At 42.3% G+C, this 121,896-nt stretch overlaps 5 protein-coding genes and 3 long non-coding RNA genes across 13 annotated transcripts in view; 3 read left to right on the forward strand and 5 right to left on the reverse strand.

Moving 5' to 3' along the window:
• Positions 1-476, reverse strand: part of LOC120746587 (vacuolar protein sorting-associated protein 27-like) — a 2,979-nt gene extending 2,503 nt beyond the window's left edge. For all 3 annotated transcript variants that reach the window (XM_040052021.1, XM_040052020.1, XM_040052019.1), the window contains exons 1-3: positions 357-476; positions 240-283; positions 1-160 (exon numbers count right to left, since the gene is read on the reverse strand). The exon at positions 1-160 is cut by the window's left edge. In XM_040052021.1, the coding sequence (XP_039907955.1) occupies positions 1-160; positions 240-283; positions 357-379 (227 nt within the window). In that variant the 5' untranslated portion in view covers positions 380-476. The remainder of the gene's footprint in view (positions 161-239; positions 284-356) is intronic.
• A 1,468-nt stretch (positions 477-1,944) lies between these two features.
• LOC120746582 (secretagogin-like) lies at positions 1,945-7,606 on the reverse strand. 2 transcript variants are annotated; one of them, XM_040052010.1, is made up of 11 exons: positions 7,454-7,606; positions 6,680-6,750; positions 6,289-6,381; positions 6,080-6,169; positions 4,960-5,016; positions 4,680-4,757; positions 4,544-4,599; positions 3,991-4,036; positions 3,788-3,847; positions 3,514-3,582; positions 1,945-3,263 (listed from the first exon to the last, which is right to left on the reverse strand). In XM_040052010.1, the coding sequence occupies exons 1-11, from the start codon at positions 7,521-7,523 to the stop codon at positions 3,138-3,140; spliced, it is 816 nt and encodes a 271-aa protein (XP_039907944.1). In that variant the 5' UTR covers positions 7,524-7,606; the 3' UTR covers positions 1,945-3,137. The 2 variants fall into 2 exon arrangements, with proteins under 2 accessions (XP_039907944.1, XP_039907943.1); XM_040052009.1 differs by having other exon boundaries at positions 6,289-6,384.
• Positions 7,607-7,734: 128 nt separating this feature from the next.
• On the reverse strand, positions 7,735-38,755 carry LOC120746581 (F-actin-uncapping protein LRRC16A-like). 2 transcript variants are annotated; one of them, XM_040052007.1, is made up of 38 exons: positions 38,355-38,755; positions 32,767-32,864; positions 29,329-29,379; positions 24,234-24,293; positions 23,747-23,868; positions 22,608-22,705; positions 22,447-22,517; positions 22,076-22,149; positions 21,714-21,789; positions 21,455-21,543; positions 21,174-21,268; positions 20,536-20,622; positions 20,347-20,450; positions 20,175-20,252; positions 20,010-20,086; positions 19,738-19,842; positions 19,379-19,448; positions 19,178-19,259; positions 18,985-19,084; positions 18,845-18,899; positions 18,573-18,745; positions 18,298-18,366; positions 18,111-18,204; positions 17,940-18,038; positions 17,386-17,514; positions 17,152-17,274; positions 16,879-17,054; positions 16,635-16,722; positions 16,384-16,536; positions 15,691-15,757; positions 14,965-15,209; positions 14,735-14,850; positions 13,349-13,868; positions 13,052-13,094; positions 12,720-12,905; positions 12,476-12,613; positions 10,450-10,605; positions 7,735-10,138 (listed from the first exon to the last, which is right to left on the reverse strand). In XM_040052007.1, exons 1-38 carry the CDS (start codon positions 38,593-38,595, stop codon positions 10,026-10,028), a joined length of 4,521 nt encoding a protein of 1,506 aa, XP_039907941.1. In that variant the 5' UTR covers positions 38,596-38,755; the 3' UTR covers positions 7,735-10,025. The 2 variants fall into 2 exon arrangements, with proteins under 2 accessions (XP_039907941.1, XP_039907940.1); XM_040052006.1 differs by having other exon boundaries at positions 10,450-10,608.
• Positions 38,756-59,817: 21,062 nt separating this feature from the next.
• Positions 59,818-62,636, reverse strand: LOC120746609 (tumor necrosis factor receptor superfamily member 6B-like). 2 transcript variants are annotated; one of them, XM_040052032.1, is made up of 5 exons: positions 62,522-62,636; positions 61,800-62,193; positions 60,848-61,024; positions 60,032-60,412; positions 59,818-59,998 (listed from the first exon to the last, which is right to left on the reverse strand). In XM_040052032.1, exons 1-4 carry the CDS (start codon positions 62,561-62,563, stop codon positions 60,075-60,077), a joined length of 951 nt encoding a protein of 316 aa, XP_039907966.1. In that variant the 5' UTR covers positions 62,564-62,636; the 3' UTR covers positions 59,818-59,998; positions 60,032-60,074. The 2 variants fall into 2 exon arrangements, with proteins under 2 accessions (XP_039907966.1, XP_039907965.1); XM_040052031.1 differs by having other exon boundaries at positions 59,818-60,412.
• LOC120746610 lies at positions 62,558-65,892 on the forward strand. Its single transcript, XR_005698886.1, has 3 exons — positions 62,558-62,675; positions 62,761-65,150; positions 65,852-65,892. It is a non-coding gene; the product is annotated as an uncharacterized LOC120746610 (long non-coding RNA).
• Positions 65,893-66,017: 125 nt separating this feature from the next.
• Positions 66,018-69,337, forward strand: LOC120746556. The gene is made up of 2 exons (XR_005698880.1): positions 66,018-67,034; positions 67,591-69,337. It is a non-coding gene; the product is annotated as an uncharacterized LOC120746556 (long non-coding RNA).
• Positions 69,338-75,962: 6,625 nt separating this feature from the next.
• LOC120746558 (venom phosphodiesterase 1) lies at positions 75,963-121,299 on the reverse strand. The gene is made up of 26 exons (XM_040051979.1): positions 121,076-121,299; positions 120,862-120,928; positions 119,882-119,969; positions 116,493-116,627; positions 115,968-116,093; positions 115,374-115,434; positions 114,821-114,915; positions 114,327-114,406; positions 111,938-112,057; positions 111,232-111,341; positions 107,572-107,637; positions 107,385-107,457; positions 105,840-105,948; positions 105,207-105,329; positions 104,416-104,447; positions 101,884-102,011; positions 100,927-100,996; positions 100,755-100,842; positions 98,533-98,705; positions 96,646-96,691; positions 96,050-96,204; positions 93,557-93,692; positions 87,908-87,985; positions 85,425-85,557; positions 77,647-77,803; positions 75,963-76,164 (listed from the first exon to the last, which is right to left on the reverse strand). The coding sequence occupies exons 1-26, from the start codon at positions 121,078-121,080 to the stop codon at positions 75,991-75,993; spliced, it is 2,628 nt and encodes an 875-aa protein (XP_039907913.1). The 5' UTR covers positions 121,081-121,299; the 3' UTR covers positions 75,963-75,990.
• On the forward strand, positions 76,158-82,172 carry LOC120746559. Its single transcript, XR_005698881.1, has 2 exons — positions 76,158-76,937; positions 81,585-82,172. It is a non-coding gene; the product is annotated as an uncharacterized LOC120746559 (long non-coding RNA).
• Positions 121,300-121,896: the final 597 nt, after the last annotated feature.

Below are 121,896 nucleotides of genomic sequence, written 5' to 3' on the forward strand. Positions count from 1 at the left end.
CTCTCAGGTGACCCATTTTCAGGCCCATAAACACCCAGAGAGCTTCGGGGTTGTGCATAGCTCTTATGTCTGGAGACAAGATACTGATTGTGTGGAAAATCCTCAGCCATCCCAAAATAAGGCTTAATGACACTGGAGTAGCTACTCCTGTAAGTAAGAGCTACAAAGAGAAAATTAAATCGACAGTGCTCTAACAGGTTAGTGATTGCATAATGTAGTTTGCACACATCAATACTCACCCTCAGCATGCTTGCTGAAGGCCAACAGTGAGAGCAACAACACCCTGGAAATACAATGTGTGTTAAACAAAGTCAGTATATCAACAGATTTGCTAAAATGGAACAAAACAAGTTTACCTCACACAAGGTCCAGAGGCCATCTTTCACAGAACACAACCCAGCAGCCTGCAGAGCACGCACTGTTGCTTGCAAACAAACAACAGGTTGAGAACCAATCATATAGCACTAATTTGAATCAGGCGGGAGAGATTAGCAGAGGCCCTTCCATCCACCTCAGCAGCTGTTTGGAATTAAACTAATTAGCCAGCGTAGTTTGTAGACTACTTACAGGATCAGCTGACCAAAGTGATGACAGAACTTTAGCCCCTGTCTCTAACTGTTGAGGCACCCAACCACGAGTTTTTGGATGCCACCTAAATCCAGTAGAGTTTACATTCAAATTTGTGGTGCATAATGACTTTAAACTGACATGTCTTCACACCAAGGTACCCCATTCCTTATTGGTCTATTATCTTAAAATGGGTGTTAAATTATGAAATATACTAAAATAAACCTAGTGATGAAAATTCAAGACTTTGGTTTCTAGAGGCTTTATGATATTTTATCATAACAAAAACACATGCTGTCCCTTTTTCCCACTACATGGTTGTAGAAATGTTTTTAGCATTATATTTTTGTTTAGTCTTACCAATAAAATGTAGATAGGAAGGAGTTTTCTGCAGGTTCACATTTGAAAGGAGACTCCACTCAGGCAAGTCTGCTGGACCAGAGTCCCCACGTCCTCAAGGCCTCTGCCCCCCAGCTTTGTGGAGTCTTCCATCAAGTCTTCATGCTGAGTCTGAGTCTGAGGGTCCCGGTGCTGTGGAAGACATCATGCCTCATCCCTGCACCAAAGACGCCACGTCCCATTGGCCCCCAGGATTACAGACCTGTCGCACTGACCTCCCACATCATGAAGACCCTGGAAAGGCTCATCCTGGACCAGCCAGCGAGCATGTGAGGGTCATGTTTTTTGACTTTTCCACTGCATCAGGCCGACCTTCCTGGGTGATAAGTTAACAGCGATGCAGGTGGATGCTTCTCTGGTGTCCTGGATTGTTGATTACCTGACAGGGAGACCACAATATGTACGTCTCCCACAGTGTGTGTCTGACAAGGTGATCAGCAACACAGGGGACTGTCCTCTCCCCCTTCCTCTTCACCCTCTACACCACAGACTTCAGCCACTGCACAGAGACCTCCATCTTCAGAAGTTTTCTGATGACTCTGCGATGGTTGGATGCATCAGCAGGGATGATGAGACAGAGTACAGGGCTGTGGTCGACTCCTTTGTCACGTGGTGTGAGCAGAATCATCTGCAGCTCAACGTGGCAAAGACCAAGGAACTGATCGTGGACTTCAGGAAGACCAGGAAACACTTGACCCCTGTTTCAATCCAGGGGGTCAGTGTTGACATTGTGGAGGACTATAAATACCTTGGAGTTCACATTGACAGTAAACTGGACTGGGCTAAAAACACCACAGCACTTTACAGAAAGGGCAAGAGGCGACGCTATTTTTTGAGGCGACTGAGGTCCTTCAACATCTGCTGGACAATGCTCAGGATTTTCTACGAGTCTGTTGTGGTCAGTGCGATCCTCTATGCTGTTGCATGCTGGGGGACTCAAAAAACTGATCCGCAAGGCCAGTAATGTTGTAGGGATGGAGCTGGACTCTCCTAAGGTGGTGTCAGAGAGGCGGATGTTGTCCAAGATAAAGACAATGTTGGATAATTCTTCCCACCCACTCCATGACATGCTGGTCAGTCACACGAGCTCGTTCAGTGAGACTGAGATCACCAAAAAGCACCACTGAACGACACAGGAAATCTTTCCTGCCTGTGGCTCCCTGTACAACGCATCCACTTAACACACTGGTTACTGCAACAGCTACAGCCTTCTTGCACATGTTCTTCTTTCTTATTCAGTTTCTGATGGGTGCAGAGGGATTTATTATAAATAAATAAACCTTAAACCTGTCTGGGGTATAGCAGACACAACACGGCATCATGGTTCACTGAGCTCATTTTATGTGAACAAGTTCTGGTAGATTTGGAGATTTGTTAGGGTAAATGAAGCCAAATTTAATAGGAGAAAAGATGTCCTGGGTATGTAGAAGTTTTTTAAATTGTTTCACAGTACAGGCCTCTAAGACTTTATACTAACTCAGCGTAAGAGGCACATCCTCTGATTAGTTTCAGGATAGAAGGCTTTAATATAAACTTAAATCTAGAGCATCAGTTTGGAGGGACAGCATATGAAAGGTATATTTTCAAAGTAATAAACAGGACTGTTTCCTGTTATGTGATATTTAATAATCTAAGGTGGTCCTTGTTGCCAGATTGATGTTTTTCAGTAAAAAGACTTCAGGAGTCCTGCCGGTCGTCTGTGATTCCTGTGGTTTATGTTCAGAAAGACACTACTGACAAAACGTAAATCATTTTTATTAAATCTCTTCTATCTTTGCTACTTTCACAGTAATGTCATGCAAACAGAGACTTAGTCACATTACGCAGAATCAGCATGCGTTGGAAAAAGCAACATTATAATAATTCAAAGCAGATAGATATGTTTTACTTATCTACAGTAGAGTAATGTCATTATGGCAAGATCCACATTTAATGCAAAATATTTTAAAATAAAGAAAGATATTTACAGTTATGGAAATATGACCCAGTTAATAGGAATACAACACCATTTATCAACATGCCTGCAAAAACTGGGATAAGACGAGAAACCACACGTGAAGAAAGAAAAGGGACGAGTTAAGACAATCAGCAGGATACAAAGAAGACGGCAAGTAAAAGAGATCAGCAGAGGAAGGAAGGATATACACTTCTTTGAATGTTTCCAGGGTCAGTTAGCTGAGCTTAAGGCCGAGGCAGAGAGCCAGCTCATTCTTTTGGATCTTTCCGTCTCCATTGATGTCACAGTGACCCATCAGGGCTTTCCTGAACTTATCCAGGTCTGTCCCACTGATGCTGGGCTGCAGAAAGAATTTATAGCTGTGAAAGTCTTAGTGGATTTAAATGCTTCAAATAAAAGTCTCTACAGGTTATTAAAACAAAGAAAGGTTTATTTAAAGAAAGTACCAACCCTTCTCTGTAAGGGTTTTTTTAATGTTACAGAATAACTGCATTTTTGTGAGTGATATCAAAAATCATACAACAACAGAAACATTTAAACAGCACTAAACAAAAACACTGCTGTCGGGATCGTAAGAGTAAGAGTTATACCTTCACCAGCTCCATCATATCTTTGACAAATCCATCCACCTCAGGGCCCTCCAGTGCACCCGTCTTACTCTACACACACACGTGGCATAATGTTATTTTATCATCAAGAATAACTGCGTGTCAGAACTTCAAAGGTTTTCTTTCTCTATTCACATGAAAAATGTGCTTTGCGTGAACCAGTCCTGCTCTCTGGTTGTACTATTAACAAAACAACAAAAGAATTCAAGCCCAGTGAGAAAGAGATGATTATTAAAGTGGGTAAAATTCCACTTACAACATCATAGTGAGCGAATATCTTCTCAAAGTCCCTCTTTCTGTCTTCCTGACTGCAAGCCTGAGAGCAGAATGTTGCACTGATTATGAATAAATGAACATCCAAACTGAGTATGAAAGGATAAATATGATTCAGTCACAGTGGCTTTGTTGTTAGGTGCAGTTTATCCACTTTACACTACAAGTCAGCATCTTCACACTTACATCCATCTTAAACTTCAGCAGGAAATTTTCTTTTAAGGCCAAAATTCTGGAGAAAAGAAACAGATTTTTGTCAAATAGAAATATGATGGAATCCAATAAATATTTTCAATCCCTCAAAGGCTTTTGTGAGTGATTCTATCGGATGCAAGGACAAAAAAAAGAAAATATTTTAAAGCAGAACAATAGAAAATGAAAACAAAATAGAAAAACATGTAAAAACATCATAAAGAGACTCAAAACGGTGACAAGCAAGGTCACAAAAACAAAAGAACACAGAGAGGCTGATCGATCAAAACAAAGAAAATGACCAATAAAGTGACAGGGGTGCCACCAAGGGGGGGCAGGGGCCATCCCCCCCAAAATGTGCTGGCCCCCTCAGTGCTGCTTATATAGTTTTTGTCATCTGTAGTGTGTCATGTAGTATGTCCCTCACGATTTCCCATCCTCACCCCCTCCCCTGTGTCACCCCCATGAAAAAGTACTGCAGGCGTTGCTGCAAAAAGGGTGTAAAAACACTCGTAGGTGCCAGAAAGTGAAACAATTCGAACAGTACCTGGCCAGGTCATTGAGATCCAGTCTGCCATCTTTGTTTTTGTCAAACATTTTCATCTAGAGGGAAAAAAACACGTCAGAGTGAAGATGAGCCAAACTTGTTGCCCCCCCAAATCCCAACCTCACTGCCCTGTTACCATGGTGTCAGTGTACTCCTCCAATTTTTTGGGGGTGATGGTCTTCCCATGTTGGAGGAACAAGTCTTGAAGAAACCCCTGAAGAAAGACACAAGAAAGACGCGTCTGCCACAGAGAAACTCCACCAAATGTGCTTTTTCATTTTAATTAAGCCCCAATAACGATCTAATCTGGGTTCCCACAATAAGCAAATCGATGATTTTTGGGGATCTGAAATCATTTCACCACCTCTGAAAGCTGTGTCTGTTTTTAAGATATTTCCTCAGATTTGAACAGTCACCTTGAGTTCAACAGCTGAGATGTAGCCACTGCTGTCTGTGTCATAGTTTCTCCAAATCTGCAAAAAGAAAAAAAGGAATAATCCTAAAAATAAACCATTAACATGAAATTACAGTTCGTCTTTGTGCCGAAGGTTGAGCCACACCGACAACAGTCTAACCTACAGGTCTCCCCTTCAAGGTCCTTTCCTTGTTCACCTTTGGGCCTCTTCCAGCACGTTGCACTTTTTAGATCATTCAGTGGATGCACAGTGGATCTCTACTAGTGTGTGAAACTTCACGTAAATGTTGTGGAAGATTGCAAAGTCACAGGAAGCCAAATGTGAACAGTAGGGCAGATGGTGAGCAAACATCATGCTGGTGGGCCCAGAACCTTCCATCGATGGTTTCCAACTCTCTTGGTGAGGAATTTTCCTCATTTTCCTATTTAAGGAAAGATGGTTAGCTGGAGGTGAAGCAGAGAACGGGAGGAGGATGGTGTCAGCGAGAAGCCTGCTGAAACTAAGTTTAAAGTAACTGAAGCAATAGTGTCCAAGGAGGAAACCAGAGAAGGTGGAGCTTCCCGACGTGTTTTTACCAAAGTGACCATGGTTAAAAATAAAGAAAGAAATCCAGGTTCTCCTCTGTTACGACTCAAAAGCTGCAACATAAATATGGAGACTAATACCAGAATTTCACAAAGCAGAGGTTTTAATTTAAATTACATAATAAGCCTCCCTCAGGTGTGCCTTTATCCACACCTCACCAGGTGTGATCAGCTGCCAACAGCTGAACACTCTCGCCCTGCAAAGAGATTAGGGGCTGCAGAGCGGTGTCATTCGTAAGGATTGATAAGACAGGGAATATTGATTGTCGATTAAATTAAAAGGTTAACGCCTTTACAGTTTTCATTTAGTATTTTGTTTTATTTGCATGCATTATCTATGTAATTATAATTCTGAGCATTTTGTGACTCATGGTGTTTCAGAAATGTGCACATAAATACCAAAAGGAAACAAAACTGTTGATATTGACTAATCTCTGATTTGTGAAATGCTCTTCCACACTGTTACTCATTAAATACCCATCCTCCTCCTCCTCCATTCCTCATCGCTCCATTATTTGTTGACCTTTGACCCTCACCCTCATAAACTCCACACTGTTGTCCAGCGGCGTCTCTCTGCGGAACAGAAGCAGGAAGTTCTCCTCCTCTGGCAGCATCAGTGTGGCCAGCTGAAAAGGTGACAGAAGAATCTGTTGTTGAGTTTAATTTCTTCTCCTTTTTTGTAATGTATGTTTTTTTTGTACAGGAGTTGGTTGCTGACAGAACACATCGAAGGCTGACCTCGTACCTCTTGGATCTGCAGACGTCCGTCAGCCCCGATGTCACACGCAGGCATGAACTTCTCTTTCAGCCTTCTGATTTTGTCCTCAGTTATCGCCTCCTTCTGAAAACAGCATGGACGTCAGTCTGCATCTAATGAGTTTTGGGCATTTCTGGGTCCTGTTTACTTATTATTTTTTAACCTCTGGGAGTTACAGTGAAGTTTTCGAGGCCTTCAAATGTGACAGCTGACCCAGAAAAATCCAAATGCTATCAAAAAGTTACCATAGTTGTTTTAATCGAGTCTGACTTTTACAGTGGAAATGTTAAAAAAAATACAAACTGTAGTTCAGAACCTCGTTTGGCCAACAGGAAACGATTCGCTCATCGTTAACCGTTCTCACACGTGGATCTCTTACCTTCATCCCGAGTTTGTGCAACGTGTGTTTAAAGAAGGCCTCCAGCTCACTGGCTTCGATGTAGCCGTCGTCTACGACAGAAACAAAATGATGTTTTTTTCTGTCACTTACTCTCGAGTAGAACTGCTTATGTGACACTGACACAGTTTCACTTCTTTCTTCCAGCTAAACTGGTTCAGTTCTTCTGCACGAGCCGTTTTCAGAGAGCGGAATCATAACAGGATCTACTGCGACGGTTACAATCTTTCCAAACGATGTAGTTTGTTTAAAATAAATTTTTATAATTCAGATAAAAACTGAGTTTCCTCTTAAAGTCACAAAGTTGAAGCTGGAACTGAAGAAAGTCTCAACAGCTTGATTAAACCCTGCACTGTTCACACGTATCATCATCATCTCACACATTCACTTCCATCAGCTACAAATCACAATCACAACAATTTATTAGTTTATTTTTGTATTTGATTGTAGTTTAGTTTTACTTTTATTTGAATTCCATCATTATTTTCTGCTTAAGGACTTTTGCATTTCTTACTGTACATTATTAAGCTATTATTTTATTTAATTATTGGTCTGTTTGTTAAGCTGCTGTAACATGATCGTCCCAACTCACTGGTTTCATATCACGTCAAGTTTTGCACTTTCTATTTAGAAGCAGTAGCAAACTCAAATCAATTTATACAGTTTGTATGCCAGATATCTTTTTAATACGTTCATATATCTATATATCTATATATATTAGTAAGTTAAGGTCCATTAAAAAGCTCGCCTTCTTACCATTTATGTCAAAATGTTGCCAGATCTGTAAGAATCCTGCAGCGTCCAGTCTGTCCAGTGCGCTGTCCATGGTGCTTTAGACCAGTCTACAGGCAGGAAACAAACGTGCCCGACGTCCTCACGGAGAGACAAAGACAGTCTGTCCCCCTGAAATAAAATCTGCTCAGGCGTCGCCTGAAATCAGCCAAATGAGCATAAAGACTTGGTGGTCTGTATATATGAAGGGAGGGGTGAGCGAGAGTGCCCAACAGACATGCGTGTAAAGAGAGCGAGAGAGAGACACAAGTAAAATAATATTTATTGGTATAAACATTCAAATACAGAAATATCTGACCGTGCGCTGTCACATTTACAGCAAATCTATAAAAACAGATAAAAAAGAAAAGAAACCCATCACCAAGGATTTTAAATCACATGACACAAACCCCTCTTAGTCTGTAATCAGTGTCGGCTCATATTTACAGGATACATCGGTGAGGGCAGCAGTACATGATGTACAGAAATCACTTTGTTTGTTTAAACACTGAACCTTTATGGACTCGTGATAGCAGAAGAGTAACAGATGGTGACATTTACCAAAGGCAGTTTGATGTTTCGGATACACGCACTGCTTATTTTCATTTAGATAGAACCAATTAAATATTACAGGACAGTTCACCTCCAAATCAAATGTGCTATTTTTTCCGAGAGATCAGCTGCAGAGATGTGAACTCACCTCGGGGTGCTCTAAGGGCCAAACAGTACCTTTGAATAGCTCAGCAGTGATGCGTCTTTCCAGACATCATGACCGGCTCGTTATAAAAAACCCTCCACGAGCCGTGGAAAGAGCAGCTTCACGTGGGAACGGTTACCATAGCTCTACCAGCCCAGAGAAGCACGCAGACAGCCAACATTACAGCTCTGCTCAAGAGGACTCGTCAGTGTTTACATCCCGTAACAGGAATCAGGTCCCAACATGGGTACGTGCTCGTTTGCCCGAGCAGACTGTTGGATGGTTGTAGTTTGGTAGAAAGAAAATAGTTCCCACATGAAACAGCTCACAGCAAAGTTTGTGGACTTCATGAGAAACAGGGGCGTGACTTCAGCAAAGAGGTTTTCAGGTGTATTTTCAGGTGCTTCAAGAACTACTGTGCACTTCATGATCAAGAAAAACAAAATAACAAAAAGCGGGGAACACACGCCAACACAATCCAGAAATACAGGGTGGGGGAAAACATGCAAACGTGAGTTTGGGGTGAACTGTTCCTTTAAATTTTGCATCTCAAATCTTAATATTACCATCCTCCTTGTTGGCTTACTTTTGCCTGACTTTGAGCAAATAAATAAAAGGAGCACGAGCTGCTCTCTGTCTCCACCCGCTGAGGTTTTTTTGCTGTGTTCACATCACGTAAAATGAGCGTAGCAGCTGTTTTTTCTGGGTTCAAGCCCACTGTTCAACTGGGCTGAAGGCCAAGCTGTGGATGAAATGAGGCGTCTGTATCATTTCCCTCCGCGGTGACTGGAAGGCTATAATTGGAGGTTTGCAGTCGGAAGTGAACGTGGACGAAAGCAGCATTTACAGTCCACTCGACATAAACGCAGCATCGTCTCACTGTTCCTCTGACGCTCTGTTTATGTCGCTAAAATTTTACATCTCGATCTTGATTAAAAAATAAAAATAAATAATAATAATGATAATCTGATGGTGCTCTAATTAAATACACCGCATCGTTTCTGGTTTAACAATCGTTCCCTACTCTGTGTTTTATCCTGGGAACATCTGGAATCATCTCAGCCTGCTGGCTGGTCGTGGACATTAACCTTATATTTAATTCTGCTTTATGACATTAGAGCTGGAGTCTAGCACTTTTACACATAAATCAACATCTGTTACATTTGGCACAAGCTAATACGTTGCTTATATAAAGCATCCCCAACCTCCAGTCACTGCTTTTAATGTTCCAGGCCGGAGTTCAGTTTGTTCCTTTTCTGCTGCAAGTCCATGGAGTGGACTCGCTCTCAAACACGCGTGTCTTTGAGGAAACATCACTGTCACAATGTGCAGATTGATTTATGATTCATCTCGCTATCAGAACGGAGCGACAGAGAATTCAGAACAGAATTTTTTGACTAGTTTGTTGCTCTTCTAATGAGTTTGAGAATTTTCCAGCTGCTTTGAATTTGCTGATTTAAAGATAATAAAGAAAGATTTTTAGACTTTGACCTTCTTACAGTCGCACAAAAACAACAAGTCAGACTCATTTTCCTCAGTGCTTTGGACTAAGTGAGCTTTTTATTGCTGAGTATGTTCATCTAAGCAGCCACAGATAAAACCCATCCTCCTGCTCTTTATGATCCTATTAGAGCTTTGGACAGAAACAGTGGTGGGGTTGTTTTGATGTGCACGTTGTTTTGACAGCTGGGACTAATCCAAGGTCGGGAAAGTCCCACTGATAACAGCATGACAAAGTGCAGCATCCACTGCACGTACAAAGAAAAATATTTACATGCGTGTCTTTGTCCGTATGAACGAGATCGGCCTCCTTAAAGGTGGCCGAGCAGGATTTAGGTGACTGCAAACACCTTACAGGTGTCAGACTGATGTCGTGTCATCACTGGACTCGTCCTCTGATTTGCTGTTAGACTTGAGATCGGCCTCTTCATCAGCTGGACTCGGAGGTGCGTCAGACAGAGATGGAGGCCTCACTGCAGAGAGTGATAGAGATAATCATACTGTTGCACTCTAACACCACCTCAAGCCTGTGGAATACAGTCTGTATACTTTACTATGAGGTTTGCTTGTTTTTCTAAAAAGAGGATGTGATTATTATTCATACAGTACTAGACCCAATCAGCAGGGAGGACGCTGCGAGCTGCTGTGGCCTGACGTTTTGCAGATTACTCGTGATGCTCTGCGCATTCAAAACATCTTTGCAGAGACAGAATACAGCAGATCATCCTCCTGACTGATCCATCGAGCACCAACATGCAGTGATTGTAAGTGTGACTGGTTGTACCGTAGGCAGGGAGGGATTTGGTGCGCTCTCGGTTGTCCTCGCTTGCAGCTGAAAGGTTGACTGCCCTCTTCAGAGATGACGACCGCTGGCTGCCCGCGCCAGACGCTGCGCCTTCGACGGATCCATCAAACACATCGCCGTCTGTGGAACTCTCACCTGCTGGAAGAGAAGGACACACTGTCCGTAAAGACCGACACGAATTTGAAGCTGAAAACTCTCAGCGGCTTCATTTGATTTCCCAGCGTGGACTTGGACAGCAGATATGAACTACCGATGACTGATTAGGAACCGGTCTGAATGCAAAGGTAAGTGTTGGAAGTCAGAAAGGTACTATCCTACAGGATGAAGACGGTATCAAAGAAACTAATGAAAATTAAGAAGGAAATAAATAAAGTGCAGTTCCTCTAATGGCCACTTGAAGGTGCGGCTCCATCCCCAAAGTTTGTTTACAGCTTGATGCAAAAAGTGTCTCAATAATCTTTCCAATATAACTTCACAGTGGATGGTTTTAAAAAAGCTTTTTTATTATTGAGCAAATTTTAAAGCAGTTTAGCATAACTGCCGCAGGCCGTTTGATTGACAGGCGTCCCGACCTCCACTGGACCTCTGCTCTGTGTTTGCTGGTGTCGGTGCCTTTTAAGACATCTTCTGAGAATAATATTGGACAAATTACACATCTTATTGTACGAACAGATCAGTCTTTCCTTAATTTTTCGTGAATATATAATTGGTATAATATTTGTGTGCTAATGTGCAGGGTTGCATGTATCTACACCATTAAACACGTGGATGCAAACTGATGATCAGACTTTTTAGCATTAGCTGCTGAGCTCTGATAGTTTAGATTCCATAAAGAGGATTGTGGTGATCCTAAAGCTAGTGGGTGTAAGTTTGCTTTAAAAATAAAATATTGAACGAGGTTAAAACAACAACTCTGCGGTTCACACTGAGATATTCTGCAACGCTTCATCAGCTGAAACACACTCACTCTGAAGAGTGCAATAAACTGTCCTCGAAACGTACAAATGACCCTTTCTTCTCGTCTCTTTGACTTTAAAATCACATCTTTTTACACAACAATTAAAAAAAAAAAGAAAAGAGAAGTCGTCTTTTTTTCTTATCGCGCAGCTGAGTCGCTGTTTTAAGGAAAAACACTGAGTCCCTGTGAGCGTTAATTACACAACTAAAGCATTAAACTACCAAATCCCCCGCACAGTGACATTTGGACGTATCAAGTACAGGCTGGGATTGAACGCATCTGCTTTAAGTGTGACAGACCATCGCTTCAGACGCAACATGTGTGGCGTGTGGAGGCGTCAAACACGGCCCTGGAAGCCTCCATTAAACATGCAGGAACCTGGTAAATTAAGTGTTGTGCTTTGCCAGAGCGGCGAGTCGTGCAGCCTTCATCGCAGGGAAGCGTCTCAGCAGCCGTGGCTGTCTGACATCGTCTGAGTGACCATCTGTGCCGAATTTAAACCACCTTATCAATAAAAAATAAGTAATAAATAAATAAATAATACCTGAACTATAATGTTTATAGACTGAGATTGATGCCTTTTAATAAAGAATTCGATTATCTTAAATTGTTTATTGAAAGGTTTTACATATATGAGTCTTGTGTGACGCCTCATTTCTTTACATTTTACCAGGATAATGAAAAATAAGTGCTGCGATTTATTGAAACATCTGATCCATGCAAAGGAAACCAAGATGTGCTGCTTCAATCATGCTCTGGGGAGGCCGATCCATGACCCATAGTGGTTTTACTGCACTGGTATCGTATGTGGGATCATTGTTCTGCTGAAAAATGTGCAGACGGTACTGAACGGTGGACCAAAGTATGACGGCACTTTTCTGTCCATCGGTCTCATCAGCTGTGACGAGATCATCCAGGACTGGAGCGAAAATGACGGTGTCCAATGAAAAACAATGAAACAAGTATAAGGAGGTCCGGTCGCTTGAAAGAAAAATATAAAGAAATCAGAGTGACTCGAGACTTTTGCACAGTGCAGTAGATACTAACCCTTCTGAGGAGAGAGAGCTTCTGCAGGGTTGCTGCTGGCACTCGCTCGCTCCTGTTCTGATGGTGCCCTCTTCAGGCGAGGAGCAGGAAGTGGTGCTTTGGGAGACAAGCTGCCCGTTGGAGCACTGCCACATTCATCTGACACACAGAGGAATCAACCAGTCAGACACTTGGTTTGGTTTTAAATGGGAACTGCATATATTTTTCAGCTTCAAAGTGGTGGCTTCACCCTCTCCCTGCTTACCAGAGACGTAGGTGCTGCTTGGTCGGCGGCTAGCTGGGCTGAGGGGCCCAGAGGTGCAGGCTACCAGGGGTGCTTTGGTAGCCTGGGGTGGTTTTGGGGTGACACCAGATGGCTTAGCCCTGGGTGATGGCTCTGGTTTAGATTCATCAGTGTCTGCTGGCACGGCGGGATGGACTTCTGACTTGGCTGCAGGAAGACGATTGACAGCACCGTCAGCACAGAGCCAGCACGCTTGAAACATCACATTTTTCATGGCATTTCAAATTTCAAGTGGAGCCCCGCCTTTCATATTCAGCCTCATCTGAAGGTAAGATGATATTAAAGACACAAACCTTTGTCACCGTCCACCTTGTCCTGTGCGTGAGCTGACTCTGTCTGAAACCAGAGAAAGACATCTTCATATTCAGTCACTGAGTGCGCTCCTACTGGCCTTTTCATTAGGAACATCTGCAGCTCGGCTTACGTCGCTGCATCATTCTGACGAGTTCTGACGATAAAGCTACTTTACTACTGTAGCTGCACTCAGCAGTAATGTGGTGCTGGTCTGTTCCTATTATTTTGTCCACCCCATGAACATTCATGTCTTATATTTTGGCTAATGATGCATCCAAACTTTAAACTCCACCTACTTTCTTCCCAGCCATTCTCTCCTGCCTGGCCTTCATCTCAGCCATCAGGTCCATTCTCATCATAGGAACTCCGATGTGACGGGGTTTGTGGGGGTTTCCCTTCTTCTCCACTTTCTCCACATGCTCCGTCTTCTCCAGGTTCTCCTTACTCTCCACGTTCTTCTTTTCTTTCTCCTCCTCTGCAGGTTCAGTGGCAGCTGGAGACGCCTCAATCTCAGAATCTGTGTGGTTCGAAGAGTGAGACCTGTGGGGTTCCTGCTCGGGCTCCGGCACAATGGGACAGATTTTCACAGGTGATGTGGGAGATGCCGGTGTCGTCTCCCAAGTCACTGGACACGGGGAAAGGGGTGCAGCTGTGGCAGAAGAGGCAGGTTGAGGTGGGGTGATGGCGGCAGATCCATGGCTCTTCTCTGAACGGGACGTTCGTTTGATGAGATTAAAGAAACCACTCTTCCTGGATTCACGTTTTTTATCCGCTCCTTCCTGAGTGCTGGTGGACGGACCTTTCCCAGAGGGAATTCTGGAGATGATCAAAATGAGAAAAGCTAAATTTATTCAGTCTCAAAAGTGAATTTGATGCCAAACATGTTCAAATTATAGGAAAACCTTAACCAACATGACCAACTGAATTTGGGAAATGATCACTTTAATGTCACTAAAAAAAGGGAAAACAATGTTTACGTCTCTTTGACTTCTCGACATGGAGCTGAACAGCTGTAGGACTGGAAAATATCCAATCCTACAGCTGTTTAGCACCAGATGAGGACGAGGTGGAGGAAATCCAACCAATACATGCATCTGCCACTATCCAAAACTCAAGAGGACAAATCCCAGCTGGTCACATGCAGGTCTCTAACATCTGCAAAACGTCCTCCAGCCTGTATTTAGCCTACAGTCAAAGGTAAATGCATGGTAGGCTTTACACCATCTGGCTAATAATAATAATGGATTGCATTTATATAGCGCTTTTTGAGGCACTCAAACTTTACAATTCCACTGTTCATTCACTCTCAAATCCACTGGTGGAGGCAGCTACAGTTGTAGCCACAGCTGCCCCAGACTGACAGAAGCGAGGCTGCTAAATCGCGCCATCGGCCCCTCTGGCCATCACCAGTAGGCGGTAGGTGAAGTGTCTTGCTCAAGGACACAACGACCAAGGCAGACAGAGCTGGGGATCGAACCAGCAACCTTCCGGTTACAAGATGAGCTTCCCAACCCCCTGAGCCTTGGTCGCCAAGCTAAATACAAAGATGTGCATATTTGTACTTTAGCAAACTGCTGTTTTCAGGTAACGTAATGAACTGTTACTATTGTAATAAGTTACTTTTTAAAGTAATATTACTTAAAGAGTGAAAATATGTAAAACAGTTTTGGCACGATGCTCACTTGAAGCCGAGTTTAATGACTTTCTTGGAGAAGAAGTCATCCAAGCCCTCGTCCAGCTTTCCCATCATGCTGTTCGGCTCTGCTTCCTGTGGCGCCGAGCCGCCCGTGGCCTCCCGCTGAAAGAGACAAACAGAGATCAATTATTTGATGATGAGTTTACACTAAAAGGACTCACAAAACAAATCCCAAACATCCATCCCAGGGTAGATTTGGGGATGTTAGAGACCTACGTGTGGCCGAGCGGGTTTCGTCCTCTTGGGTTTTGGCCGGAATTTGGTGTGATGTTCCAGAGTTTTGTGCTCCATGGGCGGCAGCTCGGCCAGCGGGGCAGATTTTGCGTCCTGTGGAGTCGGGGGAGGGGGGAGGTCTTCGTAGTACGCTGACGTTCTGTCCAGCTGTGAAGGAGAAGGAAGAGGAGGGTCCTCGACGTGGATAGGTACCTCTTCCAGAGCTTTGTCGAGGTCAAACTCCAACTCTGACAGGCAAAGACAGAAGGAAGCAAAGCCTCATGGGAATTTCAAAAAGACAAGTCAAGATCGAACAAGTCAAATACCACCGCAGCAGGTCCTCACGCCAAGATGTTGTGTTATATTTTGTCCCATGATACTGGATACACAAGCCATGAAACAACTAGAAGACAGATTGTAAACTTATGAAAATACAGTTCAAATCTGTGTCCTTCTTCACTTCTGCCAGGCTGATTCTGGTCCCCGAGCCTGATGTTTGACACCCCTGGTCTAAAGCCTTATAAGGAGCTGTATTATATTTTATTTTGAAGAGTTTCTACATGCTTAGACGTCAGTCTCATCAGTGACTAACAGTAATGAGTAGATTTGTTTATCTAGTTCACTTTTCCCCGTCTGGATGAAATGCTTGCCGACTGTCTCCATACTGTTTATTTTCCACCTCCTCCAGGTTCAAAGGGTCACCGGCGCCTGACTCAACATGTTACTTACCAAACGCCACAGACACGGGCCTCAGCATCCTGACCAGAATGCTCTTCCTCTTGGACTTGGGTATCATCTAAACAGCAAAGTATGTTTGTTAATCATTATTTTTTTATTATTGTCACACAAATACGTGAAACTCTCACGAGTACAGCCATAAAAACAAACACAGCAGATTTGGGCTTAGCTGTTAACCCATCAAGGTGATCTCCTAGCACAGCGCTAACACCGCTCCCAGGTCTCTGCTGTACTCACACACATCGGTGGAAGTCTCACTCTTCGAGGTGAATTTTCCTCCTCCATGTTGTAGATGTAAGAAGTTTAGACCCAGAGCAGAAAATGATCTCCTGCCTCTGTCTTCTTGTTTGAAATTCAATTCAGTTTTATTTATAAAGCTCCAAATCACAACAACAGTCGCTTCAAGGTGCTTTATATTGTAAGGTAGACCCTAAAATAATGGATACAGAGAAAAGACCCCCTGTGAACAGGCATTTTGGCGACAGTGGGAAGGAAAAACTCCCTTTTAACAGGAAGAAACCTCCAGCAGAACCAGGCTCAGGGAGGGGCGGGCCCAAGGAGATCACTTTGAACGGATTAACAGACCTGTTTTCTTTAAATCCTGCTTCATGCGGCAGGCTTGTGCTCTGTTACTGATGACTTTGAAACATTCGTAGCACATCATTCATACTAGTGTTTTCCTACCATGGAGTCCATATCGTCCAGGTCATTTCCCCGATCTTGGTTCTGATCCTGGTCGTAGCTCTCTGGCTGCAGAACTGTCTCATCTAAGACTTCCATCTCCAAATGGGGCTTGTGATGCACCAGAGGTTGGTCCTTTCTGATCAGATGGTCAGCCTGAAAACAGCCAGAGAAAGATAACGAGGGATAACCAGGAAGACCTCGACGAGGAGAAAAGGAAAGAAGGTGGAGGTGAAGGTGGAGAGGACACCAACCAGAGTGTGCTGTGATCTGGACAGAGACTCCAGGATCTCATCCACGATGCGATCAGAGAGAAACGAGGCAACGGCGAGTTTCACTTCACTGTCACACACGGGCGACATAAGACACGTGTTACACATGTGCCGAGGATATTAAGATCAAAAGGTATTAAAAGATTTTACAATTTTAAAACAGTGTGTGTGCTGAGGATCAGAAGCTCTTTAGATATTTTTAAGGAACTTCGTTTGCATTTCAGACCTGATCTTATTGATGATGTCGACCCCGGACTGCTCCAGCAGCGTAGTGGTTGCGAAGCTGCGAGGAACGGTCATCCTCCCCGCACCGGCCTTCAGCAGCTCCTGGCGAAGGCTGCTCTTCTTCATCACATTAGGACACAGGGCCTCTGCAGCATCCACCATGGACCTCAGCATCGTCTGAGGTGAGCGAGTTAGAGTTTAAGGCTCGACTTGCTTTGCCGTCACACAGCCGAGATTAGAGCCACGTTTCAGGGGTAAAAATGGCCGTTCTTACCTGCAGCTGGTCGTCCATCACTGCAGCTATCTCTCCAGCCATCGACTCCAGTTTATCCTGAATAGCTCCGACACACGTACCTGTGGAGCCTGCACTCTTCAGGTGGTACAGGTTGGGAAGCAGCTGCGATAAAAAGTAAAGGATATGAGTGAGGAGCATCTGGGTCGGTCTCCATGCCGCACACAGGCTGTGCTGTTAGTGTTGGTGGATCTGAGGTGAGCTGCACGTTCTTACGGTTTTGGAGTTTCTGGCATCCCTCATGAGGTTCTCGGCCACCTTCATGTCCTCCTGAACGGCGCTGGTCTCTGTGAACCTCAGAGAGTTCAGATGATCCTGCACCCTCACACACATCATGTCCATCATCTGCATCACAGAGGTCAAAGGTCAGACAACACTGCACGCGATATTTTGAATACTTTAATTATTTAAAGTCCCTTTGATCTGTAACGTACAATTAAATAAAAGTCAGTACAGAGTAGAGATGGCACGATACCGATTCTGATATCATAAATTTGGATATCTGCCGATACCGATATGAATCCGATATGGCGTATTTTGTAATCAATAAAACTGTTAAGTCAAATTGTTGAATGTGTCATCGTGTTTCTTAAATAAAAGTCTTAGTTCAAGCAGTAGGATCAAAGCCATTCCTTTGATCCTGACCACCTCTGCAGCCGCTCTGTGCTGGGGGAGGTTTTATTGTAGATACATCCTCTCTGACAGATCTGTTTCTTAAACACACAACAGTTGTTGCAAAAGACCAAGAGAGAAATCTGTGCTGCGCCTGCCTGCTGTGTGGTGGTGGTGACGATTCCCTGCTGCAGTCTGTACGCCTGCTCCTGCAGGTATTTACGCGTCTCGTGGTTCCTCAGCAGGTACTGCTCCATCTGCACGAGAAAACACACTGTGAGATCACACAGAAATGATCTTTACAAGACCAAAAAAGAGAAAACCAAAACCTTGAGCAAGGCGTCCTCCGTCTTCTCTGGATTTGCCTTCAGCGCCTGAGCAGCATCCATGATGGGAACAGGCATGAAACGGATGGTGTAGTTCCTGATGGGGAAAAACCACATTTGATTCACTCACACAACACCAAAGCCGGGGCTGGGCTTTAAAGCTGGCAGCTGCGCCTTCCTGGACACTCACTTCTCCAAAGCGGCAGCGACATCCTGCAGCCCCTGCGGGCTCAGGTTGTTCCTGTCCCACACTAACGTCCTGCAGATACAAAACAAATATAAAAACGAATCAGCCAAAAAAGGAAAATAACTCTTTTAGTATCCTCTACGAGAAACTTTTAGAAATGAAAAGATTGCCAGGATGTTTTTGAGATTCCCACGCTCATCGCTGTAGGACATTAAAATCCTCTTCAGCTTCTTGATTTTCACCACAACACGAGTTAAAGATGAAACACCTGAGCTCACCTGAGCTTAGTGTTGATCTGCAGGGCTTTGGCCAGAATCTTAGCCCCCATGTCTCCCATGGAGTTTCCACTGATGTCCAGTTTGGTCAGAGAGGTGTTGCTGCCCAGAGCGTTGAGGACGATGGAGAGGTCGGCCTTGAGTTTGGAATCAGCCAGGGACAGCGAGGTCAGCGGCTGCAAACGGGGACAAAACGGACACATTTTGAGTGTTTAAAATCAAAACAGGATGAATTTAAAGCCTTAAACACGAATTTAGTGTTTAAAGTTTCTTACGGATTCCTCTTCTTGAATCATATGAACCAGATTGTCCAGGACCTGAGCCACATTCCTGTGGGAAACGTTACCAGGTGAGTAATTGTGCCGCAGTGAAACAAAGAGTGCAAACCCATGTTTGTGGCTTGTCTGTCACCCACTTGGTCTTGATGTTGTTAAAGTTTTTGCCCAGTGAAAGGTGTCTGATGGAGCGGTTTTTGGCCAGCCACACGAGCAGGGTGGTCAGATCCATATCCAGGCCTGCGTGAGGCAGCACGGAAACATGAATGAACCAAGATCACACTCAAAGCAAGTACAGGAGCAGCTTTAATACTAAAAGTAAAATTTCCACACCATTGTCAGAAATATCCAGACTGGTAATGTTGGGAATCTCAGCAATACAACCCTCCAGGATCTGGGAGCCTCCAGAACGCAGCTGGAGCAGAAGACAGTCGCTGTAAACACTTTTCCAATACTTCCAGTTTACTTTATCTGTGTAGAACAAATCACAACAACATGTAGCCTCCACACTCACGCAGCGTGCTGCAGTCTTACCTCACAGCAGCTGAGGTCCAGAGACACGTCGCTGAGGTTCGGGTTGCAGCCGAGTCCCAACAGCAAAGATCTGCAGAGGCACAAATGAATCAGCGAGTGTGACTTACAGACATCAGTGTCACTTTTTCCAGGTTATCCTTCCTTTTATTAACATCTGTCTCTGTGTGAACAGCAACACATCTCTGAGGTTTCCAGAAATCAGCTAAACGTTATACTGAAAACACTAACAGGAGACCTGTTACGCTCAAACATGACCAAAGCGACTGAAGCACTTACTTCAGCGTCAAACCGCTTCAGAGACGAATCTGCTTTCATGTGAAACGTGTACAGAATATGTGTCGTTTAAATCACAGTCTTACTTCAGAGCCTCCAGAGGCAGCTTGGTTCCTGACAGACTGACGGACGTCAGAGCCTGAGCAGAGCTGAAGAACTGCTTAAAGGACGGAGGGATATCTTTACACTTCCTGTGAGGACACGTGCATCAACACATCGATAAATGTCAAGTGACAAAACAACTGTTGGATAAGATTTGCTGAAGGAGAAATCAAAAGAGAAATGAATGCATCATTTGTGATCAGATTGGATATCTGCAGAGACATCACACTAAGGTGCATCATTATTAACATCTGACCTGTGAGAAAAGACTGTTTTTGACATGTTGAGGACAGAAAGGTGCTTCAAAGATCCTCTGAGCAGGGACGAACACACCTAAGCACAATAACGAACGATGAAGAAAAACATAATAAACACGATGGAACCACAGAGCCCGACTTTTTAGTTTTAAAGTTGTTCCGACCTGCTCCAGACAGCAGTCGCTATTGGACAGATCGAGGGTTTCCAGGACGTTTGAGTGACTCAGGAAGCTGTGAAGGTTCTGTGAAGAAAAAAGACACAAACCGTGACTGTAGCTCGAGTGTTGCCCAGCCTGGCGTTTGATACGAGATGCGGTGGTGAGGACGACTGCATACCGGGAGGTCGTCCCCTCGGAGGGAGTTTCCCGACAGATCGAGGTGTGTGAGGGTGGAGGCCACAATCGGGTTGGCGCAGAGAGCCTGACAGAGGCTGTTTACGCCTGAAAATGATGACAACACTTAAAAAAAAAAAAGGTAAGAATTCACAAAATAGGACGTCTTCTCAGTGTCCCTGTGTTTGTTCACCTTTAGGAGACATGGAAGTCCTGGAGAGGTTCATGTGCTTTAGACCCATGGGCAGTTTAGCAAACTGAGCGCTCAGAGCTGCAACACCTGCAGGAAACAAACATCAGTAATTGAAGTCGTTAGACCAGGGATGTCCAACTCCAGGCCTCGAGGGCCGGTGTCCTGCAGGTTTTAGATCCAACCCTGGGTCAACACACCTGAATCAAATGATCAGTTCATTACCAGGCTTCTGGAGAACTTCAAGACATGTTGAAGAGGTAATTTAGTCATTTAAATCAGCTGTGTTGGATCAAGGACACATCTAAAACCTGCAGGATACCGGCCCTCGAGGCCTGGAGTTCGACACCTGTGCGTTAGACTTTAAAGTGCTAAAAAATGGCCACCAGAGGGCGCCTGACTGCAGCTGGAAGCCCCGTAGGGAGACGGATAACAGAACTCTGAACAAATGTTTAACAGATGAAAAAAAATTTAACATAATGAGAAGTGAAATTAATGCCAGTTCTCATCCGGGACAATAACAAATGAAGTAATGCTCTACGAGAACATCGCCTCTTTTGTATTCCTGGGATGTTTAAGGGCGTGCTGATACGTCATGGCCTGTAGTGTGTGTGTGTCTGTGTGTGTACACATTTTTTAACCTTTGTCCTCCAGCGAGTTGTTGCTCAGATTGAGTGTTTGAAGTGTGGAGGCGGGGTTGTGTGCCAAAGCGCCGGCCAGTTTCTGAGCAAAATCACTGCAGGAGAAGAAGAGCGAGCAGGCTTAGCAAGATTTTGTTAACAAAGTCTCAACACGAGCAACAACAATGCAGATCGGTCAGTCGGGGTCTCTTTTTATTCTTTACTGACAAATGTGGAGAATATGGAAGTACGGAAAACGAGCACAAATCACATGTGCCTGGCTCTCTTATTTGACCTCTGACCTTTTGAGCCCAGCATTGTCCAGCACCAGCTCCTCCAGCCGGCTCGATCGAGCCACCACTCTCAAAATCTGGTCGCACACATCTGTCGGCTGAAACAGACAAAACGGACTCGGGTCTTAAACTGAATCCCAGTCACATAAAAATAAATAAAGAAGTTTTATTATATAGCGAAGGATTTTTAACATTATGATAAAAACACAGGAGGCCATGTGTGGATGTTTTATGTCACAGGTAAAGCGGGATTTGTGCAGGATGTTACCAGTTTGTAGTCTTTGGTGGAAAGCTTAGTGAACCACTGGTTGTACTCCAGAACTGTAATGATTGGAATCAAATCCCTGAAAGGACAAAAATGTGCCTTCATTACCTTCACTTATTCCACACAGTGACACAGAAAAAAGGACATCAAACACTGCTGCTGACGTTGACCTGAAAGTTTACACCTCATTCACCCAGCACAATGAAAAATGTGATGCCAAGAGTCCTTTTGAAGCGTCAACAACAAAACAGCTGAATCTGTAATTAAATGCGTTGATACTGCACATAAAAAATGAAGATCAAACTGGTCCCCCCATATTCAAAGTCACTCTCGATACATAATGAGGTGTTGAGTGGTTTCAGTACTTGTTGTCCAGATGAACAAAGTCCTGCAGGTTGAGCTCTTTGGTGTCCTGAGTGAGATAGATGGTGTCCACATCCTGGTGACAACAAGAAAAGACGTGAGGCTGAGAGGAAAGAAAGCACAAACTTAAAAAAAGAGCAGAAACACGCAGCTCCAGCAGATGTGACAAGAATCTGAGTTATTGCTTCAACATGGCTGTGACGTCACAGTAAAAACATCTGGAGAGAAGCAGGCGAAGAAAAAAAGATGGAAAAGGTATCAGGGAAAAACAGAAAGCGGCAGATAAGAAAAGAAGCTGATGACTACAGACGAAAGAGAGGAAACAAAGTTCATCAGATTAAAAAGAGTAATGATTCCAGCGAGCAGCACCGACCCACTGGACTTCCTCTCTGTACGGCTGGCGGAGGTAATCACACACACACCAGTACTGATGGGAGAAGCCGCCTGCAAAGAGTCACATGACAGCAGCGAATAAGCACAGACACTTTAAACATGTGACTTGGTGTGTCTGGGAAGTGAGTGATGATGATGTACCGCACGGTCCCAGGTCAGCTGACGCCTGCTCGTCCCAGATGGCCTGCAGGGCCGCCAGCCTGTCCGCGGGCTTCAAGTTTAACTTCCTCATCATCTTCCTTCCTTACAGAGAGAGGAAGGGACAAAAGAGGAGAAAGCAGGACAACAAAACAGGATCATTTCATATTCATTTCCACACTTTTTAAAAATCATTTCAAAAGCTTCACAAAACTCCCAAAGCAACAACTGAAACTAAAGACAGGAAACAAGAAACCAAAAGACAAGCTCGACTTTATTAGCTAATAAAAAGAAACGAGGACTAAACTCACATTTTCATAACTAATGACGAGATTTTAGTTTGTTTAGCAGTCAACTAGACTGAAAACATACATTTGGTTTCATCTGGGTGCCAAAGGCCACAAATGTGTGATTTCTATGAACTGCTGAATTACTGTGAACATGAAGTGGTCACCATGGATGCGACCATCATCACAGAGACTTTCTGTAACATCCTGAAAATGAAACCACGTTGAAGGATTGCTGTAGAGGATTTGCACACACTGCAAAGATCCACTGTGGGATCTAAAACTAACAGCTGTGCTAAAAATGCTTCCGGAGGTGCATAAGAAGATGACCTTAAACTTAAGATCTGCACAATTTGGATCTGCTCAGGCTCTTGATTCTCACGCACGTTCAGATTAAACATGGTCAAAGAGACGAATAATGAGGCCGACACGTGTATCGGTCATGACAGTGATCTGAAAGCGTCAGACTGCGTCAAACGTGCACCGTGCAGCCGATTACAGGAACGACACTCTAGCAGAGTCCAGAAAAGTCTCCTGAAGATTTGTTTCATACTTATATTTTAATTCCTCTGCATCCACAAATGCGTCCCTCCAGCAAACACAATGACCTCCAACAGATGTCAAACCCTTAAAGGTGCCGTGCTGTTAAAGATGCTTCTCCTGTTAAATGAGCTTTTTCCTATTTTAAGTATCACATGGAAACTAATTGTTCATCATCATTCTAAACTTTACTGAATAAACTGAACACTGAAAACTTTATTTCACACTTAAAAGGTCTTTCCAACCCTCTGTCAGGTTGTGGTTCTGTGTTATCAGCCTAACAGTGCCAGCGGCTGCTGGCTGTGTGGTACCTACACCGGTACGCCTGCCGGGCAGATCCGGTGCAGACAGCTGCCGATGTGAGCGATCACCTTGTCCACTTCCTCTGCAGAGCCCAGCCGGAGGCTCCACGAGCCGTGCTCATGCTCCAACACCAGCTGCAGGGGGCGACACACACAAAGGAATCGGACATGAAGGAAACACGGATGTGAAGAAACGCAGACACCCCGTGATGATGATGATTGGTTTTCCCCTGAAAGCCTGAGGAGGCTGATTCAGGTGAGTGAGTTAATGCAGAGCTGGAGGCCTTTTTCACTTCTCCAGTTTAAAAGACCAACATGATGCAGAAGGACACACAGTGGACAAGAGGACAGCGTCAGAGTTCTCGACACGAGTCAAGCCTGCTTTAGCTTCATGAGGAAAAGCTGTCAATGTTTTACATGACACACATGTGCATGTAGTCCAGATGTTGTCATGTGTGCTGCGATGTAATGAATAAAAAGCTCAATAATGTTGTTTGTACCTGTGTGGGCTTGTTGCTTTGGATTCCCTGGATTTCCAGATAGCTGAAGGACTGTTCAACCTGAAAGGGTTCAGAAGAGACGCCGTCAACGTAATCTTGTATTTCCACATCTGATCAAAGAGCCACTGAAAGGGCAGCAGGCTGAGAAAAAACAGCCAGAAGTGTTTTTCTACTTTTCATCAATCCCAAAGGAGCTTTTTCTTCCCACAATGTAAACATTTACAACGGAAAACAAAGCGAAGTGATTACAGTCACTCCTCCTTCAGCATGAGAAACTCGGGCTCTTCCCAGGAAACGTTTACCCCTCACACACAGTCAAAACACAATCTGCCATTAGCTGGATGAAGGGATTTCAGGTGCTGCACACACACACACACACACACACACACACACACACACACACACACACACACACACACACACACACACACACAATACAACTTTATTTGTATAGCACGTTTAAAAGACCAGCGGTACACCAAAGTGCTTTACAATAAAAACAGGAAAATTAAGACAATAAAAAAAGACTATTAACAAAGTACCACATATGTCATCAGGTTAAGGGCACTAATTACACAGCAATAAAAGGGGATATAAGAACAAAGTTACTAAGAACAGATATAGCCAAAAGATAAAGTACATAAATAAGAAATTGAGCCAAATATAAAACAGGGATGCTAACGAGATGGAAAAGCTATGTTAAATAAATGAGTTTTTAAATGGGATTTAAAAGATAAAACGGAGTCTGACGCACGGAGAGCGATAGGAAGGTTGTTCCACAGATTCGGTGCAACCAGGGCAAAAGCACGGTCACCCCTAGATCTAGGTCTAGATCTAGGCTGGAGGAGTAATTGGGCTGAAGACCCGAGGGCTCGTCCAGAGACATATAGGCTAAGAAGATCGACAAGATAACGAGGGGCTAAATTATTTATAATTTTAAAGGTGAGCAACAATATTTTAAATTCAATGCGATATTTTATGGGTAACCAATGCAACTCAATAAGAACTGGGGTGATGGAGGCATGCTTTCTAGTGCCAGTCAGGAGGCGAGCCACAGCATCCTGGACAAGCTGGAGTCTGTGAAGGAGAGCACAGACACACACACACACACACACACACACACACACACACACGCACAGACACACACACACGCACACACACACACACACACGCACAGACACACACGCACAGACACACACACACGCACACACACACACACACACACACACACACACACACGCAACATTTGATCTACATTTTTGAGCCAACAGCTGTATGTCTGAACAACTGAACTGGGCAGATGTGAAGGTAACAGGATGCACAGAGAGAGGTTTGTTTGAGCTGCCCAGTTTTTTCCTTTGCATATTTGTTGCAGGGATCCTTGCACTCGCCTCAAAGCATCGAAACATACTGAAAAACTCAGCAGCAAAGTTTCATCCAGAAATCGTGACCTATATACTTCTATGCTTGTGTTTTGTTTTTTTTACCTCATGTCTAAATCTTATTTTGCCATGTTTATCATATTTTATTGCTGCTATTGTTCTCGTGTTATTGTAAGGTGACCTTGAGGGTCTGAAAGGCGCCTATAAATAAAACGTATTATTATTATTATTATTACCTAACAAATTCAGACAGAAAACTATTTTCTTTCTCCTGAACTGCACCAGGAAACAGGAGGCGTGCAACGACTGGTGATGAGAGGCTCACTCTCATGGATGTGGACATGACGGCAGCCACAGGTGGACATCTCTACCGCTCTAAGAACACCACTTGTGCTCAGTGTTTGAACCTGACCTTCACATTTAGGACTGAAGGCCGACTGCGAGGCAGATCTTATCAACTTCACTGTTAGCAATGCTGATGTGAGCCAAGCGAGGCAACATCTGGTGGAAAGAATGAAACCTGGCTGTTATAGCAGCTGATCATCGTTAAACTATCACACGTGGCTGAAATCTTGAGGGTCCGCATACTTTCAGTCATGGAGCAGAACAAGTGTTACCTTGACGAGTGCGTATTTGTTTTTAGATGGACTGAGAAGAACTTCTCAAGCGCCGACTTGTTTGGTGGTTGAGCAACAGAGACAGCTCGCTGTGCCGCAAGAACGTTCAAGGAGGCTTTCCCAATCATCTGGACTATATTTCATTTACACTATCAACAATTCTCCAGTGAGGAATTTCTTAAATGCTTTTCCATGATGGACAGAGCGTGCAGTGCCGATACGAGGCGGGTTATTATTGCTACTGAACAAACCCTGAAGAGAGGAGCAAGAAGAAAAATCAGCGAGACTACAGGAATGTAAAAAACACAGGCTACAAATAGTCTGCAGAACAAATGTCTGGAGCAGAGCCTCACACTCGCTTCCCTTTGAATCCAGAGAGAGAGTAAAAATAATGTGCGGTCGCTGCCAAAAAGAACAAGTGTGACTGAGGAAAAGAGGAAGAAGCACAACAACGATGGCGGGGGCGAAGGGGGGAGGCGGAAAAAGAAAGCGAAAGAGATGGAGTGACCGGAGAGCTGTCAGACGATGAAGAGGCGCGATGCAGAGCGAGAGGGGGAGGAGGGCGGAAGAGAGGACGGTTTGGACTTTGCCCGAGTAGAAGAAATCAATAAGAAACGAAGCGAAAAGCAGAGCGAGAGGGCGAGCCGTGCCCCCTCCCTGCCCTCCTCACCAGCTGTTAAATTCCTCCATTGTCTCCCCCCCCTCCCCGCTGCCTCTCTGGGCTGGGACAGTACACACCGAGGAACAAACCGCCCTCTGTTCCACTCTCTTCCTACACAGTTAGAAAAACCGCTGGCCCACTGTGGAACAACAGATCAGGGGTCAGCTGGCGGAGCTGAAACACGTTGCAGCCTCTAAGGTTCACTCGTGTTTCTGAACATCGCAACTCATCATGATAACGTGTTTTTAAAACAAGGAAGGTTTTAAATGTGTCACGAAAAGACCGACAACTTTGATCTGAGGAGCTCTGTTCAGTCGGGTAACCGGATTAACCCGGACAAACAAAAGCGCAGTCGGTCCTCCACAGGTCCAAACTTTGATTAAAGAAACTTCAAATAAGTTAAACTCTGCTTTTTACAGGCGTGATACGTAATTTCAGTCATAATTTACTCATTTTAAACACGGGGCCTCTACTGTGGCTTCCAATAAAGTCGCTCGGCTAACAAAGTGCCTGCTTTAAACTCATTGAACTACAAAGTCTTATTTCAGTCATTTGATAATCAAAGACAACATTTGCTTAGACTAAACAATTATCCCGTCATAAGGGAATCCCCAACAGCAACGATTGCACAACGTAAAACAACCTTAAATAAAACAATAGTGATGACGCAACTATTAACGTCAACTGGCAACACAGATCCAAAATCACAGAGCCAGAACACTCTGACGCCCCCTTAAAGCTGGCTCCAGAGGCGAGTCCGTCCTCGCAGACTGTCCGACTTCACAGCAGCTCATCAGCTGGGATACAGCTGAGGCTCAAAGCTCCAGCGAGGCACTAAAGTGGACCTCTCCACTGTGTTTGTACTGTGGTAGCAATGAAATCCTCTTAAACAAAAATACAGAGACAAACGTAATCAGTCTATTCAGTTATTTTGTTCTGATTTCTTATAAAAAACACATGTAAACAAAAGTGCTGATCAATGCTTCTCGTTAACGGTGCTGGTGTTTGCATTAATGAAATTATCTGACAAATAATATGGTGACATTACCGAGACGCGAGGAAAATGTGATTACTTTATTACTTTGTCAGTTTGCACTGAGTAGCAGGGATCTGTTCATCTGTGTTCGTCTTAGATCTTCCTCTATACACCGTATATGACTGAGATTTCCATGATTATGCGCCATATTTCCAACATATACATCGTTTCTGGGGTCACGATTCTGTGTTTGACATTCTGGAGCCATTTAGTTTTAGTTTGAGCAAAGTCCCAGGACTCAGTTTCACTTTGAATCAGACTTTATGTCTCTGTCTGGCCTGATTCACTCACTCATTGCTGAGAAGCCCCCAAAAAAGAAAAAAAACCCTCGAGAGTCACCAGGGAGCAATGAAAATAGATGCTACCAAAAAGGAAGCATCGTGGAAACTGTGTTTAACCACAGACCTACTTCTCTTTTTTAATTATACAGAACTGTGATGAGCCGGAAGTTCTAAAAACAGTTTATTAAACTTAAAACAAGGAAACACAAAGATTCAGGATTCAGCTGAAAATGGGTTTTGGGATAGAGTACGGGGGGTTTTCTTTAGTTTTACGTCACGTTTGCTCTTCCGTATCGTGCCCAGGCAGCCTAAAAATAAAGCAGCGTAAACATTTCACGATCCCTCGTATCTTTCCTTGTCTGAAGACTTCAAGAAAATAGTTCATCTTTACTTTTCTGCTCTTTCCAGAATGTTTTTCCTCTCCGTCCCTGCCTCTCGCCCTCTAGGTCGAACTTTTCTTCCTGTCACTGTTTTTCTTTCCCACAGGCTGATTTCTCACAGCTGCATTGTGGGTAAAACTATCAAATGTCTCCATATGGTGCTGAGACCTGCTCAACTGTGTAGAGAGGCACATGCAGGAAACAGCGAGCGAACGGGGAGAAGCGACGCGACAATTCAGACATACGGAGAAATCAAGCAAAGATGTGGGTTTGTAACGTTCGATATGACCAATAAAAACCATGAGCACATGCATGAAAGGTAATGTGTTTCATCAGGGAACCATAGTGTTTGTTTAACCTCCACCTGTGCTGGAGCTGTCTGGGATGAAAAGGAGGATAATTAGCAAACATGGAAGCTCGGCAAATCATGTGATCGAAACACCCCAAAGTATAATAGTTAAACACATCCTGTTAACACACAGCCAAGTGCCCAAAAACAAAGGTGTGTTTGGAGATAATGTGTGACTAATAACAAACATAGCTGTACTTTGTGATGAAATACAGATTATTACAGTCTGTAGTCACGCTCGGGGCGAGGCTGCCCTCCAGTCAAAACGCTCTCTGTGACAGTGGCCGATCGAACGGGCTGACATTCAGCGTGTTAAAGACTGCAACTTAGCACAAAACACAAAGACAAAGACTGAAATAAAAAGTGTGGAGATGAACGGGGTCACTAACCTTAGAGGGGACTCGTGCTGTGAGCAGAAAGGCTCGATGTGAAGCCAAAGCCTGAGGACAAAGACAGACAACGGTCAACAGATCAGGATGAAGAAACTGAGTTTGTGCTTTCTGACATGAATGAAAACATGTGGAAGACTTTTCTTTTTAAATGAATGAACGCTCAGTGCTTTGGACTACACATTTAACCACACATCCATACGGTTATTCTACACGCTCTACAGTCATCTACCACACAGCCAGCAACTGTTCAGCCTAAATCCTGGGGTCTGACTGTGGACAGCGAGGACATCTGTGTGCCCGCCTGCTTTAGTGACCACGTGGACTCATCTGCACTACAGTGTACGCATCCACCCAAAGAACAGCTTGGCCACTGAGTTTCCAGCTGTCTGTCATGGAGTACAATCAGCGCCCAACAAGAAATCACCCTTAAATAAAACAGGCAAAAAAGTGTTTTCATGCATCAATAATAATAATGATAACAACAAGAAGAAAAAATGAAAAAGAATTCAAATGGACTCCCTGCGGTTGGAAGAGCAGTTTAGAAACTGTAATTGTGGCGTTGATGATGTTACACATGAAAAACTAAATAAATAGAATAAAGGAAATTTAGTCATTTTCGGTCTAAATGTGAGCAGCAGTCCCTCTGGGCCTTTGGTCCCAACAGCTTTGTGTATTCTCCCTCACAGAGAAGCTGGCAGCAGCGCCGGCTTCTGGAGAGGGTTTTTAGCCCAGTGGGATAATAATACACATTATCTTTCACCACGTGTTGAACCTCAATCCTGGCGGGGAGCAAGTGCGCATTACGGCTGCTCGCTCGGCCTTAGCCAGACTCCTACAGACAAAATTAGTGACTTATTTTTGAGACGTTTGATGAATTATGGTGTGAAATGGTGGGGATGTAAATGGTCCTTGTAATCACACTTTCACTGCAACGATTTTATAGGAAACAAAGTGGGGCAGCGAAAGCGAGCTGTACGCCACAGGAGGCCGAGCCAGCTGTGGCGCCTACAGTTTAGTGAGGTCACATCTGCTAATGCCAGAGGCGAGCCAAGAAGATACGACTGTCTCAGACGATGGACCGAGGGGCGGGCCTGTTTCAGGTGTTCTGCAGACGAGCTGCAGTGAGCAGGTGAGTAAGTCCACGTAAGCAGACTAGGGAAGAGAAATCAGATGCAAAGCGTCTGAACCAGAGTGCATCGAAGTGCTGTCGAAGCCTGCAGCTTCATCCTGAGCTTTTATCTTTAACAGTCTTTAAGATATTCATGTTCAAACGCTGCCTTTTGTGCGAAAGGCACAAAAAATATTTTAAAAAATCTATTAATTGAGATGAAATGATCAATTTTTAGTTGTAACAAATAAAATAATCTGCACACAAACTGGTGTCGTGTGGATATGGAGGGCACATTTAGGTGGTCACCAGCACTCAGTCCTGAGACCCAAATATTACAAATAGATAAAATTATAATCTGTAGCTTTTGTGTGTCAGCTCAGACACGTTTCCTTCATAGTTTGGAGTCAGTGACGATTGAAGTGGGTGCAAAAGACATCGACAGTGTGAACGTTCAGCTGTAGTGGTTTCACAAAGGTAAACTACAGACCCACATCTTCACAAACAAACTCATTCCTGGTGTTGACATGCAGGACGCAGACACACATTCACGTTCACTGGGTTGGAGTTCAGGAGAAAAATGTGTTTTTTACTTTAATTTCCACAAATGAAAAGAAACCCAGCCGGACGCTTTATCGCGAAACACTGAGCACGCTGGCTCATTTCAAGAAGTTATAGCTATAGGGTAGAACTGCTGATATACAGCTGTGGAATGTGGTGTGTGTTTCCCAACACCCTGTGGCTGTGAGTGGGTTGCTTCAGTCAAGTCCTGACAGGAGCTGCAGAGCCGTGGTATGTGGCCAAAGGAAAACACAAGTGTGTTAAAGACTAAAAATGAAATGAGCTTGAATGCACTTCCTGAGCTGAGCGGACGAGCTTTAAGCAGAAGTGGTGATACTCATTTGTCTGTTCTTATTCCCACACTCACACAAACCTGCAGTTAGGTGAAACCAGATACCCCGGTAACACCCACCTATCCCTGCGCTGCGTCTTCCAACAGTTCATAAGAGTTTTACTTTTGCTGCATCATATTTGCAGCAACATCACCAAACAAAAAGTTCCAACAATCAGTCCTCATTTCTGCACCACTTCCTCATTTCAGGACTTCCCCAGTATGTGTGGAAATTCTTCCATGATTACACAAAAGAACACAAAGAAAAGGAAAACGGCGCTCGTACAAATGAGGCTTGCAGGTAAAAAACCCCTGAGTGGTTAAACTGTAAATATCAGCCCGTCATCTTAGCACAGCTTGTTCAATCAAAACAAAGTTCATCATAACGATATTTTGCTTTCAACTTGGTGCCAAACGTTTGAGGTATTTCCTTTCCTGTTTCTGCACGACAATGTCGCCACTCACGAAGCCGTGTCCGTAAGGAGGTGCTTTCCAGCCTGGCATGAAACAGCAGCACCACAGAGCTCTGATATCAAGCTCTACCAACACCTCTTCAACTTCGACCATGAGGCCCATTTCACAACGTCCACCCTGCAATTAAGCAACTTAAGCAACATTCCTTCTTTTGTTTGCTCCGACATCGCTAATCAAAACAAAAGTTTCAGAATGGCTGCTCATTTTGAAAACAGAGGAAAAGCTGTGCATCGCTTTTTACACTTTTTAAAGATTGTAGAGCTGCAGAGAAGCCGAACCCAAACAAGGAAGCACTCCCAACGTGACTCAGAGCAGCAGCAGCAGCTCCCGACGGACGAGCTGCTGCTGCTGCACACAAAATATTTAACAACCGCACACGAGCTGACGAGAAAACCTCACAATATCAGAACCAAGACTGCTGATAGAAGTTTCATTTTAAAGGTGCGGGTTGCTCTGTTGTGATATATAAACACTCAAACATTCAAAAAAATGGCACCGATCCTTCCTCGCTGGTCTTCATCAGTCACCGGCTGCTGCTAATCTACAGTCGCGTCGAGGCAACTAAAAAACCAAAATGACCACAAAAACACTGCCTGTGCAGCGCTCCTCGCACGACATCTGGAGTATTTGAGAGCACCCTTTTGTATTTTGTTTATTCAAATGAATACTGAGTAAGCATTGAGATGGGAAGAAGATGAATTCCTACAGACATACAAACTGCTGCGTGTGGCGATAAACCTTCAGCCTGCACTTCCTGCTTCATCACCTTCCCGCTCCAGCAACATGCCCACACACACACTCAGCTTACTGTGTTTTCCAGGGTTAAGAGCAGTGACACTTCCTGCTTCCCACCTATCACATATAACATCCCTGCTGCCAAAAAGGGCACAAAAACAAAAGTTTAACAACAACTGTGAGTACACATGGTTACAGTAAAAAGCACTAAACAGCTGTCACTTACCAGCACTCTGTTTTCCACCTTGTCACCTTTGACCTCCAGCTGGACTTTCTGCCTCAGGGTCAGCTTCACCCTGCGCCCCACCGCCTCCCGCACACTCTCTACAAACACACAAAAACTCAGGACAATTGACACCAGAACAGCTGGAGGGACCACATTACAACGTGTTACACAACAATAGGAGGATGGGAGATTTGGTGGCCTGCAGATGCTTTCAGGTCAGATTAACACGTCTTGTTTACTAATGAAGAATTGTGTTCTGAGATGGTCTTAAAACATAAAGAAATAATTAAAAGAAAAAAAACGTATAAAGTAAAAATAAATAAATAAAAACAAACCCACAAGAACAACAGAAACAACATAACAATAGAAACAAAAACAAAGCAAACCATGACAAAAGGGAAGGACAGATACACAAATCAAGTTAGAGTTTCAGGCTGTTAAGTCCACATGGATCACATCACCAATAATTTGACTCAACAGATTTATTACCTTTTCCCAAAAGATTTTCACCTGTGGACACTCCCATATACAGTGAAATATATTGTCTTGTTAAACATTTATATTGAAGTAGTCGAGATTGTCTGACTCTGGGCCAAGGAGCATGATTTATAGCACTCATCATCAGATATATCCATTTGCAAATCTTTCCTCCAAGCCTCTAAAATAGACTGTGTTGATTCTTTGGAATTTTCCATAAATAATTTGTACAATGCAGAAACTCGGCCTCTCCCATTTAGATGCTTTATAACTGTGCTCTCTAGAGAGGAGGAGGAGGGGATTTCTAAGCTGTCACCTTGTGTGGTTGAGATAAAATTTCTTAATTGAAGAAATTTAAAAAAATGTTTGACAGGAATAGAAAAAGTACTTCTAAGTTGTTCAAAAGACATAAGAGTATTATTCCTAACTATATCAGACACTTTTCTTATACGTTGATCGAACCAAAATTTAAAACCTGCATCCGCCCTACCAGGAGGAAAGCTGTTATTTCCAAATGCCGGAGTAAACCGAGACAGTTGGATCATTTCTCCCAAGTAGTTATGTGTTTCTAACCAGATCATTAGTGTTTTTAAAAAGGGGTTCTTAGTTTGCTTATTTAGTGTTTTTTTATTTTTTCTTTAGCTCACGGTGCATCATGTAAAACCGGTTAAAACCAATAAATAAATGTTTAAAAAAAAGAAAAGAAAAAAACGTCTTTATGCTGCAAACTGAGTTGTGGTTTGCAATCATTAAAACACAAATTATGTGTCAACCTGCATCTTGTTGTCTCTCTACAGGAGAGAGCAGACAAAAGTTAATGAGCTGCAGAGGGAAACATGAGTGATGGAAGGCTGCACCGCGAACACAACACCAAACATTTAACAGCCTGTAGCTATCATTTTTTTATGCACGCAGAAAAAATAATCAGTCACTCAGAACGTGTTTTTATTTACGAGGGTTTAGTGTCGACAGGCTGAGCGTAAATGCAGAGTGTCCTTTTCTTTACGAGAAACTCATCCTTCACTGAACTGGAATCACTTCCAGATTATCATGCAAATGATTTCATTTGTTTAAGAAGCTGCATGATGCTCATGATGAACATCGAGTTTCTCCACAGTACAAAGAGCGAGAATAGAAACGTTAGAAATGAAGCTCTCTGTTAAACAACTATATGTCTACATAAAGGAATCACATAGAAAGCTTTCACCTTTGCTTCCTATTATGAATACTGAACGACGAGGTCGCCACCGCAGCTGTGCTGGAGCAGGACGGTTCCCTGAGCATCAATCTCTTGCTTTGTCAGCATCGACGGAGACGGGCGGGCCATGCGCACCAAAAGAAGGACAAATCACACCAAATGATATTTTGTATGGCCGGCTCAAACCAGGTCACTAATACGTACGTAAGACCGATGAATGCCTTCTAGAATTTAGACTAGCATTACAAGATGGATTCTAGAGGTTTGTGCTGAGAAAGGATGGATTTAAGCCAGTCAGCAGTTCCTGTCTGCATACACATGAGGCCGGGCACTGTCGAGGGCCAGGAGGAACCCAGGGCCCAGTGTGCCAGTGTAGGGTCTGACATCCCAGTACCTGAAGGCAATCAGGCTGCTGTTGGCTAGCCTGAAAAGGGCTATGTGTCCCTGTGAGAAGCACAGGGCACCATTGGTGGACCTGCCAATTCTGGTCTTGTATTCTAAATGCCAACTGCGCTCTATGGTGCCAGATAGTGAGCATAGGGACCCCAATAGGCCCTCAGGCCACCCTGGTGAAGCCTGTTTCTGATTGTTTGGTGAGAAACATTCACACCAGTAGCCTGATGGAGGTCATTTTGTAGCTCTGGCAGCGCTCAGACTGTCCCTGCATGCTCACTCATAAGTCCTCCTGATGGGCTAAGGGTCTTCTACAGCCTTGTTCAGCTCTCTGGAGTAACTGCATGTCTCCTGGGATTTCCTCCAGGCTCTTGAGACTGTGCCGAGACAAACCTTCAGGATGGTGCATCAGGACTACCCTGTGCAACATTGTAGGGTCCAGGTATCGGCTCATGCTACCTGTAGTGACACTGACTCTAACCAAATGCAACACTACAGGAAAAACAGTCTGAAAAAATAAGTAGGGAAAAACGTCAGTGGCATCCAGCTGTGATAATATGAACGTGTTTGGGGAGGTCTCATCGTTGCCCCTCTAGTGCACCAGTTGTTCATGTCATTAACAACCTCCTCTGCTATTTAACTGAGCAGATCGATCTCCGAGAAGTTTGACTGACCTAATGCTGATCAAAAACGGTTCCTTTCATTTATGTGCAGTGCACTTTGGTTGGTGGCACTTCTGTGGAGAAAAATCCAGTCAAAGCTTTTCCACATCCATTATAACTTGGAGCTTCCTGTAATCAGAACATACAAGAACTCGAAGGACTTGCTTTTCACCAGAAATATTTATTTTACTCCTTAGTTATTCCCTCTCAGTGCTGTTTTACCGAGTGTGACTGCCTTACATCTTATTTGCTCACAGCATGTACCACATCTGATCTCCCTGATGGAACCAGTAGTGGTTTGTTAATGGTTTACCCGTAAAGTCTGTATGTGGTTTTAGTATTGGTGTGGAAATCCAGGGACACGAAGAAAGAACGAGGGTGAAGAAGCTGGAACGCAGAGAGTGAAGCATCGGGTAAAAGACGAGGGTGAGACGAGGGTGAGACGAGGGTGAGACGAGGAGAAACGAGCGACGCTGTGCTGTGTGCAGGAGTCTTAATAAGTAAAAAAGCGCGGGTCCGCCTTCATGCTGTCCTCCACCCAGACACACGATGAGGTCATGAGGAGGATCAAAACATTAGAGCATGAAGCAGCGTGGAGGCTGATCAGAAACACATGTCCAACCCGCTCCTATAAAAAACACGTTCCACTTCCCAGCAGACTAATTAGTGTAGAGTAACAACCTGCGACATGCCGAATCTAAACAAACGTCTGCTCTCACTCTCCAGTTACACTTCACACTGGCAGAAATTCAGTCTTTACTATTTTCTGAAAGTCCAATAAATGCTGTGCAGACGGCTTCATCCTTTATATCCTTTATACAATTAATTCTTCCAGATTCTCATTTATGATTTGAGAGGCTTGAGACTCGTTTTGTCTTTGACTTAAATCACAGTTCCTGCTTTGAACCTGAACTGTTGGTTGTGACTTCTTTACACAGCCAGAAGTTATAAGACAGCACAAGCTCACATTTAGAGACATCGAAGCTATGGACACAGGTGCCGGCTCTGCACGTCACGCCTACAGGAGGCTGGGCTGTAGAAGCTCATGCCACGAAGCTCCCGGTGCACAGTTTTTGTGCTGATGTTAATGCTGATGAGTCAGCAGAGTCCTGGTGACGTTTACGCTCTATGCACCTCAGTGACCTCGCTCTGTAACTTTACATGACCTTTGTGGCTCCTAAACCCTTCTGGTTTGCAATAATGCCAGCTGATTATGGAATATCTAGCAGTGAAGAGATTCCACAAGCTGACTTGTTGCCACTTTAACAGGACTTGTACTGTAACATGTCCTAGTACAGCTCTTTAAAATAACCTGTGGGAATGGGAGTATAACAACACCTGAATGTAAAGACAAAGCTGCCTAACCTGATACTTTTTGGTGTATTTCTGGCCACTTCTTAAATAAAAGTCTGGCAGTCTCTCTTTGTCAGCAATGCTTTTAATCTCTACCAACTTCTGAGGGATATATGTGGCTCTGAAATGCTGAGCTACTGGCATTTTGGGGTATTAGATGGACTGTGTCTACTTTCATATGGGTTCTAGTCATTTATTTTTAAAATTGACTGCTTAAAAATTAGACAAGAAATGAATGGGTGTCCGTATATTTGCTGAACTTTCTCACACAGCTTTTGGCATGTAATCACCCAGCATCTGATCCTCCTCACTTTTCATTAGTTCAGTCTCTGTGCACACAAAGGTCAGGCCTAACGAGCGCTGCCGATAAGCTTTTTTCCCTCCTAGTTTTAAATTACCGACGACGAGCAGCATCAGGTCAGCCCGTCCTGTTAAAACCAACAGCAGGGCTGCCAACAAAAAGCCCCATTCATCAGTCAGCGCAGACATACAGTGTGAGACTGGTCTGCAGACACCGTAACAGAGAGCACGGGGTAGTGAGTCAGCTTCATCACGCAGTATCTGAGTCTGCTAATGCTGAGCTAATAAATAGAAAGACCTCATGGTTTTTCAAGCTTTTCCTTAATCGGCCTCTCCACCCTCACGGCCCACCGCTGTCTCTAAAACTGTCAGTAAGTAAGACACTGGTTCTAAAATAGGTTGCAGGTGGCTTCAGTCCAACATCAGCCTGCAGAAGTCAATGTAGGTCAAACACATGGACCTGCAGCTGTCTGGCTGTATCAGCAAGGTGTTTTATTTCAGTTCAGGCTACTCTCTCCAGCTAAATGCAGTGATTTACACTTCTTTTTTGACACTCAGTCATCCAGGCAGTCTGTGTTGATAATATCCCACAATCCAAAGGAATTTCACAGACACACCCCTCTCCTCTCCCCCACTTCAGATAAGGAAGTGGCAGCAGAGTTGAGACTCTCAGGTAGCCAGCCAAAGCCCCAGGGCATGAAAATGACTTTTTTATTTTTACAGAAATGGACAAATGAAAACCAGAGATGATTTCACCTGTTAATAAAAGGCCCAACCAGTGTGATCCAGTACTAGCAGGACAGTGTAGCTGTTGTTTACTGAAGTTAGTGTGTTTTAATATGAGCTCGTTGCCTTCAGTTGAATCACGTTATTATTTCCAGAACACTGGCCCAGAATTGTAGCAAACACTCGTATATTTAGAAAACTTCAACTTCTACGTAACTTCTGAGAGTCTCAAAGTGACTCGCAGTGATTTTAAAAGCGAGTAAAAACACAACGTCACCGCTATCAGATCAGTGCGTTAAGTTTTACATGGCGCTGCTCCCTTTAAATCATTGCAGCTAAAAGACGTCTGAGCCAGCTGAGCCACGTCAAAACATTTCGACGAACTCCAAACTTTTTTATTTTATTTTGAGGGCAATAACAGCGCAGCGCACGCGTCGGTCAGCTGGCGTAAACACGAATCCCCGCTACCGTAACCTTACCGAACAGTTCGTTAGGGAAATCCGTTGTTTCCTCAGACATGATTGTGCCGGAGTAAACACCCAAGAGGAATCCGCTGGAGAGTTCAGGAGAAGCGGGCAGACCCGAGAAGAAAGGCGGCTGCTGTGCGGAACTTCCACCGATGGAAGCGGCGAGTAATGCGGTAAAGGTGTAGTCCCGTTTTCTTCCCTTATCTTTGGCTACCTGTCGCCACCCTGCTTTCCTAATTGCAACTGTCTTCATCCATTCCTACATGCCTACACACACTCTGACTTTACGTCTGCATTACTGCGGCTGAAGGAAACCCGGAGGAGTTTAAAAATGGATTAAAAGTAGTTTCAGTTTGAAAAGTACCCGAAAGTGGCGTGTGTGTGTGTGAAAACAACTCATGCGGACGCACTTCTTCACACACTCCAGTCAGCCCTTCTTTCCAGCAGGATTCCCCTTGCTGCGAAAAATGGGAGACTGGGGACACCTGGCGTCCAGTTGCTGCTGCACAGTCGCTTTCTTTAACTTCACCAGTCTAAACGAAATAATAATAATAAAAAGACAGACGATACCTGCAAGTCCCTCAGGCTGCACAGGTAGTACAGCTGCTCTAGCATGGCACATATTAGTGACATTGTTAGTTTTATTTTCATGAACAGTGGAGCTGTACACAGCCGTGTACCAGTATATGCACTGACTGGTACACCAGTTACAGTCTGAGCAGTGAAGAGGCGACACCAGTCCAAACGTAAGATGTTAAATGGACTGCTTGTTATACAACACTTGCCTCATTCACCTGTGCACACAAATAGTTTTTCAGAGCTTTTTCGACACAGGTGCTTTCTACCTTCACAGTCATTCATACGCTGATGATACCGAGCAGCTCTGCAGGGTTAGTATCAGGCTAACACCTGCTCTGCCTCCTGAGATACAGCCACCCTAAGAGAAGATTGTGTCGAAGGCCTTCAATCCTTCAAGGCAACACGCACACACACACAAAACAAATTTTCTGCAAAAAATAGCAGGGCTTCAAAATCCCAAGAGCAGCAGTCGGATCATTTTAGACGGTTTTAATTCAGACAGAGATTTTGCAGATGCCTTGAATATGTTCTTCTGATTTTAGCAAGAATATTTTGGAACAGAAACAGAAAGATACTCAGCACTTTATCATTAAACTCAGAGATATCCAAAAGGCCTTTCATGCATTTAACGTAAAGACGAGCCAGGGTCCTGATAACACTAGTGGCTGGCTGATTAAATCTTGTTCTAAAGAACTCAGTCGAATATTTCAGGTTATTTTTAATCAATCCTTTCCTCACTTTGGAAAGAACTGTCATGGTTTGTTAGGTTTATATGGTTGATTGTCATTTATGCTTAGAAATATTTACTCATATATGCTCAGTTTTATAATCAATTGCATATTGATAGAGGTTTGATCCTTAGCAGTCTGTAAAGACTGTGCGTGCCTCCCAGAGTGTTCTGGCATGCACACTCAGACTCTGGGGTCACGAGAGAGGTCGTCCCTGCTCTTATTGTTTCATGGTAGGATAAACATCTGTATCTGTTTTAGTCTAAGCGCCTTTTGTTTAGATGAACTGCTGGACTTCCAGACCAGCAGGTTTAGGGAAGACTTTATGGGGTCACATTCTGACCCCCACACACACACATACTTACACAACGCACAGGCAAGGTACTCTTTGTTTGTATGTATACATCATATGTTAATGAACCTATGCGTATTCATGTAACCTCAATAAAAGAGCAATGTTATGAGGGAGCGGACGAGAGCGACTGGGGTCAAGCGAAGGAACGGGGTTTGTCCAGTTCTGCCCCGTGCACGAGAAACATAAAGAACTTTGCCTGCTTGGTGCTTTTTGCTGTGTAGTTGAACGTTGTCTTGAACGTTCCAGCGAATAGGTTTATGCTACAAACCCATCATGCTTCCTGTTCCTAAATCTAAAAATAAAAAATCATCAGAAATGTGATTATGAAAGAGATCGAATGTAATTTGCATATCGGCCCAATAGAGGAGTGGACGCACTTTCGACTCTACTGAACCTGATTCATGTGGAGAGTAGAGGGACTTCTGCTCGTCGATTTTCCTTCTGTCTGTCAGGTGTAAATAGACGTGTGTGTTTTGTGAAGGGATGCTGAATGCTATCATTTTTGTGTAAAGCAAATTTACATGTGGCGATCGTGGCTCAAGAGTTGGGAGTTCGCCTTGTAATCGGAAGGTTGCTGGTTCGAGTCCCGGCTTGGACAGTCTCGGTCGTTGTGTCCTTGGGCAAGACACTTCACCCGTTGCCTACTGGTGGTGGTCAGAGGGCCCGGTGGCGCCAGTGTCCAGCAGCCTCGCTTCTGTCAGTGCGCCCCAGGGGTGTCCCTAAGGATGCTTTACTAGTCCTTAGGACTAGTAAAGCGCTATATGTTATTCTCTGTATAAAAAAATGGCCATTTACCTACAGGTATAAATAAACTAACCTTAACCCTAACTATTACCCTGACACTAAAACCACATTTGAGTCTCAAAAGTGCTCATGAGGACAGCCACTTTAGTCCTCACGAGTGAGCAGTATGATAACGTTCCTAATTCTTTTCCCCGCAAAGATGTCTAAACACACACACACACACACACACTCTGCTCCTCACACTGACTTTGTCCCCTGATTCCCTGATCAAAAGGCAAAGTTCTCCCGCTGATTTCTTGTTCCAGAGTCACAGACATGTGGCAATAATTATGACGTTGCAGCAACAACACACCCATCATAATGCTAGCAAAAAAAAGACGAGTATCAGTGGTTAAATGGATGCAGACATTGGAACAAGAACAAAATAAAGTACAATATAATTTAATCTAAGGTCTAAATGTCAAAATTTCTGAAGCAGGAAAAGCATCATTCTGTTTGTAACATACACTGATCCGACATAACATCAGACTGCTGGCAGTTGAAGTGGACGAGACTGATGATCTCTTCTTCACAGCTTTTGTTAGCGGGTGGGATAAATTGTATTCTGCAAACAACAACAAAAATAAGGAGAAAAACTACACTTTTGAAAAAAAGCTAAACTAACTGAAATGATTTTGTGAACTTCGTAATCGAAACTTCTTAGTTTGTTAAAACTCTTATTGCAGCTGCGTGATGAGGCACTGATGGATGCCTACGAGTGAGTGCTTTTAAAAACCATCTGTTTATTTTCTAAACTAGGTTGTAATCTTTGCATTTATTATACTTTCTGCAGCGGCGTCTCATATATCGTTGTCAAGCCGTCGTCGCTGTGTTAGGAGTATCTTTGTTACGTTGTTTCCTGTTTATTCCGGTAAGTCGTGCATCTCGTAGCTTGTGTTTAATTTGACTTGCCTTGTCTCCTTTGTGTCAGCTGTTCCTCATTACCCCAGCTGGGCCTCAGTGTGAGTATTTAAGTCCTGCTTTTCTTTGTTCAGGTGTCCGTTAAGAGAACAATGAGAGAAGAATTGTGATCCAGCTTTTGCTTTATTTCTCTGCCTAACAGAGGTTGTTTTTTGTTGTTTACTTTGTTTCCTAACTCGGGATTTGGGTCCGTCTGCCACATGTGAGATGTACTCGGGGATTAGAACCTCATGAGGTGATTGCTTTTGTCCTTATGAGCTCATTTTATCATCTGTTTGCACATAAGTATGATTTCCAGTGTTTTATGGCCTCTGGAGTCGTAGCAGACAGCCCCCACCTCCTGCGTTGGAGTGATTATATTCAACCTAAATTCAACAAAACGATTTGTTAATTTGTTGTGTGCATTTGAATCAGTCACTAGATGGCGCCAAACAGCCATTAAACTGTTTTTCTTGCTATATCATAAGTGCATTAAATCAAGTCCTGACCAAAAAGCGCCTGGTCAAGTCTGAGCTGTGTGATTCAGTCATTTTAAAAATAAGATCTGACCCAGTGTGATCCACTGTGAGTTATCACATGTCAGAGCTGTGGAGCAGTGCTGCTGTTATTAACTGTAAAACAGTTAGCACTGTGTGTTAGCGAGATTAACTAAACAAAACTGCTTCATTTTCAGTAGGTTTTGAAATATGTCAGTAAAACTATTGTTTTCTTAAACATCTAGACATTGCAGTGCAGAAAAGATGAAAAGAAGATGACAATACAGACATTTATTGAAACGGTTTAAAATCTTGAATCACCAGGAGGCCACATCATGTCCTGTGTAACTGCGTTGGTTGGTTTGTAAAAATAAATGACGTAAATCAGTGATGAGATCAAATGTTTTTAAAGTGACTAAACAAAAGATGATTTCAGGGGCGAAAACTGGACTTGATCTGTCCAAGGTCCTGAAATAAAGAACTGAAGTAAGTATGACATTTCATGACTGAGACGTGTGGGATCCACGTCATTTCCTCAAAATGTCGTTTGTTGGGGCATTAATGACACATAACACTTGTAAAAACCCCACAGATATTTACTTGACCTTGTGTGAACATTTTCTTTCTTTGATGGTCTGATTCATGTGGAAACAGAAACGTCACACAGACACAATGAAGGGAGGCCGACATATCTTTTCCAACACAAGCTACTTGTAACACAAGGTATTAGGTTAAATGAATAGTCAAAGCAGCCTTCCCTGTGACACACGAGGACTGCACACAACAGATATATTCACACAATTGTTTTCTTCTTGCAGCTGCAAGAAACCACAAACTAGGCAGGATGAGGTTTACACGACATTCAGAGGAAAGATGACACTACAAATTACTACAAAAACATTCCAGACACTCTGGGAAGTTTTTTCATTTTTCTTAAAGTTGATTTATGTTCTCTGTCAGTGTAAAAAGCACCAGTGCTCCTGCTGCTCTGTTTGCAGTCAAAACAATGCTTACGTTTTTTTTTTCTTCTTTATGTCGTTAGGTTGCAATTTTTTTCGTTCGGTTGGCTATGTCAGCCGAGATGTACTCAGGTCACAAGTATTAGAACAATGGTTTTCTGCACTCTGTGTTTGGCGCAGGTTTCGGGATCATAGGAAAACTGCAGATGCACATTTTTAGGGTAGCTATGGGAGAGTTGGTGGGAAGGATACTGAACCTCGAGTTGCCCCTGAGATGCATCCATCAGCATTTGAGTGCGTGAATGTAAAAGAAAGAAAAAGGTGTGTGTGTATGACTTAGCCTTATTTGGAGATTATGTATCGGAATTTCAGGAGCGGGACTGCGCCTCCAAACAGGCTCCTTCCAACTGTCTTCTATATAGGCTCCCCCAGTTCTGCAAGCTGTACATTTACGTGCCCCACCCTCCCCCCCTACTTGTTCTCCATTGTTCAACTTCTTCACTGCTATTTAGTACACGGGGATCTGCCAGGCCCGGGAGCCGTCGCAGTCCCCTTCGAGGCCTTCCCCAAACCGCAGCTCAGTTCATGTCAAAGCATCACCTTTACCTACTAAAACGCTGTCAAACCTAAAATGAGGACGTGGGCCCGGCTAGTGAAAGTAAGAAAGGCCCAAACTGAGTAGAAAAGCTATCCAAAGCACCAGAGTCTGTCACCATTTACATGTGCAAATGGTGAGAAAGAGACTTCCTGGGAACAGCCTGAAAATAGCAGCTGCAGATAACCAGGTGAAGCGGAAGCTAGCATTCAAATTAGGAGTTGGTTTCACAATAGGTGAGAACATTATTATTTATTACCTCGTAAAAGAACAGTGGACTTCTGTGCATTTTCAGCTCATCCCTTAAATGCATTTATTTATTGTTTATTTTTGTTTTCATTTGGTTTTTGGTCATTGTTGCTGAAAACCAGCAGAGAACTGATTCTTGAACTTCTGTAGTGGTGGCCCAGTATAAAAGACCAGTATAGCTACCATGCTGTCATCCACTGCTTTGCGTAGTCCCGTTATGTTGCCATGTTGGTATTTTTTTTTAGTTGGGTGGTCTTCAACTCTCAAGGTGACTTGAAAAGGGTCCCAAATAAGGCAGAATCATTGATAATGCATAAAACACTTGCTTCACCCATCATGGATCCTGCCTTCAGCATCTGACAAGGATGTCAGTTGGATGACTTCAAGGTCAACTTGGAGGTCAGGCTGAATTATATTATTCTAATCTAATCTAATGTTAGACTTTATTGATCCCTGTGGGGAAATTCCTCTCTGCATTTAACCCATTCACTCAGTGAAGCAGTGGGCAGTCACTGGGGGCCCAGGGAGCACTGTGTAGGGAAGGCACCTTGCTCAGGGGCACCTCAGGGTAGCCGTTTAGTGGATTCGGACCTCCAACCTTCCGATCTCTACGTACCGGGCTGTCCCCTGCCCCTATGCTCAGGATAAATCATAATTTCTTTGTATATGTCATAGTAAGTCATCACAGAGGAGTTTCTTCTTGCCTGGAAATTAATTGTAAAACACTGTAAAAGGAAGTGACAAATAAACCTGATAAACTAAACTCAGCTTTTCCATGATCATCCAAAAAGTCATTAGACATTCCAGAGAAAGGATTATGGTTACTGAAGATGAGCTCATACACATGGGAAAATGTATCCTTATTATTCAATTTCAGAGAAAAAATTGTGGTTTAACTTTAAAGATTTTCCTGATGGTCACAATGAGTCGTGCAACAGGTACACATTTTGGCTTAGATGATGAAATCACACTTGTGGTTAGAATTATGCACACACTCGTCATGGGCATGAATGTTATGGGAAGCTTAACAATTAACCTTTCAACTGAGCTTTACTTAACTGGAAAAAGACCCGTTCAAAAACATCAGTGTTCCCTCCATAATACCATGACAGTCATTCTAGTTTATGTAAATGTTTGACCACAACTATATTAGTAATCTTGTCAAAAATTCTGGTATTTCTAAAGAATTCACAGACTTTAACCAAATATTTGTATATGAGTGTTTGCTAGTCTGATTCAACCCTCTATCAGGAGCAAAGCTGCTCATTATTATGAATGAATGAAATTATCTTCTGTAGTCAATGGAGCGTCATCAGACAGCACCTGAATAAATCGAGTCATCCTGCATCATCCTGAGTTGCCTTCACATGAAAGGCATAGATGTGCTTACTGATTACGCAACGGAAGATACAAATTTTCCATTCCACACCAGCAATAAAATCTGTGCTTCAAATTGGATTGCAAACTAACTGAAGGTCTGAGTGTTTAATTCATGGGCTCTCTATGAGTCTTCCCACCATTTGTGTCAGAGAGCAACGTGGGGTTCAGTATTTCAACTAACGATATTTTGGCAAGTAGCCGGGGGTCGAATTACCAACCGTCCAATCAGTAGATGACCTGCTCTACCTCCTTTGCTACAGCTACCCTGATATGTTCCAATATACTGTCCTCTGTGTTAAGTACAACAGTAAAAGTGCAGTTCATCCATTCCTCCACCATGCATTCATTTTTTCCTGATATTCATATTTATGGAATGCTAGAGCCTATCCCAGCTGGAGGTTCTGGGACACACACAGAGACCGATAACCATCAGCAAACAACCCAGTGTACGTGTTGTGCACTGTATAAGGTAACCAGAGCTGTAGAGAGCCCACACAGTGGGAGCCTAGTTAACAGGCGGATTCAAGCGCAGGACCACCACGCTATCCTAGCGAGCCAGCCCACAAAGCTCCCCTTGCTCACATTGGTGAATGTGGCCACTAGCTGTTCAGTAAGCTTCTTCCCTGCTAATCTGAATGTCTCCAATTTGTTTGCAGTGGAGCACTTTTAATATCTCTGTCTGACACACAGCAGGACTTACTGTGCTTCAGCTTTAATGAGTGAGATTTTATACTTGTTACTTGGCATCTGTGTCTGAGAGTATCCATCCAGCTTGCTGACCAAGTTTGATAACCTTAAGTGACAAATAAGTTAATAAGTTAAAAATTCCAACAGTTGTGGGGGTAGTGCGGGCTTGGGCATCTGGAGATTCGCTAGAGACGTTTTCCCTGGAGGGCACTGCCCGGGGCTTGTGGTCATATCCTGGTTGGGCCTCTGGTGGCTCTTGGGTAGCATTTTCCTGGTGTAGGCGTGCAGCAGGGCTGGGGGAGGGTTTGTGCTGGCAGGGCGTGGGTCACTGGCATGGTAACCTAGCTGCTCCTGGGTGGTCTGGGGCAGGCTTCGGGTTCCGGGGGCACTCTTCCCTCGGGCTGGGGTTCTGGCTGGGGTTGTGGGTGGGCCCTGGGGGCTTGGGTCCTGGTTGGTGTGTCACCGGGGTTGTGGGTGGGTGCGTGCACGAGTGCCCAGCCCTGGCGCAGGGGGCCTCTGGTGCACCGGTGGTAATGGAGGCCTCTTCAACTGGCTGGGAGGTTGTCACATCCTTGCAGGAGGTCTCTGCTCTCCAGGAGTCCACCCTGCAGCTGAGGGAGAGGTACAGGACAGGTGGAGAATAAACTCAACCTGGGTGTCTTGTCTTATGTAGTCTGGTAGCTGACTGGATGATGGGGTGGGTATAGTTTCTTCTGTGGCAGAGTTAGGTGGGCTTCCCGGGGTTCTTCAGGGCTGGGGGCTCTGTGCTGCTGCTGTAGGCCCTGGTCCGGATGGGCCTGAGCCCCCTGGCCTTGGTGGATTCTGGGGAGCGGAGGTGCCTACTGGGGCCAGTGGGGGAGCTGGTCCCAGGGAGGGTCTTGCATGCTGCTCAATAACATCCAATATTTAGTATTTACTGTTACTCTTTCTCTCTTTCTGTCTTATTGTCTGTCCAATTTGTAATAACTTAAAATAAATAAACAATAATAATATAGATCAATCAAGTGGAACAATATGGCATTGCCATATTTTCTCCATTTGAAAAAAGAAATCCGTTGGGCATCTTTCCTGACCTTCAGACAACAGTTCTGATCGCTAAAGTATGGAACAGAAGGGGAAAAAGGAAATGAAAGAATTCCAACAGTTCCTCAACAGCGAAGCAAATAATAACAAGACATGATAAATCCTCGCGTCCCTGATTCCCCTGCTGTGTCTTCTCCCAGTATCCGTGGTCCCTGTTTCTGATCCCTTTGCATCTATGCACCATGTGCGCACAGATTATCACAGAGGTGGTCGTTAGTAACATGCGACAAAACTGCGGCAAACACTCTAACATATGGTATGCTGGTAATCTCGCAGCGATCCAGTCCACCTGCTAGGACTGCCAGCCCAATATACACTCAGAAAATATAAACAACTCCAGAAAAACACATGAGCCCTGGGCCCATGAGAAAAGATCCCAGTGTGTCTCCCTCCTGGAGTCATAAGACGTAAATGAATATGGCATTGGGTTAACTGGTTCAAAGGTGACTGTAGGTGTGAATGTGTGCATCTGTGGTTGTCTTTCACCCCATGACAGCTGACGATAAATGGAGAATGGAAAAATGAATGACTGATACATCCTGTATTGTAACCTCGTTCTACCAGGTTGCATTTAATGAAAGGCTGTGGCCCAGTTTCAGTATGAAACTGGGCCACAGCCTTTCACCTTTGCTCTGCATGTGAGTGTCACACAGTGAATCACTCAATTTTATTCTCACATTTGGTGTCTAGTGTATCTGGCTCTGTCATTTAGGTCAGCGTTGACTTTTACTTTTGAGTCATACTTGTTTGGACTGCTTGCCAGACCTGCTGCTCTGGTAATGTTCTCACATATCTTAGTGAAATGGAAACAAAAGATGTGTGCAGAGAACGCAAATGAGAGGTTGTTCTGCTGGAAAGATTTAAATAAGCTGTAAACAAGCTTAGGCTATAAATTCACAGATTTGTATATTTTCTCAGTAAGAGTACACAGTGATAAGCCACTTATTATAGAAGCTGTTAAACTTTAATTATGTTCTATCTGAGTAAAATGAAACTGACTTTGCTTATGTGGAAATTTCACATTCATATTGACTGTGCAACAGAAACCCATTTGGATATCTAATCATGGAGATAATGCTGGCACAGCAGCAGCAGCTCTTCAACCAAACACTATCAGTATTAAAATATACTTCCTGGTTTTATCTCGAGAGGATTTTTTTTTTCTCCATATTTACAGCAAGTTGAAAAGTTTAGGCTGTGGTCAGGACAGGAGCACGAACCCTGTCTCTGCCCTTCACAGACTGAGCTAATAATGACAAATCCTTAGTTGTGCCAGTTGGCTATTATTATTATATTGAATGACATCATTTCCATCATTTTCTTAACTTGATTTTGATATTGAGGTCTAAAAACAGCCCAGCAGCTGACCTGATGACCTCCAGTGGAGCTGGACAAGCTGCAGAGCAAACATCTGCTGAGGGATAAACCAAATCCAAAACATTCTCTCCTGGTTACTTTTTGAAATTGGACTCTTTTATACAGCAAATTCATTCCGCAAGGTGAATCAGTTCAATTTGTCCCGTGGCGTCTGAGAGAGGGTATTGAAAAAACTGCGTGAACTGTGGCGCATACCTGCATGTCAGCATGGGGCACTTTGAAAACGGGGGAGGTTTTTGGCCACACAAACACATTTTTCACTTACCACCGGGACAACTACCTACCACCAACCTTGCCTTACTGCAACTTTGTTCACCTGATTAGAAAAAAAATGACATACTAGAGGACAACTGGAGGGTAATGGCGCCAGTACAAAATATCATCGTGAAGGTGATCTTGAATACAAAATGGACCAAATTCAAATCAGGTAGAAGTTTGTTTGTTTGTTTGTTTTTTTTCTTGAACAATTTCTGGATTGTTTTCTCACCTCTCACGCATTAGTGTAAAAGTCATACTTTGCTTCTAAGGCCTTTGTTTTAATGTTTTAAATTGGTTTTCCAGGCAGGTCTTTGAAAGTCTTTCTTTTGCCTTTCACTCATTTTCAGTCCAGTCCTTGAACATTTCAGGGACTTTCTTTGTGTCTGTGTTTTATTAAATGGTCTGTATTTGTATAGCGCTTTACTTTTGCTTAGTGTTAAGTGATTTTATTAAATCACTTAACACTGACCCATCAGTCATTTAAGCATAAACAGTACCTAACCAGTTTCACCTCTACAGAAGTGAAACTGGTTAGGTATTGCAACTTTGTTACTAGCAATGATATTATTTTCTGACAGGCAGAAAATAATATCATTGCATTATTTAGGTGATTTCCAAAGAGCGATGAGCTGAAAACATGATCTGCAAGCTATCTTCAAAAACTGTGAGGAAACTGGACAAATGAAGGATAATTCAAATTTGAAATGGAGGTGGAGGTAACTGGAGTAAGAGTCTACAGCCATCTGTAAACCACAGTGGTGGGGGTCTGTATTTCAGCCAACGGGGTTAGAAATCTTGTCAAAACTGATGCCATTTGATTGTCAGTGGTTTCATTTTACAGCAGAGCGATCATCCCGGATCCACTTTCAGTTCAGTAGAAACATACCTGGACACTATCACTTTCCCAGAGCTGACAGAACATGGAAGGAAAGGCATCGAATGAAGGGCTTTATGACAGCTTCAGCAGTGTTGGCGAGGACTATGTAAAGAAATGACAGTTCAGTTGAAGAATAAAGCTGGTCGTACCAAATATTGATGTTCCAACTTGAACTGTTGAAGCTCTGTTTCTGTTTTATGTATTAGATGTCCACGTGTCTTTGCACGTTCCAGTAAATTGTTTCTCCTATTTCCCATTTTTCTAACAATATGCAGCTGTAACATCACCATTTTGGGTTTTTTTTTCTTTCCACTCTCAGTCTGAATCTAGGTATAAAAATCTGGGATTCCCAAGTCCTCTGGGAAATAACTGCATATTCATTTGGAGGAAAAATAAGGAAACTAACTATTCATGTGGCCTGTTGCTGTTTTGTTGTGTTTCAGAATATCTTGTGATAAACATCCAGGGTATATTCCACCTCTTGGTATATTTCCATGTTATGTGTCTCAAAACAAAAGTATTACTTTGGACTATAAAGAGGTATAATTATAGACATGCCAGGTATTGTTTCAGAAGCAGCTACTGTATTTACAAGAAGTAATCACTCAACATTTTCAGCTTGTGGTTATTTAATGAGTGGACAGAGGTATGCCTGAGTAGGACGATGAAGGAAACAGCCAGCCCCAACATGCATTGGATTTAATATGGAGAGCAAGTGTGAGCAAGCGTAAACTAGTCAGGATGAGAGGATTTCTTCTTCAGCTTAGTGGTTGAGCTGCTGGATTAAATAAATATTTTGGGTCAAATGAAGTGTGAAATAGAAGTGTGAAATTAGATCAGGTAAAGTGGGTGTAGTGTGCGCCTCAAGGAAACACGGCTACAAGCAGAAATAAACTGAGATTTAAATCAGGATAACGAGGGGATGGGCAACAGTTGGGAACACAGGACGAACAAATGAGACATAACTAGATGAGGGGGAAGCAAAACCATACACAATACACGTGAGACAAGGACTACCAAAATAAAACAGGAAACACAACATAGAGACAGAGAGCGAGGGACAGCGAGGGGGTAACATGATGGGCTGGAGAGAAGACACAGATGAGACCAAGACAACCAGGACACGAAAGAGAACAGACTAAATAAATAGAAATATAAACAATTAAAGTAGGAAGCACAAATCAAGACTAAGAAACAAAATCACCACAATAATAAATAACCAAGTCCAAAAAAACACAAAAACACTGGGTCAAAGACACATGACACTCCTGAATAGTGGCGCTTGACAAGATCATCAGGCAGGTGTGTGATTGCCAGCAGGTGTTTGTGGCCCAGAAGTGGAAACTCCTCTCAAAGTCCTGATGCTGCACAAAGACGAGAACACCAGAACACACACACACAGTGATAGTGGAGGCAGAGAGAGAGCTGGTGGAGGAGAGAATGGCAGAAATAGCAGGTCAGACTGACTAGGACAGAAGGACCATGACAGTCTGCACGGAAAATCTACAGGGGTGTCGACCTGCAGGCCTCGAGGGCCGGTGTCCTGCAGGTTTTAGATCTCACCCTGGGTCAACACGCCTGAATCACATGATTAGTTCATTACCAAGAATCTGGAGAACTTCAAGACATGTTGAGGAGCTAATTTAGCCATTTAAATCAGCTGTGTTGGATCAAGGATACATATAAAACCTCAAGGACACCGGCCCTCGAGGCCTGGAGTTCGACACCTGTGACTTAGATGGACTGATGGGCATCAGCCTTCACATGGGAATGATAACCGTGGAAACTTGGCTGAAAGGCAAATTAGCTACGATCTCCAACCTTCAGCTATCTCGATGAGATTTGGATCCACAAACCAAAATGAATTAAATTTGCATAAGTTTCATCCGCAGTGTTGCTGATCTTAAATCCGACTGGAGACACTGACCCGTTATGTCACAGGTGTTGAACTCCGGGCCTCGAGGGCCGGTATCCTGCAGGTTTTAGATGTGTCCTTGATCCAACACAGCTGATTTAAATAACTAAATTACCTCTTCAACATGTCTTGAAGTTCTCCAGAAGCCTGGTAATGAACTGATCATTTGATTCAGGTGTGTTGACCCAGGGTTAGATCTAAAACCTGCAGGACACCGGCCCTCGAGGCCTGGAGTTCGACACCCCTGCTTTGTGTGGATCAGGATGCCTCCAGGGAGCTTTTCCTTTGGAGGTTTTCAGGGTACATCTAGCTGAGTGATGGACACCCCAGTCATTCTCTCAGAGCTTGCTGGGGAGATGATATGTCTCATGTGGGCTGGGAGTCCATGAAGCTTCAGGAAGAACTGGAGATTTAGTCCATCCTGCTGCCAAAAAGTCTTTTTGGTCTTTGTGCTCTCTTGCTGCACAGACCAAACATCTGTCATCACACAGGCTCATCCACACAGACACACTTTACTAGAATAATTAACAATTGATTCATTTTGACACATTAAGAGTGTATCTTGTGTTATTAGACAGTTTTAAGTGAAGATGAGACAGGAAAGCATGGAAGACCTGCAGCAAGGGACCATGGGTCAGAACCAAACCGAGGCTGCTGCACTTTGTGGCGCGTCGGCACCATCGCCCATTTTGTTGGAGATAACCAAACACGCTGCTTGGTAATGAGACATGTTTAAATCACTGACTGTAGCTTTGAATTCCCCTGTTGGAGTTTTATTAAAACTTTTCCCGCTGCTGACCATAGCTTGAAGTTTTGATTCTGCACGTTTTACTGTAAACGCTTCTGTTTTTAGTTTTCTGCAAAATAAAAAAAGCATGCGTATTTTTATCATGGACACAGTGCTGCTTTTATGCAGTCTGAAGAAGGCTGTCATCTGATGATGTACCATAACCAACGCCTTTTTTAAGGATGGTTGGAGACGTATCATGTAACCTCTCACCCAGCTAAGAGAGGTTTAGTAAAAGATCTCCACCCACACTTCAAACTAAGGTTGGAATGTTCATCCGGTTTCCCCACATAGGTGGAGCTCTTAAGCTAATGTCAAGAATAGCTGGTAAAGCAGCTCATTTAAAACAATTCCAGTAACAGTAACATTTTCCTTCATACCAAAAGACAGCTGATGTGTAGATTTACAAGAATAACCTGCAGCAGCACTTTGTTCACAAGGCAACATCAGAAATGTAATTTACAATTTGGAAGTAAAAAACTACTCTTAATGGTTACTGTTATCCAGTGCTAAACGTTGATTTATACATCTGTACATATACACCACATAGTTAATTAGGCTTGTGGGCATATTCTTAAGAACAAACACAACAGACTGGAGAGTTTATCTCAGCTACGGGGCCATGCTGCTGAATGCTTAGCATCGTAGCATCATCTGCTACAGAGCGACAGCACGCTGCCTCTTCAGCACTGAACTGAGCAGCAGTTAGAAACCAAGGCAGAGACGCTCTCGATGTCTAGAAAAAAATCCAAATAGAGGTGTTGCTCTGCATTTTTGCTAAATAAATAAAATAATAAGACCGAGCCACTTTTGCAGTTTCAGACGACACTAATGACCTGTTAATAACAGCTTTTGGAGCCTTGCTCTCATGCGATGATAAATCGCACACAGTCGAGAGGGGAAACACTCTGTAAGCTTCTGTAGCTAAAATGTTTCTACAAGCTGGCCCGAGTCCGTTGTTCCAGTTAAGGACGTGAGGCTGTTTTTCTGAAGAAAGACTGGTCGCCGTGAACGCTGATAACAGCAGCATTCACAGGAACTAAAGTTTTTCTAAAAACCAGGATGTTCTTCTTTCTGCAGTGACACAAAGCATTCACAAGCGGTGTCCTGGAAAGATCATAACAAGAGCACAGCGTGCAGCCCTCAAAGAGATGAAAAAACCCAAGGTTCATATTGTGTTAAAGACTGTGAATATGAATGGCTTTAACGGGGAGAACGACATAAAGGAAGTCATACTGCTGCGTGCCTCGAGTTGTGTGAGCCCATTCTCTGGCTTTGCTCCCAGGGCCTGGACACAGCAGGCTTTACAGGAGAATTTCCGGTCAGGGGCCAAGAAGAGTCAACTAACTAAGAGTCAGCTGAGGCTACAAGACAACGTCAGAAAGCACACAACTAACAACAGTGTTTAAAAAATAGTCAGCTGACATCCAGGAGAACTTCTTGTGATTTCTTGTGCCCCATCGACAGCTTCAGCTCTTGTCTAAATGACAAGTTACTCAATTCAGGGTTTTTTTTTTTTATCAATATGTAAATAAAGACCAAATAAAATCCATGAATAAATTCAAAGATCCTGGCATAAATTTGCAACCATACGTCAGTGTTTCCTCAGGCTTTACAGTAAAGTCGTGGTTAGTGATATTCATTAGGTGTTTTGCTGGTTTCATGGTTAGATTTTGTGTTCACAGCTTATTATTAAAGGAGGGATGAACTGATGGAATTCGGGTGATTCAGTTTGTTCGGGTCTGTTGATTATTGTAAGGCTTCAGCCTGAAGTTCCTGACTGGAAGCATAAGATAAACTGATTGTTAAGACAGCAGAAAGTGCTTTGTCACTATGAAACCAGCCAATGACTGAGCTTCCTTGTTGGAAGTGTGACAGTGTGGAGACAGTTCTCATCAGGAAGCAACACATTACAGCAGTGAAGCTGTCCCTGGTTTCCCCCGTGGATTTAATTATACAAGCAGACAGACCCTTTCCCATGAAAGAAGCAGTCCTGTCTGTTTGTTTTTAACAGACCTTGTGAAATGCAAAACTTTTCCAATTACCACACAGTGTCTACGAAAACAGGTGTTTTTAAGAGTTGTCCCCACTTTCTTTATTTGCATTGTTCATCGTGACTGTCCAGAACGTTTTTTTCTTCATACCGTGTTTGTTATTTAGCACTACAGGAGTTAGTGACACAGCGGTTAGGTGGCTGGGATAGGCCCTGAACTGGATGCATGAATAAGAAAATGAGTGGAGTGGGTGGAACCGTTTTCTTTATATAAAAAATGAAAACCTTGTATTTGTATGCTGTGTGCTCTGATTGAAAATTAGAAATGGAATAAGGAAATGGAAATTTCTGTCAGCTAGTTCCAAGTTTACTTTTATTAGCCATCTTGCACCATCAAATACCTTTTAAAGAAAAAATATCATTGTGGCCAGATTACAACATGATCTTCTCCAGGATGTGAATCCTGATCTCAGCGTGTTCTTTCTGGAATTCTCATTAACCAGTGTTTAAAGTCATGCTGCCTTTTGGAGTCGACTGAATACAACAAATATGTTGTTTGTTTGTTCGATTTGAGTGGTTAATTTCACTGAAAGCATGTCCACTAATTTGTTTCTCCAGTGTTGTTACCAAAGGAAACACAAAGCGAAACAGATGTGGCCACAGTGGTAAAAGGTGAGATTCTAGAGATTAAGATAAGATAAGATAAAACTTTATTAATCCCTCGGGTGGGTTCCTCTGGGAAATTCGGTTTCCAAAAAAGCACAGCACCGACAGAAGTTACAGAATATTATATATATATACACATATATAAATACAGAGACATATATAAATAAAATATACAAAGGGGATAAATAGGAATAAAAATAAAAAATAAAAATACAAGTGAAATTGCACATTTCGAGTATGGAAGTTTAATGCACCGTTGACTATTAACAAAAGTATTGCACAGTGAGGTGAAGAGGCACTACAGCTTAGTTGTTCCCCCCTCCTTTGTCCTCCTGTCTCCCCTCCCTCTCGCCTCCAGAGAGGAGTTAAACAGTCTGACGGCGTGTGGGACAAAGGAGTTTTTAAGTCTTTCAAAAAAAGTTTTTAAAAGTTTTTAAGTTTTTATTTCAACAACTATGCCAAACTTAAGCTGGACTCTATTTGTTTTGGTAAAAGAAAAAATATATTAAAAACAAGATAAAGCAAAGACAAAAGAAGTGCTGAGCATTGTGTCTGGATTCAGTGAAAAATGTTCCCATTTTGTTGCTTGTTGTGTTTCACAATTGATGTGAGATTTTTATCAGACGTGTGCGCGTCTGTTTTGTTTTTTAATGACTTGAGCATATGAGGAACTCAAGTGTCAGTTTTTACTCTTCAGTGGAATAAAAATGACATTTATTATGTCATTACACAGTGAAAGGTCTCCAGGAAGTGATAACAAGGAATAACAAAGTAGTAAATCTTTCCTAGAAGCTCGCATGAACTGTACACTTTGATCTTTAAAAGTCGGAAGTACATGTTTGCTTTGGAAACGTGTCGTGACATGTAGGAAACCAGGAGGCCTCTGAGAGCACCAACTTTACTCAGAGCATTGTTCCACATCATATGACCTGGAAGAAGACGTCAGAATCCTAAAGTCACGTTATATTTAAAATCCCTATATGTCATTCCTAATATGCTTACATCAATGCAAACAATAGCTCTTCTATTGGCCTTGAAGGAGAGGTGCTTTCTATACGCTGACAATACCCACCATGCTTTTTGTCATTTTTTTCAGTGGATAAGTCATTAAGTTGACCCTGAAGACTTTGGGGCCTGTCAGCCACACTCGAATGGATTGTTACCATGACCCCACTCTGCACCCCTACAAAGATTTTATCAGCATCCCCTCGAAACTTTTCGAGCTACATGCTTACAGACAGAATGTGCGCAAAAATGGACCCTCCTTGGCGAAGGTAAAAACATTCTTGGCTTTATATATCTCCTTCTCCAAAGTTACGCCAACACCGATTCAACACTCACTTTGTGTCTGTCAGTCAAGTGTCCGTTCCATCTTACTGTGGCATTGTGGGCCAGAAGAATTTCCCTCGAGGCTCATTACTGTAAACAATAACCTTTCAATGGGACGAGGAAAAGAACATTTATGGGAATCTTCTTGTCCCGATTACTCATAGGGTTGAGCACCGCATTCTGCTGTTTTGGTCATGCAACACAGAGTCAAGGTTAGTGAACGTGATGCACCTGGAACAGAATTGCAAACATGCTTTCCTGGTATTTGCAAGGTCACGACACAAAGTAACTGAGGACATCAAAGAAAAACAAAAGTGCTATTAAAGCCTCTCCAGTAGTATTGTAGATAATAAATTTAATCTCAGATAAGTCACGAAACACATGGACAATTATGTGAAGATAAATTACAATATTGGTCTTCCTGCCAGGAACATATTTGAATTTTTTACTGGCACAATTATTATTCACCCAAAAGGACTTCCTTTATTACGTTTCTTTGACGGGGGAATTCAACCGAGGAGTTTTGGCTCCAGCTCGCGGTGCAATATAAGCTAACAACAGTAAGGAGAAAAGAAATAACTACAAATCACACTTCAGAGTTACTGGAAGAATAAAGCATGTTGGTTCAACCAGTTTTATAGTTGCAGTTCTCCAGTCAGAGATTGATCTCTCTACACCACAGGTGTCGAACTCCAGGCCTCGAGGGCCGGTATCCTGCAGGCTTTAGACGTGTCCTTGATCCAACACAGCTGATTTAAATGACTAAATTACCTCTTCAACATGTCTTGAAGTTCTCCAGAAGCCTGCAGGACACCGGCCCTCGAGGCCTGGAGTTCGACACCCCTGCTCTACACCAACCACCTCCTTTGGCACTACTTGCACTCCTTTGCTCCTTCACACAGGGCTCTGTCATAATCTGAACCTTTTAGCCACTGGAGCTTTTATCCTCAGCAAACACAGACATGCACAGACACAGGCTATGGAGCTCACCGGCATTCATGCTTTACCATATCACTTACTAACGGAGAACCCATTCTGCAGTGACCCAAAATAATCTGAACAGCAGTACACGCAGTCACTGTGGCTGACCAAACGTAAGCATGCATGTTGTTTAACCACGGTGTGTGTGTGTTTGGATTAGTGGGGAAATCTCCTCAGTGGAATTTAAGCTTCTGTTGTGATCCATGATTAAAGAAGCCTCCAGTGAGCATGAGTGGACTCTTATGATGGACATGCTGTGACACACTTTTGTGCTGGGCCCCTGGGTGGCAGTTTTTAGTGTTTAACTGCTGTAAACCTGTCAGAAAAAAGGAAGCTGGAAGCAGAAATGGGAAGTACATTTAAAGGTCACAAGAGAATGTTACTGGCTGACAAACATGTGACACTGGCTGACCATTAATGCATGTGTATCCTCCTGTGGTGTCACGGTCCTGGGTCCCCTGACCCAGCGTTTTTAGTTCTTTGTGATGTTTGTATTATTGTACTTGTGTGAGTTATTCTGTGGTTTCTAGTTTCGATCCCTTGCCCTTCATGTCTCTCTGTGTCCCCTCTGTTCTGTGTAGTCTGTGTCTGCATGTCTGAGTTCCCCTCTGTGTCTCTCGGTTCTTAGAGTCCTCTGCCTTAAGGTTTATGTCTCTGTGTTTCTTAGTTGCTGTCTCCACTGTGTCAAGTTCGCGTCTCTGTGTCATACTTCCTGTTTTACTTTGATGGTCCGTGTCTTATGTGAATGCGTCCTGCTTTGCTTGTCTCGTCAGTCCTGATTTCTCCCAGCTGTGCCCTCCTTCTGTGTCTCATTCCCCTCGTTACTCCCCAGTGTATTTAAACCCTGTGTTTCTCTGAGTCAGTGTCGTGTCGTCCCTCATGCTGTGTGGATCTCCCTGTGAGTGCTTAGTTTGTTGTTTCCCAGTTTAGTTTAGTTTGTATGTTTTTTCTACCAGCAAATAAAGCTGTGATTTTTGAGTTCATCCCCTGAGTCTGTGAGTCTTGCATTTTGGGTCCAACTCCTGCCTGCCGCACAGCGATTCATGACATGTGGGTTGCAATACTCTGTAATGAAGCTCAGACCATCTGATGACATCACCGTCTTTGCTGTGGTTTGGAGACTTGGAGGGCTTTTCCAGTCACTTATCTTAATTGTAATGAGGTAGTGTGCAGCAACGCTCCGTGGCCCTCTGTGAAAATGTAATTTCCCCCTAAACCCTAATAACTGGTTGTGCCACACTGGGCAGCAAGAGTTGCAATCAAGTGTCTGTAATAACTGTCAGGGAGTCTTTATTCTATTTGGGGGGATTTTGGCAAACTCTTTTTTGCAGACTGAATATCCCATTCAAGGTTATTCCAAAGGAGCCTGATCGGATTAACATCTAAAACCTCTTTTGCTTTTGAAAGCTTTCACAGGCAGGCTTGCTGGTGTGTTTTGCCTCACAACACAACTGTGTTTGAGCTTCAGGCCACAAACTGATGGACGGACAGTCTGCTTCAGAATTTTCTGGAAGAATTGAACTTTTCCCGTCCTCTTCCTTTTGTTTGAATCATGAATTCTAACCTAAACTGAGACGAGTGAGGGCTCCAGTTCTCCAGCCTTCTCCCAACTTTAGATAAACAAAGTGTGGAGCGGACAGGAAAGTGGGGGCAGAGAGAGCCGTGACAAAGGGCCGTGGGGCAGACTCAACCCCGGGCCGGCCGCTGTGAGCTGTATGACATGTGGTCGCCCGAGCTAAACCGGCACCCAACTCGGTTACATTTTTAAGTGACACTTTCACTTTTTTTTTGGCATAACTGGCACTGTAGATGGATCTGTAAACTTTGAAGGGGTGGGGGTCAGTTTTTCTTCTTACAGTCTCTGAAGCCAGGCTTGCAACAAAAATGACTCTCTGTACTGGAGAGACCTTGAAAACTAACTAAACAAATAAATTGCCACTTTTTATGTTTGATATATTAATTTTATTTTGCATTACACAAAGCTTCAGGTAGACTAGCATAACCAAAACAGCTCAAAATAAACTGAACTCATTGTTTACATATAAAAATAAAGATGGCTAACAGGCTACACCATCTTCTCTTTCTACTCGTCTCGGGCTTATAAATAGCAAAATAAATTACAAAGTTCACACATCGAGCTGTTACACATTGTTAAAACTTTAAAAGCCTTGAAATGAGCAGAACCGTTGCAACAAAGAAAGAGGTAGGTCAATTTTTTCTCCTGTAAAGGTTAATACCAGCATTTCTTTATTAAGTCTGGAGCATATTTCTGTTTTCACTTCCAGAAATAAAAAATGGGTGTTTTTAAATTCAGTGCTTGTTAGTTTAGAAACACAGGTGAAACATTGTCACTTTGCTGGGAACCTATAAAGTGATAACTGACACAAGTAGATCCTAGAAGTAGCAAATAAGTCATCAATGTACTATTAGCAGCACATCATTGACAAAGGATTTAAAAAATGTAACATTTTGTAACTAAAGTGAGGTTACTTTTTTAAAATTGGCCCAAAAAAAGAATGACAAAACAATCTTAATGTTCAAATGAAACCAATGTTTATGGTAACAAAAAAGTGCCAAAGCCTGTCTTCAGTGCATTTAAACTAACGAAGCAACTTTCGAATACAAAAAGATTTTAATACGAACAATACACAAGGAAAATTCTTTGGTGCCTGTGCATGGTGCATGATATATATATATATATATATATATATATATATATATATTTTTTATTTTTTTTTTTCTCTTAATCTCAACCTACTTTGGCACATCAACCATCTCCACCTCATTCCCTCTACACTCAGTTTTCAGCTGACTGTCAACTCTTTGCAGCTTTTGGTCTAACCTCTCACCAGCGCCGCTTGCTCCAGCGTTCGTCAGTACTGATGGAAGCTTCCGAATCTCCTCTGCTGTCGCAGATGCTATCCAGGCGTTGAGCCGTTGGTGAAGCTCTGAGGAGTTCAGCTCTGTGTTTCTTCCCTGTCTCTTCCCATCCTGAGATGGGAACTTGTGCACAATTCGACGCAGCCGCTTGATATTTATGTTATGGTGCACAAAAAAAGCTGGGAGGATTTCTCTGAGGTAGTCGGCACCATCTGCAAAAAGTACAGACAGTCAGTAGCTGATAAAGAAATGGAGCAATGCTCTGACAGCAAGATGGTAACAAGGCATTCAGATAAAACATTTTGCGTGGAAGAGCCATTCTTATTATTATAGAAACTGATAATAAGCCATCAGATATTCTTAGACTAATGCACAGTTATGGTTATAGGTGATTTCCACACCTTGAGATATGAAAATGAAACTGTTTATTGTATTTACTGGAACTGCTCCAGGTGGAAGGAAGAAGCTGTTTGAACACAGTTGTTTTACTCCCTCTGATAACCAAAAGCCAAGTCTGTGATCACTCGCTAAGAGCTGACATAAACACCCGTAAAATCATCGTCATTTTCAGATTTTCTTCCTTTGTTTCTTTTCAGATTTAATAAATTCGTATGCATCCTTTTGCCTTTTTAAACTGCTCATCTCACCTATGAGATGTTTGCAGTTTGCACAAACACTGTTGTGCCAGGAGGAGCCCCTCAGTGCCAGCAGCAGTCCTGCACCGCTGCAACTCTTGTGCTCTGTGCAGTTGTGATGAGCAGAGGAAACCTTGGAGAAGGTGCCGTCAGAGCATGTCTGACACATGGTGTCCTCATCAGGTGTACCTGGAAAAGACAATTTGTTCTTTGATTAAGATAACTGAGATCAGTCATGTAACAAATTGAATATTATTTGGGATAGGTTAACAACTAACATACGAATCGAATGGAATAAAACCAAACCCTTTTGAACTAAGTGAAATCGCCCTCAGATCATGTCTGTTGTGTTAAAAATGTTGTAGGCGTAACAGTGGTCCTGCTAAGACTCTGTGTCGCTGTACCCTGAATGAATAAATGTAGTTGCCATCTTTGCCCCTATGTAGCAGTAAACTACAGTCTTGAAACTCAAACTGAGACTGTGCACTTGCTTCAGTTCAATGCTAACAAGAAAGCAACACCTACAGCTTACCTTAAGCAATCCTGCTGTTTGTTGCTGTGTTGGCCTTTCAGTATAAAAACCAAAAGCTGTAAGATGGCCAAGACAACCGAATGGTAGCTGTTGCAGGCAAAATTTAAATTACACAGAATGTTTGCAGTGTGGGAAGAATGACAGTGTCATAAAGACTGTCAGTTTGTATTTGCTTAGTGTTCTGAAGATGTCATCTGTGCCAAAGAAACAGCGTCATTGTTGTAATATACCGGTCTATAAATAGGCACATAATTCAGGAAGCAGGCTATTTTGAGTTGTTGCCCTTTTACACAGCAGAGCGGCAGCAATTTCGATGCGTCATAGGAGGAAACCTAACAGCACTGCTATGACACCTCAAAATACGTGCTGCAGAAAACACATTTCCCTGTGATGAAAAGCTCTGAGCTCATGCAGCAGCTCTGCGCACTCTACCTTTGGCCCGCACTCCTTGTCCGGGTGGACACGCGCTGTGTGGGAGGCACATATCGTACTGCGTCTTGTAGTAGTGCCCCGGTTTGCACTGGCACTGGCAGTCACTGTCCGCTGTGCACGGGGTCTTCACCACCTGATTGTGACTGCAGACTCCGCAGCGCAGGCACCTCCCGATGTGGTTCCACACCTCAGTGAAGGAGCCGTGCGGACACTTTGCGCAGTCGCTCTTCCTCTCGGACGAGCACTGAGATCGCAGGTATGTCCCAGGGGGACAGCGGTCACAGCTCACCGGCGACCCGGTGATGGGGTCTCTGCTTTCAAAGGTCATGGCCACGCTGTCGACTCGAACGACGTGCAGTGAGAGCAGCACCACCGGGAGCACCGATAACGTCATCTGGAAAGAAACGAGAAAAGTACCAACGGTGAGTGCAAGGAAACATCAAAGTCCGGCAAAATCCAAGAAGGAAATAAGCAAATAACTTAAGGAAAACAGAAGCGTCCGACAGACACGTGGAACAGATGAATATCTCTCTTATTGGCTACTCTTAGAAGTAGTCAAAATAAATGAAAACTGTAGGTCTCCATGCTAAAAACGTCTACCTCACATTTTTATCAAACTCAAACAAAAATCTTTACTAAACGAATAAATGCGTCCACGCCAGCTTGTTCTACAATGATTAGCGTGAGGAGGGAATCCCTCAGACGCTGACGACGTCACCTACCATTGCAAACAGCTGGGATGTGTGCGCTGCAGCAGGATTCATCTCTGTCAGGAGGATGGGACTTCAGCTTCCTCTCCTCGCTATTTAAGCTAAATGACGCCCCCGTAATCAATACACAACTTTAGGATGCGTCATCATCCCCGCATGATTCCAGGTAATTTGTATTTTAAAAAAGGCTTTATTATCCCAGTTAATTACTTCTTACAGCCTACATTTAAATTTTTTATATCATCATACAGGTTTGGGATGTCTGTATAAACACTACCTATCCATCCTGCGGGATGCTGCATTGACCTCACTGGACTCCCACCAGAACGAAGAACCTTTAAATAAAATAAAGCTGCTCCTCGGATTTTCTTTATTTCTTCTTCTTCTTTTTTTTTTTTACTGTTCAGTTGTTTCTCTCTCTCTTTCCGGTTGGTGTTGGGTAACACTGAGCCCACGGTGAGGTTTTACAGGTGCTTTGATGTTGTAGATCCTGAAACTGTGGTGCGATGAGTTAACCCCACATGATGTTTTGGCTTTGCTAAGTAATGATGATAAATCATGCCTTGAAACGATACCAGGGAAGCAGTCCAAACTGCCGGGTATAAAAGTGGGCATAAAATAAAAATTACAAGCTAGGTGGTCGGAACACTCAGTGTGGTGTCTGTGGAGGGGCTGAACCCTGTCCCAGCTGCTGTAGGGCGGGGAGCACCTTGGATACGCTAACACAGAAAGACAAATAACTATCCAAACCCACATGAACACCTATGGATAATTTAGAATTACCAATTAAGCTAACCCCACTAATTGCTTGTCTTGGACTGAGAACCCACACAGACACAGGGAATACATGCAAACACCCTTCCTCCAAAAAAAAAAACAAAACTGTTCTCCCTCAGTATTTGAAAATATTCCAACTCACAGTAGTCGTTAACAAGGCCACAAATTCTTTCCTTGAAAATGTTCAAAGTGTCTTTAAAATCTAATCCAAGAGTGGGGTTGCTGCTGAGACTAGTTATCAGACTGCTCGGGGAAACGAGGCAAATTTTACACCTTCACATCACTCTTTACTTTGATCTCATCTCCTGCAGTAAGACTGACTTTCACCACAGAACACTGATCCTGTTGCTGTTCGTTTTTTTGTGAGTGATGACACCTTGTGGACAAAAGATGCTCTGTTTTACATTTTGCTCCTAAAGATATGAATCGTTTGATCTTTAATTAAAACCACGAATAAGTGGAGACTTTTTCAGATGTCTCGATTCACTGGAATGTGAGAGACCTGAGATCATGGTGATACTTACATATCACCACAGACAGAACATTCCAGTGTGCGTATATTAAAGTGACTTAATGAAACTAGAGATAGCACAGACAGGTTTTTATTTGTTTATTAACTAACAGAGAAAGTGGGCGAACTGGAGTCTTGATGGCTAAGAGAGGGCTGGTTTAGTTTCAGCTGCACACCTGTCTAGACTTGTAAAAGTAAAACTGAAACACACACACTCACTCTGAGTGGGGCCTGAGTCAGTATGCATCATCAAAATGTGCTGATGCTAACACTTTACAGGAAGCACTCCTGTGCTCTCGTGCACACCTGAATCTAATTATTTGAAGCAAACATGTGAATGAGACCAGATGAACATTAAGTTACAGCAGGTCAAATTAAACAACAAACACACCACAAACAGCTAAATTAAACCTTCCTGTCGTGTTCGGGTCAAATCTCAGCGATTTACAAATAAAAAAACCTCATAAATATTGAGTTTTACATCCGAGGCCTTGTGACGTCCTCCATACTATGTGCTTGAACATATAAAAGTGATGAGCGCGTCTTTCATTGAATTTTGAGTGTTTTAGTCAACTTTGTTACATCTGTGGTGTTCCCGGTCAAACGTGAATGAACGGGAGTCCACCCCCTCCCACCCCCTTTGGCCTCTGACCCCCTGGAGGCCTACTGAATGACCAAATGAAAGAGCCACTGAACGACCCACTGAGCTGAATTTGGTGGTGAAAAATGTTTCTTGTGATCATTTAAGAGCTGTTAAAACTAACTGTTTAATTGTGACCAGAATACTAAAGTAAGGCAGGTGAGGGTGAACACAACAGGAGGGTAAATATAGTCGTACGTAGGTCAATAATAAATTAAACACATTATGACAATAAATCTCTTAATAAGGAAAAACATGAAATCAAAATGAATGCAATAATATGAATTCTATGTTTAAATAATCTTGCATGTGCCACACTTGGAGAGACTGACAGTCATTTCTGAATAATCGCACCAACAGTTGTCACCTTCTCACCAAGCTTCGTGCAGATGGTCTTGTTGGCCCTTCCAGCTGTGTGCAGCTGTATAATGTTGTCCCTGATGTAACTGATGGACTGCAGTATGTGAGCCACATGGACACACAGCCATTCTGGAGGGGATCAAATAAATCGTTCAATCACTGACATGCAAATCAGTTTCTAACTTTCATGTAATGTGTTTTTTTTCTCTGAAATAAAGAATTTGGGGCTGTTTTTCACACTGAGCGGCCGGTGGATGGGGCCATGTACTGTAAAACCCACAGTAACGCTGTAAGGCACCTTGGAGTCATTTTTGACCAGGACATGTCCTTCAACGCTCATATTAAACAAATATGTAAGACTGCTTTCTTCCATTTGCGCAACATCTCTACAGTTAGAAATATCCTGTCTCAGAGTGACGCTGAAAAACTAGTTCATGCATTTATTACTTCCAGGCTGGACGACTGTAATTCATTATTATCAGGAAGTCCTAAAAACTCCCTGAAAAGCCTTCAGCTGATCCAAAATGCTGCAGCAAGAGTCCTGACAGGGACTAGAAAGAGAGAGCAGATTTCTCCTGTTTTGGCTTCCCTTCATTCAAAATCCTGCTCCTCACATACAAGGTCTTAAATAATCAGGCCCCATCTTATCTTAATGACCTTGTAGTACCATATCACCCTATTAGAGCACTTCGCTCTCGCTCTGCAGGCCTACTTGTTGTTCCTAGAGTATTTAAAAGTAGAATGGGAGGCAGAGCCTTCAGTTTTCAGGCCCCTCTTCTGTGGAACCAGCTTCCAGTTTGGATTCAGGAGACAGACACTATCTCTACTTTCAAGATTAGGCTTCAAACTTTCCTTTTTGCTAAAGCATATAGTTAGGGCTGGACCAGGTGACCCTGAATCCTCCCTTAGTTATGCTGCAATAGACGTAGGCTGCCGGGGATTCCCATGATGCATTGGGTTTTTCCTTTCCAGTCACCTTTCTCGCTCACTATGTGTTAACAGACCTCTCTGCATTGAATCATATCTGTTATTAACCTCTGTCTCTCTTCCACAGCATGTCTTTATCCTGTCTTCCTTCTCTCACCCCAACCGGTCGCAGCAGATGGCCCCGCCCCTCCCTGAGCCTGGTTCTACCGGAGGTTTCTTCCTGTTAAAAGGGAGTTTTTCCTTCCCAGTGTCGCCAAAGTGCTCATAGGGGGTCATATGATTGTTGGGTTTTTCTCTGTATCTATGAAGCGTCTTGAGGCGACTTTTGTTGTGATTTGGCGCTATATAAATAAAATTGAATTGAATTGAATTGAATTGAATTGAATTGGATGAGACCCTCATTCCCTCAGTCACAACAATGAAAAGAGTTTTATTTATTTTTTGGTTGATATTCTTTCTCCATTTAAAAGAAACAAAAAAAAACTTGTCCTCCAGCTAATCCGGGTGAACATCAAGACGTTCCCGGTATTCCAGTCAGTCCCGACAGTTCTTATGGTATGTGGCTTCAAATCTCCCAGTTGGTGACAGTGAAAGCATTAGTCACTAGTCTCTGTAACAAGACTTCAGAAACCAGTGGATGATGTCACAGGAGCTCCATTCATCTTTGTAAGTGCCAGACCTGCCTAAATGAACCACAAACCCCCCATGAGTCTTGTTTTTCTTCAGTAGCCTCCTCAGCCTCACCAACAACTAATAATCCTGAGAAAACAGATACTTCCCCACTGAATGTTGATTTAGAAACAAATCTGTTTGTCTTCTCCACGGTTTAGCAATCCACTTCGTACAGCTGCATGCCCTCTTCTCTCTGTCACCGTCTTCGGAAAAATAAACAAATGAATTTATTCTCTGTGTTTTTGACTACGGCTTGTTCCTAAGGGAAGGATTTCCATCATAATCACTGTTTTGCGTTCACTCACTGAAGATGATTTCATGCGTTACCATAGTTGCAGCTATTTCTAACTACACCAGGGATCCTGGGCTCTGTGACAGAAAGAAGCTGTAAACTCTGACTTCACTGAGTTTCCCATGTTAGAATTGAATCATTTCAATCAACTCACCCTGTTGAAAAAACAACCAGTGGTAGTTTCATCCTAGGAGTCATGATGGCAATGGATAAATAATGAAGAGTGGTTGTTTTTGGTCATCTTCTATTTAGTAATCCATAATTTAATGAATGAATTGATTTATATTTGAGCTCCAAACCAAACTGTCCGCCTGTAACCTGACAGGGTCAATGCAGGTTGTAGCAGGTGTGGGATTATAATATTATTTTATGCCATGTTATACCCCTAATTAAAGATTGTGAATTATTATGTAGTTTTAGTTTGCATTATTCTCCTGAATTAGAAGAAGGTGGTAACTATTGCATTTGTTAAACTGATTTGCATTACATTAGACTGCTGATTTATTGTGGATGAATGATATTGTTTTATGATGTTATAAGAAATACTGTTCGCAGAAAGTCATCGCCTTATTTGTCTGATTAGAAGAGAACAGAACATACTGGAGTTTTCTGCCCCATCTCAGCAGGAGCAGATAAACAGGGAGCCAAGGTCGTAGCTTAGGCGCCGTGTGAGAGAAAGCATGTGAATGTTTAGGCTTTTATGATTAGGTGGGGGCCACTAGAGGCTATAAGAGTTTGATCAATGCTCCACCATTTTGAGATCTGATGCTGTCTGCGTACGGTGTCCATCTCCCACGCGTGTGTTCATTAAAATCATCGTTTGACTCAACCCGGCCGGACCAGTGTTGTTATTGTGGTTTTTCCTCTTGTATCCATCCCCAATATTTGAATCCGTAACACAGGTGAAAACAAAGAGATGAGACAGAGATGACTTAATAACATGTGGTATTTAAACCTGCTAAAGGTGAGTTGTGTTATTTTGCAGGAGAAATACATTTTCAGAGGACTCAGATGCAGAAATAAACTTAAAACGAACCTAAATTAAAGCAGGAAGCCAAAGTCTACAGTATTACAAACAAAAAAGACGAGAATATTTGAAAATAGTAGATATATTAGATAACAGACATTGAAAACATGTAGTGAGATACACAAGTGTAAAACAAATCCTAAGTAGGAAGGTGACATACAGGAAGGGAAAATGCTAACAAAGACTTAAGAGAGCAAAAATGGAGTAATCTGGGAGAAAGGAAACACCTGGAAGACAAGAAGCAGCTGAAACAGCTAATTAAGCTGGTGACAAAGGAAATAAAGTAGAACACAGAAGACAAGAGGTTATCTAAATGATTCTGCTGGAGGTTTCATCCTGTTGAAAAGGAGTTTCTCCTTTCTGCTGTCCCATGAGCAATGAGGCAACTCATGGGAGGATGAGTGATTGCTGGAGTTTTTCTCTATCATTATAGGATCCTTACCCTATAACCTAAGGCAAACTGATGTGACTGTTGCTGTGACAACGCCAAAAAAGGAGCTTTGGACCTGTTTCTGAATATCCCTGTAATTACTGAGGGTGTGATGTTGTATTTGGACTTTGTATAGACTCTTCGTAAGGACACTTGCATGTTGTCATGGTGTATTTAGCTAAACAGTACACTTAAATTCTAAACTGTATGAGTGGCTTAAAGATAATGAGATAGAAAACAGTCCTTCCCAGAAAGAAACCTAAGAAACACTACTTAGGAAAAATGATTGCAAATGTGAGTCGTTGTTTATAGGCCACTGAGTCAAAAGGATTCAGTTTCAGCATTCGGTAAAAACTAATGCCTCAAGAATTAGAATAGAGTAGAAGACAATGTGATAAGCATTTTTCTCCTATATTAAATCCAGAATTAAAATTTAAATCCTGCTCCTCGCACACAAGGTCTTAAATAGTCAGGTCCCATCTTATGACCTTATACTAGCATATCACCCAAAAAGAGCGCTCTCCTACTGCTGGCTGGTGGATGCTATTTTATTCAAAAGAAGTATAGGAGGCAGTGCTCAGCTTACAGGCCCGTCTTCTCTGGAACCAGCTCCCAGTTTAAACTTGTGAGACAGACACCCAATCTACTTACAAGATTGGGCTTAAAATGTTCTTTTTAAACAAAGCTAATATTTAGAGATGGATCGAGTGACCCTGAAGTCTCCCTAAGTTATGCTGCAATACACTTAGGCTGCAAATGCTTGAGCGTTTGTCCTTCTCTCACCACCTTTCACCCACCATGTGTCTATAGCACGATCTGATATCGTCGTGTTGTTGTTGATCCTGGAACAACATAGTAAATGTTGTTCCAGGATCAACATTGCAGGTGACCAATCAGAATGTTGTGATGTCATACTTTTGCGACTTCAGGAAAAAAAGCCGTAAAACAAAAAACTGTACTTAAGCTGCGAGAAAGTGCCTCTGTCCACCGATCAATGGGCCCTGACCCTTTAATAAACGCTAAGCAGAATTGTTGTCCTTGCAACATTGGAATTTCATAAATGCACGAATGGCTTGGCGCGCCAAAGAATAACGTCACAACAATGTGATTGGTTACTTGCAATGTTGTTCCTGGAACAACATAGTAAATGTTGTTCCAGGAACAACACCAACATGACAATATCAGATCATCCGTGTTTATACACCACTCTGGCTTTAATTATTAGTTATTATTAACCTCTGGCTCTCTTCCACAGCATGTCTTTTGCTTCAAAGGAAGTTTTAGCACGAAGGGGTTTTTCCTTCCCGCTGTCGCCTTGCTCATAGTGCTTGCTCATAGTTTACCTTACAATATAGAGCGCCTTGACATAACTGTTGTTGTGATTTGACACTATATACCATATTTTCTGCACTATAAGGCACATTTAAAATCCTTTAATTTTCTCAAAAATTGACAGTGCACTTTATAATCCGGTGCGCCTTATGTATTCATTCTGGTTGTGCTTACTGACCTCGAACCGATTTTATGTGGTACACAGCACTCAAAAATCTGTCAAAAAAAATGTTTTAGTACGACTTTGGTGAGCTATGGAGCCACACCGCTTGAGGGATTGTCGGAGCATTACGGCTGCCGTAGTCAGGAGCCTTGTGGAGTAATCTGGGTCCTAAACTCCGTCCACCCCAGATCCCAAAGTCAAACGAACACTGCGGCATCACTGAGAGCAGTTAGCAGGAAGTTAGCTCGCTAGTTTTTTATTTATTTTATTTATTTATTTAGGACAGTGCATGTCAATGAACATAAATGTAAAAAAAAAAAATTACATGAATGTAAACATGCCAGATTATAGCCAAAGGCTAATTTCCATCTATTGTCCTTAAACATAAAAAAATAGACATAAAAATTCATCATTCATTCATAATAAAAACTCCATCACCAAACTTACACATACTCACCATTCTGTTCCCAAATAAAACATTAAAACTATACAACTCATACATGATCACACACTTGATTTGTCCATAACCAGTTTTTAACCTTTGCCTTAAACAAATTGAATGTCGAGCATTCTCTAATGGGTTGAGGAAGACTGTTCCATAGATGGCCGCCCTTAACAGAGAGGACGTTCTGCCCAAATGCTGTCCGTCTGTGGGGTATAAACAAGTCTCCTCAGATTGTAGCTCGAGTGGTCCTGTCTGAGCTTTCTTTATGCCTAATGAACTGCTTTAGTGGTGGTGGAGCAAGGGAGTGTAAGACTTTATATATTAAACTCACTCTTTTAAGTTTCACTAAGTTATTGAAGTTCAGTAATTTATGTTTTTTTAACACATGACAGTGGTGGTGGGAAGTCGGTTTTTTGTCAAGTAGTTTTAAACTTCTTTTATAAATGTTTTCAATAGTTTTAAGTGTTGTTGGACAAGCAAGTGACCAGGACGTCAAACAATAGTTCATATGAGAGATGATCATTGAGTAAAAATAAGTTTTTGCAACATTCATATTTAAATTATTACGTATATGATTAAAATTTAGATTAGGAAGATCTCAGCCTGGGTGTTTATTGTCTTATGTAGTCTGGAAGATGAGTGGATGATGGGGTGGGTGCAGTTTTCTCTGTGGTGGGGTTGGGTGGACTGTCCCGGGCTCTGTGGGGCCGGGAGGCGCTGCTGCACTGGGCCCTGGTCTGGATGGGCCTGGGCCCCCTTTCCCTGGCGGGTTGCGGAGTATGGGGGTGCCTACTGGGGTCAGCGGGGGAGCTGGCCCCAGGGAGGGGTCACTTGCCCCTCCCTTCCTTCCCTCCCCATCTCCAGCTGCCTCCCTCTTCCCGCTCCACCACAACCACCCACACATGCAGGGCCTTGGAGTAGGGGTATGTCACCAGGGTGCAGAGGAGGCTACCCCCCCCCTCTGTCCCCTTCTGGCTGCCTCTGCCTCAATTTTATCCCACAACTTAGACATTCACATTACTCACACTCTCATTACACATACATATAGGATCTTGGGAGTGGGCACGATACACGGAGTCCAAGTTACCATCAGGGTGTACACCTCACCCCTGGCATCGTTGCCCACCTCTCAATGTTAAATACACGTAGACATTGAGGGCTAGCAGGAGGGGCTATGCGCTTACCTGCTGCTCTCTGGCAGGTAGCTCCATGCCCTCCTGGGTTTTAAATGCACCTTAGAACACACATGCATCAACACTACAATGAGCGGGTGGAGGGGGGTTTGGAGTCTTCTCTCACCCCCGTTCTCTGCGGCCTGCTGGAGCTGGGGGGCTAGGAGGAGGAGTTGGCCGTCCGACTGCGGTCTGGAGTGTGGGGCCTCCCTGCTGCTGCGGAGTCGGGGCGGTCTGCCTCTCCCCACCGCAGGGAAAAGGGTAACACCACCTGGGTCTGGGTGCAGTTCCCCCTCCAGGGGCAAGGGTACCTAGACCCGGTTTGTAGAGTACGCTTGGGGAGTGTGATCGTGTGTACAGCGTCTCTTTATGTCTGTCTCCATGTTGGTTGAGTGTGGAGTAATTGCATATGAGAGCATGAGGGTGGGAATGGATGTTTGTGTCTGTGTGTGCCTGTATGTCTGTGTCTATATGTCAGGTTGGGTATCAGACGCCACCTCTCTGGGGACATCTCAGGCCCTCCAAGGTTTGGAGGCCTATCTCCACCCACCACCACTTCCCCTGCCAGTGGCGGACTCCCTCAGACATCGGTGCGTTGGTGTTTTTTTGTGTCCGGGGATGAGCGTCCAGGTACACACCGGCTCACTCCTTGGCGGCCGCTTATCGGGGCCTGGAGCCTGGGGCTCGCTCGGGCCACTTCGGAGGTGGGATGCCCCCGGCCTCTCGGCCTGGGGCTCGGTCACTCAGGCACGGCTGGCTGCCGGCGGAGCTCACGGGCGCGTCACTGCAACTCCCCCTGGCTTCTGCTCCGCGGCTGCTGAGTGAGCCCTCATCTGGGACTCTCCTCAGCTCTTTCTGGGACAGTGGCGCGGCTGCCCCTCTGTTGGTCTTCCTTGGTCTCTTGTGTTCTGGGGGCCTCTGGATGTCTGGAGTTTTGATCTCCTCCATACCTGCTTCATGCCCTGGAGGACGGGGCTGTGGCCCCCCCACACCCTCTAGCAGATCATTACATGAAGGAACCTTTTAAAAAAACAAAACAAGCGTGTCCATGCTCACAGGTGTACACACGGGTGATCACACTCACAAACTACACCCTTTTTGGCTCCTACCTCAAAGCACACTGTGTTATGTTGATCTTATGTGCTGCACAATAATGTTTAATATTTAGTATTTACTGTCATATTCCCATATATCATTGTGATGTTGTTTATTCTATTACTCTTGTTCTCTTCTGCTTGTTTTCTTATTTCTTTCTCAGCAGGTGATCCAGGTGATTGATATATGCTTTTTCTTTTTTTTTTCTGCCCATTCTGTTGGTTTTTGGTTTTTGCCCTTCTCCCCCGTCCCTCTTCTCAGCTGTTTCTCTTTCCCTCTTTCTTTCTCCCCTTCTTTCCCCCAGTCAAGTCTGTCCCGTATTCAGTAAGTGAAAATAAAATAAACAATAAAAGGTGAATCAAATGGACCATTACGGCAAGGCTGGGATGGTCAATTTGGTAAAGTAAATCCGTTGGGCATCTTTCTTTGCCTTTAGACAATAATTCTGATGGCAAAAGAGCCAAACGGGACAGGCAAAAATAAAATAAAATAAAATAAAATAAAATAAAATAAAATAAAATTTCGATTATTAAATTTAAGTACCTGGGACACTTTATTTATGTGACTCTTGAAGGATAATGTTGGGTCTAGAATGACCCCAAGATAATTAAATTCTGGAGCTAATTCAAGCTCTGCTCCATCCAGGAATATGTTTGACTGCTTCAAGTTTAAGGAGCGTTTTGAAAAATACATACCGACAGTTTTTGAGGTGTTCAACATTAGGCATGAGTCCTCCAGCCAGCTATGCATTAATGCTAAAGCAGCTGTAAGATCTTTTGCCACCTGCTGGACACTATTTGCTTGCGTATATATAACTGCATCATCCACATACATTTGAGTAAATATATTTGGACAGACTTCAGGTAAGTTATTGATAAAAAGAGAGAACAATAAGGGCCCAAGAACAGATCCTTGAGGAACCCCTGTATCACAGTCTAAATATGGAGATTTAACCCCATCCAACACCACACACTGTTTCCTGTGTGAGAGATATGAGGCAAACCACTGAAGAGCCTGACTGGAGATATTAAACTGAGTCAATCTGGACAACAATATCTGATGGTTTACAGAGTCGAAAGCCTTCTTCAGTTTCCAGCTAAACATGATATACCATGTTCTGACTGAAATTTCTAGAAAAATTCAAACGTACAGCTCTGCTATCACTTCCAACACAAATGAAGACAGAAAACTAAACAGCAGTGACGTTTGTAGGGTTACTGAAGTTGGGCTAGCTGGTATTTAATGATGTGCTACGTGATAGCTAGCGACACAGGCTTGGCTTCTAGAAATCGGGCAGTGATTAATACAAAAAAATTCCATCCAAATATTAAAGACAATCATTTTTGAGCCTCAGTGGATCTGTTAAACCTTAGCACATAAGTGTCAAACTCTGGCCAGCCTAATTACATTTGGCCCGCGAAGCCATACCAAATTACTAGAGCTGGCCTACTGGTATTATACAGCTAATATATATATCGTTTAGTATTGAGCTTTGCTTGTTCCATATTCAGTTTTTCAGCAAAACCTGTTTGAGTCCATAAGAAGAGATTCATTCTTATATCTGGAGGAAGATTTTTTTTTCAATAAATATTAATGTTAGGCTGCGACTTTGTTCCAGTTTTGAATTTTGGCCCACTGTGTATTTAACCTCCTTTTTCATCTTGTTGAACTTATTTAACCAAAAATAAATCAGGTCATTTGAGCTCTCTTCGAATCCTAGCTAAACATCTAAATCATAGAATCAGAGGTGATGAAAGAAGAGGTGCAAGTTAGGATCTGAGGTTATTGATCCCGTGGTTTTTAGATCCACCTATGGAGACGATATAGTTTTGCTCCAAAATCTTTCCCCTCGTCTTACTTTTTAGACAAACTTTGTTTAATCTCGCAAAAATCACAAATTTTAAATATAAACAACATTATAAGAATAATCCATAAATATTATGTGTACAGTATTCGATCACTCACATTGGGATTGTAAATGAATACATTAATTTAAAATGTTACACAACATTTTACTGTTCTCGAAGCATGCTTGCATAACAATATGGCTTTTTTACTGGCAAAAGGCTCTCGGGACTCATAAGATGAGTCCTCAGGGAAATGTCACCGCGGCATCATTTTACCTTGTCCACTGTAATTTTCTTTCAAAGGTGCTTGTGCTTTTGTAAATTGTTATTTTACTGCACGAGTCATTCAGTAACTACTTTCATTTTTACTTGCAGTCTTATTCACACATTCACAGAGCTGTAGAGTGACCCATCTTCCAGAGAAATCCACTGTGATGACAGTAGCACTGCTTCAACGGCAATAACAATAATGACCACCACACAGGTGACTGTTGATGTATGCTATACCAGTAAAGGTTATTTCAAGTCACTCCTCCACACATTACTGCCCTTCACTAGAAGACTGTCCTTGTACTTTTGAGAACAGAGAACAGCTTATAAGTCTGTGAGCAGGAAATTACCTTGTGTCAGTACCGATGAAGAGTGGAATTTGGATAAACCCTTCAGGCAGGAATACCCCTTCATTTTGATGTAGCAGGCGAATAAACATCCAAACCAAGAGAATTGTAATGTGTCATCAGCAAGGGACCGGGCTCCAGAGTTTTTATCCTGAACGCCATTTTTGTCCATTCTGCAGTTTTTGGCCCACAAATACAGCGAGTAACTTTGTTTTTACTTGTGTGATTTTTCCTCTTGTTAGACCCTGAGCCAAACATTTAAAAATGTTGTGAGCATCAGCAGCAAAATGTTCATGCTGTGGTTGTGTTTCCTGTAGAATTTGGTGCAAGTTGGACATGTGTGGTATTCGAGGTGTGTCACAGTAAGGGTTTTGTCTCTGAATCAAAAATGCTGTTTGTGCTAGTAGATAATGTGTCATAGTCTCCATTTCTGTTATTCTCTTCCAAACGGTTGAGGCAGACTGTGACCCACCCATGAAACGTCACTGAGAGGACTTATGACTTGCACCCTCGTTGGATTTTTACTCACATATACTTACATATTTGCAAAAATATCTCTACTTCTATCCCAGAGTGTGGAAACACAGGTGTCCTGTGTGAAACTTTAAATTGAACGTCTTTAATTTTAATTAAAGACTCAGACTTAATTTAATTTTTTCCATCCCAGAATTATGAGTAAAAAGTCTGAATTTTTCAGTCTCCTTTTTCAGTGGAGACAGAACAAGTCACTTGGATGAGCGATGGAAGGTTTCTCGCTCTGAAAACTTCCAGATCAACAGAACCAACTTCTTGGGGGATTTCCCCGCCTGAATGACTGAGCAGGCAGTCAGTTTATCCAATAACAAACCCAAAATCTCTGCGATAGGAGAGAATATAATACTGTATATTATAAATAACTTCTTTTAGGATCAGTATGGATGTTTTTTTTTCTGTTTTGAGAAGACCCAATGACAATGTTAATTCCTTCAACTTCTTCTTTATTCATTGACGAACTGATGAATGATGAATTTCTGAAAACTTGGGAAATAATGATTCACAATAGCAACTGGAATAAACAACAACTAAATTAAGAGCTGACAAATAAAAGTAAATAAATAACGTTGCTTGGAATGTATACCCTCAGACCAGTGCTACCAGTGTCATGACATAATTAAAGGAATGCTTATGGGTTATTTTATTGTTTTCTGTAAATGGCTGCTGTGGGGCGGGTCTTCACCCTCAGCAGCTCTGGGACTGGTCGGTTGCTACCCTGGTAAAAGTCCAGCCCTGTGAGCCACTCAACATCCCTGACTCGTGCCTGGTGGAACCACATGTGATCTTCAACCCACTGAGATTCTGCTTCTGTACTCTGTGGAAGGAAAAAGGCAAAACAATTAAAAATCATAACTTTGTATGGATGCCATTCACCATGTTTATGAACAGTGGAACTGTTTTGAATATTGTTTGCGGTAGCTGTGTACCAGCTGTCTCAACAGAGCGTTTTTGCAGCTATACAAGTTGATTAAAGCTTAGTGAGCCATGATGACGATGGACATCTTTGGCAACAATGTCTTATATCTTCATTAATTTATTATGGTAATTGATCAGCACTATTTTACTGTATTGAATTAAAAGAAAGTACTTAGTACTAAGCTATTTAGAGGGTTGAGTGTTTTGGACACTCCTGGGTTCATTCAGTCATTCTTTTTTGACAACAATCTCAGAGTAGGTTTCTGTGTTCATGGTCCATAGCTAGTGGGTTTTCAAAATAATTCAACATAAATCGAATGAATATGACTTGTCAGTAAAAAGTACATCCACACAACTTGGGAGCATTTCTGCCAATACAACAAACAAATAGTTTCTATTATCTTTGGGAGATAAAAGCTTGTAACACATTATGTTATTCCATCACAAAGTCCCTCACTCCTCCGAGGCGCAAGACCTGCTTGAACTCATGTTAGCCAGCTAACTAGCATAAAGGAATATTTAAGCCAGTTCTTGATATTTAGCTAATTTTGGACTCTGAACAGCTGGAATCAAACATCTGTCTGATGTGTGTTCTTGTTTCTTTTTTCAGTACATCTGATTAACGTGAGCTACTTCCTGCTTCTCTTTCTCATCAAGGGATCGCCTCAAAAGGTAGAGCTGCATATTTCAGTAGGCAGATTTTTAAGTCGAGGCATTTTAGATCTTTTGCCCGTCAGGCAAATATGTAAACCACTACATTACAGTATGTCTGACTTATGTAATCCAGTTTACCCTCTTATTCTTCTACCTTTCCTGCACCAGGGTACGTTATTTGAAACACTGTATATGTCTTACATTATATAACAAATCCATGTACAAAACATTAAAAATATACTTATATGTGACTATATTTTAGTTTATCACAGAAACATACATTGAGTGTTATATAAGGGTTATTTCATGGCAAACAATGTGATATTTTGTCCTGCAGCAGGAAATGTGGGAGCGGACAACAGTTTCCTGGTATCTTGGCCAAGACTGGTAAATGTTTATAAATGGAAACGATTGAAGAAGAAAAAAAACACAAGGAAGAAAAGGGAACTAAAAAACCCCAAAAAAGTCAATAAGTTTCAACCTGCTGCAACCATGCTCTCAGCCTACAAATAGACATGAATTGTATTGCCATAGCAAAGTGTTATCGCTATATGGGAACAGAAGGCAATGGAGCCTTGTGAATGGGTTGAGTGAGGAATAGTAGACTATCATTCGGAGTCAGTTTCACATTGAGCAATACAAAGTGTTTCAGTCATTTTTTAAGGTTGTGGTCACTCAAAGTGAGTACTGTTTTTTCTTTGAAAAACTATGACATCAGGACACTTACTTTGCAACTTTCCAGGTTGTTAGCTGTGTGAGGGAGGAGGAAGGACACAGTCTGCAGCTCGCTGTCACAGGAAGTCACGCTTTGAGCAGAGTCCCTGCAGCTGGTCAACACAATAAAGTAGTGTGTGGGGATGGAGATGTTTGTACCAGGAAGAAACCTAGAGTCCCACAGAAATGCACACAGTCATTAGCAAGCTGATTTTCTAACAGTCACTGTTGACCTTAGCAGTGAGACACAGAAGAGCTCTGTTGGTGCAGATGTGGTGGTCACATAGAATTACTGAATTCCATTTAAATTACAGTTGAACTCCTGGGCCCTGTTTCAGGAAGCCGGTTTAGTGCAAACTCTGAGTAAGTATACCCTGAGTTAACGAAAACTCTGGGTTTTCGGTTTCACAAAGCGAGTTTAGATTAATTCTGAGTGAGTTACTATGACGACACACTCCATGAAGCTAACCTGCCCCCTAGCAGGTTTACTTCAACTAACCCTGACTTTCTCCGCCTCTTTGTCAGAAACCTGACTGTAGGAAGTGTCAGACATGGCGTGCCCCTCCCTTGAAGAGCCAGTAGATGTTGAAGCCCAAATTCTCCGCAGAGCTCTCCGCCGGGAGAGAGTGATTAGAGCGCGTTCGGACATTTTATCATTTCCTGATGATTTCCTGTGTGAACGTTACCGTTTTTCAGCACAATCTATAATTTATTTGAATAACATCCTCAGGCCTAATATTGCTCATGTGACACATCGCGGACATCCTCTCAGTTCTGTACATATTATTTGTATTGCACTTCGGTTTTTTGCAAACGGGAGCTTTCTGTATAATATTGGTGACGCTGAGCACGTTTCCAAGGCTACCGTCTGTCGGGCAGTCAGGAATGTTACAGTTGCACTGAAACGTCTCCTGTACTCGTCTGTGGTGTTCCCCGGTCATAGACCCACAAGATTTATCAAAGAGGGATGCCACAAAATTGCAGGTATCAGGATGAACGAAACTTAATTCATGATGTGGTGATACTTGAACTACTACTTAAATTTTACATTTATTCTCACGGTTCCCAGGCGTGATTGGCTGTATAGATGGCACTCACATTCCAATCATTGCTCCTTCAGTAAATGAAGGAGACTATGTGAACAGGAAGTCTTTCCACAGCATTAATGTACAGGTACATAGTTCCCTGTAGCATTTCAAACTAACAGATTATTTCATTATAGTAATGGATGCTAATTTGTGTTCTCTGCACTGTGAAGATCATATGTGATGCTGCCAACATTATCACAAATGTGGAAGCCAACTGCTCAGCCTCTGTGAGTGGTGGTGGTGGTGGAGGACCTCCACCTGTTTTTCGGGCCTCCGCTTTTTTTCTGTTGGCTATAACGGGTCACATTTGAGCATACAGAGTAAGCAAATATGTACTTGTAATGTGCTCAGATAATTTCAATAAGTGCTTACAGAGGGGAAAGTAATGTAGCCTCTAACTGCAATTGATTTACATCGGACAAACAGACCAAGCACTATGGCTCATAATACAATTACACCTTACCTGTTTGGACTATATTTTTATATTTCATTTTTACTTGCTGCCAGGAACGTTTGGGGCCTGTTGGGTTGCACCTGCGCTCACATCACATCACAAAATCAAATGTATAAAATAAAAAATAAAATATAATATAATAAAATAACGTGTTGGAAATCCCTAGATCAATGTTTAAATTAACACTCACGCATTGACTCTGTCGGCTATGTTTTGCCATGCATGCTCCCTTTCTTTTGCAGCTGTGGCTGTGTTACTTTTTTTCCGCGGAATTTGCATGTTATCGGCATATGCTGCCATCAGAATTTCAGCCTCAAGCGCTGTAAAATACACTGACCGCGCCTTCTTTCCCTCCGTCTCCATGGTGACTCGCTTAATCTGTGCTCCACTAATCAGGGCTTTATGTATCCTCGTGCGCGCGCTTAACTTGGGGTTAAAGCAACTCCGCGTTGACTGAACTACTTGTTATCAGCCTTTCTGAAACCGAATATTCCGAGTTGGACAGTTCGGGGTTACTCAACCCTGAGTATCGTTTTTCACTCTGAGTTTTCTAAACCGGCTTCCTGAAACAGGGCCCTGGTCTCAGATACAAGCCTGATCTATGAACAACAAACACAAAATCCTACTGCAGAACGAGTAGATGGTGTCACTTTAAGAAAACCTATTAGGCCGTCAGGCGCTTACTGTATGTAGTCCACTGCAACATACGCTATGTTTGCAGTTTTATCCCAAGTTACATATAATGTAACTTAAAGTTACATTATATGTAACTCATGGTTATGCTATTTATAAGTTACTGATGCTGTTGGAAATTAATATCCGAGTCAATGAAAATATTGACATGTATATTATAGATCAAAAGATGAAGAATGATAAGTCATAAGGAAAAAATAAAACAGATCAAACAAGAAGCTGTGTTACTTTTACTGTCATTTTCATTTGTTGTGACTGTTTAATTAAGTCTATTATTTTTCTATGGCCCCGCCCCTCCCTGAGCCTGGTTCTGCCGGAGGTTTCTTCCTGTTAAAATGGAGTTTTTCCTTCCCACTGTCACCAAAGTGCTGCTCATAGGGGGTCATATGATTGTTGGGTTTTTCTCTGCATGTATTATTGTAGCGTCTACCTTACAATATAAAGCACCTTGAGGCGACTGTTGTTGTGATTTAGCGCTTGCTGTATAAATAAAATTGAATTGATTTATTTATTTACACCTAAACTATAACTAAACGTGGTTGTAGCTTTAGTTGCCATGACAACACCCATTAGTTTGTGAAGTCATTTTGAAGCCTCGTTAGCATTTAGGGTGCTGTCATGTCAGTTTGGAATGCTAAGCTATCTACTTATCACCATTTCTTAGATAACTGCCTGAAAATGCTCTGAAAGCCAGCTACACCAAAAGCACGTCTTTAATAAACTCCAGTAGGCACAGCCATACACATATGGGGGGCAGGTGCTCAAGCTTAAAAAATGCACAAATTAAAATAAATAAATACATAAGTTGAACATAGCAGCACTTGCATATACTCACTGATCTTCCTCATCCTCTTTACTGATAGATGGCCCGATGAACTAATAATCCATAATCTATTCTTTTTTAGCACCATGCTGCAGTTGGCAAAGGCAAAAATCAGTATTATAAAAAATGATAAGGGCAACTATATGACAGTCACTTTCAGATGACTTTATGAGCATTCCTAGGTTTTAGACTTGGATTTGTGCAGTTATACTCTCTCTATGAATGTGTAATATGGTGTACAATTATCCAAACTAGTCTGATCCTCGTGGACAAACTGACTCCATCACCTCCGGCTGTCTCAGTTGTTTTTTTTTTCCTTTGCAGCAAGTCAGTGTAGAGTATCCACAGTGCCGGAACACCAGAACGATGGACGGATGATGGATGGAAAAACAAATACTTTACTGTTATGATCTATCAGGGTGGGTCTTATCTCATTTAACCTATGACCCATAAGCAAGGAAAGAAACATTGTTTGAAGAAACATTTTCCCAGCTTCTGAATTACCACCAGCACGTGATCAATGCCAAGGATCAGTTAACCGACAGAGCAGAGGCTCTGCTCCGTGGTTTCCTTATCAAGCCGTCTTTGTTATATCCATCCCATATGGTGTTTGAGTCAATTCTGTATTTTGTGGTGTCACACTCTCCTACAAGATCACATCACCACATGGTGATTGTCAGACCTCCTTTGTTACATGCTTGTATTAGTGTTCTTCAGTCTTTAACTGATATTGTCTCTGATCTCTCCAGGTATGAGTGTGGATTTCATCTTGGAACCCTGCTTGTGTGGAACTCATCTAACCTGAGGACCGTGGGATCATCTGGCTGCTCTTACCAGCTCTGGTGTGTCTTCCTTGAAAGGAAAGGACTTATTTGTTCTATTCTTATTTGCAGATTCTCCGTCTGGATTCCCATTTGGAAATTCACATTCCACCAAAGTTTTTCTGTGTGCCTCCAACAAATGAGACTGTTGCAGTCAAGAACAACAATCACGGATTCTTCTCACCTGGACCTCAGTTAACAGTATCGATCTTCACAGGCAGAGCTGATGTGTCTCCCTCTACTGAAACCACTCATCCCTTTCAGTTACTATTTGCTTTTGCCTGCCTTTCAATGAACCAAGGTTTATCAGGTAAGACCCACACCGAGAGCATTTCAGGAACATTTAAAATATTTTATTCAAGTATCTTTGATTCCAGCTGTTCAGCTATTTGGCCACAAAGAAGAAAAGCGAACATGGCAGCAGCCAAACTGCTAACATTGAGCCTTGATTTCATCGTTATGTGACTTTAGTTTTACTGCATTTGAAACATTTTGATAATTTTTTAGATGCTCATTTTTTTTGTTCTTGTTTTTTTGTTTAAGTCCTATGTTTCATCCCCTATTGATATAACTGTATATTTGCCTTAACCCTTCTGTTATGCTGCGGGTTCAATTGACCCATTTTAAATGTGAAAAATCTAAAAAAAAAAAAAAAAAAAAGTGGCAAAACTTTCTGCAGAAAACATAATAAGAACAGTGCCAGGGCCGACCAGGGTGGCAGTGACCCGCGTGACAGACATCAACTCAGACATCATTTGGGGGAGAAGTGGAAAGAGTTAGATAAAATGCATTTACATGCATATTTGGGAGTCCTCGTCCTGGCTTGGGACTATAAATCAAAGGATGAATCAACAGCCAGTCTGTGGGATGCAGAGACAGGCAGGGCTATATTTTGAGCCACAATGTCTCTGGAGACTTTTCACATTCTCTCCAGAGTAATCCGATTTGATAATCGAGAGACGAGGGCTGTCAGACGGGAGCGAGACAAGCTGGCGGCTGTTAGGACAGTGTGGGACCAGTGGGTAGAGCAACTTCCCCTACTCTATAACCCAGGCCCCAATGTCACAGTGGATGAAAGGCTAGTGGGATTCAGAGGTCGGTGCCCATTTAGGCAATATGGCTTCCAAACCAGCCAAATATGGCATAAAAATCTGGGCAGCATGTGATGCAGACACCAGCTATGCACTGGAAATGCAAGTTTACACTGGAAAGCTGGTTGGAGGAGCCCCAGGGAAGAATCAGGGCTCAAGGGTTGTGCTTGATATGGTACAAGGTCTCACAAAATAACCTGTGTTTTTTCACAAGCTACAGCTTAGGTCAGGAGCTTCCAAAGAGAAAACTCACGATGGTTGGAACAGTCTGAAAGAACAGGCTGAACTCCCTGCTGAGCTGCTGGTAACCAGGAACAGGGTCCCTCAGTCTTCCATATTTGCCTTCACAGACACTACAGCGCTGGTGTCCTATTGCCCCAGAAAGGGGAAAAATGTTGTGCTCATGAGCACTTTGCACAAAAAAGCTGAAATCAGCACACGAGAGGACCAAACGCCAACTATGATCCTGGACTACAATGCCACCAAAGGGGGGATGGACAACTTGGACAAAGTCACAGGGTCCTACAGCACCAAGCGAATGACTGCACGCTGGCCACTGGTGGTCTTTTACAACATGATCGATGTATCTGCCTACAACGCATTTGTCATTTGGACGGAGAGCTTTCCTGAGTGGGTGTCAAAGCTGTACAAGAGGCGCATCTTCCTTGAGGAGCTGGGGAAGGCGCTTGTGGTACCGCATATACAACGGAGGCAGCACATGCTGCAGTGAGGGAGATCCAGGAGAGGACTTGATCTAGTACACCAGTGTGTGTGTGTGTGTGTGTGTGTGTGTGTGTGTGTGTGTGTGTGTGTGTGTGTGTGTGTGTTGCGTATGTCTTGGGATCAGAAAAAACATAGTAATCACCGTCCTCTTCTTTCTAAGTTGCTGCTGGGGAGGAGAGGAAGAGGAGCCAGGTCTGCAAGCCATCTGATGTCAAGTCAAGCATGACCTGCGTAAAATGTGCAAAATTCATTTGCACAAAACATTCTGTGACGACATGTCCCTCATTTGTGTAGACATACACAAAAATGAATAGGTGGAAATGAACCAGGGGCATTTCTGGTTCTAAACATTGCATAGTGTTTACTATCACAACATGTGACGACAAGTCACTTGTGTGCTGTGGAGACACACAGACACACACACACACTGTGATCATATTGCTAATCTCTTATTTTGTTCATTTCTAGATCAAAAACAGCGCTTCAGTAAAGTTTCGTTTCAATACAAACTGTCATGTTTGTGCTGTGGCAGGCAGAATGTAGGACGCAAACACACGACTTGGAACGCAGAGGGATGAACTAAAAGAGGCAGCTTTTATTGAGCTGTGAAAACTCGGGTGCCAAAATACAGGAAACAGAGCGTAACAACTGGAAACTAAACTTGGAAACAGAACTAGTAACAAAGAAGCCAGAGCACAAGACTTTAACAAGTTCCAATATAATCCTGAGTGGGTACAACACAGGACCTACATACACAAGCAGGACAACGAGAGGATGGGGAACAGGTGGTAACACAGCTGGGCCAAATCAGACCTAACGAGACACGGGGAAGCAAAACCAGATACACTGCGCACAGAACATGGACTATCAAAATAAAACAGGAAAAACACAGACCGAAACTCAGACTCAGGACACACAAGCTAAACACAGTAACTGGGGAGACATAGGGAACATAGCGACATGGGTGACTAGACATGAAAGGTGGGATACAGGGAACAGAGACTAAACACAGGCTAAGATAACTACTAAGTGTCACGGCGAGTGAGATGAGCCGTGTGGAAAATAAAGGAGGATCCAAACGCAGGCACTTGTAAAGGTGTGATGGTGGTTTATTAAACACAAAATAAAAATGGACAAAAGGCGACCGAACAAGGACTAAACTAGACTGGGAACAAACTGACTACAGAACATGAATGAAAGCGAGCAGAAACACTTGGCGGTTGACAGCAGGGAAACACACAGATGAAGCAGGGTGGAATACACAGACGGACCAGCAACTACAATGACAGAGGACACGACTTAAATACACACAGAGAAACACAGGGGAATTACACACAGGTGGGAATAATCAACAAGACGAGACAGAGGTAAAACTGAACACACTCACATGAGACGCAGACCTTCACAATAAAACAGGAACAAGAAACCATCACACTAAGACGCAGACTCGACATAGAGAGACAGACAGAAAATGACACATGGAACTAAACTAAACCTGCAAAAACATGAAGTGAATCAGGAAGAACTAAAGAAAACCAAAACTACCAAAAACAATAACCTAATAATATAATTACAACGTACATCAAAAAGTTTTAAAATGCATTTTTTATGAAAAATAAGGGAATTATCCTGATTGAACCATGATCTGTGTGAAGTAAAGAACACCATTACACCAGATGTTGATTGGAATGGTGAGTAATGGAGTTAATGACGAGATAAACCGTGTTTAATGGGATTCTTTTGGTTTCTGACACTTTTAGATAAGTAAACATGCCCCGGGTCAAATTGGTGTTCCTGAGAAGCGAACACAACACGAGGGTTAAAACCTTTCAGCATCTTTGTTCAGAAACACACCGTTTTTACTGTCCTCCCTCAGATTCGCTCTCATTTCTAATTTTGTGGAAAAGGGTAAAAAAGACAGAGTTCCCATTTAACTTCTTTACTTATTTGGGATGGATGGTGTGGGTTAGCACCAGGCCAGTTGGTTTTGGTCTTTTTGTTAAAAAGCATTAAGATATTTGCACAGTATCACAACTCAGTCTATATTGATGGAATTTTCAAAAGAAAATATTATCATTGGACTAGAATGAAAACTTACTGCTGGATCTGCTCTGGAGTGTCAAATCGTCCGTCATAGTTGCAATCAAACACTGGACCCAATACCACATTCATGCCATTGTAAATGGAGGCATATTTCTTAAGCAGTGTGTTGTGGAAATAGTCCCAGATCCCTGAAAAAGAAGAGAAGATAGAGAAGTGAAGGCACAAAAGAAGTGAAATGTCGTTTTTTCTTAGTCGTGGTCATTGTGAGATTCTTTTGTTTTTGTTTCTTTGTTTATTGATTTGTTTTTGAATGACTTATGTCTTTGTTTGGGGGGTTTTTTTGGAAATATTTTAAGATTGCTATTTTCCTTTTGTCATGGCTGGGGCAGCAGTCGTGTGGCGTGGTGAGAAAAGGATCCAAAATGCAGGTACTGGCTGGGTGCGAGCGAGCGTTTATTTGTAGTGAAAGCAGAGTACAAAAGCAGAAAGGGCAGAACAAAACCTAAACTGGGGAAAACTAAAGAACTTGAAACCACACACACGGCATGAGGAGCGAATATGGCAGAGAGACGCAGAAATTACACCAGGTTACACAGACGACGCGACAAGGAACACAGGCAGGCACACACTACGGCTGTATCCCAATTCAGGGTCTGCAGCCTTAAAGGCCGCATTTCAAGGCCGATTACGTCACAGCGGCGCGCCGAAGGCTGTCCCAATTCAAAGGCTGCTCGAAATGCGGCCCTGAAATGCGTCCTTCATTTCCCTGAATTTTAAGGCTGTGGCGGTGTAGACTTCGTGGCCCAACACATCCCAGAATGCATAGCGCGGCGGTGGGTGTGGATAATTTTGCCGGAAAAAAAACGGCGGATGAGGGGCGGCCGAAGAGTAAACTTTAAGTACTGAATATGATGTCACTTATTTATGTGCAAATGTTTAACCTGGGCAGCGCAACGGAGGCTAGACCGTCCCATTTCACAAGCCTCACACTTCCAGCCTTAGCGGTCTTTGAGTACGCGGCCCTTGAGGATCGTTGAGGCTGCGTACTTTAAGGCTGCAGACCCTGAATTAGGATACAGCCTATAAATACACAGAAGGTAAGGAGGGAACGACACACCAGAGGGGAACACAGCTGAATCTAATTAAACACGACGGGACACAGACCTTCAAAGTAAAACAGGAAACTCAAACGGTTTTACAAACACAAACTCAGGGACGCAAAGTCCACGAGGGGGAAGAACACAGGTGGGATAATTAAAACACTGAACACCAGAACCAAACCCAACAACAAATACAAAAGCAGAAGAAACTAGAAAATAACAACGATAAAGTCAAAACGCTTGGTCACCGACCCTGGACCATGACACCTTTGTCATTATCACTTCCTCCAGCAGTCGGCTCGTATTCTAAGTTAATTTACTCTGTTTATATTCTAGATGCATCCAAGCGTCTTGGTTTTATGTAATGTGTATTTGTTACCTCAGCCGCATGTCCGTGTCTGCAGTGTTGGGAAGGTTACTTTAAAATGTATTCCACTACAGATTACAGAATATATGCCCAAAATGTATTTTGTAACGTATTACTTAACATATTATCATGCTTTTTACGAGCACATGAATGTACTATTGCTGTGCGATTTATTACTATTACCAATACCAACTAGATTTTTCGTGTTTTGTTTGGGTTTCCACCAGCGTGGAATTACCAAAAATAGAGAGGGCATAGCCGAACATATGAATATTACCATGGTAACTGCAACGGTTTCAGTTACTCATATTTTGTATTTTAATTATGTAACACCGGTACATGTATTCTGTCTGTTGTCGCTGCGTGCTATCTTCATGTCTTTGTGTCATGTTTGTGTTTTGTTCTCGTTCTTCCTTGTAACTTGTGCGTAGTTCTGTTCCTTTGTCTTATCATCTGTAATGATCCCCAGCTGTGAACCCATGCAGTCTACACTCTGTTTGTCTGTCCTCTTAGAAGATTTTTATTGATTTCCAGGACTTCATGTGCAGCTACACAAGATCTCGTTAAAGGCTGAATGAAAATAATTGTTTCTCTGGTGCTCTCTACGAGGCAGAAGAGATTAAAGCAGAGACTTTGGTTTCCAACTCCAAAGACTTTAAAGACTGTGTTTTTGTTCCTGAGACAACAGAGTTTTTGGAGAGTGAGCTGAACAATAATAAAAGTAACAGAGTGCTTTGTCTCGCAGACCACAAATCAAACATTGTCCGGTGTTTTAGAGATGGCCCGTGATAAAGTGGTTTCTGACTGCAGCTGTGGCCCCCTGGGGAGTCCTGAGTCAGAACAGCTGCACTCTGCCTTCCACGCTGGACCTTAACGAAATGTTCTTAGGACCCTCTGACTCAGGTGAACTTTCCCTTCCATGTCTTTTTGATCTGTATTATTTTGCAATAATTTTATGTTCAGCAATAAAGTTGTTTTGTTGGTGTTTTTTCACAGCCACATGTTTTCTTTACAACCTCCAATAATATTGTGCATTACAGCTTTTTCAGTAAAATTTAATGTTGCACTTACTCTTAAACTCGGGGTACATTGGTACCACATTACTCATCAGTAAAGCATCATACTGCTGGTCCGTCGTTGTATTAAGATCTGCAAAAAAACAAAAGGAAATAAGGACTTTTAGAGGGTAACAGAAGGTGAGAGGCAGTACCACATCAGACATAATTCGGACAGTCTTCAATAGGAATCCCTGGAGAAATTCTGTCACAGTAATGATGATGGTTGTCCTACTCCTGCATGTAAAACAACGTGAGGTTCACTAGTTTCACACAACTACCAAATTTCAGAAGATGTAGCTAAGTGTTCTTAATATTTAATTGCCTTTCTGTAATAACATGAATTATCATGTTTACCAAACAGTGAAATCGTGATCATCTTAAGCTTTCCTGTGTACAGTAGAAGTAGAATATGACATTTTGGGGAGAAAACAATATTTTTAAAGTGATTTTAACAGATTTGAGTGGCAAGCCTACACATGCAGCCGCTACCCACCCTCACTCACAGCTCAGTAGAATAAAGGATGCTTACAGCTGGAACCAGGCTGCAACAGGGATCAGGGATCACTGACTGTTTTAAGTACTTGTTCAGATTAAATAGAGCAAGATACAAAGCATTAAAACATGTTAAAAAGACAACAGCCTCAATAAATGCAGAGTAGTTTGGACCCAGAAGCAGGGTTCATCAGGTCATCACTTAAAGACCGGATATCCCACCTGCTGTGAATGTTTTAATGCAGTACAGGTGTTATTATCATCACATGTCGCAACCTGTTTATGACAGTTAAAATAAATAACATTTATATAAGAAAATTGTCTTGTGTAAACTGTATATGGTGTTAAATAGGCCTATACTACTGTACTTTAATGTCCGTCATAGGGGTGGTACTTCGAGAGCCATATATTTTATGAGGTGGTATTTATTGTGAAAAGTTTGAGAACCACTGTTTTACAGAAGTCAATGCATCTGGCTCAGGAAATGGATGACTCATGTAGTTTCCACTGAAGCCAGTGCCTGGTTGTTGTTCTGTCTATTTGTGAAGGCCACATAATGACCTAACTAATGTTTGTGGACTGTGTTCTTGGGCCAATTAGAGCAAAACAAGAAAGCTAAAGCACTTCAATAGTTCCATTTCATTGTTTCAGCTCTTTTTGTTATCATTTCTAATAAAGTTTGTTGGCATTTGGAGTTTTTGCTGTACTGTAAATAGTTCAGTCTCCTGACAGCTCTGCATTCACTTTGACTGCTTACCTGCATGCAACCAAACTCTGGGCAAAGGAGAGGAAAATGAGTCTAAACATATTGGAAACTCTAAATGTAAAGTTTCACATTTCACTAAATATATTGGTGAATATGTTTCTGATGCCAGTGATGCAGATCTTTTGTGCAAACATTAAGAACAAAACACCTGATTCAGATCTGCATCTTTCATCACTCGACTAAAACACTTTGAGCTATTCCCCCGGCCTGCAGAGAATGATGATAAGGATGGCCGAGTGACAGTCTTTGCCATTGTCGGAGCAGTTAAGCAATTATTAATTCACTGCAGCTGTACCAAGTTCTCACACATTGTATCAGATACTGTTTGCCTGAAATCCATGAGATAAACAATGACCTCTTCCTGCTGCACTCAGCTGGACAGAGAAGTACATCTGGTTGGTATGTGGAAGTAAGACCAGACAAAAAATGATTTCTCTAAATGTCTCCCTCTTGCTTCATCAGCCTGTTTTCCTCCAGTTCGTGCTGGGTTTGCATGCTTTACTGGCTTCCTGTTTTGGAGCCTATCCTAGCTGTCATATCCTCCTGAGAAGCAGCCTATTTATTTATGTCCTGTGTAATGGACATTTGTTTTTGATCTACGTCTTTGGACTTATTTGGGCCACCCTACCAAGTCCCGATGTACTAAATAGAGGATATCCTGGGCTCTCCATTGATATCTCATGTGTTTGGGTGGCCTCTTTAATCTCCAAAGAGGAAGGAAATCACAAAAAAGTTCAATGGAAAGATTATTTTTTTCCTTGATTCTCAGGAGGATCTGGTGAGAGGCAGCAGACAAGTGACCCTGAGTCTGTTGCAGGGCCAACAGAGAGAATCAAACAACCATTCAGTTTAACTGTTACCCTACATTACACTTCAACCTTCTTTGAACAGACTCTCACAGGATGTTAGAATGTAATCAGACTGTTTATCAGAGCGATCGTGTGGGTTTTAGAACATAGCATTAGCTGGCATAATGTTGGCTTTTAACCAGCTGTTGTTGTCAAACCAGCTTATTTCAACCGTCTGGAAATGGGAGGGTCACATGTCTAACCTCGTGACAATAAGTAATTCTGACAATATTGTGAATAAACAAGCATGTTTATACACGTTTTCATGTGTTAGCAGGTGAGTGCTGTCTCTATCCTCTGGGTTTTCCTTCCCCGATGATAAAACAGGTCTGATGCCTCCTCCTTGAGAATGAAGGTGCATCAAGTTGTTGGAAGATGTGACTACAATATTCAGTCTACATTTATGAGTACAGTGTCCTTTTTTTCTATTAAATAACCTCAAAAAATTACTTGATATGGACACTGGAACCACCAACCATCTCATTCGTATTTAGCTTGGTAGGGCTCTGCCTCCTGAGCCATGGCTACATTGTATCGAGAACTATTATAAAGTATACGTCGGTTACTTTGGTAAGAGAGTCTGTTAAACAGGTTTTCTTAATATATGTTGAGTTCCTCTCTGTCCACCCACAAACTGATTCCATCTTTCTTTCATTTCCTCATTCGTATGATCTTTGCAGCATGATAGCACATGTGCGATCACACTAATTTGCAGAATTTTGTGTCTTTCTCTTAATTTTTTACATTTAAATTGACCACTTGTATGATCAATGTTACTGATGTAGCAGCAGAGTAAACTATCATTGGACACTGCACTTCCACTGCACTTGGAAAATTGTGTTTTTCACTCCCATCTACTCCCATACTTGTGGTCATTACATCAAAACTGTGGTAAGTTGATGAAACCCTGAATTATATTCAATTCAATATTGTTTATACAGCACCGAATCACAACAACAGTCGCCTCAAGGTGCTTTATATTGTAAGGTAGAACCTACAATAACACATACAGAGAAAACCCAACAATCATATGACCCCCTATGAGCAGCACTTTGGAGACGGTGGGGAGGAAAAACTCCTTTTTAACACCTACAGCATGTTCTAATCGCTCTAATAGGATATTATGGTCGACAGTATCGAACGCTGCACTGAGGTCTAGCAGGACAAGCACAGAGATGAGTCCACTGTCAGAGGCCATAAGAAGATCATTTGTAACCTTCACTAAAGCTGTTTCTGTGCTGTGATGAGCTCTGAAACCTGACTGAAACTCTTCAAATAAACCATTCCTCTGCAGATGATCTGTTAGCTGTTTGACAACTACTCTTTCAAGGATGTTTGATATAAAGGAAGGTTGGAGATTGGCCTATAATTAGCTAAGACTGCTGGGTCTAGAGATGCTTTTTGAGTAAAGGTTTAACTACAGCCAGCTTGAAGGCCTGTGGTACATAGCTGGTTATTAGAGATAGGTTGATCATATTTAAGATCGAAGCATTAATTAATGGCAGGACTTCTTTGAGCAGTTTTGTGGGAATGGGGTCTAAAAGACACGTTGATGGTTTGTGTAGTTCAGCATTTGTTCTAAATGCTGAGATGAATATTGTTTTTGTTGGGTTTCTGGAAATGAGTGAAATTTGTTGTATAAAAATGGTGACATATACCCAGTTCACCTAAAAACTATAGAGGAACTAAAAGTAAGTAAATTTTTAGACAGCAAATGCATCTAGTGAGATCTACTCGTGTTATTTCTTAAAAAATATACATCATCATAAATGTAGCACAAACATAGCAACAGTATATTGGATATTGCCACAGTTTTCTATATCACTTTATAGTAATTCAGTTTAAAGCATTTTTAGACATTTTCAGACTAGAAATTGTAAAATATGTAGATTTGTTTGTTTTATGACCATAAAGCAGTTTTACTATTGTAAATCTCTAAGCCTCAGAAAGCCTCTGTCTCATTCTTGCTCTCTAAAGCCTAAAGAGGAATTATGGATTTGATCAACTGGTCCCTTAATGCAATTGACACTCTTTTCAAGGAGGAGCCTGGGACACTGGGGCTCTGCGCACAGCGTCTGCAGGTCGGGGCTGTACGAAGTCACTTTCATCTTTACGCAGGACTGTAAGCTGTCGTCTGTGAGGCGTGAGCGCTGTTTGTTTTAACATAGTTAACGCTGGAGAACAGCTGCTGACATAATGTGGATCCGAAGATCCATAACTGGCCTACCTGGGGTTGAAAGTCTCGATAAATGCACGGCGTTTCGGCTTCTGCGAGTGTGACGCTTATTTTGAGCGATGAAAAATAATAAAATATAATTTTATTTTTATATTTCAAAATCACAGTAATCTTCCAATTTAGAACTACAAGTTAAAAAGAACTAACATAAATAAAATACACTTCAGCTAAATACTTCTAATTTATTCTCCCAAACCACGCAGAGCTGCACTATAAGGACTAAAGAGCCGCAGGTTGCCGACCCCTGGAACAGGCATATGTTCAGTTTTTGCTTCCTGTAGTCTTGTTTGTCAGATTCAGCTGTGCTCCCTGGCGTTTCCTGTCTCTGCAATCGCCTGGTGTGTACATATTGTCCGAGTCTCTGTGTTCTTTGTCGTGTTGGCTGTGTCTTTCCTTGTGAGTTGTAGTTTTGGATTATTTGTTTGTGAGTTCAAGCGAAGTCGTTTTTGAGTTTTACTCCTCGTCTCGAGATTTCTGCAGTTTTGGTCTTATTGGACATCATCACAATGTCACACACAATGTATTCTATTTGTGCCAGTGTCAGAAATGTAACAGTGTCAGTAACAATTCATAAATGTTTTTTTTAAGTTTGTGTTTTTCCTATTTTTTTAAATATACTTCTAATATGTACGCACTTATAAAAACATAAACCCTAAATGGGCGAAGAACCAAATATGGTGCCTAAATAAAATGAAACATTTAGAAAAAGTCACACGGGTAAAGTGCTGCTCCCATAATAATTTAGAATTTGCATGTATTTTAATGAGTGTCCTATAAATGCGTAACTTGTATATTCCACAGTCGCAGCACGGTGACACATTTCTCAGTCCAGAGTGATAATAGCGCTAAAATGGTTTGTAGACCTCATTGTTGTTGGTTTCAGTCATCACTCATGGTGAGCACTGTGTCAGCCTTTCCAGTAACCCCCCCCCCCTGAATTCTTAAACCTTGAGTTGAGTTAATCAAGATTTATGGTTAGACTCAGACTTTGTTGAACCTGGTTTGTAGAACAGGATCCAGCACACAACGATCAAGCACACACTGACATCAAGACTGAGTCAGTGTGTGCTTGATCGTTGTGAAAAATGGTTTATAGACACATTTGTGGGGAATGATGTGTGGGGGAGTCTGGAAAGAGTGTAACTGCGTTGGAAATGCCCATCTTATTATAATCTATAAGAAAATGTTTAGACAGAACATTACTGTGGTAGTGACTCTGTGAGTACTCATGTGGTCCCTCAACTCTGACTCCAGGTTGACTGGAGGTCAGTTAGCGTGCTTGTTGTGTCAGTTAGGATTTATGTGAGGATGGATACGTACTGGGTGGGTACAAAAAGGCTGAATGCAGGTTTCCAGCATCAGTATACTGATCACATCTGGGACTCTGAGATGCTGAAATTCTCACATCAGCCCGCAAACAATCTGGTGTGACTGAAGGCAACGGGTCCAGGTTATTCTACAAGAATATGAAACATGCTTTAGTCATTTCAATTACAATTTCATTTCATTAACAGTTATTTTCAAATATTTCTGCCAAAGGAAAAATAGAAATCATGTCTAAAAACTGGTTATCACAAACACTTTGCTGCTTCAGTCTTTTATAGCAAACCAAGCACAGGGAGTACAACCACAAAGTGACCCACAGTTCTATTTGAGGAACATGTATTTTAAATTTATGTAAATTGTGAGGGTTTTACTTTGCCAGTTTTTCAACTTGTGCATGCTAGGGTTCACACAGAAGGAGCAGCGCCTCTTCAAGACATGTTGAGGAGCTAATTTAGCCATTAAACTCAGCTGTGTTGGCTCAAGGACACATCTAAAACCTGCAGGACACCGGCTCTCGAGGCCTGGAGTTCCCCACCCCTGAACTAGGGAAAGCATTGTGTCAATTAGATGTCTCCACAAAGATACGAAAACACAGTGCGTGTGTATGTGCGTGTGTGTGTGTGTGTGTGTCAAACTGGACTGTGGTAGGAAGAAATCCAACGCTTCATGTTTGAACAGTCCGAGTGGAAGATCATTAGCCAAACTTCATCCACGCTGCATTTCTACTGTTGTTTAAATCATCACTTTTAAAGTGACAAAATCTGTGCATCATTATCATTAAAACAATGAAACATTTCTCTCTGTTATTAGATCACTTTTTAATTTTCTGTTTGCATTATACATCATGTATCGTTTATATAGTGTATAATGTTGTAGCAGTCTGTATTTCTAAGAGATGCCAAAAAGGCACCTCTGCATCTGTTATTGGTTACAATTATGTAACTGCAGTGATATCATGTTTCCTGTTGCTAACTACCTTACTGATACTGCCAGGAATCTTGGAGTTTTCATGGATAGTTCCTTCAAACTTGACAAACAGGTCTCTACTGTGGTAAAAACTAGCTTTCATCAACTACGCCTAATCTCTAAGGCTAAACCCTACATACCACACAAAGATATGGAGAAACTCATTCATGCTTTCATTACGTCAAGACTGGACTATTGTAACTCACTCTACTTGGGTCTACAATCTTCTCTTCTGCAGCGTCTGCAGCTGGTCCAGAATGCTGCAGCACGTCTCTTGACCGGCATTAGAAAGTTTGACTCTATCACCCCTGTTCTGAAAAATTTACACTGGCTTCCTATCAAATATCGAATTGATTTTAAAATTCTATTGTTTACTTATAAAATTCTAAACAATATGGCACCTGACTACTTAGCTGATCTCCTCTGTCTGTACAGCCCTCAGAGAGCACTAAGATCATCGGGCCAACTGCTCTTGGTGCAACCTAGGTCTCTGCTGAAGACCAGAGGAGACCGTGCCTTTGCCGTTGCTGCACCCAGGCTATGGAATACTCTCCCTCTTCATATTCCATTCAGTCTTTTAAATCACGTTTAAAAACGTATTTGTTTGATCTGGCATTTAAGGCGAATTAGGGTAATTTACATCTGGCTCTGTATTTAGATTATGTAATTATCTTATATTTTATATATTTGTAATTTATATTTTATTGTGATTTTATTTGTACTGCGATTTTACTGGAAAGCACTTTGGTGTACTTCGGTCTTAAAAATGTGCTATATAAATAAATTTTGATTGATTGATTGATTGATTCTTGAATATTGCATTAGTTGACTTCATATTTTAAATCTTTATACACGTGTCTTTGCCCTTTTTGGTTTAAGGTAAGAAATATGCCCAAACAAAACAAGCAGTAACACTTAACAACGTGATTCACAGCTTATAACCTGATAGGTCAAGACTGTTATGATTATTGCCGCAACAACTAATAAATAACTACCCGCCAAATTATGTGTTGAGATGGTAAATACATAATTAAATTTGGATGTCTTTAGAGGACTACTAGTGTGCACTTAGCACTTGTTCATAACTAACTATTCAATAGTTCACACATTAAAATATTAAATATTTAGTTTAGGGCGGTTTCACATTTTAGAAACATCAGCTAAAATCTCATCCTAATCCTAAAATAATCACAATTATAAAATGGTGAGTGTATCCAGATTTTCATTCTACAAGAGTGAATAGTTGGAAACAATAATCTGACACATTTCCTCTAAACCCCCCCCCTTGGAATGAGTCGGAAATTTTAAATGCTGCAAGTTCCTCATATGTTCACACCATCCATGATTCATGTGGAAACTGCATAAATCTTATTCACTGTGAGTCAGTAATTCTTTTTTGTCATATAAGATGTCATTGAACTTTTATATCAATCTGAAGCCAAAACTTGTAATCAGATGACTACCCTCCTCCCCAAAAAACAACCCAAAACATTACATCTCATCACCAGTCAATGGACTTACAGGCTTGTCAATGGTGAAAGAGCTCCACAGGGGCATCAGGGCTTTGTGGCTATAGGCGCTGATGAATCCCTCCTGGTAGAGGATGCAATAACTTTGGTCAGGTTGCAGCATCCGGGGTCGACCAAAAAGCGCGTGCTTCTTTTCTGCAGCGGATGCTGAAAAAGAAATGAAGAATAATTGTCTTCATGATGTCCGCACCAGTAAGAGCATTTTCATTAAGATTGTGTTTTTATGCTTTTCCAGTCAGTTAGGGGTCAAATCAGAATTTAAATTAAAGAGCTTGGTAAGAAAAGCTCCTGGACTTCTTTAAGCCCTTTACATTTTCAAGAAACACCCGGTCCAGGAGCTTTTCTTACCAAGCTCCTTAGACTATGATGACCCGGGTGACCGAGAACCTTCACAGGCAGCATTGAGATGCAGGGGAATTTAACAAGGCAGAAAATGTGGAGGCATGCAAGCAAAACATGCCAATGTGATTAGTTTGATCAGATCTCCCTTTGAAAAAAATTGTCATGTAAATCAAAAATCCAGAAAAAAAAAGATGTTTAAAGTAGAGAAGAGAATCGTGGAGTCGGGAGCGAGTAGAAATGTCTCACCCTCCTCTGCACTCAGATTCAGTCGTTTGTTGATATCAGCTTCATCCTGAGGGAAGACAACATTTTCCTTTAGTCTAACCTGTAATGCTGCTACACTTTTTTCTACTTTGACATGATTGGAAGGTGAAACAAAGATTCAAAGATAGTAGTGGTAAAGGGATTGGTTCTTATATAATGTGTTCCTGCTCTGACCACTCAAAGCACTTTACACAATTCGTACATTCGCACAAGCACTTTTTTTCTACCCTGTTTCTAAGTGTTTCTAATATCTAAGGATATTTGCAGACTGGGCTCAAAGCACCAGCCTTCCAGTTGGTGACCTGCTCTACCATCTGAGCTACAGCTACCGCGAATATCAGTACACTGAGCCGCTGGCAGTTACAAATCGCAGCCCTTAGACATTGTTAATATCTTTGTGATGGACGTGTCGATCTGCTGATAAGCCAGGCTCTGATCTTTCGTCTTCAGCTTGTTCAGAATGCTGCAGCCCGACTCTTGACGGCCACATAAGTCTTTAAATGGATCAGCTCCTTCGTACCTCTCTGATCTTTTAACAAAAAATACTCCAAGTACAACGCCCAGGTCAGCTGATTAATTGCTTGTGGTTGTTCTGAGAAGCAGACTGAAACAGAGGAGAACGGACCTTTTGCTAAACTTTGGAGCAGTCTGCCTCTTCAAAGCAGGATCTCTCCAACACTTGACATTTTTAAATCCTGTCTGAAAACACATCTTTACCCGGTGACTAGAGCTGCCTTGCCACCCAAACTTGAAGAGCACGACTATGTTGTCATTGCTGGTTTCTTGTAAAACCCGAAGATTTTTCCACCATATGACTGCTGAGCTTCCATTTCTTACTTTTTCCAAACATTTGTCATACCTCTTTCAAAACAGTAGTAGCTTTTAGTTGTGGTAAGCTATTATTTTTTAAATGTGCGCTGCAGATGCTTAGTCAGCAGCATTGAGGTTTCAGCTGGTGAGAGAGTCCAGCAAGACTTCTAGTTTGAGCACTGATCCAGAAATCCTCCCTTTAGTCACAGCAGACGGTTATTTGAATCTCACCAACTAACTTGGTGGATGATTTGGCACCTCAGAGGAAGTGAAACAGAATTTTACTTTCAGTGGTTCAAGGTTTGGTTGTGGGAACTTTCACTATTTTCAACAAACCATGCAGACCAAATCAAGTACATTGGTGACTAGTTGGATATTGGTCATAGAAAACAGATTGAGTTTTTTTTTTTTTTTTAAAAAGAATAAATCACTTCCACCAAAACCACAACAACACATCAAAGATTGAATTCATGGTAACTTCATAGCATCTCAGAAACAAGACTTGTAGACTGATGGCAGTAATCTAGACCTCGGACAGGATTCAGTGGTAGGCATAATAGAAAATAGAAAAACACAGATTTCCATTCAGATAAAAGTATTTCTAAAAGTTGGCCATATATCATGCTTTAGGGGCTGTGGTGCAGCAAGTTTGACTCTAATAATTTGTGAATAACAGATTTGAAATACAAGGAAATTGTAGATGCATCACAGTAGCCCTAAAAAGGCTGGTGGCTTCTACAACAGGATAATGCCTTTATATCCACCAAAGGTGAGAACCCGTTCAGAACGTTTCTCCAGAAGTCTGGATGCTTTTTCCCGTCTTGTGTTCCCCAACTGCATGAAAGTGCATTGCTAAAAAAGCAGACAGCTGATCTGTGAACGATTATTGCTTTGACTGTTACCATGGAAGTTTGCTTTCATCCTGTCTTGAGCTGCAGTCTGTATTTCTTGTCATATTTTTGAAAATGTTAGGATGCTTTCCACAGATTTAATTCCCACAGAATAATAATGATCATATCATTTTATATATATGCTTTTGAGTGACAGTGATGTACCCACCACCTCACCACAGGAGCATCCCAGGTTGTCTTCAGGGTTTAGGCTGACCAGTGGACACTGAGCGGGCTCACTTTGTTCAGCGGGGTGCACTGGTGTGTAGTAGGGCTGCTGCAATACGTGATTCATGCTGCCGTGAGTTCCATTATTGCTGGAAGGAGAAACCTCGAGGACATCTGCATTAAACAAACATGAATTTATTTTTGTGCCCCTGATGACGGCTGTTTGAGTACCAGATGGGTGCAATTAGTCAGTCTGTTCTCCTTGTCAGGGCAACAAATATTCAAATCTCAACAAAGCTGCTCTCACGTCATATTTACAGACAAGGCCACATGTTTTATTCCCACATGCATTGCTTAATCAATGGTGTTGTGAGGTGCTGTGGTTTAACCCAAACCACAATCTTTTCCTAACCCTAATAGTTTTAAAGGGTTAAACCTAACCTGGGTGTGAAAGTGAGACTAGAAAACACACTGAAGCATGGTGCACAACACACTTCTGACTGGGACTACTGGAACTGATGTTGTTACCACCTGTTCAACATCCAAACAGACTTATTATCCTGTCTCTCAGAAGCCAATATGCCTGCGGCCAAAGGATCAGTGTCTGCCGTGTAACCGTTAAATTACAAGCATCAACATTTAGCTGTTGTGCTACTGGATGTTAACTGGCACTAATTAATAACTCTTCACTTGATTGATGCTTTTAAAGATTCCATACGGGAGACTTTGAATATTACCAGAGCAGCAGACGTGTTGTCATTCAAATTCATGTTGAATTACCATAATCATTATCTTTACTTATATCTTTAATTATAGGATTAAAGATACGATTTTCTTACAGTAACAAAAAAAAAAAAAAAAATCACCAAAGAAACTAATACACAAAAACCATAATACTGTGTGTTAACTGCGCTAAATCAGCTAAATTTAAGAATTCATAGCCCTGGATTTTGGAAGCATAAACTTCACATTCTTATAAGATGTACTGTAGTAAAATGCAGGAATGAATAACAGCAAGCTGAACAAGGTCCCAGTCTGCATGATCTTTTGTTTCCTGCACATTCAGGAGGGGGGATGACTGTCGTTTATGCTTATGGGATGAATGACAATTTAGAGTACCCCGCATTCTTGGAGTCCCTGGGTGGTGAGCTTGATGGTGCCCCACCTGGGGGACCCTGTCCTCCTCCTGGGAGACTCAATGCTCATGTAGGCTCTGATAGTGAGACCTGCAGGGATGTGATTGGGAGCCTGCTAGATGTGAACCTGAGCAGTGTCCTGTTACTGGACTTCTGTGCAAACCACAGTTTGTCCACAACAAACACCATGTTCAAACATAAGGGCGTCCATAAGCGCACGTGGCACCAGGACACCCTAGGCTGCAGGTCGATGATCGAGTTTGTAATTGTATCAACACATCTGTGGCCACTGATGATGCTCAGGTGAAGAGAGGGGCTGAGCTGTCAACTGATTACCACCTGGTGTGTGTTGGATCAGGTGGTGGGGGATGATGAGCGACAGATCTGGCACACCTAAAAGTATGGTGAGTAAAAGTTGTTGACTTAAACATCGTCGGGCGGTAGAAGGAATACTCCATGGTGGAAGCAGAGTCTGGAAACGAGCAACTCATGAGGTCACTGAGGCAGGTAAACAACTCAATGGTGGCAGAGCCCCTGGGCTGGATGAGGTTAACCCTGAGTTCCTGAAGGCTCTGGATGTTGTTGGGCTGTCTACAATGTTGCATGGAGATCAGCAGCGGTACCTTTCGAGTGGCAGAGTGTGCTCCAACTACAGGGGGATCACACTCCTTCCCAGAGAAAGTCTATTGCTGGAAAGGAGAGTCATCCATTAGCTGAACTTCAGGAAGAACGATGCGGTTTTCGTCCCAGTGACAGAACAGTAGATCAGCCACTATTATATAGATCATTATATCTTATATTATTATATAGAGAGTCCTATAGCATTTTGTGGCACTGCAACAGCACTAAACGTTCTGTGTACAAAAATGGTTTGTCTACAAATTTCAGCTGATTTTACTCTTTGTGAAATCAGCTGAAACTCTTTTCAACTATTTAGGGTTTTGCTGCAGCCCAGATTGCTCTAATTTATTTATTTTTATTATTATTTATATGCAGTTGTTATGAGTGTCTTATGTTCAGCAGATTTTGAGTGGATACGGTCGAGTGGTGTACAGTGGTGATGGTTTGCGGAGGGGAAAATACTCACCACACATTAGATTGTAAAGTTCAGTATTGGAGAAAGGCTCAATCTCTTTTTCCTTCTGAAACTTGGGGCCGTAACTGATAAACATGGCCTACAATAGAGATTAAGAAAGTGAGTGTTGTTACTGGGAAAATGTTTTTCCAATTTAGAAACACAGAACAGAGTAATAGCTTACATGCATGCTCTCAAAGTCATTGTCATAGCCGTGGTTACCACCAGAGCAGAATGTGAGAGAGCCTGGATCCCTATGAGGAAAGAAGAGTTTGCCAGTTGTAATCAATCATATAGGTTTCTGAATATAGGCCTAAATGATTACTGAGTCCCATGAAGCGATAAAGGGGCAAAATTACACCCCACTAGAGTTTAGCTCAAGTGCCAGGATATTATTGTCATGATCCTGGGTCCCTTTGACCCAGCGTTTTGTGTTTTCTCTTCTTGCAATTTTGGTTCTGTTCTTTCTCTGTTTAGTGTTACTCTGTTCTGCCCGTGTGTTCCTGTATCTAGTCCGCGTTTCTTAGTTTGTGTCCTTTCATGTGTAAGTTCCTGTTTTATTGTGAAGGTCTGCGTCTTATGTGAGTGTTTCAGTTTGCCTCCCTAGTCTCGTCACGTTAATCACTCCCAGCTGTGTTCCCCACCTGTGTGTAATCTCCCTGTGTTCTCTGAGTGTATTTAAGTTGTGTCTTCTGTCATAGTCGTTGCTGGTTCGTCTGTGTTGTTTCCCCGGACCTCCCTGCATCTTCGTTTCTGGTTTGTTTTGTTAGTTTTACCCAGTTTAGGTTTTCCTGTTTGTATTTTCTTTTGTTAAATAAATACTCATCTGCACCAGAGCTGCCGCATTTTGGGTCCTATCTCCAATTCCACACGTCTGCCACCGCAGTCGTGACAATTATGCCTTACAAGAGTGTACCAGAAACCTTTAGAGAGTATGACTTCATGTCCATTAAATGGGGAAAAACATTTATACCCTTCTGGAAGAAATTAAACTGAGGGAAACTGTGTTTGACACACTATAAAAGTCTGAAACCCATAGAACAAGCACTTTGTGTCTGGCTAACATTATGAATCCCTGTACTCTAAAGCACTTGGCTACAACCGTAACAGAGAATGTCTAAGACTGTAGCACCATAAATACCTCTCAAACAGCCATTTAGTGTCAACCAGGATGCTGACATCTTCAATGCGACGACTGTTGGCAAAGTGAAGGCGCTTTGGTAGGTTCGCCTTCAGGTACGGCTTGATTTTTTGGTCTGGCTTCTTACACTGAAATCATGAAAGACACTCATTCGTAATCCAATCCTGGAACATTTTTGTTGCATACAGACGTGGACAAAATTGTTGGTACCCTTCGGTCAATGAAAGAAAAACTAACAATGGTCACAGAAATAACTTTAATCTGACAAAAGTGATAATAAATGAGAATTCTATAAATCCTAACCAATGAAAGTCAGACATTGCTTTTCAACCAAGCTTCAAATGAATTATTTTTAAAAAATGCATGAAACAGGCCTGGACAAAAATGATGGTACACACAACATGAGACTTCTGCACCTCTCAGCAGGTATTTTGGACCACTCCTCATGTGCAAACTGCTCCAGCTGTTTCTGGTTTAAAGGGCACCTTCCAAAGATGCTCAATAGTATTAAGGTGAGGGCTCAGAGAAGGCCACTTTTAAATGGTCCAGTGTTTCCCTCTTAGCCATTCTTGGGTGTTTTTAGCTGTGTTTTGGGTCATTGTCCTGTTGTAAGACCTGCGACTGAGACCAAGCTTTCTGACACTGGCCAGCACATTTCTCTCTAGAATCCCTTGATAGTCTTGAGACTTCATTGTACCTGCACAGATCCAAGACACCCTGTGCCAGATGCAGCAAAGCAGCCCCAGAACATAACCGAGCCTCCCCCGTGTTTCACAGTTGGGACAGTGTTCTTTTCTTCATATGCTTCATTTTTCCGTCTGTGAACATGGAGCTAATGTGCCTTTGCAAAAAGTCCCATTTTTGTCTCATCTGTCCACAGGACATTCTCCCAGAAGCTTTGTGGCTTGTCAACATGTAGTTTTGCATATTCCAGTCTGGCTTTTTTATGATTTGTTTTCAACAATGGTGTCCTCCTTGGTCGTCTCCCACTTTGGCTCAAACAACGACGGATGGTGCGATCTGACACTGATGTTCCTTGAGCATGAAGTTCAGCTTGGATCTCTTTAGAAGTCTTTCTGGGCTCTTTTGTTACCCTTTGGATTATCCGTCTCATTGATTTGTCATCTATTTTCCTCCCGTGCAGTCACATCCAGGGAGGTTAGCTACAGTCCCATGGATCTTAACTTTCTGAATAACATGTGCAGCTGTAGTCACAGGAACATCTAGCTGCTTGGAGATGGTCTTATAGCCTTTACCTTTAACATGCTTGTCTATGATTTTCTTCCTAATCTCCTGAGACGACTCTTTCCTTTGCTTCCTCTGGTCCCTGTTGAGTGTGGCACTCACCATGTCAACAAACAACACAGTGACTACCTGGAGTCATATGTATATGTCCACTGACTGATTACAAGATTGTAGACACCTGTGATGCTTTGGATTAACATGTCCCTTTGGTCACATCATTTTCTTTCTTTCCTAGGGGTACCGTCATTTTTGTCCAGGCCTGTTTCATGCATTTATTTATTTTTAATATTTCAGTTGAAGCATGGTTGAAAAGCAATGCCTGACTTTCATTGCTTAGGATTCATAGAATTTTTATTTATCGTTACTTTTGTCAGATTGAAGTTATTTCTATTTGACCATTGTGAGTTTTTCTTTCATTGACCAAAGGGTACCAACAATTTTGTCCACGTCTGTATCTTGTTGTTTTATATGTTGTAATTGCCAATATGTTACAATCCTTTTAAATGCCCCTATCTTTCATATAAAACTAAACTCTCAAGAATAAAGAATTTGATAACATACAGAGGGGGAATCCCCTGATCCCCTGCTGATTTTGTAAGTTTTCTCACTTAAAAGAAAAGATTTTTCTTTCTAACGGAGAGTGACAAAATATCAGAACAGTCCATTGTCTCTGCCCCGCCCTCCCCCCACAAAAAAACAAGAAAGAAGTGACATAAAAATTGAGTGAAATAAGTATTGGCTTGCCTATAATCCAGCCAGAATTCTGGCTTCCATTAATTAGCTGTGTCAATCACTTACAGCTACTTCAACTCTCAACTTGACTACAAATAACTACATATAACTCTCGACTTGTTATATGTAACACATTTCTCCAGGGAATCAGTTTCTTCCTTTCCAACATCATGTTTCTCACATCCTTTGACCAAAGATATGTCAAAGGATGCAAGGGACGAGATTGTAAGCCTGCACAAAAATGGAATGAATGGGCTCTAAGACCATTAAGAAAAGGTTTTGTGAGAGGGTAACAACACTTGGTGTTAAGTTTTAAGAAATGGAAGAAATATAAAATGACTATCAACGGATGTTGTGTCATATACTGTAAAACCTTAACCACGAAGATGAATCGTAGATGGGTGTTCCAGCACGACAGCGACCCAAAAATACCACCAAGGTAACAAAGAAGTGGGTCAAGAAAAAACTACCATAAAAGACAGTCCATTTCAGCAGGGATCAATAATTATTTTCCTCACGGTACATTTTGGTAAGAAATTTAAAAAAAATACTCACAGTCATATTAGCAACAAGTCCAGCAGAGTCCCCTGTTGAAAGGGAAACATTTATGTCATTGCTGAAAGTTCAAAGCCAAGGCACGGCAATTAAATCGTGTTTCGTTTAAAATTCAAATTTAAATGGCATGTTGAAAGAATTGTTTGTTAGTGAGATATCACAAATAGCTTTGTAATCGACAGATTTGTTCTTTTTTCAGTCAGCATTGTGTCCCAACACAACTACAGAGTCTTAGAGAGACACAACTCGTCTGTGCAGGAGTGGAAACATATTGTATGATTCTTTATCCTTTTGGCATCGTTGCCTCTTTTTCAATGTCTGTCTTTTAGCAAAGCTCTGAGAGCATCTACATCTACAATGTTGTGTGATGCATTTTCAATAGAAACTAAAAATCAAGTCATCATAATCTTCCAAATTTAAGAACTAAAAACAAGCATTTCATCAAGAGTAAATCAGATATGTTGGGTCAGCCATGGACAGGTGAAACTAACTGATAGACAGCCAAGCCTTTTGTGCTTGATGCATCAGGCATCAAGCCTTACTGTCTCTGAAACAGCCATGCCCTGATGTTGTACTGATATGGCTGCAACCCAAGAACATTGAAGTATGACCAGGTTCAAACACAAAAGAGACCTAGGTAATCTCGCAGATTTCACATGCTTTAGGAACCATATAGTTGCTCACAACGTCAAAAAGCTGGTGAAACCTATCATCAACGACTCACCCCACCTCCTCATTCTTTGTGTGATCAAAGACAAGCAGCAGAGCACTTTGTTGTTGCATTTACTTACACGGTGCGTCTTTGCTCTTGGCTCTGATGCGTCCAATGGGACCCTCAGTTACCACATACATGCTGGTATCGCCCACGAGTTCCTTCATTGTTTCCTTTCTTTCACAGCTTGTTTCCTCCATACCTGCAGCAACATTCAGCTGTTACATTACAGCCTTAATTTCTTCAGTGGAACTAAAAACAAACAAAAACTTTGGAATGCTTTATTCCTTATGTGGAATACTCATGAACCATTATGATCCCGTTCTAGATGGTGGTAGTGTTACTGCATTATCAATGTACAATTGCTGGAACGTGTGTTTGCTTTTATTTCCTATGTAGTGGTAAGATTCCAGTGAAGAGATTCCACAAAGATAAAGTAAGATCAAAGTGGATAAAGGCAGGTGAAGACGATGCCTTCTTACTTCCCAGTACTGTTTTAAATGCTCTGGTCTTTGTAGCCATGTTGGACTTTCCCAAAAATAAAATTTGCTTATTAAATCATTATAAAATTTATGAGGCAAGCCAAGGATTGTTGTAAAGCTACATGCATGGTAAAAAAGAGCACATGTAAACATTTCTATTGACACTGATTTCTTTGAACACATGTGACAGACGTGTTTTCAGAGCCACATCACTCTGAGTGCTTTGTTACCATGATCAGCCACAATAATGATGTTGAGACAGCGGTGTAGATTAATTTGCTTCAGTCCATTCATGAGCTGACCAATGATCTTATCCACACCCTGGAGTGATGTAATAATCTGGAGAAAGCAAATTAAATGTTCAAATAAATATGACACAAATGATGTTGTTGTACTTTAAACCTGTCACGCAGGAATTATGACAACCTGTCTGAGAATTTTTATTCATCTTTAGGAATGAAAATAGGAATAAAAACGAGAAAATCCCGATTGAGGTTGTCATAATTCCTGCATGACAGGGTTAAATAACAGTGAAACACATCATACATCTATAGTAACATTAAACGGCCAGTGGGTGGCATGGTATGGAGTGACTCATCAGTGTCCAATGTAGTGGTTTATGTGCATGTGTGCCATCAACACTGACACAAATACAAGGAAACAGCCTTTGAATAGCTGTAACTGTAGTGACCACTATGCCTGAAAGGGTTAAATTACTGAAAACAAAGTAATACGAGAGTGGAAGAAAAGTATCCATGACCGAGCAATGACGAACTTCGTTAGAAAAAAGTAATCTAAATCTTGGCCATTGATGTGTTTTCCTTGTTTCTATTTCAAGCCGTCCTTCCAAGAGGAACACTATAAATTGTCTACTGTGTCGTTCCTTTTTCACTTATCATTAATGAGTGAAAGCATGAATCACTTCTTCACACGTGAGTCTCGTGCTTCTCAGGCATTTCCCCATCAGCGAGTCACTCACTCACTCAGCCAGTAAAGCTGGTTGATTCCCTTTTAAAATCTGCATGTTGATTTTATTTTGTTATTGAAACCAACCACGTACACATCTAAAGATTACAACTATTTGAAATGAAATTCAGGTAGAACTCTGCTGAGCGTTATCTCCAGACCCAACACACATTCCCTAAAAAATATGCTTTTTCTTTCATAATTTGTCTGCATGGCCAAATCCTGTGACTGATCCACTAAATCCATATTTTTGATGCTATTGTCATCAGTTGTCTAGCCCGTTCCCAAAAGTCACCACGTGGATGTATACGCGATCCATTAAGGTCTCCCAAAAGCCTGACTTGACAGATGCAATTTTAATTGTTTAATTAGAAGTGTCATAAATATTTATGGAGATTTATGAGCCTCATCAGTGGACTTTAGAGTTTTCTTATTATGCTCACTTATCTGTGATCATTGACTGCAGGGTGTTTTACTGGTGTGGATAATGCACGAGTAGTTTCAACATGAGGATCTTGTTTCAGCACTGGGCCAGAGGGGCTACAACAGAATAACATCTGCACATCGCTCTCGCATTTCCAGCCGGTGCCAGAAAGGCGGCATAGGTCAGCTTTCTCTGTGCTACTTAAACATGTTACAATTATTCATTTAATCATTGTCCCATGGGCTTTATCAGAACTTCCGCAATATTTAGCAATGACCAACGTCAGTCACCAATATAATGAGCTTCTGTTTTGTTTCATGAACCAAAAGAGCAGAGCAGCTCTCCCTTCGTCTCTTTCTTATCTAAAAGAGTTGAGTGACCTTACCCCTCCACTCACAGGACCGTAGCTGTGTCCAGATTTATCCGGCTCCTCCAGATACAGCGTAAAGAAATCCGGCCTGGCGGGAAAGAGTTGTTTTACTTAGAATCGAGTCAAAGCAAACATAGTTCACATTTATATATTTTTTATCTTCCTTTTGTGAAGTCTTTGTTTTGAAAAAAAAATAAGCAACCTTTTATTAGCCGGCAGCTGCAGCCACTTCAGCACAGTGAATACTCTTTCTTCAAACGGCACGGTACTAAAAGAATAAAAACAAATAGAAAGTAGAAGGTCAGTGTAAAAATAGTGATATTGATGTTTTTCTACAGAGAGCGCTAACAGTAGTGATCATCACGGCTGTGTATATTCCACCACTGTAAACGCAGAACAGTCCCTCCTGCTGAACACCTTTAACGAACAGCCACCCTGGCTGATGCACAATTTTGAAAAACATGCCCGTATCACTGTGAAGTTGACTATCCAAGTTTCCAAATATTTTAATTTCACGAACGTGCTTACAACATTACCAGTGAGCTTTAGCACTTTTGAAACTAGTCATGTGTACGTCTGCATCATCAGTGCGTTGACTGCACTGACGCTGGTGGCAGTAACACGTAAGAGGTTTCATTAGTCAGATACTGCAGTTCGCCTCCCATCGGTCTGTTGGTTTTATTAAGTCTTGTTTTTACTCACTGTTTTGGTTTAGTATGTGCTTAGTGAGGTCTTGGTTAAAATACACCTGTTTGCAATAGTAACTGAAAAATTATTTATTGGGAATGATGCCTCCTTCTTACTAAGTCAGTAATATATTAGGGAGATGAAGCATAAGAGGCTTGAATCAAGCGTAGTGGAAAATCACTTTGTTTGTCACTGCTGTGCTTTGATTATCACTGAAACCTGGCTTCACCTGGGAATACCCGATGCTAGCATGCAGCTAACAGAACGCACTCTGCTCTGCTGGGACAGGACCAAGGACCCCAGTAAGAGCAGAGTGGGGGCTCTGTATTTACGTGCATGAAAGCTGGTGCACAAATGGGACAATTATGGACAGGCACTGCTGTGCAACCTCGAGTGCATGTCGGTAAGATGCCGGACTATTTTTCTACAGAGAGAGCTAACAGTAGTGATCATCACGGCTGTGTATATTCCACCAATGTAAACACAGAACAGTCTGGATCATGTTTACTCCAACATTAAACATGCATATAGAGCCATACCCCTCCCCCACCTCAGCCAGTCCGACCACCTCTCACTCCTCTCCCCATCCTACACCCCCCTTAGATGCAGTGCCTGTCCAGCAACAACATACGGGAGTTATGGCAGGAAATACAAGACATCATAAACTACAGAGGCTGTTCTGTGAAAACAGAAAACCTGACTGCACCACTGGTGGAGGAGATAAACTGCCTCAAGGCCCGCTTTGAAACACCACAACAGCAGCCCTCATCTCCTCCAGCCCTGCTCCCATCCTCATCCTCACCTGGTTCCTGCACCGCTCCATTCACTGTAACACGATGTCAGACGTGTGCTCCTAGCAGTGAACCCCAGGAAGGCTGCCGGTCCAGACGGAGTACCTGGCAAGGTGCTGAGAGCATGCGCACACCAGCTCACCCTCATCTTCATCCTCATCTTCAACCTCTCACTGGATCAGGCAGCCATCCCATCCTGTCTAAAATCAGCCACAATCATCCCAGTGCCGAAGACGTCTCCCATCACAGCCTGAACGATTACCGCCCTGTGGCCCTCACGACGGTAATCATGAAATGCTTCGAGAGACTAGTCCTTCAGCACATCACGCATTACCTCCCACCCAGACCTTAACCCTCAACCGCTCAAACAGATCCACAGAAGACGCCGTCACCCTCCACTCTGTGCTGAGCAACCTGTAGCAGCAGCAAAGCTACGTCCAAATGCTCTTTGTGGACTACAGCTCAGCCTTCAATACAATCATACCGGACATCCTCATCACCAAACTGGTCACTCTTGGCCTCCCTCCTCCCACATGTGCCTGGATAAAGGACTTTTTCACCCACAACAATCACATCATCGAGTTTGCGGATGACAGCATGGTAGTTGGACTCATCTCAAAGGGAGACGAGGCCGACTACAGAGAGGAAGTCCTGACGTTGGCAGCCTGGTGTTCAGAAAACAACCTGGCTCTGAACACTAAGAGAACCAAAGAGGTCATCGTCACCTCCGGGAGGCACAGCACTGACTGACACTAACCTGCTGCTGACCTTCTACCACTCGTCCACTGAGAGCCTGCTGACATACTGCATCGCTCTATGGTACGGCAGCTGCACTAAGGCAGACAGGGTGAGGCTTCAGAGTGTAGTCAAGGCAGCATAGAAGATCTTTGGCTGCCCTCCCGCCTCCCTGATGGGCATTTATTCCTTGCTCTGCCTCAGCAGAGTAGCACACATCATTGAGGACAGCTCCCACACTGGTTTTGACCTGTTAAACTTGCGCTACAGGTGCATCAGCACAGAGACTCAAATACTCAAGAACAGTTTCTTTCCAAAAGCCATAACCACCCTGAACCCACACATGCACTGATGACACAGTTTCACCCCCTAATCCAAGGACTTCCCTCTATACACAGACTATACAAACTACCATCACCACTCTGCAATATTTAATTTACCTGCCAAAACCCACACTGTAAACATATAATACTGTTTTTCCCCTGATATTTGTATCGTTGATATTGGATTGGGACTGTTCATATGTATAAAGTACTGCAGAACTGTGCAGCCCGCCCCTTTTCTTCTCCCACATGTCTGCACTGAGTAGAAGATGCTCTGAATCTCATTGTACATGTGTATAGTGACAATAAAAGACATTCTATTCTATTCTATGCTATTCTATTCTAATCATGGATTGATGTGAAAGAATGGGGGAATGGTGGTTGCTGTGTGAACCACCATTTCCCACACCGTGACAAAAAAAGGCTTCAATGTGGCGATAATCGTCATCCAGAGTGTTGAAAATAGCGGGAAAACATTTCACATGTGATGTTTAACTTAGAGCATGGGCCAATCAGCTCTGACGCCATCTGTTCTCTGTAGCCAAAGTCTCCCAGCCAACCATCCCACGCAGTGATAAAGTACATCGTCCTGCTTGAGTGTTTATGACAATAGTTACTTTGATAAGAGCTCGTGCAACATATCGGAATATTTCCAACACACTGCACATTTACTGATGTTGCTTCATGGACTCCAGTATGCGATTTGGCTCAAAGATCAACTCCCAGGGTTAAATAACCAGACTACATAAAAGCCCAATTATGAATTCACTGTTAAGTTACTGTAAAATACCGAGTGCAACCAGCATGGTGCTGCTGTTTTGATTGGCAGATTTTCCATGGCTTTTAAATCAAACAGTGGGACCTGATGCAATATGATTTAGCTCTGACGTGGTGCGAGCAAGAGAGATGGGATCACAGTGTAAGACGAGTTACTGCTACTATATTTCTACACAGTTTAAATGTATTTTTTCAGTTGCCTAAGTCTTATTTTCATTAACCTACTAAGGTATCATTTTGTATTGGCTTCATATACTTAAGTTACTGCACGGTCAAAAGGGGTGGCACACCGATTGTCCATGAAATGATCCATTGGGAGTCACAATAGGCCACTGAGGGAGGTTAAAGAGGAGGCGGAACAGCAAAGTGTTTGACATTCAGCTGCTGTTTCTGGAGTAGCGGATGAAAAGTAGACGGGAATTTTTTACACAGCAAACTTTGAATATCTGTGTCTCAGGGATTTTGTTAACTACTCTCCAGGGGGATGCGAGGCTCTCATGCATCATTCAGTTCTAAAGTGATTTTTTTAACTAGAAACGATGGTCTCACCCGTCATAAGGTACGTAGATGTCAGGAAAACTGTCGGCGATTTTCACATCCGATCCAGGCCAGAAGAAAGTCCCAGACTTCAGTCCGTGGGACTTTGCTGTGTGCCAAATCTCCAAAAACAAAGAAGACGTATGAGCTTGACTGAAACATGCTCAACGCTGATTCTGAAGTTTCTTTTTAACAACGTTTATAAGAGTTGATATTATTGTTATTAAAGTTACTTGCAGTGTCTTTCTACAAGATGCAATGTTTCTACGCTGCTGCACTGACATTAAATGAATGTGCTCTGTGTCCATTTTCAGAAGCAGCATGTCAAAGTAGAAAGTGGAATCTTTATTATCAGAACAATGTTAACCATCTTAAACCAGCAGCACCAACAGAGCCATACAAGCTTCTTCCATATTATACAACTGCCGCATGCAGCAATGCAGAGCAGGAATGTGCAAGTGCCCGGGGACTTTTCCTTAGGTGAAACTGTCAGAAGCAAAAAAGCCCAAAACAAAACAAAACAATCCAAAACCAAAAACTTTATTTGGCATTTTTGCATTCGATTACACTGACAGAAATGATCTCAACCTGTGAGATGTTCTCTCTCATCTTATTTGCTTTAAAAGGTCACCTTCCCCTTAACGTTTAATTTTTTAATGTAATTTAAATGTAATTTGACCAAAGGTCGCTCAGTTTGTGTGTGTAAATCAAGACTCACAGGTTGTCCAAGGTACCAGTCGGGGTTATTTTTCTCTGGACTGGACAGGGAGAAGGTGGCATCGAACACCGGGTCATACATGGTATTGTCAATCAGACCATTTGACTCTGGGTAGAGACCCTGAGGGAGGAGGAAAAGGAAGGAAGTGAGGAGATAATTAATAATTCAGTTTAACTGAATATATCAATCTTGTATGAAAGCATCCTGCAGGACACTTGAGCATTCTTTGTTTCGTAACAGAGAGCAGTAATCCTTAAGTCTGGGTCATGTGTCTTCATACCACAAGTATGTGCTTTGTATGGACCATGAAAGGAAACTTCTAGTGCGTGGGAGTCGGGATTCCCTTACGTGATTTCTAAGAAGATGAACAAGCTTGTTTTGAAAGGGAACTCCTTGTAATAGTTTCAGCAAGAACTGGGTGTGTTTTATCATGTGAGATATGGATCAGGCACGATGAACTATCCGTGTTCTGTTGTCTACTGTCCTGACTTGTTTGCTGCATCGCGAGAGCTTCAGCAGCAGGCTGGAGCAGAAATCCCAGTGACCTTTATCTGGAATCTGAGAGATGAAAACTCCAGGCTGATGGATATTCTCGAGATCTGGAAAATCTGGTCATGCCTGCTATCTCTTGTAACTTTCCTCTCCTTAACGTCAAGTATAATCGTAATAAATGCTTCTATATTTCAGAGAGAATATAGTTTTATTACTATATTCTAGTGATGAACTGGCACTTAAGAAACTCCAACTCGAACTTGAACATGTTTCTTAAACTACACACTATTCTGAGTCAGTACAGAATGCTTTATTACCACAACAGATCACTGTGACTGTTTTATTCATTTATTAGGTTGAAGGTGTCACAAAGTTGTTTTTATTTTCCCAGCGCCAAGTCACCAAAATCTGCAACTGACCGGGAAGAATGACCCAGATTTGATCCAGAACTTTGTGGTTCTTCCTTTGTTGATGCTCCCGAGCTTTCACAGAAATTGACCCAGTAAAGTTTTTGAGTAATATTGCATAAAAATGACACCAGAACAAGAAATATTGAGGAATAACACGGTGTAGTACAACGCTGGGGAGGGTGTGTGTGGACATGCTCAGGCAGACGTAAATGTGCAGGGTGTGTAAAAAGGAGCCATACACGGTGGTGTTCGTTCGTCACACTTAAATGTTTCAGATCATTTAAGACCCCAGAACAACATCCAAAGAACTAAAATAGCAAATGGACTGGTTCTTGTGCTTTATACTTGTAATTCATTCACCAATCACACCACACCACTATCTAACAGTCGTACTCCGATGGGTGCATCAGAGAGCAACATGGGGTTAGTATCTTGCTTTGGCATGCAGACTGGGATCGAACCACTGACCTTCTGGTTAGCGGCCTGCTCTACCACCTGAGATACAGCCGTCAATGTCTCTGTTAAGGTTAGTGAGGACCTCACCATAAGAAAGAGACTGAGCAAAAATAGGCAGCATGGCCGACTTCTAAGACAAAAACCACTGCTGAGCCAAAGGAACAAAGGCTCGTCTCAGTTTTGCCCCAAGATTTTTGTAAAAATGCTCTCTGGATGGACAAGATAGAAGTATAACTTTTGGAACCCTTCAATTTAGAAAAGGAACATCATACCAACAGTAAAATGCAGTGGTGGCAAGGACCCAAATGCAGGACTTGGAGATGACTCAAACTCAAACACAGCTTTTATTTCTGTGAAGGTTCTCAGTCATCCAGGTCATCGTAGTCAAAGGAGCTTGCAAAGAAAAGCGTCTGGACTTCTTTAAGTTACTTGAAGACGTTTCACCTCTCATCCGAGAAGCTTCTTCAGTTCTACTGTCAAATGGTGGGGGAGTCCCAGATTTAAACCCAGTGGGTTTAAACTACTTAAAGAAGTCCAGACGCTTTTCTTTGCAAGCTCCTTTGACCACAGCTTTGATTGCTGAAACTCCAGAGCTCAGGGAATACAAAACTTAGGCATGAACTGAAACCAAATATCACAGAGACCAGGAAACGCTAGAAAACACTTAGACTCTGGGGGCAGACGTGAAGACAGAAGACAGAGAACAGACAAACTGGCACATGACCAGGGACACAGCTGAATTGAATTACAACAATTCAGCCAGCCTTCCTCCACAGCTGTAAAAGAGTCGCTGCCAGGTATCGTAAACGCTTGATTGCAGTTGTTGCTGCTAAGCGTGGCCCAACCAGTTATTAGGTTTAGGGGACAAACTCTTTTCCACTCAGGGCCTTTAATAATAAACATCTTTATTTAAAATCTGCATTTTGTGTTCATGCACGTTATCTACGTCTAACAAACACAAAGATCAAGTTTGTTTACTGTAAAAAAGACGTATTAATGTATGCAGCAGTGTGAGTGCTGTGCGTCTGTACCGTAACAATGGAGTAGTGATTGGGAAAAGTCTTTGTGGGAAATGCGGACTGCATGAATGGAGCTGAAGTTCCACACCTTCCTGTGAATAAATAAGGAATGGTGCCAAATTAATTCCTCCATGTGACTTCCTTTTAATATGACCATGTGAGTCATTGCCCTGCCTGCAGGCTGAATAACTTCATTAAGCATAAGATGCAACCCTGAACACACACTTTATATTTGATAAGCAGGAAATTCAGTGGAAGCTGCCTTTGTGTGAAAGCGTTTAAATATTTATCTCTTTTGATAATATAACTGGGCATGTTTCATCTTGAAGCTTTGATTTCTTATGAATGATGATGTTAGCTTTCAATTTGTCGTCAAACAGCCCAAAGGCAGCCTAAAGGCAGGCAATTTATAGACACACGTTTCTTACAATAAACAGACATGTAAGAGGTTTTGTTCATGCATGAGGGTAAGCATGTTTCTTTAAAAACAGAAGGTTGACACTGACTGAGTTTATCCAGGACAGGGATGAGTGCACTCCATGTCTGCAGATACTCTGCCCTGAGGCCATCCAAAGACACAAGGAGCAGCGGCTGCTTAAAGCTGTGAGGAGAGAAAACAACCATCAAACGTAGCAGAAACTCTGAAACATTAAATACTGACATAAACATACCAAGCTGGATAAAAATTGGCTGATTTATGAGTAGGAATACTTTTGTGTGTCCACCACAGATCAGATCATTTCACTCTGCTCACAGCCAAAGTGTCTACACACCTTTATAGCTATGCTAGCTTGTGTTGGTTAGCTTGATACTCCCTATCATCCAAAGATTGTAGCTACTTTTACTTTTCTAAATGCAATCTGCGATTATAAGAAATAGCAAGGCCTCATTTAAAATAATAAGAATAATTATAATCGTTGAAAGGCTATGTTACAAATACAGCTGTTTGGAAAGCATGCATGGAGTTGCTCATCAAAGATAATTTCAATCAGTTTTCAATCAATCTTCAGTTTATTGCATTTCCAAAGGGATTATAATATATTTGGTATAAATTCTTACCCTGCGGGACACGTGGGGGTTGACAGGTCATCGCACGTATCTTCAACCCACTGTTTCTCTCCTGCAGCGAGACCATAATGTTTATGTCACCAGTGACATCTGATGGTACGGGACTTTTGAATACACTTCCTAACGTCTGTATAAGCTGGCAGAATAAGTGCACGTAGGGTTCTAGAGATGTAATGAGAGAAAATTCCTTCTAAATACTGCTAAATGTTTTCCTTAGATAAATATCTGTGGGTTAGGGTTTAAACTAGAAAGCAATTGTTTACAAGAAAAAGCTACAGAACTGGGTCAGCTTTAATGTGCTGTATATACCCCTGCTTTCAAACTCTTACACCACTCCAGTTAAGAGGTCCTTAAGATGAACCACGTATACAGAGGGGTTTACACTGCAGGAGCCACTCGTACCCTAAGAGGAAATTCTAACAATAATCCAGTTTTAGAAATCGCCTTCTCTCATCAAGCTTCTCTGTTTATTCAAAGTAAGATCTACAAGTGTTTCGCATGGCTAAACAGGTCTCCTGAAACTGTTACTGGCTTTTACAGATTTCTTTTGTGTCTGCACCCTGTGCGATGTCCCTGCAGCCTCACCGTGGCAGACGTGTTTGTAGTTGGTGCAGCAGTCTCCAGCAGAAAGACAGTCATCTGAACAGTGGCACCTGCTCTGCGTCAGCCTCTTCTCGCCACAGCGCACGTTTGTGCATTCCCACTGCTCAGCTGAAGGAAACGGTCATGGAGTTAAGTACAGAAGTACACTCAGTTCAGCTGGTGAGCAGTGAAGGACGTGTAAGTAAATGGCCTGCATTTGCATAGCGCTTTTCTAGTCCCTAAGGACCCCAAAGCGCTTCACACTACATCCACCCATTCACACACACATTCACACACTGGTGATGGCAGCTACATTGTAGCCACAGCCACCCTGACAGAGGCGAGGCTGCCAGACACTGGCGCCACCGGGCCCTCTGACCACCACCAGTAGGCAAACATGGGGTTAGTATCTTGCCCAAGGATATTTGGCAGCCAGGAGGCAGCCTGGGATCGAACCACCGACCTTCTGATTAGTGGCTGACCTGCTCTGCCACCTGAGCTACAGCCAAGTCACAAACAAAGTCTCACTAGGAGCAGTGCAGATGTCATAGTAGTCAAAGCAGCAGCTGTTGGCGGCGACGCAGTTTTCATCACATCTGCAGCCAGGTTTCTCGTTGTCAAAAGGCTCATAACATCTATTCCTGCAGGATGTGAGGGGCGTGACTGCAACAGAGACAAAACAGGAGCGGAGAGTTAGTCGATTAATGAAGATGAAAAGAGACATTTAAGGAAACAAAGAGAGCTGCAAAACAAAACAACTGATAAGCTGAACTTTATAAAGGAGAAAACGTTATTTTCTTCTTCTTCATTCAAAACAAACTGAACATTTTCAGATCTTAAACTGGTGACTCATCATTACAAAAACAACCAAGGGAAGGATTTCCCATCATGGCTTTCTTGTCGTGGATTACTCAGACATATAATGAGTTCAATGTACTGAAGATTTTCCAACACAGTACGGGAAGAACATCTGTCTACATGTAAGTAATCTGTAATCTGTCCTGAGAGCAATGACACTCTGGATCTAATAAGCACTGTGAAGTGCCTCAGCAGTACTCATCTATGCAGTCATGAAATAACTGAGTCCCACCTTAAATTAGCGGCTGAGGCTGCATAACCACAGTGAAAATGGATGAGACAGGAGCCAGGCAAATTCCACCAAAGCAAATGAAACGTGGTGTCTTCTCGGGTTAGTTACAGTTTACACAAAATATGCGAAATAAACTAGCCGATCATGAAATGGAATCTGTTTTATTTACGTAATATTGTTATGTTGTCACGGCTTCATTTCACAGACATCGTTGGAAATGTTGTGCATTTCTACCGAGCCTGAAAGTCAACATAGCCTGAACTCTTGTAGGTACGTTTTCTTGTAATTTCTTCAAGTATCTTCAGGAATCGTTCTCCAGGCTTCATGAGAAACATCCAAAGCAGATGCTGGCTGCCTTTGGTTGTGTTGTGTCAGGATGATCGGGACTCACGACCCTTAGTGTTGCACTGTGTCTCTATTCTACTGAAGCATGCTTTTACTGTTTGAGATCATGGTGAAAAATAAAAATGATCGCAATCAGGCTCTTCCCAGATTGTACTGCATGGTGGATCAAGGGTGGGTATCCATTTGTAATTTCATGAATTTTGAGCCCGACATCGCTGCAGCCCAGACCCTGCCAGAGCTTCCACCATGTTTTACAGATGGCTGTTCTCATCTGGTTTCCAACATATTAACAGCACTTTGAACAGCAAAGCAAAGAGTGTTTTCCCCTCATTGTTTGCTCAGATGTCTGAAAGTCTGTGTTTTGCATCTTTTTTAATTACTTGCTGACTGGAGGATGTAGCCTCATGAATCAGAGCGCACCTGGTTCTGAAACACATGTTGATTAATGGGAAGAAAAAAACATTTCATGTGAAATTTCAGACAAGTCGATGCTAGGTTTTCACAGCACAGTGACGCCTATATGGTAGACAGTTCTTACTTTGCACGCAGTTCTGGCCTTTAAATCTGGGAATACACCGGCAACACTTCTTCACGTCCTCCAGGATTACGATAAGTAATGTTTGCAAATATAACAGCTTCTTTCTTGAAATTTGACGCCTTACATCAGGTGATTATAACCTCAATACACTGAGATGTTAGCATTAATAATCCCCACCCTGTCATCCAATGGACGTGAGATCTCAATGTGACTCACATATTTTAATAGAGGGACTTATTTTTGCATAATTGGACCATTTTCCCTTCAGCTTCCAGATTGTCCTTCCAGTAAGTTTTCCATCTGTTCTTGTCTCTACTTGTTTCTTGCAAGTCTTGCTGATTTTCAAATGAGAAACTTGATTTCCTGATCATTTGAGTCAGTTTATTCACATGCTGATGAGTATTAAAGCTTGAAAAACAGTGAAACAGTCACATGCACCAGATCGGTCATGGATTTGGCCCACTGTTTTTCTTTAGACCTTTGGTTTTTTGCGAAGCTTTTGCTTTTTTCTGCATTTCTGTGGGATATGGAAATTGACATCAGGTGAGATATGAGATGAGATATACTCATGTGTCACATTGTCAGCTGTACAGTTTACTTGTGACACTAAATGTGATTTCTATTAGACATCAAGACAAAAACTTCCCACACAAGACAAATGGAAATAGTGCTGCTCTCTGCAGGGTAAGGGAAGCGTCCAGTGAAACTATTTGAGTGTTTTGGGTGTGTTCTTGGATTTTAGCCATGCTGGTATGCAACAATGCACATTTAATACAAAACAACCACAGTCCTATCAACCTGTGTGGTTCATTTGATACTCTTGCATTGTTTATTGTGAATTATGATCACTTTTGGAACACTAATGCATCCTCTAGTGCTTATAAAAGGCTGTGTATGTGTTTCCAGGCCCAGATCTATGATGCTGTTTCTGGTCGGCTGCTAGATGGTTTGAGCTCCTAGAGACATTTCTAGGTTTCTGGTTTCTACAGGCTTAAAAACAGCAGTGCCCCTGCTTCCCTGCTTATTCTGTTATGTAACCAAAAATCCGTTTCTGTGGGTGAAAAAGAATATTGGCTGGATTCACCACCGGTAACATTTCCCGGCAGCCAAGTCATTCGGAAAAGAAGTGTTACAATGTACAGACTAAAACTCTGACCCTGAGGAAACAGCCTGGTGCTTTTAATGGACGAGCACCTTCTCTGACAAAGGCACAGAACCGAGTGTAACATGGCTGACATTAGTCTTTAGGCTTCAGCATTTCTGTCTGTAAAGCTTTCAGCATTTCAACATTCAGACCAGAATGTTTGTTGACAGGTGAACACTTCAGTTCATCTTTCATCTTCGTTTCTAAAGCTTATTCGACCGTTAGAAGTACAATCGGGTACTATTCAATTCAATTTTATTTATATAGCGCCAAATCACAACAAAAGTCGCCTCAAGGCGCTTCATAAATGTCAAAGTTGCTCCACCCTTTAATAAATGTTCACTTGACCTTTAAGTAATTGAGATTTGTGGAAAAGACACAAAAGAAGTCACCGCCAGGTCTTCAGTGGTAAAAATGAACTTTAAACAGGAAAATTGTGAATTAATTCTGGTAAAAGCAAAAAATAACAACTTAATGAGTTGTGAGGAATAGAAATCCCTTTTTCATCCATAGGAAAACATTTGTAGGAGGACATTCTCCTTTTTAAAAGACGTTTTTAAAATGAGTGGAGGAAGTTAATTCTCTCTGACATGAGATGCTGATTTGGTGCCTGACTCACTCTGACGGTTCTAAATGAACCTAAATCATCAGCATACGCTGACCTGAGTCATGACGATGAAGCCATATGGGAAAATAATGCAATTTATTAAGAAAGTATTTGTTGTATATAAGTGTTTGAAGTTTCTGAGCCTGCAGAGACACGTTTGCGTGTTTGTGTGTGTGGCTGTTTGTGAATGTACCTTGGTTTTGACATCTCTGCAAATCCAGTCCGAGACCGAGTCCAAGGCCAAGGATTAGAGTCACAATCGACACAGCCAAGACACCAATCTGTGCGACACAAACGCAAACATGAAGCGAACCTAGCAACAAATCCTTTCTTATGAAGTCAAACACAACCAAAAGCACAGAACGGTCAGGCTCTATCGGTGAGTGGAAGCACGTTCTCCAGTTTGTTGTTGCCAAACGAGTTGTAAAATAAGCAGCAAAGGGTTTAATGACAGAAACGAGAGTGCAACAGAAACTTATACAGCTGCAGTTCACTGTGGTGTTTTTTTATTACCTTCTACTTACAAGATGCCACTGCAGTTTCTTCTTTATGACGGAAAAGTAGCAGTTTATTTTATAGGTGCTCTTATCAGCTGCATTTATTCAGTGCCTCAGAGCAACCAGTTTATAACATTAAATTGAGGAGACGTGCAGTTTTACAGACTATGGCTTCTGGACTGATTGTTGGAATAATTACCATCAATCAGACTTGTATTCATTATTTCTTATGTCAGTAGAACCACGCTGACTTTACACAGAGGTGTTTATCATCAGGGGAACAGCTGGATCTCATAATCGCCCATTCGACGCTTTCCAGGACGATACGTATGCGCAAATGTCTGGAAATTGCTGTAATCTTCTCGACAAACATGTGTGATAGCAACAAAACTGTTTGTAATTGTTCAGTTAGTCACGTATGAAGTTGTGACAGGTTTTTGGGTAGATGCCTGTTTAATGTAAGCTTTGGAAATGTTTAAATGTTGACACAGAGCAGAGCACATGTTTAAAATCAGGCTGATTGGAGGCCTGCTCGCTGGTGTTATTCCAGCCATTGGTAAGAATTCATTATCATAAACTTTCATTTACATTTTGAGTAAAAATGAAACAAAGGCCTTCAATGTGTCTCGTTAAATTCTCCAGTTACCACTTAATTAAAACAAAAATCTGTACTCACTATGATCTTCTTCTTGTTTCTCTTTGCTTCGCTTATCCAATCCATGGCTACTCGAATATGTCTCTTACTGCACGGAGACAGAGAGACGTCCGGCAGACGGACACAAAGAGACGCACGTTACTTTGTGCGGATAAAAGAAAGATATCTTTGCAGTGACCTCTGGACCAAGTGCAAGAACTGGGCAAGCAAATGATTGTCAGAATGAAAAGATAACCTCATGCGTTTTTCCTTTGTGGAGCCACAGCTGCTGCTCCTTCGCTCACATTTTAAAACTTATTGGAGTGCCTGCGAGGTACAAAGATAAAGCCACGGAGTAAAGATCAGAATCGAGATGCAAACCTTCAGTGTCAGGCCTTTTGATTTCTCTCGTTATCAATGATTGATAACAGCTTGAAACAATTTATTGGTTTATTGAATTAAAATTAATTACTACTTTTACAACTACAGCTGTCAATGGACTTTTAAAGACGTTTGTAATGATGTGAAATGCTGACTCACATTTCGCCGCCAGTTTTATCAAAGCACGTACCTGAGCGCACGCAAACCTTGAAACTTTTATTTTTTTGTGAAGTAATTTTCACAAAGTAAACATTTTCAATCCGAACATTGTCAGATAGGATTTCTTCCCATTTCTAACAGTGCATAACCTTTGCCTTTTAAGGCCTTTAAAATAAAACCAAAGCTCTTTCATTGAAATCTAAAACCAGTTCAACTAGTGACAAAAGAACACACGAGGCTTCTGCAGAAAGGTCAAATATAATGAGACGCATTACCATTGAAATGATCTCTAATCAAAGGAAAAGGAAGTTCTTTCACACAGTCTTGCTTTAACAATATTCTTCTTTTGTGGTGCCAAACGTCTCAGGTCATTATAGTTCTCGGGGCAGGAATTTCATTTAGATTTTTTATGTTTCATTTCCAGTGTGAAACAAAAGTGTTGGTGCCAACTTCTGACATGCATTAGAGCGGATGATCTGTTGTTCCAGGATCAACACCAACACGACGATATCAGATCGTGCCGTTAGAGCAGTCTTT

This window comes from Simochromis diagramma, unplaced genomic scaffold, assembly GCF_900408965.1.
Source record: "Simochromis diagramma unplaced genomic scaffold, fSimDia1.1 OVJJ01000171.1, whole genome shotgun sequence".
In the NCBI taxonomy this organism is placed as follows: Eukaryota; Metazoa; Chordata; class Actinopteri; order Cichliformes; family Cichlidae; genus Simochromis; species Simochromis diagramma.

Bases quoted from the DNA above. Each gene is read 5' to 3' on its own strand.
- LOC120746582 (XM_040052009.1), bottom strand. From the start codon at position 7,523: ATGGACAGCGCACTGGACAGACTGGACGCTGCAGGATTCTTACAGATC. The intron at 4,758-4,959 runs GTGACTGTTCAA...GTCTTTCTTCAG, and splicing joins TCTCAGCTGTTGAACTCAAG to GGGTTTCTTCAAGACTTGTT. The intron at 3,264-3,513 runs GTATAACTCTTA...TTCTTTCTGCAG, and splicing joins ATATGATGGAGCTGGTGAAG to CCCAGCATCAGTGGGACAGA.
- LOC120746558 (XM_040051979.1), bottom strand. The intron at 116,628-119,881 runs GTACATTCACAA...TCTCTGTTGCAG, and splicing joins GCAGAGATGTCAAAACCAAG to TCACGCCCCTCACATCCTGC. The intron at 114,407-114,820 runs GTCAGTGTCAAC...ATTTATTCACAG, and splicing joins CCCTGTCCTGGATAAACTCA to GAAGGTGTGGAACTTCAGCT.
- LOC120746581 (XM_040052006.1), bottom strand. From the start codon at position 38,595: ATGAAGACAGTTGCAATTAGGAAAGCAGGGTGGCGACAGGTAGCCAAA. The intron at 17,515-17,939 runs GCAGGCGCAGCA...TCTGTGATGCAG, and splicing joins TCACCACCACCACACAGCAG to ATGATGGACATGATGTGTGT. The intron at 13,869-14,734 runs GTGAGCATCGTG...GATCATCTCCAG, and splicing joins GTCATTAAACTCGGCTTCAA to AATTCCCTCTGGGAAAGGTC.
- LOC120746609 (XM_040052032.1), bottom strand. From the start codon at position 62,563: ATGAATCCTGCTGCAGCGCACACATCCCAGCTGTTTGCAATG. The intron at 62,194-62,521 runs GTAGGTGACGTC...GTTTCTTTCCAG, and splicing joins CATCCCAGCTGTTTGCAATG to ATGACGTTATCGGTGCTCCC. The intron at 61,025-61,799 runs GTAGAGTGCGCA...TGTCTTTTCCAG, and splicing joins ACAAGGAGTGCGGGCCAAAG to GTACACCTGATGAGGACACC.